At 48.0% G+C, this 121,896-nt stretch overlaps 1 protein-coding gene across 11 annotated transcripts; it reads left to right on the forward strand.

Annotated features, from left to right (window-relative positions):
- Positions 1-26,557: 26,557 nt before the first annotated feature.
- COL13A1 (collagen type XIII alpha 1 chain) lies at positions 26,558-119,632 on the forward strand. Of its 11 annotated transcripts, XM_075025367.1 has the most exons (46): positions 26,558-27,449; positions 34,983-35,052; positions 54,955-54,962; positions 57,606-57,632; positions 60,217-60,252; positions 60,887-60,913; positions 62,659-62,709; positions 66,542-66,577; positions 68,057-68,083; positions 69,192-69,218; positions 70,316-70,342; positions 70,450-70,476; positions 70,764-70,790; positions 74,764-74,829; positions 78,496-78,612; positions 79,112-79,153; positions 80,019-80,045; positions 80,821-80,856; positions 82,195-82,257; positions 82,887-82,913; positions 86,788-86,832; positions 88,570-88,602; positions 89,494-89,520; positions 90,149-90,211; positions 92,269-92,322; positions 93,419-93,505; positions 94,234-94,287; positions 94,493-94,537; positions 95,175-95,243; positions 95,802-95,825; positions 96,884-96,937; positions 97,465-97,509; positions 97,839-97,991; positions 98,819-98,917; positions 99,531-99,584; positions 100,403-100,444; positions 100,943-100,969; positions 102,807-102,887; positions 105,378-105,413; positions 107,951-108,004; positions 108,296-108,349; positions 109,130-109,165; positions 113,350-113,436; positions 114,413-114,490; positions 117,777-117,815; positions 119,338-119,632. In XM_075025367.1, exons 1-46 carry the CDS (start codon positions 27,147-27,149, stop codon positions 119,338-119,340), a joined length of 2,514 nt encoding a protein of 837 aa, XP_074881468.1. In that variant the 5' UTR covers positions 26,558-27,146; the 3' UTR covers positions 119,341-119,632. The 11 variants fall into 11 exon arrangements, with proteins under 11 accessions (XP_074881468.1, XP_074881464.1, XP_074881462.1 ...); XM_075025358.1 differs by lacking the exons at positions 26,558-27,449; positions 34,983-35,052; positions 54,955-54,962; positions 113,350-113,436 and adding an exon at positions 55,934-57,446; XM_075025356.1 differs by lacking the exons at positions 26,558-27,449; positions 34,983-35,052; positions 54,955-54,962; positions 114,413-114,490 and adding an exon at positions 57,031-57,446.
- The last annotated feature ends 2,264 nt before the right edge of the window (positions 119,633-121,896 follow it).

The raw sequence follows: 121,896 nt of genomic DNA on the forward strand, positions 1-121,896 counted from the left end.
AGACTACAAGGACTTGGCAAAAATGGGGTGAAAAGAACAGATTTAGGCTGAGGAAGGAAAATGAGTGGAAAGACCCATCACAAAACCTGTGTGATGGAAACTCGGCATGGCCTGCAAGAATAAGAAAAGCCCAGGTTTGTATATGCCAGTGTAAATCCATGCTGGCTTTCTCCGTGGCAGGGTATGGGGAGAGGCATCCATGGGGGGGTGTGGGGGGCTGCTGGGGCTTGTGGCGAGCTCAGCTGTGAGGATGCTGCAGGTTGCAGTGCTAGGGAGGGACAGACGGGATGACAGCAGTATTCGGGGCTGGGAGCACAAAGCAGGGCGGCTCCCCTGTCTGTTGACCATGTGAAATTCCTGGGATGTGGAGGGTCTTTTGTGTGGGGATCAGCTGTCGGCCAGCTGGCTATTTTTAGGGTGGCAGCTCCTGTGCTATGTGAGGGGAAAGCTGATGGTGAGAGAGGTGTGTGGGGACACTTGTGTGTGACTCTAGGCAGACCTCACCTGCACTCCTGCACTGCAGGCAGGGTTTTCTACTGTCACTTATACTGCACCATGCCTGGATGTAGGTACATAATTGAGCAGAGACTCGGTATTTATGCACAGATGTGTCTGCTGGGGGGTTTGGCCAGCTTCTTGCAGAAATGAAGTGGGATATGATGACAGCCCTTCTGTGCATGGGTCTCTGATGTGTCCTCCCAACTGGCTGGCTTCAGCCTGAGCTAAGGGAGGGAGGGAGAAATCCCCAGGGGTTTTAAGTTTTCCTAGGGGTTTGGAAAATAAGTGGCCTTGCAAAGAGATTTAAAAAAAAAAAAAAAAAAATCTTTAAATGTTCTGCTTGAGGGGAAGGCTGTGTATGAGCACAGCTTGTATCAGACACCAGAGAGTCCAAGCCAGATGTCTGAGGACGTAGTAAACAGTTTCATAAACTCCACTGTTCCACAGCTGTGTACGACAGCATGTATCTTCCTGTGCCAGTGACTCTGTTCTGCGTAGATGGACTTGTTCTTTTATGACCAGGTGTATGGAACTACATCCATGTGTACAAATACAGCTTTTTGGGGTTTGTTCACTTGTCTCCAGGTGTGACCTGAAAGTTTTGCTTAAATGTAGCTGAAGACAAGTCATTCATTGAGCAAAACTAGTTTTTGTGTAATTTTTTTTTTTAGCTAACATATAACATAATGACGTTTTTTTCCACTGACTTGGCTTATGGTTTCATCATCCACACTGGTGATGCTGAGGGAGAGGAAAAGAGCCCATAGCTGCTCTTATTAAAAAGAAAGCCTTGCAAATGCTCTGATGGAGAAATGTCTCTGCCAGCAGCATGCACGCTTTCTTTACATGTGCTAAACTGCTTGAGATGCAGCTGAATTTCTTTAAACAAAAGGCATTTGTTTAAAAACATTTTGACGAAAGTATTGCAAATGGATTTTGTTGGGTTTTTTTTCCATAGGAAGCGAACACTTATGGCAGTGTCTTTACCTGAAGTGGGGTTTTCAGTTACATGAAATTTAAATGTACATGTTCCTTTCTTTTCCATTTTTCTTACAAAAATGTTTGGTTTTATGTTTTATCATTTAAAAATTCCATCTTTTCTCTTTTGTTCTCTTTCCAGTAGATAAAAAAATGAAAACAAGTATAAAGGAAAACCCTACAACAATTCACCTGCCTCCCAAACTCATTGCTGAGCATTTTGAAGGCCCTTTCCTGTGGAAGGATGCTTTCTTCTGCACCCAGCCCTGATTAGAAATGAGTATTCTTGAAAAGGATTTCCTAAAAAGGAAGACAATTGTGGTGTCTCCCAAAGCTTCTCTAAAAATACACAATCAAAGATCTGGGCTGATCAGGGTGTAAATGTACAGCAATGTGCTATTGCACTGCAGTTTGGAGAGTTGCTTGGTATAACTCAGAGCAAAGGCAAGGAAGACTGCAATTACTTTCATTCGCTAATCACATCTGTTGCCTATCAAGGCTGGAAAAATACAGAAATAAGATGCAAAAAATAATTACAAAAGTAATTCCTGCAGCAAGCGAGCCCTTGGTTTTTACGTGGTGTAAAGGGTTGTTTATCCAAGGAATGACAAACGCCTGTAATGCTGGGATGCAGCAATGTTATCTTGATTGCCAAAGCTGCATGAGATACAGCTCCCTGCTCTCCTGCTCTGGGTGGCAGTGCCTGCTGTCAGTGCTCTGCAGTGTTATGGGTCTTCATGGAAATCCTCCAGATTTGTAGAATGGAGGGAATGTGCTCTCTGAAAGCTGTGCTGTGGGGCTTATTTGTCTGTATGTGTACCTGCTCCCGGCTGGTGGAAGAGCAGCATTGATGATGCAGTGTCCCAGAGGCTCCTGAGCACCAGTGAGGTGGCCTCAACCTCTTGTTGGTTTTATTTTCTTGTTGGTTTCTGCCCCAATCCTGGAATAAACATATCTACAAGACTGGAAAAAAGAAAGCAGAGTCTGCACCTAAAACCTCTCCTGCATTGAGCCAGGAGCTCCTGGCATGCATGTTTACAGGGCAACTTCTGCAAGAAACAGGACCACCTGGGCACAAGTGCATGCAGGTTAGCAGTAAAGCGCAGAGCGCTTTGGCAGACTGCTGCTCAAGTCCTGACATATGGGGATGTGATGCTCCTGGATCACAGACCCCTTCTGAATAATGCCAGCAATTGAAAACAATAACAGGGAAATGAGAACTTCAGGACAGCAGCGGCTCCTCTTTAAAAAAAAAAAAACAACAAAAACAACAACAAAAAAACAAACCAAAAAACCAAACCCAAAACCCCAGCCTTGGTCTGGGCAAAGAAAGAGTGAGGGCTTGCCAGGACCAGTGGCTTGTAGCAAAGTCTCTGTGTTCACAGAGCAGGGGCCAGGGTGTTACATTTTTGACTCTAAATGAGGTTAATGGAAGTTACATGTACTCAAATCCCCGTGCACTACTTTGAAAATGCAGGAGCTAACAGTGGTTATTTATTGATTTCATTTTGTCCCTCTGGCTCGTGTGGGAGGTTGAAAGCAATAGAGCAGCCGCCTGCGTGCGTATGTGTATGAGAGGGAGGGGGAGAAAGTGTGTTTACGGATATGGAGAACGTGGGGCTGGCACTTTAGGAAGTTTGCAATCCTCAGATTTGGGGATTTTTCCAAGTACTAGTTCAGACAGTTCATGGGGGGCCCTGCCTCTAATGTGCACCTCCATCCTCAACCACGCAGCCATCCTGGGCAGCTCGCTCTGCTTCGCCTGCAAGCTGCCCAGTGTTGCAAATATTGGCAGGGCAAGGAGGAGCAGAGAGCCACTGGGTCAGCTTCACTCCACGGGGACACCAGGTTGAAAACCCAGGGAAAAAGTAAACTTGAGGCAACTTAAAAGGTTGATTGTTAAATCCCCCCCCCCTTCTAGTTTTTCAGAATCTCAGCCCATAAAACTTGGCGGTTCCTCAGGATGCAGGAGGGTGACTTCTGGTTTACATGCAGCAGTTGGTACCCAAGCATGCCTGAAACATCTGTCGTCGGTGGAAATGAGCATCGTTCTGGCAAGGCTCTTCTTTCTTTGCAGTAAAGAACAAGCAAATTTGCTTATTTGTGGTTAATGTTTGTTCCAGATGGCCAGAAATAATACATGACACACAGCCCCACTGTTGCCCAAACTATTGAAGTGCTGTGGAACATGTTTTCAGCACAAAGACAAGCTGGGGAGATTGTTTAACTTACTGGTCTCCAGTTTGGAGCGATTCCTTCAGCCACAATATAAATGCAACCTCCTAGCAAGACTAAACTTTCTCATAGAAGAAAGGAAAATTTGCAGAGAAGAGCTGTGCTCCTCTATCCTCCTCCACTGAGATGATGGTCTCCATGCCATCATCTCGGTGGCTGCTTTGAGTCCAGTGTTTGCCATCGAAGCAGACACAGACCCTCCACTTGCCATTGCAGACCATGGTTTGCCTCTTGTCTTGATGCTGTGAAGAGGTGGCTCGTATGCACTTTGTATGTCATACCTATATGCCACAAGTAATGGGAAATTTTGCATGGGGTAGATGCTCTTGGCAAAGCTTGGCCAACTTTTTCACCTGTGCTGCTGCTAAATTTCAAGGGAATGGGAGGGACTTCCCATCTCAGCACCCCAATGTTGGCTTAATTTACCACTGCCCTTGCTCTAATTCAACACGTTTTTTGGGTTTTGTGGTGCAGGCAAAGCCCTAACCTGCCAAAACCCTTTCTCTGTGAATTTTATAGGACTGGAGTAGAGGTCTCCAGAGGAGGAAAATCTGCCTTTCCGCTCTTCAGTTTGCCTGGCAGGTCTGTTATGAGGCGAGAGACCTTTTCCTGCATTGTGAACTGCCTTTCTGTCAGCGGTGATGTGGTGCGAGTAGTCTTGGCCAGTGTGTGGGGAGCAGGGGGGCTCTGGATGTGTACCCCTGGCCTGTGATGCTCACCTTGCTATGGAAATGGGTCAGTGACTTTTCTGGCCCTTGTGCCCAGTGCAAGTGTCCTTTCTCCTGCCCTGAAAAAAAGTAACCCAGAGAAAGGTGTGATGTTTCAAGAGGGGCTGGGAGGAGAGAGAAAGGGCAAAGCTAAATAGCATCAGTGTCTTATGCCTGCAGAGTGGCAGATACGTATGATGACCCCTTGATACCCCAGCATCTGTAAAATACAATGATTCTCTGGAGTGTCCTTAAATGAAGAAGCATTTTCCTAGTTGAGCCCTACCCTTCATGCCCTGGCCTGGCACCTGCTAATCAGGGGTGATGTCCAGCTGCGCTGCCTCTGGCAGCTTCCAGAAACCTATTTCTCACATCAGCTCATGCACAGCGCCCTTGCAGGCAAAGGGTTACTCGCTAAGATGCAGCTCTACCTAATTAAGAGTAGCAGCATCTTTCTCTGCAGTGAGATTTATTTTTTGAGAATTTATCACTCAGGAGCATGACCCTGAAATAACTGCCTGTGCTGGACTTGGGACCCTGTGTGTTAACCCTTTGCTCCAGACCGGCCTCTGAGACCAGTCTCCTTTTGCTCCCAGCTGAGTCCTGTCCTGTGCTGTGATCCAGGCGACCGCCAGCAGTGAGACGCAGCCAGGATGTCTCAGATGTGCTTTCAGGTTGGAGCAAAAATGAGGCAAAGCCTCCATGTGTCTTATGGTTTTGACCCCAAACAATACACTGACGGCATAAATTAGGAGCTGGCTCAGGCTCACTTGAAGCTCAGCCCAGGTTTGCTTGAAACTCAGCCTGATTTCTCCTGAAAGCAAAGCTGAGTGGGAGAGGAGTGCTGGGTCAGGGAGAGGGTGCTCGGCAGGTCACTGCAGCCTGAAGAGCTGCAGTTTATCAGCTCACGGCAACTATCAGCCCACAAAAGCAGGACTGCCTGTTTTTCCAATTTCTTGCCTATACAGAGCCATGCAGATGATGGGCAAAGATACCCTTGGTGGGTTGGACAAAGTGGGGGTTGGCAGCAGTGAGGATCCTGGCTGCCTGTGGATCTGAATGCAGTTAGGCACCTAAGCATCCTCCCTGATCAACTCCCCTGGGAAAAATCTTTATTTCCTCTATTGCTGCCTTTCCATGCAGGTGCTGTGTGTCCTGGCCAGTGCCTGCACCAGCTCCTTTTGTTTTTGTGCTCCTTGAGGCAATTCTCATCCTCAGCAGTGCTGCAGTAGGAGAGAGGCAGGGAGCCATGTGGACCCTCGTTTCCCAGAAATGGAGAAGAAAAATGATGGAAAAAAATTTAGAAGAGGGGCTTGCTGCTCTCATAGTTAGCAGCAGGGCCCTAAAATGGGCTGTAATTTGGAGGGTCAGTCTGTATTTCCATGACAAGAGCAAGCAGCCAAGCTGGGGAGAAGCTTGCAAGCTGAAAAATCAAGCGCAGCTGGTGTATTCCTCTGTTGGTGGGCTCAGCCCCCAGGCTTCTGTTGGGCTGGGGCTTTCAAGTGGAGGTAGAAGGAAATGCATGGGTGGGAGGGCACCCATAGAAATGGGGGAGCTCAGCTTGTACCGCTTCGGTGCAGGGAATGTGCACCCAGTGCTGTGTGAAAGGTACTATGGGGATCAGTGGCTGCTGGGTGCCCAGGGCAGAGGGGTCCAACGGTGTCTTTTGGCAGCTCTCACCCCAGTAAAGCCCGTTTGAATTCCAGGCAAGCTGTTTCCATGGCCTGCTTTCTGCAGTAATTTTGGTTTTATTGCCTTGGGGAGAGGGTTCTCCTGCAAACAAGTGAAACGCAGGCGGGGGTGATAAAAGGTGCAAATTGAACTGGCCTTATGCAGTCCCTGGGAAGCAGCAGTGGATGAAGAGACTTCCCACTCTTTTACAGCTCTTTCCTCTTTGTAGTAAATTGGGCTTGAGGTGTTACTGCAAGGAAAACAATATTTTTTTGATGGCTCCATTACGGTTGTGACTGTCCCCTGTGGAGAGCCCTATGGACTGGTGTTTTCTGTTCATTACACCTCACTTTGCTAAGACCTGGTTTCCTGCTGGCAGTCTCATATCCTCCATCTTTGTTTTCTTTTATTTCCCTAAAAAAATAGGAAGGTAATTATTTTTTTTTTTTTCTTGCACCCTTGCTTATCTCCCAAATGGCACCTTCCTTACCAACAGAGAGGTGCAGAGGTGGAGTGGGCAGCAAGGCACCCTTGAGCTCTCACCCCTGGTGCCTATGGGCCCCTTAGATCTAGCCTTTCCCCTTTTTTCTGGAGGAAGATTTTGGAAAGGAGGGAAGGAAAGAGAGGACAAGATCCTCTACGCATCCCTGCCCAGGAGACCCAGGGTCTGATGCTGCACCATGTCACTGGCAGGAACCATAGCCCTGATGGGACATGTCTCCTCACTCGCCTTTGGCTTCTCTTCAGCTTGGGGTCCTAGCAGATGCTTTGCAGCCTTTCCACAAATGTTTGGGAAGAGGAGCCAAAGTCAGGCTCTTCTGGCAGCGTTTCCACAACAAATCCCTGGCTCCCAGGGAAGACAAACTTTATTAACCCAAGCTGAGTCCATGGGGGGTCCCCAGGCTGGTGCCAGGGGCTGCTGCTGGGGGTCGCCTCCAGCTGGCGGCGTAAACTGGGGGGGAGTTAAAGGCAGTGGCTCTCCCCCATCCTTGCCAGCTCTAGTTGTCCATGAAGAGCTGAAATCCTGACTGTTCTGATGACCAGACAGAGTAGCAGGAGTTTCCCTCCTTTCAGGGCTATCCGCTTTCTATTTAGTGGGATTAAGGTCTGACCGTCCGTCCTTGCTTGCTGTTTGTCTGGCCTTCCCTGATTTGGCAGTGCTCCTTGCTACTTGTTTCTTCTCTTTGAAGGTCTGTGCTCCACCCTGATGGGGGGCTACTGGTTGTGGAGGCAAGAATGACCTTACTGAGCCATGTCCAGGCTGCGAGGCTAACATTAGACAATGGGGAGGTGACTCAGCCCTTTCAGTACACGTTTCCATGTTCCCAGCTGCTGTAGGAAATAAACAGTAAGTGGTTAATATCAATAGTAAGACACATATAGAAGAAAATATTGTCCTAACAACATCAGATCTATGGTTTAACTTGATCAATGGCAGGAAATTTGGAATTAGGGACAGACGCTTGTCTCACACTTCTCCATTTGCCTTGGGAAATAAAAATAATTCAGGCACAAAGTGAATGAAATGGCACTGGAAATGCCATATTACTGCATTTCCTGGCTTTTATGGCAGGGAATGAAGAAGGAAGAATAAATGGGGTCTTTTGTGTCATTCAGTTCAAAGTGATGGCAACAAAATCCATCCGGGTCTCTGGAGTCAACAGAGACTGAGACCAGTTTTACTCAGTTTCATCATTGTGTTGTGTAGCCAAGACACTGGAGAGGTTCTTCCTTTGGGGACAATTACGTTTGTTCTTTTAGTCGAGCAGTTTATTGGGCTTTTTTTGGTTCAGCTCCACCGGGACTACTTGGATGCCAGAGAACAGGTTCAGTTCAAAAAAACCCTTGCATTTAGTGAGGTACAGAGACTTTTGAAGGTTAGAAATATTTCCAGGTCAAAAATCAAGGCAAAGCTGTTGGAAGTCCATTGCTTGCGGGTGCTGTCTGGGCAGAAAGTCTGAAACTCTTGCACTACACTAATAGGTAAGTCACATGTGTTTCTACAGATGTGGCATCACCTCCCGATACTCTTGTTGATGGCAAGGAGTGTTTGTTCAATTATCAGCTTCACAGATGTCAGTGGGACCATTGCAGAACGTGAACTGCAGAATAAAGGCCAAGAAAGTCAGCTGAATGACTGAAAGATTTTGCAGCCTTAACGGTCAGGAGATGGTTAGGTGTTTCTGGAAGAAGGTGCTCATCCAGAGCTGTTAAGCAATCCTGTTGACAAAAAGGTAATTTCTGTAGACTGGAAATGCTTTATTTGTCTTTGGTTCAACAGCTAACCTGGGAGATTTCTATAAACAGCCTGGCTCAGGGTATGTTTAGGTTGGTTCCCAAAATCCAAGAGAGGGAATAATCAGGTTTGAAAAGGATGTTTGCTGGGTCCTGGGGCAGGGATGCTGTTTTCTCCCTATGTGTCTCAGCATGGAGGAGAGGTGGTTAAGACTGGAAGAGAGGTAGACACAAATACCAGAGAGGCCTTTGGGCTGGAAATGTGGTGCGCATGTTACATCATTTGCTCTTTATCCTCTTTTTTGAAGAACAGGCTGTGGACATTTGGAGATTATGCTATTAGCTGAATGAACAGAAGATTAATGTTGGGCTGGTTCGTTCTTCCACCCTCCACCCATCTTGGAATTCATTACTGCCCTGGCACTAACTGAAATAACATGGGGACCAGTCGTGCACGGCGCTGCTTCCTCTGTCCCAATTTCCCCATAGTGGCAGGCTGGTCCAGGGACACTACCACATGCACACATGCATGCACACGTGGGCAGAAGAAAGGAAGAGCCAGACTTCCCCCAAACAGGTTTTCTTCTAAGACAGCTTGGTCACGCCAAGATCCCAAAACACAAGGCTAGCATCCTTCATAATTCCTTTTTACCAGAATCAAGAAGGGCTGAGGGATGTTAATTTTGTTTGCCTGTACTTATTTAAATGTGTGCACACGCAGACTTTTAAATGCACATATGTGTGTGGGAAAGGTCTGCGCTTGGTCTTGTCTGAATTTTGGGCTCAATGTTGGTCGAGTTATCTGAGTCTGTTACAGTCCTGAAAACAGCCTTTCCGTGACCTGCTGTCCTTCCTGCCAGGGTCAATTAGAGGAGCTGGAGGAGCCACCCTTTAGGCTCTTCTGTTCTGCCACCACACATTGGAGGTACCAGCCTGAACAGGAGCAGATGGTGGAATACATATCTGGTATGTCTCCAGATACCAGGAAGGATGAAAGCAAACCTCCTTCCACCAGGAAGCAGCTGATTTCCCTGCAAGTGCTACAGAGGATCCAGCCTGTCTTGAATGTCCCCCTGGATGTCCCATAGGCGTTAAACCCATGACTGAGCTTCAGCGGTATCTGCTGGCAGGGAGCACTCTGCCTTTGTGTGGGGTGGCAGATAGGATGTGATATTTGAGCCTGTGGGTGTCTGGTGACATAACTCCAGGCAGTGCATGGAGACATCCATCTCCCTCTCTAATCAGTTGAGAGCAAGTGAGCTCCTGCATGAGCTGAATCACTCAGCCATCCACCATAACCCCAGGTTGATCCTCAATGTGTGGATAATGCACGTTTTTTAATGTGTAATGACAACTTTCCTCTGTGCTGTGACCTTACCTGCAGCTGAGCAGGGTTGTGGCCAAGAAGGTGATGAAGTCCTGGAGAGCAAAGCCAGCACCCGGCTTCTGTGCCGGCATGCCACATGGGAGTGTTACCGCCCTCCTCCAGCGCCAAGGGCTGAGGTATGCCTCCTGTGCAGCTCACCAGTGTGAAGATTTTGGTATGTCACTTGTGGAGGTCTGGGAATTTGGCTGCCCCTGGGCCACGGTGTCTGAAGTGCAGGTCCAAACAATTGGTGTGCATGCACTGTGTGGCCGCTTGGAAAATGCTGCCAATGGAGCCAAATTCCTTCTTCCAGCTTGCATGCAAACAAGCCACTAATTTCACCGGCAGTTGAATGTGCATATCTGAGGGCAAAATTTGGCCAGAAGCCTTTGGGCAGAAGTTTTAGAATAACCACCCAGAAAAAGAAAAAAAAGATAGGGAATTGCAAGTGGCATTTTGCAGAGAAAGAAGGGGGTGGGGGGAGAAAAAAACAGAAATCAAAGCATTGAGAAGCTTTCCACTAACAGAACTCTTCTAAGTTCTTTAAACAGCACAATGGATGTTGATGGATAAAAAATAAAACAGGATGGCATATCCTCTTGAATTTATTCTGGTCCCAATGGACAGCCCCTGGCATTTTTTTCGGAAGAAACTCTTGAGTAAACACATTGTCCATCGTGGAAAGACACGTAGCATGTCATAAAAATAATTTGTAATAGTTCTGGGAGACACACCAATGCTGTCAGGGCTGGGGAGCTGCTTAGCTTCACTTTGATTTACAGATAAATACAGTGTGTCTGGGGTTCCTAGCTGCTGACTGTGAGGGCGAGCTCCTGATTATGTGCTGTATTCTAACTCTGTGGGATTAATTGGGACCACCTGGAAGCACGGCAGCAAGAGTGACCTTCCTGATTGTGCGTGGTTGTAAGAGCTAAGGAGGAGAGCTTACGTAAAAAGGTGGGGCTCAGCTTCTGCTGTTGCGGGACTGGGGACCTAGAGTAACCTGAAAGATAAAGAGGATATTGCAAAATTATGATTTTCTGGATGTTCCAATGCAAGGCAGAACTCTGAGTATTGAATGTAGCTGTATCTGCCTGGTTTTTAACTATGATGCACGTTTTGGGGGGTTTTCTGCAGGCCATCACAGTGAAGAATAAAAGCAGGTGCGCAGTTGAGATATTCTGATGTTTTCTATGACATGATGAAACCTGTATGAGGACATTTGCCCTTCAAGCCCATGGTGCAGCAAAATAAATGTGGAGGTGGAATGGCCTGGAAGGAGAGGGGATGGGCTTTTATGGAAATACCGTAGCAGTAGCTGATCATGTTTTGGGCAGTGCAGCAGTTCACACTGGCCCTGGCGATTTTATTACTTTGTTGGCTTCTGTGCAAAGGTAACTCATGTAGAATGATTAGCTGGGGCTCTGACAGTCATTAATTAATGGGCTTTGCCTCTGGAAATGGCAGGTGCTTTTCACAATGCTGTTGTACTTCAACATAGGGTCTGGGACACAGCAGGAGTATGTTTCAAGTGTAAATAAATGTTACTTTGGTACAAGGTGGATTTGGGAGAAAAGCAGAGATTGTAGAAAGGAGCAGGGCAGCCTGGAGGATATGCCACGGAAAACAGCTTTGTGCTGGGTTTTTTTAAACATGTCCCTGTAAGGATATGAAGAAAGCACAAGTGGATCTGCTGGAAGGGTTATAATATTGAAGAGAAAACCTCATGTCCTGCAGATGGAAAGAGAGGAAAATAAGCTCTGTGTGGAGAATGGGGCTGAAGTGAAATTAGCATGTAAGAGCAAGAGTTGCTTACAGGCAATATTTCACCACACTGTCTTTTATCGTTCCTGTGGCGCAGGTCAGCTCTGCCTAGGATTGTGATGGCATGAGCCCTTGCCAGCGAAGAGGAGCTGTCAAGTTTTTGGCCAGGGCTCGGTTTCTGAATCCAACTCCAAGTGCTCCCCAACATGCAGCAAGTTTGGATCCTGATCTCCGCCTTGCTGTGGTCTCTGTTTTTTCCAGCTCTAATCTTCAGCCTGCGACTCCTGTCTCCTGCTCCCAGTTTTGGCTGGGAAGGTTAATCCTTGGCCCTGCAGCTTGCATGTGAGTGCACAGCAGTGGGGATGTACATGATGCCTCTGTGCTTTCCCAGGCAGGAGTGTTGCGCTGAGGCCAGCATGGTGTTTGCTAAGGTTACTGCTCCTGGTTTGGCTTCTGCACTGGTTATCTGCTGTGCTAATTCTGGGAAGGATTCTCCTTGTTTGATTTCAGGCAAGGAAACATACAAGTGAAGATAAGGACCTTTTTCTCAGCATCCAGAAACAGAGATCCCTGGGAGAGATGTGAGCTCATTGCAAGAAAGTGTGAATAAAGCCAAGACAGCATGACCTTCCACCCCTTGCTGCCAGCAATGCCATGGGCTCTACAGACCTAATGCAGGAGGCTGTCGATTAGGAGGAGGCAGTTCATGGGATACTTCAGGTTTCCAGGGCTTGGAAAATGGTGTGTGAAAGTGCCCCCTTGCACCCAAGAGACCAAGCCATCTTTACCATTGTGCCCTTTTGCTCATTGGTGGTGAAGGCAATTTTCACCTAGCTTAGCTGTGCTTTGGGTAAAGACTGGCTTCTTTCATACCAAGCCAGCTGCTGACCAGCTTCCTTGGCTGTCCCCAAATTGCTGCACTGGATGGAAGAGCAGAGAACTGGTGCTTAGCCAGTGCTGCCCTGGCTTTACCAGCCCTTGATGCAAGGGGCTATAAGGAACAGGGGAACAGGAGGGGGCTGGTTTACAAAATGCAAGGGATAACTCAAGTGCTTCTCCATGAAACTGCCATGGCCATGGGGGCTGAAGGTCTGGGCTTTGGGCTCTTTTTTTTTCTTTTTTTTTCCTGGTGCTTCCATTTCTTGCAGTCAGGCATCTTAGAAGGATTTGTCAGTGGGTTGCTATTCCAGACAGGTTTCTGCGAAGTTGTTCCACCTTTTATGAAGCTCCTCTGACCCCAGCCATGGGCACCCTCCTTGGCGTAGCAGGCTGCAGCTTGGAGCAGGAGCAGCCATGTGCAGGGCACGCTGGATGTGCAGGCTTTGTCAGCGAGACTTGAGGTAATGGCGTGAGCGCTCGCTGCCTGCCTTCGCCATGGCAGTCCTTAGCATCATCAACACAAACTGAGCAATGACACCTTTCCTCCTACTTCCCCCCTCCTTTTTTTATTTTCCCCAAAAGGCTCAAAGAGTGTGTCACTTCTGTGGGGGTCTCCTCTCTGCCAGCTTACCTCCCTCCCTGCCCTCAATTGAAGACAGCTGCCAGGAAATATTTCTGCTGTTTGGCTGAAGTGAAAACATATGGAGGTGTGGGGGAAAGAAAGCACAGCATTTACAACTTAATTACTGTCATCTCTGGAAACTTGGGTTGGGGTGGGGAAGAGCGGTATATCGAGCATACCGGCGCATGTGCGTACGGGGTCGTGAGACCCTCAGAGATGGCGGCTCTGGCGGGAGGCGAAGTGCTGCAGCCCTCAGGTGGTCCCTGTGAGGAAATGGCGGCTCCTCCTTGAGTGTGGGTGCTGGTTTATCCCAGGTGTCTAGATCACCCAGGCTGGGCAGGTCCCCTCTGCCCGGGGATGGGTGCCCGTGCCCAGGGGCGGCAGCAGGGCTGAGGGGTCTCTGTGAGGAGAGGCGGGAGCTGCCCCGGGGAAAGCCGGTTCCAGCCGGTTCTGGCAGGTTCTGGTGGCTGCGCAAGGCCCAGCCCCTCAGCCCTGCTGGTGTGATGCCTGGGGAAATGGAAGTAAGGAAGGGGAAAAATGCTGGAAAAAGGAGAGGAATGAGGGGGAAAAAAGTGAGGGATAGCCCTGTGAGCACAGGGGCGGGGGGTGCTCCAGGCGTCGGGGCAGGGTCTCCCCTGCAGCCTGTGGAGACGCCATGGTGGGGCAGGTATGCACTGGTGCACACTGGGGAAAGGGTTTTAATTTTGCCTTTGTTTCTCATCATCCAAATATATGCCAATTGGCAATGAACTGAATGAGTTTTCCCCAAGGGGAGTCTTTTTTGCCTGTGACCAGTGAGGGATCTCCCATCCCCGTCTCTGCCCATAAGTTTCTTCCTCTTATTTTTCTCCTTGTTCTCTGAGGAGAGGAGTGAAAGCAGCTGGGTGAATGACAGGCAGCCGGCCACCATTGACCTGCCATAGCCTGCTCTTGGGTCACATCGCTTGTATGAGGAAGAGGAGGAAAACAAGCACAGAAATGTGAGTTTCATCTGTGTGGCTGTGGGTTTAAGTGACAGACCTTGAGGTGTAGGTGCAAGACATGTGGACACTAGTTCAGGTTGCTGGGTCCACACAAGGCTTTTAGTTTAGTTTCTTCATTGAAAGCAAGTTAAGGGAAGTGTTTCGGTGGGTTTTTAGTTTCAGAGCACTAGATGCTTTGATGACAAAAGCACAGGTTTGGTGCTGAAGCTCCTAGGTTTCTGTAATTGTGTAAGAAACCCCCGCAATGTGTTAATTTGCTGGGACAAGAACGTGTTTTGTCTAAGTAAGGAGAAAGAAAAGTTACTTTGATACTTGCAACCAATAACGTATTTTGTGAGATGACCTGTTTTGACTATAGGACATTTGATAGATATGTGCAAAGTTAACTGAACATAATGTGATTTTATTACTATTGTGATGTGAATTGAGACACAGCTATGGTGAGAAAGGTATCCCTCCCTCTGGTTTATTGTAGGATCACATATAGTTTATGACTGTGCAGATTAGCTGGTTTAGGGCTAAAAGGGGGTATTGAAGACTACTTCTTTGGATCATTCATTGTGGTTTTGTCCTAGTGTGGCTGGGAGCATGAGGTAGCTTGTTTGGGCTGCTTTGCTGTTCGCACAGCCCTAGCTTTTTACCAGGAACAATACTTAACTGCTTACCGTCTGTTTTTCCAAACACAGCTCCCCCTAACAACCCTTGCATGGTTCTTTGGAAGGGCGGCCCCAAGAAATCAGCCAGATGAAGGTATTTATGAAATAAATTCCGAGAGAAGAGGCTTTGATCCACAATGGATGCTTCTTGGTATGGTAGGGCGGGAGTGGAAAAACATATCAGGCTGCTGCTGCAAACCTGGCCCTGTCTTTATGGAGGCAGAGCAAGAAGCCTCACCCAGTGAACCTGGTGTGTGGCAGGCAACAGCACGGCATTAACAGATAGATAAATATGCATGCTGCCGAGATCATACCATTCATACAAATTGCAGACAATTAATATAAATAGTGGGGGTGTGAGCTCTAAGCCCAGGCAAGATTTTTCAGTGGCTGTTGCCAGCAATGGTCTGTGAGGACCCTCGCTGCTGCTGAGCGATGCTGAGCCACGTCTGACTTAGATGCAGCAGTGTGGCTGGCCAACGTTTTTGTCAAGACATAACTGTCTTATTTCATTTTTCATTATTTCTTTCTGCATTTGGGCTTTTTTTTTTCTCAAAAACATCACTGTTTTCTTTCCTTTTTCCAAAGGTGCCAAACAAACAAGCCTTCAAAGTGAAACAAGCCTGATTTTTCTTTTCCCTCAGGAAACTTGTTTTCCATCTTTTCACAATCCAGTTCTCGCTAGTCCCTGCTGCTGGGCCTCCCGATCCTGTGTGAGCATCAAATGGGGGCAGGGCCTGGGGGGAGCTATTTACAACCTGAGAGTGTTTGGGAGCAGTTTTGGGTTCACCGTGCTGCAGTTTCCCCCCCTTTCCAAAATGCCAGCTTCTAGGGAGAAGGGAGAATTGCATGAGTTTGACTTGGATGCTGTTGTATAGTTCCTTGGTCCTCGAGACTTTTTTTATCCAGTGGAGCAATAAGCATCAGCCCTGGAGCTCTCTTGCACACCTGCAGTTATTGCTCATACTTTAACATGTCAGTCCTTCTGCATATGTTATTTTTTCATGTCTGCTTTTGCACATATCATTTGATTTACTCTGCAGAGGAGTCCAAGGACTTGGCCGCAGCAGCACAGGAGTCAAAGGCAGAGCCTGTTCGGATGGCAATGTCCCTTGCAAAGTCGGCCAGGAAAAAATTGCATGCCTGCAAATATCCCAAACAAACAGAGGGCAGTTTTGGAGAGATGTGGGCAGGGGAGTGAAACCAAAACAAACTACTCCTTTAAAATAATATACGGGCCTGGTCTTCACTACTGTGGACTCTGTGCAATTGTTTGGGCCTGAGCTGAAGTGGCTGTAAAGTGCAACCACTCAGATTTGATGGTGGTTTACAATTCTTTGCTAAATGTGTGTCCCTACAAGAGGTACTGGGAAATGGAGACTCAGGAGATGCGTGGGTACTGTTAGGCTATGTAGTGGAGACCTGGCGGCAGATCTGCCTGTCTCTGCTGCGTGTTGCTCAACACCTCGGCTCTCGCACACAAGAAATGTGCCTGGCTGAGCTCCTCTGGCAGCCGCTGTGGTTGTGTTCTTGTGTAATGCAGTGCCCATTGCAAGGACCGTGAGGGCTGAGTCTACCCAAATGCCCTCAGCTGCAGCATTGGCTTTGAGGGGTGGGCTTCTTAGTAAGCCTTTCAGGAGTGATCTTGCCCATCTATAGCATGATTGACAATCTTCTGACCTTTCTTGCAAGATCTGGCAGTCCACAGACGGTGGTCCCAAGGAAGCGTGTTCTTAATCTTTCCCCCAAAATCTCTTTTCAGTTCCATGCATGTTGTTGGGCAGATGAAGCCCCTGAAAACATGGAAAAACTCGGGAAGTACACAGAGTGTTGCAATGGGATGGTTGTTCTTCTATCAGCATCAGACAAAACATTAAGAGTGAGGGAGGCTCACTCAGTGCTGTCCCTAGGGGCTTTTCAGGTCTCCCTCAGCACTGCTCATTGCCTTTCCCTGGGTGATACATGGCACGTGTCTCTTGGAGGTGCGAGGTGAACATAAGCAGGCTTTTAAATGATGCCCTGGTGACAGGAGCCTTTCCAGACCAGGAGGAGGATGTGTTCACGGGCAGCATGAGATTCAGGACTTGCAAGGTAGGGGGTTGATAACTCCAGCTTGAAAAGCTTTGTGGCTGATGGTTTATTCATCTTTTTTCCTTGAGCGATAACCCAGGTCAGCATTTTATCTTAAAGCAACTTACAGAACAGCCTTGTTTCACTGAGGAGGAAAGGGATGAAGACTCAAAGAATGAAAGGCCATGCTAAAGGCCACCAAGCAGAAGAGTGGCAGAGGTGGGAAAAAGACCAAGTTGTCTATCCATCAAGCCATACAGTCCTAGAACTGTATGCGGCTTGCAACAGAAAGGCTAAAAGGACAAAAAAATGTCACAGGGACTGTGAGGAAACCACAAGACCCTCTGAGGCCACCCTATATGTAGGCTTACGCCTGCCTCCGGTGCAGATGATGGGCATCTTCCAATGGTGTTTCCCTGTGGATGAATACAAGCAAGTGGCCAGCCCCAGGCATTGCACCTGCCTGTGAGAGACAGTTTGTGCATATCAGTCTGGGCTGCTGTTCCCGTCAGGTCCCCAAATTGGACACATGGAACAGGGCAGCTCAGAGACCTGCTCCCAGCCATGTTTGGGGGCTGCCTCAAGGCAGTTGCCACCTCGCCTTGCTAGCCCCCAACAAAGCAAATGACAGCTTGGGCTTGTCACTGTCAACGGCAGCATTTTAACACCCTGTGGCTGTGAGCAGTGTTAGTGTCCCATGCATAACGTGCCACAGGCCGGTCCCTGGCTGTAACCTAAACCAGGGTTGAACATATCCTTGATTCTGCCCTGGCAGGAGACGAGAGGATCTTGCACCATACAAATCCTTGCATGCGTGAAAAGCAGCATGCCATTTGCTTTCTTAAAATTATTTTTGATTTTGGGTAGTGTTAAGTAGGTTGAGCAAGAGTAGCAGAGAGTCACCCTTGGAAAAGGCAACCTGAAAGGACTTTCCCAGGGAGACAAATCTGGAATCTGGCAGTTATAAAGCTGCTACAGCTGTCGTACAGGCTTCTAGGAAAAACAACAGGACAGCGAGGCAGGGCTGACAGCTGAACTGGTACAGGTGATGGAAAACGATGCTGCCTCACCAGGGACTGCGGTGACCATCAGCCTCTCTTAGACTGTAAAAAAGCAAATTGCATGCTAGAGCATGCTTTGGACAAAGCTGATTTGGGAGCCAAATGCACCGGGATATCTGCTGGTGAGTGCAACTGGATTTTCCATCTGGAAGGCATGACTGTCTGGCCCAGAAGCCAATTTAAAGTACAAATTAGATCTGGCTGTTTGTCAGAGTCTCCTCCCCGAAACGCAATAAGGACAGGGTGGTTATATAATATAAACCATTCTCAGTAATTTAGTGGTCCTGAAACAACAAACAAGCCAAGGGGGGAAAAAATGGTTTGCAGAAGAATTCAAAGCCGAAGGATTCGGGCTGAGGAATTCAGTCCATATGATCCGGCAGAGATGTGTGCTGCTATTCCTGTACGTCTTGAAAGGAAACTGCCACCAGATCCTCTGCTATTTTCTGTTCATAGGGCTCTACTGATAGGCGTGATATTTCAGCCTCCGTGCTAACCCCCACACTCCAAATATGCAGGGACAGTTGTGTGCGCAGCCAAGCACTGTTCCCTTCTGCCGAGGGAGGGGCACCGGTGGGAGGCAGCTCTGCCCTCACCGACACGCAGCAGAGCCCTTGAGAAAGGCAAACCTCTGCGGATGACTCGGGTTATGCTGGCTTTTCCCTGATCCGTTGCAAGATCCGCTGGCATGGGCAGGATGGGCATTTGCAAGGTGGGTGGTGGGCAGCAGCGCCTGCAAAGAGGGGCTCTCACGCTGTCTCTCTGCTGACCTGTCTTAAAGCAAAGAAGTGTCTTTTTATTCACTGCATCGGTAGCAGCATATGGCCAAAGGAAAAAAAAAAGAAGATATTTTGACCCTGAAGGACATGAACCACCATTACAAGCTAATGTCCTTAAAGGGAAGTTGCAAGGATGTGTTTACTACTTCTTAATATTAATCTAGTAAGTATATATACTTTACTCCCCTCTGTCTGTAATCAGCAACAGGCCTCTCAAATTTGAAGCAGGTACCAGTGCTCCAGCTTAACTTCCAATTATTTTCATTCTTATGTGTACAAAGTCAATAGCACTCTTTTATTGAGGAGAAAGAGGGAAATGCTATAATGCATCAAGAGGCAGTTTCAGATGCCTCTGGACACTGAGTTTTGTGACTGGAGGACTCAGCTCTCCCCTCTTCTCATCGGGACCTGTCACAACGGATTCCCTTTTTCTAAACCAGCATAAATCTGGAGTGACTACACTGACGTCAGGCTGACATGAGACGTAAGTGGCAAAGCCTAGGGAAGATAAAAAGGGCTTTTTTCCATTGACTTTAATGAGTCCCAAGCGAGAGAAGTTGGGCCCTTTCTCTTAAAACAAGTTGTTTTCTTGGCACTCTGCTTCGGACATGCCCCTTGGGTGCCCAGCCTGATGGGGATTCAGTGCCTCGATGGAATACTGCAGCACTGTGTGTGCCCTGCGCATCACACGTGTGAACTGGCCTTGGTGGGGTGCTTTTGGGGCAGAAAAGCATCCTTCCATACTCCCCTTGCCATGCTGCTAAAAGGAGACAAGCCCCTGGTGGCTGCTACAAGCCCAGCAAGCCGGAAGAGTCTCCATAGATGGCTGAGGATTTACTGACAGAGCTGCCTTTAATAAGGCAGGTTAACTATGCTGCCAGGCAGATTTACATCAGGTGCTGTGAAAGCAACAGTGGTGGGAGGGAAGACCCCGACACAGGGAGCCACGGTGCTCTCCGACACCATCAATCCGCTCTCAGGGATGGGGGCTCACGTCCTTCCTGCTTTGCTTTTGTTTTGCTCTCCCTCCTGCTGGAGTGCAGGGATGAGCTGTGGGGAGCTGTGGTATGGGAGGCAGGAGGCACAAGCGAGGGCTTTGCCCCATGCAGGGGAAGCAGTGGCGTTGCAGAAGGACATTAGCAGTGCTCCTTGTCTCCCGGCTTTCCTCTGTGAGCAATTTCAAGGGAAATTGAACCTGACTCCCCTCTGTTAGCTGCTAACCTCCTGGCTGCTGGGCCTGTCTTTTGCATTACGACAGAGCAGAGCTGCTTTGCGCGCTGCTGTCGGGGTCTGAACAAGTTTTGATAAAAGACCAACTGTTGGAGTGAGAGGAAGTATTTACCAAAAGTTGTTTTCGATTTCCTGAGCTTGCTGTATCCATTCCCCTTCGCTTCTGGACTCTGAAACAATCAGTCTTCTGGGGGAGCCTTGCTTCATTATTTTTGCTTCCCCCAGTGCAGCTGACACTTAGTCTGGGTTTCCCAATCCTCTCAGCTCTGATTCATTAACTTCAAAGTCTGTACAAAGCTGCTGCGGGTTCCCCGGCTGCTTGTGCAGGGATACATGCTTGCCCCAGCACTGTAAGGTTTGGTTTCCTAGACAGAGCTGTGACACATCTCTGCCTGCCTCTGGGTATGCACGTGGCATGTGGTCTCCCCTGGGCAGGCCTGTTTGGCCCCAGGATTTGGGGGTTTCCAGCTCACCCTATAGCGTATTCACCCCACGTTATGTTGACTGGTTGTTCCAGGTTGCTGGCAGCCTGGGTTACAAGCCTGATCTGCATGTGCCAAAGGTGGAGCGGGTTTTCTTGGCGATGTGTGTGGGTGTGTTAATAGCTAGATGAGGATGAATGGGAACCCTGTGCCCGGCAGAGGTGAGGAGGAGGCAGGAGGAGGGTGGGCTTTAGGGTGGATGCAATAGCCCAGCTGGGCAGCGACGCTTAAGTCATTCAGCAGTAGCTTCTCACTAAACAACTTAATGGTAAATCCAAATGCAAATCAGTGCTCTGACTTATCAGTCCCATGCGTGCCAGTGCACCATGGTGAGCACCTCGGTCCATGAGTAACTAACTGAGCATGCAATGCCTGAGCTCAGCTTTAATAAAGGGAGGTTTCCTGCTCAGCAAGGGGCTGAGAGGAGTTGCAGTGGGGAACTGAGGGCCTCTTCCTCAGAGCCCCAGCCTTGCGCTGGAGAACATCGTGTTCCAGGGATAGCTGCCCCTCACCCTTTGAGCTGGCTCTGCTAGTTTCATGCCTGAAAATCTCACCCTTATTTTTCCACCCACATGAGCAGATTTTGAGCATTCAGTCTCAGTGCCTCTTTGCTATGGGTAACACTTTGCAGTGCTCTAGCTGTGCTGAGAGCTTGTACTGATGGTCTGCACCAGGGATTTCCCAGGTTCACCAAAATGACAAGTATTTCAGAGCAGCTTTCCTGGCGTAGGTATATCTCAGTCCTGAGCAAAACCCATCTCCTGCAGGCTGCTGTGTGAATTTTTAGGCTAGCAAGATACAGGGGGGATAATGCTGCAGGGGTGGAGGCTTTTTCTTGTCTTATTTGTAGCAATGTTGTGGTTCTTAATTAGCTTCTCTTTCCCACCCAGGCTCAGCAAGAACCAAGATAACAGCAAAAATCAGGCTAGCAGATGACCATCTCTACAGTCTCCAATGGCACCAAGCACGACTGGTTAAAAATCAGCTCCAGACCAGGAACAAAAAACCCAAACAAACTACTGCTGAAAAGAAGTAAAACTTTTCCCCGCCCCGAACTTGGCCGTGAAATGCTTCTGTTGGGGGAAAAAAAGTTCTTTCCTCCATGAAAAGGGTCCAGAGCCTGGTTTGCTCAGAGCCATTCCTCTCATCTTCTGAACAAAAGGTGAGAGGTTAGTTGAAAACACAAGGAGGAGTATGGGCAGCTCAACTGTGTGTTCACCACTTGCTGCCTGGCGCTCTCCCCTTGCAAAGCCTTCCCTCTGCGGGGAGTGAGAGAGAAGGGGTGGTCAGCCTTTAGGAAGGGTTGGCCCCAAACTGTGCAAAACCCGGGTTTGCTTCATCGTCCCTCGGAGGCTCTGACCCAGCCTCTGCAGGAGCTGCTGGTGGCCGGGCTCCCGCCACTTCCCCTGGCGCAGCCCAGCTCTGCTCAGTTGTTCTCCCACAGCTCTGCAGACAGGTTCCCACCACTGCGGCTGCATGAAGCTGGTTTGGCTTTGATGGGAGGGAGGCAACACTGAGCTCGGACATTTTAGGGTTATGAAAATATAAAGCCTCAACCAGATACTGCTAGCTTTGTTGCTTTTCTGCCCTTGCTGTTGTTCAAGACTAGGAGTTTATACTGTGCAGTGAGCCCTTTTGCTTTGTAGGAGACCAAGTGATTGAAAACAGCCATGATATTACTATGCGCGGACAGTACATTTTTTCCATGTATTTTCATAATCCTTTTCCCAAAGGATCAAATGTGTCTTTATTCTACAACTCCACAATGGGTTAGAGCAGCTCCTCGGGCGGGAATTGTTCTGCTCCATAGGCTACTTAATACTTCCTATAAATGACTGCCAAATTAGGTAGGTAATATTCAATATTCCTCACCCGACCAGCAAAGTATTTCTGGCTGCATATCAGAGGAGAGACAGGGCTGGAGATATTAGAGGTAAACCTCGGGTTAAAGATGACAAAATACTGGTTGTGTTTTTTGTTTGGTTTTTGTTTTGTTTGTTTGTTTGTTTTTAAAAAAGCAAGTGTATGCGTATGGGTGCAACTGCATTTCCCTCAAAAGAAATGTGGGGAAGCTTTGATCTTGGACCTCTATTGTACCTTAGGCATCTCTGGTACCTAAGCCAAAGTGTATCTAGTTGAGAATGGAATTTCACCAATAATGTAATGGGACGTATTTTTAAGTATGTATGTGCCTGCTTGCTTTTTGCCCCTCGTAACACTATGTAATTCTTTAAATATTGTCTCAACTTGGCATCGGGACTCCAAGTCAGAGCAGGACCCCTTAGTCCTTCACAGTCCTCAGGATGGGACGTTACCACTCTGCTTGTCCTTTGAGGAAGGGCTGCTTGGGGCAGATGGGACACTGTGGTGGTGTCCCATGGGGACCCTAGACCTTGCCCACTTTCTGGGTCCCTGTGGCAGATGCTGCCAAGCTGACAGGGAGGTGACATTACCCCACCATGAGCCTAGCAGTCTCTGGGGGACAGCAACTGAGTAAGGTCCATGACCAGGAAAGAAAAAAAAACAAAACCCCAAAACCCAAATCTCTCCCCCTCCAAATATCCAATTTTTGTGAGAGCACTATGACCGTCCTTCACAAGGGCCCTGAAAGCAGACATAAGTTTTTCTATTGCCCCCATCGCTGTTTCTTTCAAACAGGCCCCCCTGAGATATCCTGCTCCCACTGCCTTGCCTAGAAGGGACGTGGCTGCACCAGCCTCGGCCCTCGCAGTGCTGCAGCTGAACAGCATTTTGCAAAGGGATGGCCTGCAGACCCATGCAGGTCCACTTGCAAGAGTCCTTTTTTTCCCCCCCTCTTGTTTTTTTCCCCTCCTCCTGCCTCTCCTTTGCGCTCAGAAAACATCTGTTTCCAGATGTTGTTCTTGAGTCTAATAAACGCAGCGAAAGGCCTTGAGTTAATATATTTACAATAGCTGGAGATGTCGGCTGCTAGTTAATGGCTCGTTCGAGCACACCAAGACCCCCACATTTCCTGAGAGGAAAAAAAAACAACTAACAGAAAGAAAGAGAGAAGTGGGGTGGGGTTTTTCTCCCTAGTAAACAGCCTGAAAAGGGGAAGTTCTCCTCAGGCAGTTTTGGAGATTACTGGTGGGATCGAGCATGCGGCCATCTCCATGCAGTTGGCTTCAGCTTCAGTTAGTGACAGGAAGGGTGCACTTTTTTTTAATTAAAAGCTCCACTTAAAGCAAAGTGAGGAAGGCCTGCTGCTGTTGCCCACCCCTTTCCAGGCTAAATGAAGACCTGCTGTAGATACCTTGCTGGCTTGAACCATGTGCATAGAAGCGAGAACCTCATCCATGCCTGGCTCTTCTATTTCTGGCTTGCAGCATGGAGTGGTTCATGCCTATGGTACCTACCTGGAGACAAAGAGGGTTTATGGTCTCTTGCAATGAGACCTCATTGTGCCCTGTGAGGAATCCTCACACATCGTGCCCCTTTGTGAGCACCATGTGTCTGTTGCAGAGCAGCACCGGGCAACCTCTCTGTAAGATGCTTTGATGCCCACACGCAAGTGCCCCTGAGGAGGGCAAAGTGCCAGTACCAGCTACAGACTGACAAACCTGGAGGCTTGCACACCTGTGTGTAACTATGTCCAGCGTGTCAATTGACCCAGTGCCACATGCTAGATGTGAAATGCTTGCTTTCATTGTACAGAGGGGTTCAGCTGCTTTGGGAGGTATATATTGCTTTATATTTGCTCCAGATTTCATTGCAAGTTTGTGCTGAGATCCATAACTGCCCCAGATGACCTGTTAGAAGTGGTGGAAGTGTGTGGTTACTGTCCTTGTAAGGAATTGCATCAACCTCCCTGAGGAGAGAGGATTATAGCCTCAAGCTTGGTGTATCGAGGGCAGTCTAGCCTGCTCCAAGAGTCACCAGTCATTGAAATCACTCCATTTGATTGCAAATGAGCATCTGCTTCTACTCAACCAACCTTGAGAGTCACAAACTTGCGGGAGGGCTGGTTTCAGGCCGGCACCCACCTGCTCTGAGGGCTGCCAAGAGACCTGAAGGTTGGGTCATGCTCAACCCAAGGAGTGATGAGATGACTCCACGTGCTGGGGCCCGTCTCTGGAGGCAGTTCGTTTGACGAGCAGTGCTGCAGACTTGACATGCGCAGTTGGCTCAGGTTCGTAGCTAAATTAGTCCACTTATATTGGCACGGGATGACAGGGCTCCTTAATGCCTCACGGATAGAAAAATTACCCTCCTGCACATCTGCAGCTAAGGCTTCTGCGTGAAACCCGGCTGAGTGCGGCTCCCCAGCCTGCAGCAGCTATGACATACCCCCTAAATGAACTGATCAGCTGGAGAAGGGCTGTCGGGGAGGCAGGAAAAGGCACTTATAGAGTCATTCAGGCGATGCTCGTGTCTGGACAGCAGGATCTCTATCACAAATCAGAGCAAAAGAGCAGAAAGCTCTCCCCAGCCAGTATGGGGAAATGAAATGTAGACACCCAGCAGACTTCCGTTTTCAGCTTAGAGGGTGCATTTTTGTGATTTTAGTGCTTGGGCTTGTATAAAGGGGAGAGAGAGAAAGAGAGAGACAGCCTTCAGTTGAAGCTATGTATAACACAGGCAGGTAGCTGGAGTCATCGGTAGTTCAACCTCAGTCTTTAAGTAAGTGTACTTCAGAGCTCTCTAGGATGCTCTGCATCCTGGTTGCCAACTGTTATTTCCCCAAGTAGATCTCTGCTTCCCAAACACTGTATCATCAGCCTCTCAGCATCTCCCTTTCATCTCTCACTGTCTGCTTATTTGCTGTGATGGCAGATGGCATCTTCGGTAACTCCATGGACCACGGTTTCTCTCTGGCAGAGCCACAGCCTCAAAGACTCCTTTTCCTTTTGCAGAGAAATAGGCTGCTAACACAGGCATAGCTGGGGAGAGACTGAGCGGGGGGTTAGGACACCGGGGCGGCTGTGCTTCCCAAATGAATAGACGCCTTGCGTGCGCTGGGTCTGTGGGTTACACGGCTCTGCCCCACTCATATGAGAAACTGTTGAAAGGCTGCAGCCATCAGAGGGGTGTTTTCCATGCGTGCTGGAGCAGCAACACGAATTTGAGCAGCAAGATGACAAGAAACCTGCTAAAAGAAATAAAGGATTTCCTGCCTCGCAGACGCTAAAACCCCATTTCGGGAAGCGAGTGGCTGTGAAAGGCATGAGGCCATTCAGAGAATCGGGGCTGTGTGCTACTGGGCCCTCCAAGGGTTTGTCTGGTGGAGAAGAAAAAGCTTGTGCTCACTTTAACCTGCTCCCAGAAGGTCTATTTCTTCCAGCCCCCTGAAACAGAGGCTGGGCGAGAGATGAATATGAGTTTTCTCTGCCAGTAATTTCCAGCACAGACTGCACGCAAAATCTTCATTTAAAACGTGTAAATGACAGCAAAGGAGCCACAAGGGAGCCAGAATTTAAGAGACCAATTTGCTGCCCGTGTTTTAATGACTGTACGCCACAGCGGGACCCACATTGCTTCGCTGCTGTGTGCACTCAAGAAGGGGATCACAGGCTGGACAAACGGACAGGAGAGGCTCAGCAGAGCCTGCATGTCACCCTGGAGGATAAAATATTGGGGCTCAGCAGAGCCTGCATGTCACCCTGGAGGATAAAATATTGTACATCATGCTCGGAAAAATTGGGAGAGGTGGGCCTCCCTTGCTCCTGAAGAACAGAAGGCGGCTTTGTTTCCCAGACGCGTGGCTCAGAGCTGCCCTACGGCACGTATTGGGGAGACGGCTGCTGCCCTACGGCACGTAGTGGGGAGACTGCTCCCCTCCAAAGGGGTTTTGTGTCCGGTGCCCCATGCCCAGCGGGACACAGGAGGTGATGGGAAGCTCTGCTTCACTAGAGGGCCTCAGCAGATTAGTTCCTCTCGGTGCCCCCCAGGCTCTGCAGGTTGTACGCCCAAATGAACCCCAAAAGCTTCCCCCCCTTGCACTGCAGCTTGCCTGCCTGGGGTGTTGCACCCTGCTGCCATTTGCTTGGTTTTTTTGCAGAGCCCTCAGCTGCCAGCTCTTGTTTCCAGATGTTTCCCTCTGGTTCTCGCCCTGCCTGGCTGCTTTCCTTAAAATAGTAGGGTCAAAATACCCCACCGCTGGTGCCTTAGGGCTGCCCCGGTGTCTATCCCGTAAAATGCCCTTGGGCTGCAGGGAGGAAAGACGCAGGCTGGTGTGATCCCAGCCTCTGCTTTACAGTCTCTTTCCTGCCTCTATAAATACCCTCGGCGAGAGTCACTTCAAAGGGAAGGGCTGGCGGCGGCGAGGTGGTTTGGGGACCAAACGGGACAGGGGCGTCCCGCTGCCCGATCCCACCCCGGCGCTTTGCATAAATAAATAAATCATGCAGCAAGAGAGAGGTGGAGAGAGAGGGCGAGCAGAGGAGGTTACTTTGGGAAGCCGCGCAGCTCGCTCATCCCAGCCCCGTAGTTCGGAGGGAGTGTGTCATGTTACAGGGGAGCCGCGATCAGCCAGAGCACAACGTCGCCGGAGCAGCTGAGAATTACCTCTCTCTAATGGGGACTTTCATGTGCGAGTTCCTGGCCGGTCTGCAAAGGAACTGAAACTGGCAGCTTAGAAGGAAGCAAAAACCTACCGGTGAACCAAAAGACTGAAACATAGGAGGAAAAAAAAAAAAATCCTGATCAGATTTTTTTCCCCTCTTCCACTCTTTGCTGCAGTTGGATCCTTTTTTTTCTGCACCCCTTTTATGTGTGTGTGGTTTGTTTTTATTTTTTAAAGACACCCCCCCCCATCCACTTTTGTCATTATTGCTGTTATTTGTCATTTGCTGGCACTGGGATCCCCTTGGACACTCTTTTTCTATGTCTTCTGGATTGTGCTTCTCGGAGTAGGAGTGAGGCTTTATTTATTCTATTTATTTATTTATCGTTTCTCAGGACAGGGAGGGAATGTTGGAAGAGAAGAGCTGGAAAGGCGTCGACGAAGCAGCTTTTGACAGGGGGTGTGTGGCTCCCCCCAGGACCGGTGACGGGGAGAGATGCTGCCGCCTCCCTCTCCTGCTGGGCTCGGGGCTGCCTGGTGTCTCCTTGCTCTCTCTGGTGCTGAGCCTCCTGCTCTACTTTCGGACCTCCGATCTGCAGTCCCGGGTGTCCCACTTGGAAGCGGACAGACCCGCACAGCTCCCTGCCTGGCTCTCAGCAGACCAAATGGAGACAGCTATTTTGGGAAGAGTTGACCAACTGCTTGATGAGGTCGGTGTCCTTTCATTTTGCATGTATAGTTTGCAGTACTATAGATTTTAGGGACGTGCGTGCTCGCATAGTCCCATTATCCATTTTTTTTCCTCCCTTAAAAGCGTATTTCTGCGCAAGTGATGCTGCTAGGTTGAATTTCCCGTGCTTTCAGGTCCCTCCCACCTCTCAAACCCGCCTGGTGTTTGCTTCCCTCTGCCCAAGCCCATGCTGTGGCTGAGCCCTGGCACCTTGCAAAGGGGGATACCTCATCTCTGGTCCTAGCAGGGAGATAAAAGCCTCCAGCCCTCTCCATTTGGTGACTGGTGGCATTGCCTGCTGAAAGAGTTAGAGGTTAAACCTGGAAATTCAGTGTGCATTTGAACCCTGGGAGAGGGACAGGGAAGGCACGCCATAGCCGGCTCGGCTACAGGAGAAGGTAACTGCAAAAACACCGATGTCGTGACGGGCTGGCTTCGCCGCCATGCCAGCCCTGACCCCTTCCACGGCTCCTGGCTCAGGAAAATGAGACACACTTGCACTGCCAGGGTAGTTTCTGGTACTGCCAGAGCATCAGTGCAGAGCATATGGCTGTGCTATGCCTGCTTAAGCCTCATCCAAACTCTACTGGAGCCAGCAGGCTCTTCCTGAGGATGGGGGAGAGCTGCTGCTGAAGAAGCCTGAGCTTCAGCAGGTCAATAAAGAGGGTCCAAAAGTGCAGATTTTTGTTGCTGACACCTTTTACTTTGCTGTGCTGATGCTGCTAGGGGCTGCCCGGGCTCCTCTGCCCTGGGTGGGATAGCTACCCTGCAGGATTCCTTACCTTGTTGGAGCTTTGAAGTGGTTTTGACATGTGTCAGGGAGCAGATGGTGGCTCATGTCTCTGAACTCTCTAGGCAGGTCCACACTGACCTGTTCCCACAGCTCTGGGGGAGGCTTGGGGCTAAGATTCAGGGCTGGGGCCGTTTCCACCCACCTCTCCTTTTCTCTGTTTACTCCAGCCTTGCCATGAGACAGGCTGCAGAGATCCCCGGGGCTGGCCCAAAAGCTGTTTGTGTCTGAAAAAAATCTTGTGTGCTGCTATTGCCAAACGGGGCAAGGAACGGAATGATCAGAATAGTGGCTAGTGGGACCTGCCTCAGGGCAGTGCTGCCTGGCACCCGGGGGAACCTGGGGACCCTGCCACGCTTTCTAGGAGCAGTGAAGGTCTGTGGTGAGGAGTTTAAACCTACAGCTGACACGCTCGGCTACCGTTTATGGGTCTCGTGGGAGCAGTCCCTGGATCGGCTGGGGTTTGCAGCCAAAAGCTGTGAACCTCGAGTTAGCAAACACCGTCAGAGCTGAGGGATGTGGTTTTGAGTGGCCTCTGTGGATGATGAATAAGGGGGAGACAGGGTCCATGTGGCAATACCCCAGAGAAAAAAGCCTTTTGGGGAGGCAGAAGTGTTGCAAGTGGCTGGACCTGTGCCCCACAGTTGCACCCTTGCTCAGGGACTCCTTCCCTGCCACTGGGCAGGGGATAACGTGCAGTGGTCCCCTTGTTGCTGCTGGCACGAGTCTCCTGGGAAGTCGCAGTTTATCTCTACCAAGTGATTTGAGACGTGCCACAGGACGCCTCCCTGGAGTGGTGCCCGGGGCCGGATGGCCCCCTATGTCCTGCTGGCTCCACTGGCCGCAGCACCTTTCCAACTTTTTATAGCCCAGCTTAGCAAGGAAATGGGGCTCTCATGATGCCCACATGCCTGGCAGCACCCATGTTTTCTGAGCAGCCCCTTCTGAGCCCCTGGGGGTGGCCCTAGCCCCCCTTGCAGCCAGTGCAGGGAGCAACCCTGGGACAGGAACCACCGCTTGAGGGGTCAGCACTTGCTCCCGGGTACTACTGCTGTTACCAGCTCCCTGCTGGTCCACAGCTTCACAAATAGCTTGGAGAAAGGTGCTGGAGCCTGTGGAGGAGCAGGGATGCCTGGCCCAGGTCTTCTGTCTCTTTACACCTCTGAAGGTCTGCTGCCCGCAGGGGAGGAGACCCTTCTCGACTTCGCTGCTTGCTTCAGCTAAGCTCCTAAAACAGCTACTTCAGACTTCCACAACTCAGCCAGAGGCACGGGTGTAGGCCAAGCGGCTCGAGGTGCAGGGTGGGGGTCTGCTGGCAGACAGATGGTGGAGTGGCATATGGGGCTTTTGCTTAGGAAAGAAAAACAAATCCCTCTGGTCCTCCTTTTTATTAGGTCTGAAGTGGGGCTAAGTTGGATGGGTCTCCTGCGCTGGCTGGCGAGGGACAAGAAGGACGGAGAAAAACAGGGAAGATAAAGGGGAGCAGGGAAAGGATGGGAGAAGAAAAATGAGGAAAGTGAGAGACAGTCCCAAGCGTGACTGGGGGGAGAGGGGCTGTGGCCAGGCTTGCCGTGATGGACGTGAACGTGGGATATTCATTCCCCCCTGCTCAGACCCTCGCTGCCTCTCACTGCCACATCCTCACAGAGTTTCCTGGTGTTTTGACCTTAATGGGTTTCACAGCTGCCAGCTCCGTATTATCCATCACAAAATAAAATAGCAAAGCTTTAAAGAAGCTCTGGCTTTGGAAAGAGCTGGTCTGAGCTGGGCAGAGAGGTGGGAGGTTGAGGGAAGCCATGGGCACAGGAGCACGTTTCTAGCTCTGGTGGCGGTGAAGATCAGCTGGAGGGACATGAAGAAGCAAAGTCTGCGAGGGCTGATAGAGGACCTCTAGGGTTATGCTAAAAACCCGTACTGCTCTGTGGTCCGAGCTGGAGCATGTGGTGCCCTCCAGACTGTGCCATGTTTTGCATCCAGGTGTGCCTTGGAGGTTCCCAAGGTTCTGCAAGTTGCCATGTGGACACCACACGGACTGCACTGAAAAGTGCAAAATGCAAAAGTCCTGTTAGGTGCCCTTCTTCCAGACAAGGAAAAATAAAGCAAATTGGCAGGGAGAGGAGCTGGGTTGGTTTGTTTAAAACGTTAATTTTAAAGCCAGCTGGTGGGGATGTTTTCCCGGTCTTGGAGCCCAGTTTTGGAGCACCCGCGCCTGGCTGTGGCAGTGTTTCTGTCTCAGTTAAGGATGAACAAGGAGAGGGCGGCAGATGCTTTCCCAGAAGCAGCCCGACCAGTGCTGCTGCACTTGCTACTGTGTAAACCTCTGCCTGGTGTTAGTGAATACCAGAGCGGAATTTTCTACCAGACACAAATTGACTAAGTTTTCCCACAAAACTGTCTGTGCAGAATGAGCCAGAAACAGGTAGTTCAGGGAGAACTTTAGCTCCACGTAGGAATTCCTCTGCATTTATGGGACATGATAAAATCATACAAAGAGCACAAATAAACTCACTACTGGCATTTGCAGGAGAGGCAATGCTTGGACCAAAGGGTCCTTTCCCATGCTGGGTAACATTTGGTGCTATTTCATTTGCCAAAACCTCGTCAGGGTGGAGAGCAGGATGGATTCAGTGCTGCTGCTAGGAAAAAAACCAGAATTTGTGTGCTGGTGGAGGTAGAAGTGTGTGTGTGTAACACAACAGCAGTTATCCTGTAAAACCTCTGCACCGTGATGAGTGCGCTCAGCCTCTCAGGGGCTTGTGTTGAAGGTATTTGTTGTGTCTTTAGTGATGCTGAAGGGATTCAGAGGCCGTGCCATGGATGGGGAGGGAGCATTGATCCCCACTGCTTTCCCAATAGGCTTATTTCCCTGGGACTCTTTCCTTACTTATGCGACCAAAGGAGGGACACCTGAAAACTCCCTTTCCCCCCTGACGTAAAGCTTCTTTTTTCCTTCTTTTGCTTCAGTGTCTTAAGGCACACTGCTCAGTTCTGCTTCCCAGGGTCAGCAAGATTGCTCTAAGCATCCTCTGCTTCGACTTTTAGCTTAGTGTTTTCCACCCCAAAATCATGAGATCTATTTTTTTTATTCCAATTTCTCTGGTAGCTAAGCCCCATTTCCTTTCAGCTGCTTGCAATCCTTGAACCATGATGGTGGTGTTTCCAAACTTTTTGCTCCATCTGGGAGTGTTCACTGCTTGGTTTTGCTCTATGCCACATTGTCCTGCGATTCCAGGAGCTGGGCCTTTAAGAAAAAACAGCGAAATTGGAGATAAAACAATAAGAGTTAACAAAACCACCCACCCTTGAAATCTTCCTGATGGTTGTAATAGATTATCTATTTGAGACATGTTTCTTTTAGCTGTTGGAGATAGTGGTGGGAAATGATTTCACCTCCCTGGGTGACTGCAAACAACTACGTCTGCTAAAGAGCTATTAATCCGCCCCCTTTGAAGAAGTGCCCTCTTTCACCTAATCTCAAGTGCCCATCCAAAATAGACAGGCAGTTGCAAGGTTTAGGAGGCCACAGCCATGGTCCTTTAATGTCAGAAGAGGTCTCGCTTTCACTGCTCTGTTCATCCAAGCCAGCCCTGTCCTGTCACGCTAGCAGCGAGTTAACAAAACCCATGGGAAAAGCCCATGCTGGCTTTATTGCCTGTTTCCAGCACGTGTTTCAGCCCGACCTGCCTGGCCTTGCCCTCTTGCAGACAGAGGGTTTTTCCCTTTCCTCTGCACTCAGCAATGTGCGGTGGCTCCCTAAATAATACAGAGGTGCACAGTCCCCAAGTTGGAGCCGGTCAGCTGTGGCTGCAGTGCCGGCAAAGGCTTTTTCAGGCACTTTCATGTGTGTAGGGGCAAGGTGCAGCCGTTATGTCACCAGAAAACATGACAGGCAAGAGCAAGCAGGCTATGCTGTCAAACCGATCCTCTCTATAAGAAGCGTTTTCAGCATTTCTGCCAGGGTAAGAGGTAACCAGTTGCTGCTCTGATGTTTCATGCTCTAGGTGTCCTCCAGGTGAAAAAACAAACCCCAGATCAGAGATCGCAAACACTAGCTTCCCAGGGACCATGTTCTTTTATTTTTGCTTACAGAAGTCAACCTTGTCCTGAAATTGAATGGTTTTCTGTTGCCCCAGAATGAAAGTTTTCTCTTGGAAAGGCCAGTTTTAGAGGAAAGCCCTTTCTTTTTGCTCTCCTGAGCAAAGCCAGCTTCTTGTGTTGGACCAGGTGGTATTTTGCACAGTGGTAATGAGGGAAGCAGAAAAGGCCGGGAATTCATTTTGTTTCACCATCTCAACCCAAAGTTGAACTGAGGTCTCCAGAAGCCAAGGATTTTTTCTGTTGCTGTCAATGTTTGTTTAATAGATTGTGCAGGAAACCGAACTCCAGGCGCTCCTAAATTCCTGGTAGGTTTTGCCTCCCACTGCAAGGGAACAATCCCACAGCACCACTGCCCTTTGCACTCCCCAGGGAAGTGCAGAGCTCCTGGGCTCCAGGGAGGCACCGCAATGGCCAGGGAAGGGGGAAGTACCTGATGGCTGCACAGTACCAGTGCTCTGGGCTGTGATCCCAGCCCTGCCCAGCAGCACCCACACCTCCTTCCCGAGGGGCACCCATCCTCGAGAATGCTATTTCAGTTGTCCCAGGTGTTTCCACTACCCGGACACTGTGGATCAAGTCGTGGGGAAATGCTATCGCTCCTGTTCCTGTCCTGGTCGTGCTCAAGTCCTGCTGTGTCATTACTACCCTGATAAATCCAGTTAGGCTGCTCCTCTCCTTGTGCACCGGTAGAGCAAGCCAGCCAAGGCTTCTTGCAGCAACTCCTAACTCTGCCCTCCCCCCCAGCCATTCCCTCTTGGCTGCTGGGGTGCCTCTGCACTTGGTGGAGCAGGGATCTGTTGCATGTTTCCTTGCAGATTTCTGTCCTATAAAGGGTGGTGCTGCAGCCAGGGTGTTTGGACCCTTGCTGGTTAGGAAACGACTTTCTGCTCCTGCCTGTGTGAACCATCACCCCTCCCCTGTGCTAAGCCCAATTCCCAAACATGGGAACCCCACCCGAAGTGGCAGTCTTGTGTTCAGACATTTTGGTTGGCACATGTGTAGATGTAAGCAGGAATGCATATGCCTACATACCAGTACGAGTATCCAAATAAGGCTCCGCTGTCCTGTTTGTGCCCATGTTTGACCATTAGCACAAAGTGTTCGAAGCCAAGCAGCGTTGCGGAGCAGAGCCATGCCATCTTGGGGTGGCAGCTAGATGGGAACATGCCCAAATGCAAAGATTCACATATCTGTGCTTTTAAACTGAGAAGGTAAACATAGCTAAAATTTTGTATGGGAACTGACAATTCTCCTCACATGAAACCCTCTTCTCGCCTGGATACCAAATCAACTCGCTATCAAAACATTTCAGTCTACCGTGCAAAAAAAAAAAGCTCTGAAAATATTGAATTTCTAGTCAGTCACAACAACCCTTACTGATTTTGACTTGCAATAAGGAAGCCAGTCCTTTCAAAGTGAAAAATGGAAGTGTTCCAGCCAGTTCTACCTTGCCTCATCCCAGGTAGAAATACGTTGCTTTATTTTTTTTCCTCTCTAAAACAAAATTTCCCCCAAATTGATGCCTTCTTGCAGGAAGGTGCTCACTTACTTGTGAAAATCAAGTCATTTCTATATGATCCCAGGCATGGGCTTCTGTTGAGTCCAACACAAGGCTATTTCTTTTGAAATGTTGGCCCTGGTTGTGAAGTAGGTTAGACTATAAGAAGGTGCAACTGGGATGAACAGTTGGGCTTGAGGGTTAGAAGGGGAGAGGGAGTGACTCCTCAGCACAGGCAGCCCAGCAGCTCAGTCTCCTCAAATCATCTCAAATCATTAACCAAGTGCAGTTCATAGGCATTAATGAATAACTTACTTGGATTGATTTGCATTTTCTTCACTAAATCACAGTTATTTTGATAAAGTCTATGAGGGGTGGTATGGATGCTGTCCCTAAAGTGCATTTTGCTCAGGACATGGGTCAATTTTAATGACATTTCCAATGAGGGAAGATGCGGTGGCCTCAGGTGGACTCTGTTGACCCTTTAAGAGATACACAGATGGGCCCAGAGAGCAGGAGACTGACACCATTGGAAATCCAAACTCATTGGAAATGAACATTTTGACATGATTCCACCTTATGGAAGCTCTTGATAGGTTTTGTCTTGTTCTGCACTTGGAAAAAAAAATTAAGTTTCACAGCCTCTGAAGGTTTCAGGAAATGCCGTTACTGTTTTCAGGCCACCTTCAGCTGCAATTTTTCAGTGAGACCCTTCCATCTATCCAGGTGTCTCTATGAGCTTAAGGAGTCTGCCACAGGGGGGAAGACTACCTGCTTCAGATCTCCATTTTTCATCTGCTGAGTGGGTCTTCTGAGAAATGCAGCTTTCTCATGAGGACACAGTCACCTCCTTATTCGCCAATACTGGCTCTTGATTTTGTAATGCCTGTCAGGAGGACTACATTTGGAGGCCATTACGAAACTCCCTCAGCCTGCTTCCAATCAAACCCCGCATTTCTAGTTAAAGACTATGAACTTTAATGCCTTTCTTCACTCCCAAACTGTTCTGCTCTGTCTCTCCCATCTCTACTTGGGCAGCATCCCCCAGTCCCACTTTTCCAAGAATTTGAGGCTTTGGTTTCAATGGTATTAATGAATCATTTTGCTCTTTTTTCCTCTCATAACAGAAATTAAAGTTCCATTTGCCAAGACATCGGGAAGTTCGAGACACACACCAGCGATGCAACTGCCCGGCAGGTAGGGATCTGGGATGGCTAGCATTTTGGAAGGGCTTTTTTCATCTACATTTTGTTGAAAGATTTTTTTTAATGCTGTGTGGTATATGAATGCAAAGTTATGCATACTTGCATAACAGGGTGCTTGAGGTATAGGAAATCAATATGGAGATGTGTGTAACAAGTCGGGTACATGTGTAAATACTAATTCCACATATGGCAGAAACAGCAGGAAAAGTGATAGACATCCAGGTAGACATCTAGATAGTCAATAAAAAGAGAAAGATACATCTAGAGGGCAAATGTTTCCATTCATTTAGGACATCAATTTTGAAGTGGGTAGAATGGCTCTTGGGAGGTGCATCTTTCTTGCTGATTTGAGAAGGCTTGAGACACATAGGCTAGACCCAACACCAAAGCTGAACAGCTAAATTTTGGTGACCCAAAATGCCTCTGGGGTGAGAAGATTTGAATTCCTTGGTGTTATACAACTATCTGAGGCATCTTGCAGAATGACAGCCTTCTGTTAGAAGCGGCCATTTATCAGGGTTGAATGAAGTGGTCACTCAAGGTCCCGCTCATATAACATACAGAAATATTATGGGATTGTTTAATTGCATTATGTTTTTAATCATGCTAATATCAAAAGACTCTTTGAGACACATCTTCTGACGTGGTTTCAATACAATAAGTGACAAATTGCTATGGAAAAAACATTTGTGAATGGCATTTCATTCCATTACTATGAATCATTCAGCCTTCCTCATTGTCTTTTGATGCATTTGACTGTAGAAAAAAATAGAGAAGTGCCAGCTACGACTCGCATCCAAAGTGGAAGTTTTGGGAGAGTTTGAATATGTATATCCAAACTGGGTAGCTGAAGCTCATTTTGAAAAGAAAGAGGCAGGGAAACTTGTGTCTGGATGAGCATCTGAAAGCGGCATTTCCATTTTCTGTTGTTTCTTCTTTGGTTCTCTTTGGTGCCCAGTGTGAGGTGTTTCACAGTGTCTGGTGGTACGCATACAGAGTGTATTTAAGTATGGTCAACAGTGGGATAATGGTGGGTGAAATGATGAAGGGGGCTGTCTTTGCTGTAGGTAATGTTGTCTCGAAATCAGTGTATTTAGAACTCTGTACAGACATAGGAAGTACTGTCTCTTGTCAGACTAAGATAGATTTGTAAAGTAGCAGCTCGTAAAAGCAAGAGGTGAAGATATACAGGTTTGTGATGGAAAAGAACTAAAATCCAGGACCCAGACTCGCAGAACATTGGTAAATGCCTGATTTGACTAGTCCAGATCAGGACTGTTGGACTTTCTTTTTAGTCCCAGAAAGAAACAACAGGAACTATTTTGGTTTAAATTTAAAAGACAGTACAAGTGAAATGTCTTTTAAGTATCTCTTCTCTAATAATCAGATCAAAACTGAGTTCAACTGTTTTTAAATTTCAACCTTTTCCCTTCAATGGGAACACAAATCATAGCACTACTCCATTTTCAAGTTCCTGCCTAGACTTGACATATAAATGCCATAAAACCACAGGAATGAATATCCTCCTGGTGTTTCTGAGCCAGCTTGGAGAAGGAAACTTAGAACTTGAATGCAGAGCAGAGAAGAAACAGATCCACTGATTTTTGAGGCCATCTGAACATGACCCCTTATGCCACGTGTGTGATAGATGAATTGCCCAAGTATTTCAGCATCAAGGCTGGTCACAGATACCCACATCCCTTGCAAAGCCGCAGCAGCAGTTGGTGCTGGATTTCTCATAACACTTGTTCTGTTAAGCTCATAGTATATCAGAAGGACAGCTTTGATTCAGGAGAACAATAATAAATGTCTTATAAAGGTTCAGGCTTCCTTTTTACCTGTCAAACTTGCCTATCTTCATCAAATATCCTATGAACACAGAAACTATTTGTAAAAATTTCATCCTGCCAGCTAATCCGTCGAGGGAAATGAAACTATCGTCCAAAGCTGATGATGTGGCAGGTGAAGTCTTGATTGGCTTTGGGCAGTGCAAAAATGAAGGCACCTTCAGCCAGCCATTGTCTTGTCTTAGACCCTTTGCTCTGGGGTGTTTCCCTTTGGTCTCCAGGCTGATGCAACGCAGGCCACCTGAAAACACTGTCGTGCTGTTTCAACGTGGTCTTTCTTCTAGCCCGAGACCTTGGGAATCCTTTTCCCTGATGCATTTTTTCCCTTGTGTTTAAAATGCCCTAAGGACCAGACAACGTGACCCTTGTGGAGACCAAGGTATTCAGAAGCACTGAAAAGCATCAAGATGTTGCAAGACTTGGCGCATGCCCGTTGCTTCTCAGTGGCCCACTCCACTGCCTGTAAACACATCATGTTCCTCACCAAGAATAAATGTTTATCAGAAGTGACATTTGAGTTCATCCCTAACTGTGAGCCAGGTCCCTGCATGGCAAAGAAGGGGAAAAGGAAGACAAGTTCATTTGTTGACCTGTTCAGTACGGATGTGGAGGTCCCGGGCAGGGTCACCCATTGCCACAGAAGAGCTTCAGGACACAGTGGCTTATGAACGTAAATGATTTGGAAAAGCTGGGAATAGGGGAGCAAGAAGACTCTGAAGTGTGTGACTGTGCTGCGGCTATCTGAACACACATGATAAGGACTGTAGGAATAATACAGTCAGGAAACCAGCACAGCTGTATTTATAGCAAACGATAAGGAAATAAAAGTTTCCTTCGGCTGGGAAGCTGCTACTTCAGATCACTTGGGCTGGGGCTGGGTGTGACTACCTGTAAGTGAGATGTCGCTCCTTGGCACTGTGTTTTCTGAGCTCAGAGGTCGCAGTGGGCTTCCCTAGCAGTATCTCAGTGGGGAGGACACGACCCCCAAGGTTAGCACAGCATTCCTGGATAATTAATGACTCAGTTCCCTTCATCTGATAGATAACCTGTGTGATTCCTTCTGTCCCCACTGCCAGACTGATATGGGACAACTCTGTACAGGTTGGGAAAGGGCCCTGAAGCCTCAATGGCAGCAATGACTTTACTCAGCTATTCACCACCCCCAGACCCTGTGCCATGCTGGGGCCAAGCGTGGACAGGGAGCTCAGCACAGGTTTTGATTCGAGGTTGTTGCGTGCTAGGATGAGACTTGGGGAGTTTTTCTGGGGCTGAGCAGATGCTGGTGGGACCATGGCTCTGATTTCTAGGAGCGAACCTCCCCTCGTGACTTTTGCTCAGGTGAGGGAAATGTTTCTTTTCCATATGGGATCTGGATGTGGCTGAGAGCTCGGGAGAGCTACCTGAGGCTGGAGGATCCTCTCACGGCCAACTGACCTCCCTTGATTTCTGCCACGTAATAACAAAATGCTGTGAGGGAAAAGCATTGTGTTTCAGGCTGACAGGGTGAAAACCTAAGCTTTCCTGGTCTAATCCAGACCCAGTTGCAGATCCAGACCCTGTCTGCCTGGACAGTCTCAAACAGCCAGGGATTACCACCAAACCCCCTTCCCACAGCCTTCCTGGTGGAGGTGGGCGCTTGTGTGTTTTATATACTGTGACTCTCTTTATTAGACCTTTCCCATCTTCCTCTCCTCAGCTCCTATTTTCACAGTCCCCACGTGGCTGTTTTTCACTCTGCTGGCGCTCTGCTCCAGTCTTCAATATCCCTTAAAAAAAAAAAAAAAAAAAGGCTGGCTCCTTTCCCTCTGCCCCCGCAATGCTTGTTTTGGTCCAGTTTCTCCTTGGGCAGGTTGGGAGCCCACAGCGCTGGAGGCGGTCAGCCGTGCAAGCAGGGAAGCAGCTCAGAGGGATGCCGAATGGCTTTTCCATCCCTCCCTGTGGCAGCACTCTGGGGCAGAGGAGGGAGCTGTGCTGTGGGAGGAGGCAGCTCCAGCCCCGTGGGCTCCCGGGGACTGGGGCTGGTGGTCAGAGGGGAGGTTGCACAACCCCACCACAAACCAGTGCACCTTCTGCTGTTATAGGGGCTTGGAGGCTGGTGTAGGGCAGCTGCAAGGATTTTGGTGTTGGCCAGGAACTGGGGTCCTCTCGGGAATGTCTTTGAGGCTTTGCAAGGGAATGCCCCCTGGGCATTTCTTCTCGTACAAAACCTCACCCATATCCCCTGTCTGCCCCAGCCCGGGGCGCAGGGAAAGCCACTTGGCCACTCTCTTCAGCTCTGAGTGACCTTACAGGAATACCGGCGGGAGCTGCTGCAACTCAAAAAAGTTGCTGCTGTTTCCCTTCTTGCAGGGTGGCCTGCGAGAGCAAAGGTGCAGTGGTGGCCCCAGTGGCACCCTGGGGCTGTGGGCCACACGGTGTGCACACTTGGTCCAGGCATCCCTCTTGCCCTCCACTCACCCCCTTGGTTACACCCCTCCCGTGCCAGCTGGATCCCTCCGCACAGTGGCAGCTTCTGGAGGAGGCCAGCAAGAAATGGCGTGGGGCTGCAGCGGGGCTTTGGCTCCCACCCAGGATGTGTCACCCAGAGCCGGCAGGGCCAGCTGGCAGGAGGCAGCAGGATTTCCCACGTCCCGACCCCTGCCTGGCCCCTCAGGCTGCCTGCAGAGGAAATGTTGAGAAGGGCAGGACCCAGGGTGGCGGTCGAGGGAGTGGTGGGGATGGCCTGCAACAGGGGCAGATCCCTGGGCGGCATGGGCTGAGCCCCAGCCTTGCAGCGCCCGGGCAGGATATTGCATCCAAGTGGATGCATCCGTTTCTCCCTTGGGATTCTTATCTCCTCCCCAAACGCCTCTGGGGAGGTGATCCAAAAAGGGAGGGTCAGTGCCTGAGTCCTGTCTGCTTCCCCCTACCCTTGCACCCTGGCCGGGGTGCTCCTCCTCTTGCCAGGTTGTTTTCATGGCTTTTATATTTTCTTGCTGTCATTTTTAATGAAATCCTTTTTTTAGTTTGCTGGGGCTGCTCAAACAGATGTGAGGGCATCTTTTGAGATTAAAAGCCTGAACACACTGGTGAGACCTGAGAGGATGGAGGAGGTGTTTGGGATCCCTGGCATGGGGCGAGGGTGTGGAAAGGTCACCCCGGCTATTTAAATGCTGGCAGCCACGAGCCATGTCGGTGGCCCTGGCTCAGAGCCATGAGGAACATGAGGTGGGAGTGTGCAATGAAACACCCATCCCTGTGGCCCTCCTGTCAGGAGTTGCATTGAACTAGTTGAAATGCTACAGTTTTGTGTTTGACCCCTTTTCAGGCCGGTAAGTCAGCATGGTTTTCTATGCTGACTATGCAAAAGGTGTTTTCTGCTTTGAAAGTGTCTAAACGCAGCTTTTTGACAACCTCTAACCAAAAAATCAGAAAAAAGGACATTTGTCTCAAGCAGCCACTCTTTGCCAAAAGCTTTGAGCTTTCTGAATTGCCTTTTTCCCTTGAATGCACTGGCAAAGGCTTCATGGCTGGGCTGGCCGGAGAGCCGAGCTCCGGAGGGAGCAGTGCCTGGGCTGCCGCGGATGGGCATCCGACACTGCTGCAGCCAGAGCAGCATGCTGCCGTGTCAGAAAATGTGATTCGTTGGCACGGCATCCCCATGGCACGGTACATCTGGAAGAAAAAATTGCAGCATAATCATTGCTTAAATACTTCTCCTCCTTTTTTCCCCCCTTTATAAGAAATCTCTCTGGGAATTCTATTATTCCCTGAAATTTAAATATGTTCCCCCCATCCACATTTTTTGGGCCCTCCAGAGTATACACACACTTCAGCCTCGAAGGTTGCTCATGCGCCCTGGCCTGCTGGCTGTATTTTGGGTTGGGGTTTGTTTGGTTTAGACATACTGTTGTTTCATTTGTTTTGAAGATGCAAACCACACAATGAATTCCACAGATTCTGTGAGCAGTTATGAATAGATGGGGATGAACAATTCAGGAAAAAAACAAACAAACAGTTTGTTTGGTCGCTCAGTTCTCTTTCTCCGAACACGTAGGCAGCTGTGGTCTTACACAACAGCTCAAGGAGTCACCCCTGCCTTGGCTTTTGTTACCTGGAGGTTGCCACATCCATGGCTGAGGGATGGTAAGAGGCAGGAAGGATGCTCTTTATACCTCTAAGCACCAACTCATCCGGCTTAGTCTGCATTTGGGATTTAAACTGACTTTATTAAGGAGTATTTAATTGATTTTAATGAACCTGCTGTTGTTGCCACAGTGTGGACTAGGGGGCTCGTGTAAGCCATTAAAACAGCTGCGAGTGCTGCCTGGGCTGCAAAATGGCTGGAGGGCTAGCACATCCTTATGGAGCTACCATGCCGATAGTTAGGAAGGCAAAAACCTCTGCCTATCCTTCTTTAACCAAAATATGGTTAGAAACAGTCAGTGCATTAAAAAGGGAAGGCACTGAGGTACAATGATGGGCACAAGTGCTCTGCAAGAGGGTGGCCTGTTTATTTACACCCATCTGCTTGTTTATATAATTCCCTCTTGCCATGTTCAGGCCTGTCTCCTAGACGCCCCAGGGCTCCTCTTTGTCCTTTTATGTGCTTTCTTATTTTAAACTTTTTATTTTAAGCTTTTTTTATTTTAAACTGGCTGGAAGGTGGAAGGAAATTCCCTCAAACACACAGAATTGCTGTGGGTCTTTTTCTCTGGAGGCTGAGCTCTCTCCAAAGGTGCAAACAGGTGAGCATTTGTGTCCAGGTGTGCGTGAGTCCTGGTGGCACAAGCATTAACTTTAATGGTGCTTGTATGTTATATCCCAAATGTTATATCCCAGCCCTGGATAAGCCTTGGCTGTTTGATACAACCATCCTCCATCCAAAACCAGGCATAAACTAACCTCTTCCCCAGACAAGGGTATGGTGCAGACAAAGATGTTGGGGATTAAATGCATGGGAAAGAGAGATTTTGGAGGGAGGAATGGATGCGCAGCACTACACAGGAGCAGATACCCGCTGTGGCGCGCTCCAGCCCGAAGCACGGATTGATGCAGGAGAAAAGCATTGTGGCTGTGCTGATTTATATCAGGTAATGGTCCCACCATGACCTTTACCATCCCTGCCAGGCCACATCCGAATAACAGGTCCTGTGGTGAATGGCACCCCGCAGGCAGACCCAGGCCCAACAGGTTGCCTGTGGGGCACCCAGGATGCATGTTGGGGGCTGCAGCAGGGAGCTTCTGCATATTTGATGGGTTTGTGTACAGATGTTTGGTAGAAGTGTTTACACCATTGCGTGCCTGTGCTTACAATGTATATGGTACATATGGGCATAAATCAGCGCCTTGACAAAGCAAGGCAAAAACATCCCAGCTGGCTGGGGAAACCCGAAGAGCACATTGCGCTGCTACTGTACGGCGACGGCTTTGATTCAGTGTGAGTGTGCTACCGGGGTGGAGGATTTTTCCCAGGCCTGGGCTGTATGCACATGGCCGGGCTGGTTTGCGTCAGCCGCTGACGCACGTCCGGGCCCCGCGACGTGGTTCTCGCGTGTGCTGCCCATCCTGGCAGCTTTGCGGTGGCCGGAGGAATGAGGGTGAGTCGCACCGGCCGCCAGGCTCAACAGCAGGGCACGGCGCCCGGCGGCATCCAAGCCCCTTGCGCAAAGTGTGGGCGCCCGCCAGCCGGCAAAGAACACCGAAAATACCCGGGACAGGCCTAGGGAGATGTTGCAGATGCCAAGTGGCTTGCTCCAAAGCTGTTTGCAAGGGGACTTTACTCCAGCGCTAATGTTAGCTGCCACTTCGCGCTCGAGGGCAATGGCTCTGTTTGGCGTCCCTGTGGTGGGGCAGAGAGTGGGGTTTTGCAGCAGGGCTGCAGAGGCCCTGGAGGAGCCCTCCTCTCTGGGGCGTTGGGTTTCGGTGTGGTGACACCTGATTCCCTCTTGGCTCTTCCGGGCATCCGCCTGCGCCTTCGCCCTGGCTGGTGGGGACCGAGGGCCAGGCTGATCTGCCGGTGCCCAAAGGGTGTCCCAGGGCACGGATCAACAGGAAGAGCGGAGGGGTGGCTTTCCTCCCCCAGGATCACCTTTCAGCCCCCATGCCAGGCTGGGGCCACAGGTACGGCTGATGGTACAGGGGGAGAGGCAGCGTTTAAAAGGGAGAGGTTGCATCATGCGGGGCTGGGCGGGCTTTGGGAGGCAGAAACCTCATCTGTTAAACACATACCGCCCGCCCCCTCCCCCCGCCGGGGAACATTCAATCCTCTCTTTGATGGACGTCCAAGAAAATACTTCTTCCACATCCTAAACTTGTTAGCACCAGTTAATCATCTTAACCTTCTTCCCCTCCGAACACACACTCCAATGAGTTTCCCATCGCTCGCAGCCGTTAAAGACGCAGCAACTCTTTTTGCGCCAGCCTTCGCAGGCAAGCGTACAGCCATTAATTATTAAACATCCTGGCTGTCCCCCAGGTGGGAGAGCAGAAACCCATGTCTCGTGCTGAAGCCGCTTCAAAGTGACTGTCCAGTGAGTCGCTTTGAGGGTGGATGCACTTGACGCAGCTCTCCCCTTCCAGGAGCTGGACCAGGTCTCTGCCCTTCCATGCACTGCCTCTCTGACATTCATAAACATTGTGAAACATAAGCCCTGGAAAATATTTGCCTGCATTGGGGCGATGCTCCGACGCATCCCAGATTAACATTACAAAATACCAGCTGCATGACAATTGGAGGATTGGAAAGATGTGCTCACGTGCGAGGTCTGTGCCGCACAGCTGGTAAGGGGAGGGAGCTGTGGCATGACGCCTGCTAACTGGGCATCTCCCCTTCATTTCATCTGGCTATTTCTCCCCTTTCCTATCTGGAAACCCCCTTGTTGCCCATTGCATGTCTTTGCTGTGTTTTCCCCAAATAAGGTTGTGTTTCAGACAGGGGAAAGGCAACTCCTTGATGCACCCTTTGCAGTGCCTATGGCTCTGGTGGGACAGTGATGTGCCCTTTGATGCTATCTACCTCTTGCACATATGGGTTTGGGAGGCAGCCTGCTCGCACAGCCTCCCTGGACCAATTCAATGCCTTGATCCCCAAACCAGGGGCGATTCCTCGTCTGCTCGCCCATCCCATTCCAACCTGGCCGCCGAGGCTTGGTGTCTGTTTCTTCCTCATGCGATGTTTTGGGTGAGCAGCATCACAGCCGGACTGTGCAAGCAGGAGGTAATTAGATCAGCGTATTCCCCAGGGAGGTGGCTGATTAACAGCACATTTTCCCCACGCTGGGGGGCTGAGACACACACGGGCAGTATCAATCCATCGCTTGCCTCAATCCTCTCCCTTAGGATGTCTGTTTTTTTCTTTTTCCTTTTCTTTTTTTCCTTTCTTTCAAAGAGAAGAGGAAGATTATATCAGCTGAACTGGAATCTGAACTGACAGAGCTTTGTGTGAGGGACTTGTTTATTATGATTTGGTATTGCTCCGGGCAGTGTGTGCGCTGTGCCGGGGACCACCCAGTGATCGCATCCACACCAGGCTCCCCTTGCCATGCAGCTCAACCAGCAGCAGGTAGAGGACTGTGAGGCCGCAGGCCATGCTTCGCCTTTGGGAAGGGGTCTTCCTGAGGCCAAACCCGGTACGGGCACGTGGTGCTGGGTGGACATGGCTGGATCCCAGTGGCTGCTCTTTGCTTGTCCTCATCCTCTGTCATCAACCACTGCCATTCAAGGGAGGAGATGTTGCTGGAAGCAATGGCAGCTGCTGGGAGTTGTGTGTTGGCCTCGTCCGTAGCGGAGCTGAAGCACACAATGGGCTGGGATTTTTTTTTTCCTTTTTTATTTAGTTTTTCAATATTAGCTCCTTATTAGAGGGATTTTGGCAGCAAAGAGGGAATAGTTATGTCTCCCAAAACGGCAGCTATTGCCTACAGATTAACTCCCCCTTAAACCCTAATATATACAAGTGCAACACAGATGAAAGAGGGGTTGAAACCCCAAAAGCACCCCACAGAGCTTATGGGTCTGTGGTACAGCCCTGGCCACAGCAAGGGTGCTATGTCTCAGCCCTCTGCTCACCAGGGAGCAGTGTACCTGGCCCTGTCTGAAACCTGGGGAGAAGCTGTAGTATTGCGAGGCCATTTGGCATCCCCTGTGCAATGTGAATTAATGTGGGCTTAAAAACAGAAGGAAAGAAGATGGGGAAAGAAGTAGCCTCATGTTTCTTGGTTTACCCCCAATTCATGTGTGTGGTGATCTCTTGCTTATGGATGACCTGTGTGCTTATAGCAAATGTGTGCGTTTTTTTCTGGGGAAATAGGAAATGGGGGTTATTGGGTGTGGGTGTGAATATTTCTCTCCCTGAATTTAAAAGCCATCCTGGATAGATCCCTATGCTCTGCTGTTGCATTAACCTGACTTAATGGGCAGGGGTCCTGGAGTTTCTTGGGACAGTGATGGGAAGTGGCTCTCAGGTCCGTTAGGAAGGGAAGCTACACTTGCATCGAGGGCTGGTGTGAGGCATGCACTGTCCCCAGTCCTGTGTGGTTTGGCATGCATTCAGCCATTGCCTCCTCCTCCACATGGGTTTTTCCATGTGCCTTTCCCATGCAGCAAACTGCTGTAGACCTCGGCCCTCTTTCCTCCTCTTTGCTCTTTTTTTCCTAGAACAGTGAGGTCTTGCTATTTTGTAGGACTTGGGGCTCTTCAGCAGTGGCTGAGCAACCCCAAGAATTTTTTGCCAGGTGTGTGTCCCTGCAGTGCATTTTCACCACCCACCCTATGTACTTTGGAGAAGTTTCTCTATAAATATAATGCCTTTTCCTCTCCTGCCCTCAGGGCCTTTCCTTTTGACTGGGAGGAAGAACTTCAGAGTAACTAGTTTCTAAACTTGGCTGGTTTTCCTCCAAGTTATTTTTTCTCTTTTCCGGGGGCAGGGGAAAATATCTCTTTTCTATCTTCATTGCACTCTATTTTCTTCTTGAGATTATCATGGGATCTCTCACTGCTTTAAAAAATAATGACCTGTATGCCTAAATAAGAAAAATCTTTCAGTCTCAAACAAGATGGAGGTCCTGATAGACCTTCTTATTCATTGAGTCAAATTTGCACAGTGAGAAGATGAGAGAATACAGGTGCTTTCCAGACCACGCTTAACAGGGAGGCAGCAGTTGGTTGGGGTTCTTTTTTGCCTTTCCAGTCTGATGGCTCTCTCTACAGCGTGTGTTGTGCAAAGCATCTGGTTTGGGCACCGGAGGTGACAGAGAAGGGATCTGCATGCTCAGTTCATTCTAGGTAAGGAAAGCCATGAATCCTTTTATCCCTGTTAGCCAATGCGGGTTGTCTCCATATGTGCATGCTGCCCCAGCCTGGCTCCTACTGGGCAGAGTCCCGCATGGGGGTAGCCAAGCTAAGCAAACCTCTCAGAGTCTGAGACGTGCTAAGAAAGCGTCAGCTAGATTTGGATGAATGAATGCTCTCCTCTTCCTGTGCAATAAAACACGCTGAGCAAACCCGCTTGGACTCAGAAACCCCATTGCATTTTCCCTTTTTAAAGAAGTAGCATCAGCCCCGCTCTGCTCCACATGCTCTGTTTGGAAACAAGGCAGCGCATCAGGAAAGAGCCTGAAGGAAGAATTTATGGTGTCTCTAATTAGTCAGTTTGTTCCATCCTTGAAGAAGAGGATAACGAGAGACAGGGATGCATTGCCGGCCTCTGGAGGAAGAGTGCTGTGGCTAGGCTTATGTCCAACTGCTGATAGGGTAATTAGTGGTAACTGGGAGCTATCAATCATCTCGGGTGGAAAAATGTCTTGGTTAAAGGAAAGACCCTCCCAAACATTTTCATAACTCAAAAGGGTGTGAGACAGGGTCTGGAAGACAGTACTGGCAGTCTGTGAGGTATTTGAGGAAGGAGTCTATTAAAAGATAAATTGAACACAATGGTCTTTTGTTCCTCCCCGGGTAGGTGACAGAATTTGCTGTTATAAAAGTTGCAAAGTATTTTGGAAGGAGGAAGGAAGAAGAAAAGAGTTAGCAGATGGAAAAGAGGGAAGAATAACAAGGATTAGGGGGAAAAAAGTAACAATGCACTAGATATTAAAATCAGCTGCTAATTGCAAAAATTATGTAGGAAGAAAATTAATCTATACAATTTGACAAGTGAGTAAAATGTATCATTTGCATTTTAAGTGCATGATCAGAGAATTTCTTTAAATAATTATTAGCTATAGTAAGTTCCAACTTTCTACTTTTCCCAGACAGCCACGTTATGAAAGAGATTGTAATTTTCAGCAGGAGGTGAAAGTGCCGTGGATTTTGTTTTTTGCTTTACCCAGCCATGATTTACTTTGGCCAGTTTTTCCTTGTGGTTCCTTCCTAATTCTGCAGCTCTCTGAGGAATAGGACTTGTGCAGGCCCTGACCAAGTGCTGAAGAAGCAGTCAGCTCCTTGATGGAGGAATGTCAGACTTTTCCTGAATAACCAGCTGCAGTTTTCAAACTTGTTTGGATCTCCAGAGCTTTCAGACACCACTTTCCCTATTCCTGGCGTGGAACAGGATGTGTTAGAGGATGGAGGGTGGGAGCTGCAGAGAGACTATCAAACCTCTACTCTGCCAAGAGTAGGGTTTTATCAGAGTGGTAGCTTGTTGCATTGGCATATGTGTCTTCAGACTAAGAGTTGCGAGCTGCTTGTGGAAATATCCGGGTGTTTGAGGTGGACTTCAAAAACACAGAGGGAGCTGGAGAGTTAGTGGGGTTGTGCCCTTGGAGAGCAAGAGCTGGGTAAGATGTTGAGGAGACTCGGCAGTCTGGCAAGGAAACTCTATTAAAGGCATGAGCTGAAACCATCTCAGTGCAAAGGAGTTATAGTAAGGGATCAGCTAAAGAAAATCATAAACTCCTCGGTGAGCTGAAATTCAAGACAGAAGAAGAATAAAGCTGGAAGGATTTAAAATGAATGGGTATGCAAGATGAAAATCTGAAAGCCTAGGGTGAGGTGGGACTATCAAGGACACCAAGAAAATGCTGAAGAAGTTCACTGTGAGTGAGAAGGAGACCTTCCTCCTCACTGACTGGAGCATGAGAGCTGGTCACACCAGACAGCAAGGACACCAGCTTCTTAGAGAAATGCTGCAAGAAATCTCTGAGCCTTTGAGGGTTTGTGTGATGTTTCAGAAGATAAGGGCAAGGCAGAGGTGGTGACAGGGAGGAACTCAGTTTCATTCCGTGATTAAGACCCTGTGGATAAGGTAAATAGACACCATGTCTTCTGCCTTCACCAAGTTGTCTGCTGTTGACTCATGCAGTGAGTTGGAGAGCAGGTTGCTATTTGAGATCTACACTTCAAGAGCAAATGGGCTCCTGAGGGGAAGCAATGAGAATGACCAGAGGTCCAGAAAACACAGCCTCTGAGGAGAGACTGGAAGAATTAGGTTTTGTTTAGTCTAAAGACAAGAGAAGACTGTGGGGAACAGGACAGCAGACTTCAAACGCATGAAAAGTAACCGCAAAAAGGAGAGAAATAAAAAAAGCTGTTCTTCGAGTTTGCTGTGCATCAGAGGTCACTGACTGACTTAACAACACTGGAACTTTTGGGTAGTCTCTAAGAAAGATAATAAATATGGCCTTATGAGTCGGGGCATGGGTATCGCCTGGATCGGATCACTAGGGAAGAGTGTGATGTCTCCATCCCCAGAGGACAGCAACAGGTTAGAGAAATATTTGCCCAAATGGGCTAGGTAGAGACTTTTTTCCTTTGGTTGCTTTGAAGATGTTCCCTCCTTGATTTTATGTCCCTCTCATTCCCCAGGAATCCTTTAATCTCTGTTTGGTTTGCTCAGGGGAGGCAGAAGGGGAAGAGAAAGGGGATAGTCAAGAGCAGCGGTTTTCGGCTTGCGGTTTGCCCAAGCCTGAGGGCACGCTGGCTCTTTGGCAGAAGGTGGCGGAGCGGAGTGAGCCTGCCACCATCCGGTTTCAATTTACCATCCAGGGGTCCACACCGCTACTGGAAAACCCTGAGGGGGCCTCCAGATCCAAAGCGTGAAAACCCATTGGGCGAGCTGACCCCAGGGGCCCTTCCCAACCCTGTTTTCTCTGCTTTCTGTGGTGCTAAGTGCTTCAGCATGGCAGGGACAAATGCGATTGTTTGCTGCTTGGAAAGAGCTTGCTGACCCATGGATGTCTGCCCAAAATGAGCATTGTTCTGCCCTGTCGGCCATCCCACCGTGTCTCCCCCGGTGGTGCTGGAGGTGCTGTGTTCGTCCCGGGTGCAGCCAGCACCGTGTGGGCCATCTGCTCTTGGCCCTTTCCTGCCCTTTGTTTTCTCAAGGGGCTCTCCCAAATGTTTGTCAGAATATTTCTGTTTGTCTATTGTTGAACCATCGTCTTTGAGCACTTTAATCTGCTTAATGGGCTCACTGCGGTTATGCCAACGGCCCAGATTTTTCTCATCAGATTCTTCTGGGTCTGGAGGCCGACTGGCTCCTGTCATCCTTATAGAAGTTTCTTGAAACAAGCGGATGCTTGGAGATGCAGTTAGAGTCTGTGGCTTAACTTCGCTATCAGTCCCTCTCTTTTATTTTTGAGACTGCTGCTTAATCGTGTTAATTTTTCTGTTGAGGCTCCACCTCATTGTTCGCTTTGGGCATGGCTTCCCATGGACTTCTCCGCTCGGTGCTGTGCTTGAGGCCGTCTCCTTGGCAGGGGATCATGGTGGTGTTGGTGCACCGGGATGCTCAGAGTGCCTGAGCAGTGACTTTTATCCTCAACAGCTGCTGCTATTAACTGCCGAGTCTCAGTGATGTCATGGGTTTGATTTCGGAGGCGAGCTTGGATGACTGGCATAACCTGGTGCCTCAGCTTAGCGTTGGTCACATTTTTTGGCAGTGAAATCCTGATAGCCTTTTCGCTGTCCAACATTTCTGCCATCCTTTGAAGAACGTCTTGCTGCTCTGCAAGGGTGTAGCCAAGAGGGGGATGTTTTGGGGATGGAGGGGCCTGGCCTTTGCAAGGGGCTCATGCTCTCTGGAGGGAGTTATACACTCAGCTTGTCTGCTGTTGCTGACAACACCTGAAGCAAAATTTCTAGAGGGTGTGCTTTGGGTAATCACTGTTGTTTAAAATTTTTCTTATTAGTTTGAAGATTTTTGTTGTCTTTAATTTTCCATACAACTAATGATATTGAACTATGGCAAGGTAAATGGCATAACTCTCTCTGAGTTAATGCTCCCTCCACCTCCCCTTGTATCATTTGTCCCCTGATGGAGGTAGGGAAGATGTCTCTAAAAGACTATGAGCACCGTGGATCTGTTGTGTGAAAACGGCAGCACGGCCAGCTTTTAAAAAAGGCCAAACCCACAATCTGGGCTCCATGCACCCAAATGGGATCTGCCTGCTCTGAAACGGGGTCATGCTGCGCTGAACGCCCATGGGGCTGGGAACAAGGGGATCCCTGCCACCCCGGGTAAGGTCATGCTCGGGCTGCTGACATTTTAATCAGCATTTCATAACTAATTGCCTGGCCACAGCTATCTTGTTATCAATTAACATAGTCCTGAATGTCAGGAAGTAACTGTATCTCTCTAACTCGCTAAGGCTGCCTTCTGGGTCTGTGAAATGGCTGGATTTCCTCACAGGGATGGATTACATGTTTACATCTCCCCTTCTGCCAGAGTGTGTAGTGAAGATGACCCAAGGAAGCAACAATAACATCTTTATGTTCCCTCTCTGTCCTCCTTGTCTTGTGTATGCAATAGAGCAGAAAAAAAATCCCTTGTATGTGAGCATTTGGAGCAGGCTGGAAGACACCCACATTGTGGACACTGGACTGCTTGAATCTGAGAAGTTAGAGAAAAAAAAAATTAAGCAACAGCATTTGAGAGCCTTTTAAGAATGACCACTTTTCCAGATGTCAGGAAATGCCCTTAAATGGATGGGATCGTTTAAATGATCCTATCAGTCCAGAGAGCATTGCTGTCTCCAAAGCTGAAGGATATCTCTGCCATCAGCAGAAGGTCTCACACCACACTGACCTGCTCTAATACTGTCCAGCTTTTAAGATCTGATATTCTGGGACATGGGACTTTCCAGATTAGGATAAATATGACCCACTTACAAAACTAAGCATCCCCTCTTTTGAGCCCAAAGAGGCTACAGTGTGGAGGGTGGCTTTTTATCTCTTTGTGTGGGTGAGGGAAAAGGGGTGATTGCAGTTCCATTTTAGATAGTCACTGGTTGAATGGGCCACAGGGACGGACAAGTGAGCAGAGAGCTCTGTGGCATGGCCCTGTTGTTCAGCACAGGTGTGCCCCCTCTGTATATGCAATAAGGTGGACTCATCCTGTTTGCAGATCATGGCTGCTCATTTTATCACTTGGGCTACAGGAAAAGCAGAGCTTCTTTAAGGAAAGTTTCTATCTGCATAAAAGCCAGAGTAGCTGAGAAGGGACAGTGCAGATGGTGCTAATTTCCAGAGGCCATATGTTTGGAGGGACCCCGGGTACCCCCACAAGAATTCTTTGTTTTCCCAATGTTCATTTTCAAAGGTGCTCTGGAGGTCTCCTCTTTGCAGGAGGCCGCTGCTTCCTCCCACTCGTCCACTCCCGACATGTTTGGTCCATCCCCTCCTCCGTCCCCTGCTGCTCAACAAGCCCCGCAGCTGGATAAACAGCGATCGCAGTCGCTTACAGGCCTCCAGTGCCTTTCAGCGAGACGCCAGCACGGAGAGATGCTTGCTGAGCTGCTCGTCGTGGGTGGATGGTCGTGCCGCAGCCCACATGCCAGCACCAGCATCGCTCTGGTCCCAGCAAGATCAGGTTCAAAACACACAGGATCTGGAGGTGCTAACTACAAATGTGGGCTCCCTGTTCTGCGCAAGGCTGAGGAATTTGGTGGTCTGGGAGCTCTGGCTCTGTCTGCTGGCTGGGCTTAGCTATGAAATGGGCTTAGAAATGTTCATGATAGCTTTGATCCCTGTTCTTTTGGCTCGTTGTCTCTTCTCTGCTGGCTGTTTATGGAAAGGGGATCTAGCTCAGCTCCTAATCAGCACCGCCTCTATCTCACCCCCAAAAAGTCTGCTGTAAACATGGGAGAGGAGGAACCCCCATAGATGTGATTTGCACTTGCGGCTGTCGAGGTTGTTGGCTCTTGGTTGTTTGTGGAGTTCTTTGGAGTTCACCACCATCGAGACCACCCGGGGGCAATCAGGCCTCTTTCTACACTTCTGCAATCTAGCTGGGACTGCAGGAGCTGGGGATCATGGGGGAAAACACACAGTGGTGTTGCGGTGACTCTGTTGTGGTTCATGTTGCTTTCATGAAGGATCTTGTGCAGCCTGGTTGACTTGCAGGTTTGCTCCCTTGGCTTACAGGGTTGCCAGTGTCCCTGACGAGGCCAGGGCAGCTCTGCCAGACCCCTGGCCAGGGGTGAGCCTGGTGCACTGCATGCAGCACAGCCGGTGCTGCCCAGGAGAGGCTGGCTCAGCCTGGTCACCCATGGTTAGACCATTGGAGAGTGGAGGTGTGAGGATCCCCTCCCTCCTTTGCCTGCTCTTTCCTCTAATGTGCGTTAAATTACTTCTTGTTATATTAAAGACTGAGCCTTTTTAGAAGCTCTGCTCAGCCTTCTCATTAATCACTGTGACAGAACATGACAAATCCACTTTGCTGAAGCATTATTTCACTTTGTAAAATCCCTAGTGCTTTGCAACAGCTTATCCAACAGCACGTCCTCCCTCCCCACTGTCCGTGGGACATCTTCCCTCCTCAAGTCCATGCAAGACAATGTTGCTTTTAGAAGTGACTATATCCAAGGGCTTTGCTTTCTCCTGGGTTACGTGGATGGTCCTGGCATTTGAAGTCCAGTCCCTGGATGGTCTCTACTGATTGAGTTATTGCAGCCAAGACTGTGTCCCTGCAGATCACTGATGTGTGTTTACACAAGACTGTTCAGCCCCCCCTTCACATAACCATTAATTTTATAGAGGGCATATAACAAAGATGGGCCTCCAGTATGCCTCCTGCCTTTGATCTGTGTGGGGTGTGTGGCCTGATGGGCCCAGAGCTGCCGGCATTGCTGATTTACTTCGCTCTGCGGACGTAGCTTCTGGAGCAAACAAAAGCTTATGTTTTCTCTCAGCGGTATTGCAATACCATTACAGGCTGTGCTGCTGTCTGGTCGCGTTTGGCCTGGAAGGGCAGGGATGGCTCAGGGTTTGCTTGCCTTTAAATTTTTCTTTCAACGTTAGCTAAACGGTTTGGTTCATGCAATCCACAAGTGCCCCAAACCTGTGCAGACGGGTGGGCGGGTTATTAAGGGTCTATAGTGTTGCTAATGGAAATAAAGTCCGTGTATTGGCAAGCTGTAAGCACTGACCTTGTGACAGGGCGCTCACTCTGAAACAGAATCTCTCCAAAACAGTTCTCTCACAGAACTTTATTGTCATCCAAGCCAAGCCAGACTCAGAAAACTCTTTTTTTTTTTTTCTTTTTTTTTTTCTCCCAGTCTGACATAAATTAGGATTCCTGGATATGAGTCTGACCTTGCCCTCCAAAATGAACTCTCTGATCAGAAACCCTTGTGTTGTTTAGACTTGGCATACCAAGTCGGATAGTGACCTCAGCACCAACACTGGTGATGGGCAATTGCCAAACCAACCAAATCTGGGTCACCCCTGAGCTCCTGTCCTAAATTTGAACGGAGTTGTTTTCAGTTGTTGAACTTTCTGGCTGTGCATATTGACCTTAGCTCTGTCTGTCAGTCACCACAAAGGTGCTAAACGTTATTTTTTTTTTTATTTTAACCAAAAGGTACCCTTTAGATGTAACCTCTTTTGATCAACCATGATGAAAGCTGAGCAAAAGTCTAAGAGTGACATTTGACAGTGCAATTTTAGGTCACCAAAGCTTGATAGCCAACCCATTTGCTGAAGTCCTCAGTATGAAAGAGTCACGCTAAGTGAGAGATTTCCAGTGCAGAAAATGTTTGTTCATCCAAAGTCTCCAGTTTCTTTTATGGACTTTCAGCCAGGGGCATTTTCAGGATGACGACATGTTCTGCAGGTGCTCACCGTGACATCCGCCTCCCATGCAAAGAAGAGGTTGCTGCCTGTTATCTGTCAGCTTGCCTGTTATACTGCTTAGTCTTACTTCTTGGCACTTTACGTAAAGAAAAAAAAAAAAGAAAATAGAGTGTCTATAAAGTATGGGAAATGTAGAAACCCCTGACAGTTGTATGGTGTGTCTTGCTTCTCCCACAGAGAGGAAACCACAAAATAGTGAGTCCAGGGGTTTCTTTCCACACACACAATATCTGTCAGGATTTTGAGGAATTTTCTGGGAACTGATGAAAGAAACGTGCTATTTAAGCCCTGATATATATTGTACAATGGTTCTGTACAAGGGAGATGCAGTGCTCCACACTGGCAGGTTCCAAAAAGCTTTCCAAAATAAAAGAAACCTGAAGGATTTCAGGGAATTTCTTCCAAGAGGGCAGATGATTGGCTCCTATGGGAACAGAGGCAGAAGCAAAGGGGAAAATTAGCTTGTACTAAAGAGGAAAGGTACCTGATGTGTACCTAGCAGCTGTAGTTTCCTTGTTAACCTTTTCATGCCTTTGCAAGATCACTGATGCTGGTGGAAAATGCGTAGGCATTTTAGCAGCAAAGGGGCTCTCACCTCCCCAGATTCAACTTTCTCAACCCCATGGGATGGGCAGGATGCGAGGGGGAGTCACACAAGTGACAAGTCCCCCATGCTCAGCAGTGTCATGGTCATGGAGGGGACCCCTGTATGCTGAAGGACCAAAAATGAATGTAACAGTGTCAATAGTCCTACTTACATGGCCTTCCCAACACAGGGCTTTCAGAGGCTTCCCTCCACTCATGGTGACTGTAAGCAGTGCTGGTAGTTGTGGGATACCTTAATTAATGAGCAGGGAGTTGGTGAAAGTGCATCAGCAAATGGGAGCAGCATCAGGATCAACCCCAAAAGATGGTACAATGTGTTTATCTAGCCCTTCTTGTTAAGATTTATTGCATTAAAAAAATTAATTATTGTTTCTTTTTCTTTTTTCTTTCAGGTCCACCTGTAAGTACCAAACCCGTATGGTTTTAGAAGCTGTTGACACAGAATTTGCAGGGCATGAACCAGCAAAATCTCCTGTCTGTGGTGTCTGGTGCGGTAGCCACCTTTGCAGTCCTGGCACCCTGGGATCTCCCAAAGAGCAAGTACTGCAGGTGCTCAAGACCCGTATTGGGGTGGGACTGCTCTCGGCTGCATTACAGCTTCCGAGGGTGAGATGGAGGGAGTGCAGGGACGGGGACATGGCAAACGTGAGGGGTGCAGATATCTGTGTATTACCAGTTGGCCCCACATACCCCGGGCAAATCGGTTGTATGTGCTTCACGTGCAATGGATGCCACGCGCTGAACGAGACGTGTTTGCAAAAAAGGGAAAGATAGATCACAAACACATGGCAGGAGCTGAGCTGTAGGGACTTGTTCCCTGCTACTCATTCGGGCTTGCTGAACTGTTGGGCCTTCAAGTATAGCTGCACAACTATCAATTTCAGAGGAAAAATTGTGTTGACAGCTTCCTTTTCAAATGTTAGCTAATGCAAAACCTCAGCGCAGACGATTTAGGCTTCAGGAAAATAGCTAGGTTATTGCAGAAGTTTGCTTACAGCTATTAAGAGACCCACAGTGAACCAGAAGAAGCAATGCGAGGAATGAGGCCATGTATTGACATCTCTCAGGATTATAAAGAAACGCTATATTGTCTCTAGCACGGTCCTTCCAGAGGAAATGGTTTATATTCATGTACAATAGAGTAACTATACTGGGTTTCTGTGAAGGAATATGAGAAGTTAAACATACGGTAGTCATCTTTTGTCTGTTCACGCAAAAATGTCTTAAACAGTTTGCAGATGACGTTCTGAGGAGGAGTAGTTGCTGCACAACCTATTTTCCCCTTTCATCAAGTCGAAATGCTATAGAGTGAACTCCCACAGATATACGAGCACAGCCTGATTTAATGACAACAATCTTCCAAAATGTTGCACCTTCCAGGCCAAAAGGTCTGAAAGCATTTTACAGCTGGAAGCTTAGATCCACGCAAACTTTCAGTGATAGCTTATCCCAGGGGCTTTCAGGACTGGCCACTGAAGTGGATGTATTTCAGCGTTAGCTTTGCATTATTGGGAAGAAAGCACTGCTCTGGAGGGGGCTGCAAGTGGAGCCCATCCCGGGCTGTGCCTGCCACTCCACCCTGGGCAGGCATATGTTGGCACAAAATTGGTAGCGGTGTTGGCATTTCTATTATTGCTGTGAGAAGTTAGAGGGAAATCAATAGGTCAACGCAGACGTCTTCCAGAGAGCAGTCTGCACCTTTGCAGGATGAGGAAGACGCACACTCCAGGCTTTCTCTGCAGCGAGAGGGTTAGAAACTTAATATCGTAATGAAAGATTGAAGCCTGGCAGAAACACGTGGGACCACCAGAGAAGTGCTGACAATATATGCTACCGTATCCCGGCTTATTGCGACCCCTGAACCTGTCTCCGCATGCAGACGTTCACGACAGACTGCAAGGAATGCTGCAGCCAATGGAAATAACAAGAGGAAGTCGGGCAGACCGAGCGTCGTTAGCCAAAGTGGAATTTGTCTTGGGCTAACAGCACCCTGGTCTCCTTCAGGACCTCTTGGGTTTCTGATCGGCTGGTGAGCAAGACCCGCTCAGTCACCGTGAACAAAAATTCACTGCTGAAGATTCAAGCAGAGTCCTCCATGTCACCATAGGAAATACTTCCCCCTTCATATTTCTCGTGATTAAAACCGCATGCAAACTCAGGCTTATGAGCAACAGACCTGGGCTCCTGCCTGGCTGGTTGTCATACACATCGCTCTGGATAGCGATCCCCAAAGTGCTGACCGCCCCACATCTCTCTCCCGGGTTTCTTTCCCAGCTTGCAAAACGCAACATGTTGGGCAGTGGGGCTGAGCCCCTGGTGCTGGTGTTGGCTTGAGTGTCAGGATGGGCAGAAATATGCATTCGAAATGCACTGAGCCCTGCTTGTAGTCTAGATGGACCAGGAGAAAAGCCAGGGAAGTGGATGAGCAACACCCCAGCAACAGAAGGGGCCTTCATGCTCTCCTTTGCCCACAGATGCTCCCACCGTTATTCTTGAAGGCAGTCGAGGCTTTGGTGAAGGCAAGGGCAACCCGCAGTCATGTAAGAAATTTGGTGAGATTGGGACTAAAAGGGGCAAAGGAAGGAAATGATGAAATCATGCAATAGTCCTGAGGTTCCCGGACTCTTTTGCCGTCTGGACCACATCCGAAGGAAAAGATCCTCTCACGGACATTTTCACTCCCATTTCTGAACATGCAACATTTCTGTGGCAACTGCAGCAATTCCATACATGAAAAAATAATATTTAGCAGATGGAAACGAAGGAAAAAAGTCAGAGCCCTGTAATTAGGTTGTTCTCCGTGGACTTGCAGATACCTTCAGAGCCGTGTGAAGAGCTGTGGGTACAGCCATACCGAAAGGAGAGAAAACTTCACAAAAAGGAGGTTAGGAAACTGAAGCAATCAGACCTGATGGTCAAGGAGCTGTGGAGAGTTTTTAACCACTCCCTTTCCTAAACTCTTACATGTGATTTCGTCTCTTTATCAAGCCCTCCCTTCAGAGTGTGAAGCTAACTTTCGCCGTTTCTGTGTATTTTGTTTCAGGGCCTTACAGGAAGACCAGGGCTCCCGGTAAATACTTCATTCTTTCTTTTTCATTCCCTCATGCTTTCCGTCTGGCAATACTTTCATCAGCAGGCCTCTAGGATTCGTAAGCTGGGAGAAGGTAGTGATCTCGCATAGCAAACCTGATGCGGAATAGCATATTGCAAACAGGACATGGCTCGTAACAGAGTAGGGACCACAGGAGCTTTGTAGGACCAAACTTAAGGGTAACATAATCCCTATGAATCCTCCTGCATGTGGGAAACATGCTACATTAGAAGATGCTTTTGTCAACTTGAGGGTCTGGTTGAAGACACTCAGTGTGCAGTATTCTTGCTGATGGGGCTTGCTAATTGCAGCAGGATTTAAAAGGCCTAGGTCACTCTGGGACAAATGGAAAAGTCCATAATAACAGTATCTGCATCTGAGATAGATAGTCAGGAGTGAGGAAGGAATGTGGGGTTTGGGGTTACAGCTGCATGTTTCCTGGTGATGGCTCCCTGCTCCGCAGGCTGCTGCTCACCTGGAGACTGCAAAAGCCCTACTGGGCAGTTTCCTAACGAACAAAATGGAAACTGTGCTGCTGGCTCTGCCCCTGACTCAGGCTGCTTGTTGCCTTTCATGCTTCTCTAGCTCCGATGTGGGAGCTGCAGTCAGCTTTGCACGACTTTGTAACCAACCTACATGGTATCATCCACCTGCGAGTGCTCTTTCCTGGCTCCCTGTCACAGACAACCTTTCCTTATAAACATCTGGCATTTATTTGCTGTCCTACCGGGAGCTCCCCCTTTGCTATTATTGCTTGGAGGGCTGTAACGCTGCGCAGTCGCATACCAGACACAGTGCCGTCATGTACCACTCCGACACCAGGTACTCGCTGGAGACCTGACACAGCTCAGCCCTGACCTCGGGCTCTTCCTGCTCGGGCACCAGCCACAGCAGAGCCAGGAGAAACAAAATCAGCTTTTACCTCAAACCATGAGGGAGATCAGCCTGAGCTCAGCTCTGGAGGAAAGCAGCATTTAAGGGACTAAAAGCACAGGAAAACTCAGCATTATGTTCTCCAGCAGCCACAAAGTAATCCCAGGGCAAGACGCTGACACTGGGAGTTTTGCTTGCTGCTGGCACACAGAGACAGACAAATACTAGTGGGACTGAGAACCCACCTAAAACCCTAGAAGAAAGCAGTTTCTCATATCATCTACAAAAAAAAAAAAAAAAGCAGCTGTTTAGTGTTTCATCCATCTGCAAGAAATGCTTTTGCAAAGCATATATTACTTTTCAATTTATCAAAACATGTTCTGCATGGAAAGGAATTCCCCTGATACTGAATGGCCACCCAGCTCCACAGAGGGAAGCGGCTAAACTTTCACCAGGTAACAATTTGATCCCAGGCAATAATGTCTGAGTTTGGGATGCATGGCCAAAGGAGCCTCTGTGTACACCTGGCAAAACAAATAGAGTTAAGTGCATTCCCCTTCCAGAGATTTCAGACTACATTCACACACATTGGGACTGAACATGGGGGAAGGCACAAAGAGGTGGCACTGATGGGGCTGGTGTCTTCAGCTGCAGAAACAAGAAAACTAGGTTTATGTCTACAGATGCAGGCAGCCACAGGCAGGGAGACTCTGTTTTACATAAGGAAACCCCAAACATTGCTGGAAACAGAACTGAGAGATTATTATCACGTCATTTTTGCAAAGTATAGAGAAAAAGCTACATGACCGCTGAAGCCATAATCATCAAGATCCTTTAGGAATCAGCTGCTATCTTCCAAATCTGCACAGCCTTCAATTTTGGTGACCAGGAATGTAGAGGGTGTTGATTTTTTTTTTTTAATTGCGTAGTTAAATTTATCTGTAAGAGGCAGAAAACTGCCTTGTAGCGAAGTGGCTGAAGAAAATTGCCACCGGTCTTGTGTTCATGTGTTTACAAGGCTCTGTTCAGTGTCACCTGACCCAAAGTCATTCCCCAAACCACTGTTAGGATCGTTCACACTCTGACAATGCACTGGGAAGTATCTCAAAGGGGTAGAGGACACTGAACACAGCTGCTCATATGTCTTCTTCCAGACATGCTTTTTCCTGTGTCAGCTTGTTTTCCCACATTTTTCTCTTGCTTCTGGACAGGACTATATTTTCAAGTCTAAAAGAATCCTGTTTTAAAGTGATAACTCTATAAATAAATAGCTAACACCCAGATGACTTTGGTAAAGAAAGAGAAAAATGTGACAGTTGGCTACTGCAGGAAGCCAGTTCCCAGGACCCGGATTTTATGAAGTGTTGGAAATTGGGATTATACTTTGTTAGACTGAAAACTCTTGCCCTTCTTTTGCTGCCTAAATTGCCATATGTAATTTCTGTTGTGAGATGTGCTGGTTTGTCATATGCACAAGTGAACTGGTGGCTTATGCACGTTCTTAAAGACAGGTTTGGGCACATGCAAACACACTTTACTCTTTCTCTAACTTGCTCTCTCCCTCTCTCAAAATCTCTGGACACTTGCACTGCAGCACGAAGCCACGTCTGTGGCATAGCTCATTTGTGCTGTTTTATAACCTTGCTTTTGGCCAGTTTCCAATTGCCTCTGATTTTGCCTTAATTGCCAGGGAGACAAAGGTGCAATGGGGATCCCTGGGCGGCCGGTAAGTTGAAACTTCCTGCATGTACCTTGTCCTCCCTATCCTCTTCCAACCTGCAAGAATTTGGGGGGGCTTTCAGGATGATCCTTGGTGGCTGTCAGCGTGAGCAAAGCCACCCTCCCTGAGCCCCATACCTGAGGGACTCTCCTTGTCGCAGCAGGGTGGCCAGCCCTGCAAACTGCATACATGCCGGGGGGGCTGTTTCCATCCCTCTGCCGTATTGCTCAGGCCCGCCTCTGGTTCAGCATCCCCCCCGGTTGGGTGCCTCCTGCTGCCACCTCATGCGCCGGCTGGGCTTGCTAACTGTGGGCTTGCTAACACGCACCCCTGCCTGCCACCGGCAGCTGCCCTTTCCAAATAACTCTGCCCTGAGCAAAGGGGGCCATCCCCTGCCTGGCTGAGTGCTGTATTTTGGAGCTGCTCTTTGCTCTGGCATCCCAGGGTTAGGATGGGGAAGAGGGCTGGGGCAGGACCTGAGGCCACCCTACTCATCCCAGCCCCATAGCCAGGGTTTTGGGGTGGGGAAGCGTGCCCTTGCCACTGATGCCTGTGTTTGTCTCTCTCTCTCTTTCTCTCTCTCCCCCTCCGCCCCCCCGCACCCTCTTGCATGTGGCTGCGATGGGTGCCACTGACCCAGGGACTAAAAGGGCAACCTGGAGAGAAGGTGAGTCAGCTCCTCGCAGCCCACAGCATCCCCGACTGTCCTCCTCTGGGCCAGCCCAAACTCCCTGGTCACAGTCATGGCTGCTGCAGCCAGCTTTGGGCTTTCACCTCCCTGGGCTGCCCCCTCTTCCCCGGCAATGCGAGTTTATCTCCCAAATTCCTTCCAAGGCCACTCAGCCTCCAAAGACTGTGTTTCTTGTTTATGACAATTTACTAACAGCATAAGAGCCAGCGGGCACACGCAGGGCTCCCCTCGAGGCTTCCTGGGTTTTAACCATTGAGCTTCTTCCCTGCTGGCTGCTCCACTTGCCCTAATCAACCTGCAGCTCCCTTCCACCTCCCAGGTTAGCCCAATCCCTGGTGTAAGCCATAGCAAGGAAGAAAATGGCATGGCATGCTCCTATTTCTGACATGGTGGGACCTCTTCCTCCTAAGGAAAACTGATGGTGTAGTTTAAGTCTGTGGGATGCCATCTCGCAAACTGTTTGCCATGCAGCGAATTGGTGTTTTGTAGCTGCAAAGAAGTGGTAGTTTGCAAAGCATCCTACTGCTGGCCCCCATGTTTTGACATTTCAGTGTTAGTGTATTTTACCCCAGTGCTGTACCTCCCACCCGTGAGAACAGCAAAATTGAGGTGTTTGGAGTGTGTGAATAACTGAATAACAATGTCTAGAAACTAGGAAAGGGGTAAATATTTACCTGATAGGGGGATCATCTGTGCACTGCCATACCAGGCCCATTTGCTCCTCTTCATAGGAGATGGAGAGAAAACACAGCAAGGAAGGGCAAGGTAGGACAGAGATTCTCCTTCCTTGCTTTCAAGCTACTGCTTGCTAATTGGAGCCAACAAACATTATCTAACAGACCAAGATTTCACCGCCTGAAGCCATACTGCTTTTTCTCTGTTTGTCCTTGCATTTCTTTCTGGCCAAAGCTTTCAATGTGAAGGGACAGTAGATAGATACAAACAAACAACGGAAAAATCACTCTTGATTGCCCGTGCTTCCCCAAAGCCCTCCGTGAGAGTCCTAGGTCCTTGGCAGGCCCCAGCTTTGTTTTGCAGAGAGCTCTGCTGGCTCTCAGGATGCTTGGTTTATGGGATGCTCCATCCCAAAGCTCCCCAGTCCTGGATGCTTCTGGAGCTGCCTCTCAGGAATACGCCATGTTTTCCAAAGATGGGGACATGTCCTGCCCGTTGCACGTCGTGGGTGGCTAGGAGCTGGAGGGGCAGCTGTTTTCTTTTCCAGCAATGCCTTTGCTGTTTTCATCCACGTCCCAACTGAGTTTGAGAAGCACACAAGCAAGGCATTTCTGGAGGCAGCCAGTTTGTTGCCCACAGCTCCCATTTCCCTGAAGCCCAGCACATCCCTTCTTCTTTTCTTTCTTCTGCAGGACACAGTCCTGCTGGACTCATAGGAAGGAAACAGCAAGGGTTTCAGGCCATCTTTCACACTTGTAATGGGGCAGAACCTCTGTTTTACCAGAAATTGTTTTATGTGTTTATAGTATTCCTTGCTCTGCAGCTTCCATTCTCTGGCACATCTGAGTAGCTCCAAATGACATCTTTTCTCCCAAAGCATGGGGCAAGAGCTGTAGGAGGCCAGAATAGCAGCTGTCCCATAAGCCCTGAAGGTCTCACACCTTGAGCACCCTCATTTAACCCTGGTCTTGATGGGAATATAACTGTCTTCGTATTTTCCTCTCCTTCTTTTTTCACCCCTCTTCCTCTCCCTTGTGTCTCTGCAGGGTGCACCAGGAGAAGCGGGCATGTCTGTCATCGGGCCCCGTGGTCCACCCGTAAGTGGCTTTTCTCTATTTTTGACTGATGCAGGATGTGGGCAAGTTACAGGGAAAGACTTAGGAGGGGCAGTAAGACACAGCATCAGCTGGAGAGAGCAAAAACTCTGTATAATGTGGTTCCCATGCTGAGCCAGGCTTGGTTTTATACTGCTATTATATACTATATATAATGAAATTACAGCTCATACTCCAGAACAAATGAGGAAGCCTTCCCTTGCAAGGAAACCATATTCCTGTATTTAAAAGGAAGAAGCATATTACCTTCTTGCAACAGGGCTGCTACCGCTTTTGGAGAAAATATGCTCTTTGCCTGGCTAATTTCAGCCTTTGGTTTCATTAGCAGAGGACACCCCCCCCCCCCCCCCCCCCGATTTTGCAGAAAAGCAGGATCAGAGCTAAGCTGGTGAGTGGGGAACTCACAAAGATGGGTAGTTCAGAGTTTTTCAGAGGTCCTTGTCAAGTACCCAAAGTCTTGGAAACTCTTCGACACCACAGTTAGCACTATCTGGAAAGTCCCTTAGCTACTGGGGAGTCGAGGAAAGTGTAGGCAGGATTTTGCACCCTCTTCCAGCAAAAGTGTCCCTGCAAGGTGCAACGAGTCAGCCAGACAAAGCTTTTTTCAAGGATAGGGTCATAAAAAAAGACGAACGTGAAGGGTTGGAGCATTTATGTGCCCCAAATGCTGGATGTTTCTTGTGCTGTGGTTCAGTCATCAAGCCTCTGCTTTTGTGCGGATGCAGCCAGTTCTCTCCACTTCATCCCTGCACAGCCTCCACCAGAGATTTCCATGAAAAAAGACCCGGAGACTCAATTCTCCCTCCCAGTGGGCACTTCCGATTTTGATTAACCTGTGAAGAGCACCATCCTTGACCTGCAGAGAGGATGGGCCGCCAGCAACATTTGTTTCACAGCAGAGGTCAAGTGAGAGAGACCTAGGCAGTGCGAACACGTGGCTACATCTGGCTTTCCAATTAACTTTACAAAAGCCCCATGATAAGTGTTTCTAATAAGAAACAGCTTTGTTGGTTCCCAGGCCCACCTGCCCAGCATGCTGGAGTTTGAGAAGTGACAGAACCGAAGCCCAAGACACAGACAGGTCTCCCCAAGTGTTTTATACCCAGCAGATGGTCCCTGCCTACGTGGCCAGGTGAGGAGGAAGGGCTGGCAGGTCTCTGCATGCCAAGCTCTGAGTGAGACCACCCTGCTCCACAAACAGAAGATTTTGGAGGGTAGATGCCCCGTCGCTTTTGCTGTTTCTCACAAGCTGTAGCTCTCAGCCTTCTGGATAGTGTGGTTATAGAAATTGAAGGGAAAAGCTGTCAGTCCCTGTCACTGTAGGTTCTGCAGAGACAGGCACCACTCTTCTTGAAGGACATATGCCTGGTCTGCAGGACAGTTTTTAATGTCTGCTTTGGTGCTGCTGCTTTGCCTTATTGCCTTTGCTGCTATTTGGAAAAGTGCAGGACACATTGCATTTCCAAAGCAGCAGAAGACTTAGATGGCAAATGATATTTAAAATGGGCTTTTGCCTATACCAGTCAAAGCCCCAAGGTGCCAGGACTGGCACAACCCCACACTTCCACCCCCAAAGCCTACTGTGAAGATGATCCAGTTTCCCAGGGAGCTGGTGATAGGTCAAAAGGATGGCTGAGCACTGAAGACAAACACGGAAACCCTGGCCAAGGGGCCACTCGGAAAGACGTGGGATGACAAATAGTTTCCAGATTTTTGTTTGGAGGTTAAAGTTTTTGCTTGAGCTCAGAGCTGCTTAACTTCTGGCCAGAGAGGGACAGTGTGCCGATAGTGGCAGAAACAGACAGTCTCCATGATTTGGCAGCTCCCAGGATTACATACTTCATGTGATCAACATTTTAAAAAGAAGACAAGGAAAAACAGCCACCCAACAAAAACAGTCTCTTGGAATCGCTCGCTGCTGAACTGTTGTTTTGGCCTGATACCGTGCAAATCACTTTGCTGTCCTCCAAGGAGAAAGAGGCAGCAGTCTGTAGTCTACAGAGGAAGCCAAATTGCACCATTTCCAGGTTTTCTCCCTAATTCTTTTTTTAGCACTTCTTGTCCGGGGAGGTGTCGAACAGGGAACCAAAATTAATGAATTGTGGCTAGGCTTTTCTTGGTTCTTACCTTTTCAGAAACCACTGGTGGACAGATCCTTGAATTTATAGCCTATCTTCCCTCCTGGTCACTGGCCAACAGGACCAGGTGGTTTTATATGTATCTTGCAAAGCAAAGCTGACCAAGTTCAACTTTGCAGAACTAAAAAAACAGTGCAAATGCGATTAGGTCCTGGTAGCATTGTGTATAAAACCAGAACTGTTCAGTGGAACATGTGGCATTTTGTGGTAGGGGCATCCCTCAAACTCTGCAAAGAGATTATTTGGCCCCATCCTCTTAAGGGGTAAACCTTCATTGAGTTTTTCTGCAGATAGAGGGAGTCCAGAGAAGAGGTAACCTGAAGGTGAAGGTTTCTCCTGCCAATGTGGCTCTGAGCTCTCTCCCAAGGGATTATCATTGCTTTGCTGTGGCAAACCTCAGCCTCGCAGAACAGCAGGCCCTTTCCCTCCTTCCCCTTCCCTTTCCTCGGCACCACACAAGATCGCTCTGGTTAAGGCAGAGATGTACCCATGTGCCTTTCTTTTCAGAAGCAAACCCTTGTTCATACCCAGCTCTTTCCTAGGAAACCCTTGTGGGACTCAGAGTCTGGTCATGGTATCTCAAATTGCCTAAGAAAGCATTTTCTTCCCCAAAGCAAAGCATGAAAATACATAAGAAACCTGGGCTTTTTGGCATCATAGTATGGCTTTCAGGGAAGGCAAGATGCCGCAGTGGTCACTCAATGAGTGTGGTACAGGATTCACCTCATCCTGCTGTTTCCATCTACGTGGGTGTGCTTCCAGATCTGCTGAAGTCTGGTCCATATTGCTTCCTGACTTGGCTCACATATTTTTCAGGAAATTGAGATTAAAAAATCCTTAAGTAAAATAGTATCTTTACTGGATACCCACAAATCTAGGGTAACTGTGACCTGGGATGTCACAGGTTCCAGAAACTGAAGAACTATGAAAAATTAACAGTCAGGACGTTTTCTTTTTTTCAGTGTTTTTAAGTGCATGATGAATAAGCTGCCAAACACATCCCAAGCCAGTGTTTGCTGTACCCGATCCCAAACTGGTAGCCAATGCTGGCTAGCCAGAAAGAGGCAGGGGAAAGAACTTGGTGCTCATGTTCCTCTCATCACACTACCTAACTCTCTTTTTTCTCTTAGCTCTCAGAGGAAAAAAACAGAAAAGAAAAAAAAAATCATCTCTCCTCCAGAATTATTTGTGAGGGAAATGAATGCACTGGGACATGAGATGGGGGGAGGAGAAGAGGGATGGCTGTATTTAGACACCAGTGACCTGCAAGGTTTGTCTTGCACAGAGCAGCACCCTGCACTAAACGCCTCCAGTTTATGGCAGCAAGAATTGCTATAAAATGAGCTCAACCTCTGGAATATACTCCAAAAGCCTAGTGTATGGGCTAGGGACACCCATTTAATTAATGTAGAAACTTCAAGGAAGCTGCTTGCAGTCCAAACTGGACCTGCTCCAGCATTTTCTTGGCCCTGTACAAATTGGAGTGGGGATGAGAGATTACCCTTCCTTCCCAAGACGCTTTCCCCTTGGAGGGGGATTGGGTCTTGGGTAACTCTGAAGAGAGTCGCAGGATCAATGGGCAGAGGCTGGAGGAAAGGCTCCATAGAGAGGACTTAGGGTCCATCAAAATCCACTTCAGTTCCTCTAAACTGCTGTCTCCATTTCATCCTTCCCAGGGACAGCCTGGAACAAGAGGTTTTCCTGGATTCCCGGTAAGTGTAACTGCTAATTTATGAGGTATGGGTGTGTGATATTACTAGGAAGCCTCATTAGTGCTTGCTGTATCTCATAATTTCTGTCTGAAACCAAGGAACTGATCTGATATCACTGGAAAAAGTAATTTCTTCTTCATTTGTTTTTCTTCCTTTTTTTTTTTCCTTTTAAATGATACTTAGGGAAAAAAAAAAAAAACCCACCAAACCACACAACTCCGAAAGGAAATTAATTTAAAAAAAAACCCCAAGTGTTAAAATAACATAGCTGAAGCCAGATCTGTTCAGCAAAAGAAAACCACCCTAAGAAATACCCCCAAAGAAAGAAAAAAAACCCTAGGTAGGTGAAATTCCAACCTTAATTGAGCCTTTAGGTGATACTGCAATAGCAGCAAGTGCCTGTGATCCAAATGGGGCCCTGCGTGATGCAGGTCAGCCGGGGACCATGCTAGGCTGAACACCCTGCTCGTGCCAAAGGGAAAGGACAAAAAGCATGAGGGGGGATTTTTCTCTAACACTGTTACAGATGGGCAAGGGAATGGAAAAAAAAACCAGGACAAAGCAAATTTCCTTTCAGTCCTACAGTTGCTGGCAACACTCTCTGAAACACTGAGGCTGCTGGAGAACTCAAACAGTTGCTATTTATTCTTATGCATTTATCTTGGACAACTAGGAAGCCTAAGGCAAACACAAACACCCCCTGCATCCCTGCTCCCACCAGGCAACTCAGCTGCTGCTCCAGGACACGCAATGTGCCAGAGCAGGTCTGCGGGGGAGACTCTCACGCCTGGAAAATGGGAGGAATTGGCAGCTTCCGAGCCGTCTGACAGGGCTCTGAGGCTCTGCCCTTTGCGAAAAGGGGGGCTGTGAGCTGCCCCTGGGCTGAGGAGAAGCAGATCTCTCCAGGCCTTTGTGGTCTTTGGCTTTTGGAGGAACAGAAAACAAATCAGCCCAGCTCATGAGAAAGTGCCGGGTGGGACAGTGCTCTGCGGAGCCTGTTTCTCATCAAATAGTACCTTCAACATGCTGCCGAGCTGTATGTCACCTGTTCCCTGGGACACTTTTATTATTCTATCATTTGCAAAAATTCCTCTTTCCCCAAAGGGGGGTGCCTTTTTAAATCAAAGCCTCAAGAAAACTGCTGATTTTCAACTAGTTTACAGGATGCTGCAGAATTTGAAATGCTGAGGGTTTTTTGCAAATTGCCCATGAATCCTTCCTCCCTTCCCTTCTCTTTTCCAGCATTGCTGCTGAAATGGGCTGACAGTGAGCAGGTCCCTGCAGAAGCAATCAGGAAGCTGGGCTGGTACCCAGTGGGCGAGGGACCTGCCAGGACTTGGCAGGAGGGTAGAGAGAGTCACCTCACCTCTTCATCCTTTCCCCAGTCTGTGCAATCTTGTGACACATAGTGCTTGCTGCGGCGGATGGACAGACACCCCAGTGAAGGCATTTCTCATCATTTCTCCTTTTTTATTTCAGGGCCCTATTGGCTTGGATGGCAAACCGGTAAGCAAACAGCTTCCCTCAAGGCTTTCTGCCCTGCCTCCTGCTAGGTCCCACTGTCCTGCCAGCCTGCGTGTTATAAAGTATGTTTTTTTTAAGAGGATTATTTTGCAATGTCATGCACATGCATGGATTAAAAGAAAATTAGAAGGTTGGCAGGCAGGAGGATACCACAGATGCCTTGGGGGAGATGCAGGAGTCAGGAGATTAGGGAAGGCAGAGTGTGGCTGCTTCCTTTCTAGGCAAATCTATAAAATAGCACTTCACAAGTGCAACAGCCTGGCTGCTGCAGGGGAAGCCTTAGCAGGCACTCCCACCCTGAATCAGACAGAGCAGCTCCCCTGGGCACCAGCCTTCTGCCTTAGCCAACAGCTTCATTTGAAGTCGACCCTACAGCTTCTTTCTCTTTGCTGCTATGCTGCAAAGAGTCGCAGTAGAAGAGGAAAGGACCCTATAAAGACCTCGATGCTGTCCTTAGAGCCTCCTTATAATCAGCTTTGTAGTAGAGAGAGAGAGACCGAAGTTCTTCCCATCCTTCAGAGAGCTAGACACAAATACAGCTACTTCCCTATGAACCCAGCTGACGTGAAACCCATAGCTCGAGGCATCCACTTAGCCAAGTTCCCCACCACAATTCCTCCAGCCATGCTGTAATGGAGAAGGAGCTGGTAGCACATACCTCTGGCACTCAATTTCGTACAACTGGACCCTGATTTTGCCGTGAGGAACATCACCCTCAAAAGAGACCCAGCAGCCCCTCTCTTGTACTGCTCTGGGGACACACACATGAGCCCCAGCAAGGTGCAGTGCACTGCACTCAGCTGAAGCTGCTCTGCCAGCCCGAGGGGGGCTTAACTGTGTCCCAGCCATGCCCCGCAGAGCCTTTGCACCCCATATTCATCCTCCAGAGCTTTGTTCTCAGCATTTGGGGTAGCAGGGAACGATGTCCTGTTAGGTGTCTGAGCAAAGCTCCACCTGCATGGTGTTGCACCTCCCTTGACAAGGTGTAGGAATTGTGGGTGCTTCCTGAGGCAAGGGGTAAGTGGGTTAAGTCAACATCTTCTAGAGACTGCAGTGGCCAAAGCTGATATGTGTTTTCTTTCTTTTGCAGGGTCATCCTGGACAGAAGGGCGAGATGGTAAAAAAAATACATGTTTGCCTGTGGGTGACACGTTGGTTTGAAATGATGTTGCCTCTCAGCTGGAAATGAGCTCATAGGCAGGGTAGCGATCTTAGCTCAGCTAATGCACTAGCTGCGTCCCTAATTCTGTAACTTCATAATAGCAGTACTGGGGCGCACATCTGTAATTTTTACATTATGGCTATCAGATTCATCATGTCACAACAGCAACTCTTTAGTTATGCATGGGATATGTTTTCCTTGCATTTAGCAATTATGTTCTTTAAATATACTCTGGGAGCTGACATTTTTCATGGTTGGCCTCACGGCAGAAGTAAAAATTGATGGAAAGATTTCTGAAAACCCATCTGGCAGCTTTCAACTTATCTAACAACAACAAAAAGCACATATTTTTTGTATTAAATGTGTTTTGGTTTTTTTCTCCCTCTTGAAGTTCTGTTTCATATGTACATTGTACTAAAATGCTTTTGGTTGAAAATGATAAACTTAGGCCGCGCTTGATGGAAACCCAAATGCGGTCTTGTTCCTCTCAACATCTCTGGTGATGAAATCCCCAAACTCGAGCATGCCAAGCTAGCAGCTCTGTAGTCACCTTTGCTCACTGAAATGCTGAATGTTTTCTTCTGCTAATTCTGTTTTTTGAGCCTGAGTGTCAATATAACCCTCTGGCAAGCATATGTTGAAGATCGCCCCTCCCCGCTCCGCGGTGGAGGGGTGAGCTGACGTCCCTCTGTTGTGCAATCCTAGCTCAGGCAGTTGCAGCTCAGGCTTCAGTCCTGGCTGCTTCTGGTCTGATCCCAGTGCCTTGACCAAGGGGATGCGCTGTCAACTGAGGTCCTGGGAACAATAAGGGTGTGTCTTCCTGATGATTTTTCCCCTCTCCTTTTAATAATTCCCCCCCGTGGTGCAACCAGAACATGTGTGCATTTTCACTCCTCCAGAGTAACAAAGAGAACCCAGATCTCTCTTGGGAATTTTCTCCACAATTGTTTTTAAAAACTGAGTTTCCACCTACTCCATACGCTGAGATTTTTTGTCTTCTTGTCACTGTAAATGGGAATCCATCTCGCATTCATGACTATGTTTCTTTAAAGGGTGCTGCAGGTCCCAGAGGACAACCCGTAAGTATCCCATCTCTTGCAATTGCACCTCCTCCTAATCCCTTTCCCCTTGCATGCACTGAACTCCTTCATTTACTGAGGCCTTTTTTATCACTTTTCTTTCACAGGGACCCCCAGGACAAAAAGGAGAAAAGGTAACTTTAATGGGACACATGTTGAAAATTAAATGTAAAAAGTGTGCATGGAAGGGACTTGGTGCTGCTTGGTCTGACTTTGAGTGGCTGAGAAATACAGCAAGAAGAGAGGGCTCTGGGGATACGGGACAGGAGGCAGGGCGCTTGTTGGGTGCAAACTGGCGTAGCTGCACTGAATTCAATACAGTCACAATGATTTACACCTTCTGGATCTGACCCCATGTGTCTATTTTGGTCCTCTCTGTTCGTGGTTTAAACTCTTTCCTTTTAATCCCCTTCTTTCACAGGGTCAGTGTGCAGAGTACCCGCACAGGGTAAGTCATTAGTGTTATTATCGTCTGTCCCGTGCCTTCCTGCATGTTAATCCTCCTTCGTTTGAATGGCTTTTTGTTGGAAATATAGATCGTTTCATTAACAAGCTGCGTCATCTGGGCCCCGAGGGCAGCGCTTGGCTGATTGATGTGTTTCACAGAAAAGCAGCAGATAAGGTTTTCCAGGAGGGATGTTGGTTTTCCAGAAGGGATGTTGGTTCTCCGGTCTGTTCCTACCCATCAGGGCTGACCCCCAGCTAAATGCTGTCATTGCTGCTTCCTGGAGACCCTGCCATGCTCTGTGCCGGAGCGGGAAAGGTCCGTGTCCTCACTCCAAAACGCAAGGAAACCTGGTGTTTCTGGAGGAGTAGAGGTCATCCACTCACACCTTGTGCTGCTGCACCAGCTCCGTCCTGCTTCCACAGCCTCTGCTGTGGTTGTGTGGCCAGGAGCGGTGCGGGGTTTGCAGACCTTGGGGAAAGTCTCTCGTCATTCCTCCCTTTTTCTTCTCCCTCATGCTGATCTCAACCCTGCATAGAGACAAGAGGAAGGGTTGTGCTCCCTGCCTTGACCACCCCTGGCCACGGTCCCTGGTAAGCTGGTCCCCCAGCCTGGTGGGCTTTCTGCCTCCAAAGAAGAGGCAGAGAAGAAGGGTTGGTGCCAGCAACTGTTTAATGAAAGCCGGGATGTTGCCCCACTTGCCTCTTCATCCTGGCCTGGCTGGCACGTACTGCAGCCAAGAGAGGAGAGAGTACATCATGGGGTTTGAGGGGATTACAGTGGTAAAATTTAACCACCTCTAAAAACAACCGGAGTGCTGAAAATCCACTGGAATTGCATTGGAACGACATCATATGAAGTGGCTGGAATTTGTAATCTGGGTGTACAGGGAGACAGGCTTAAGGGCTTTCTGTTTATTTTTGACGGGCCTCTGGACAATTAGCTGGGCTCTGGTCCCTGGCCCCGAGAGAGCAGGGCCCTGGATGCTCTGAGCAGCAGAGGCAGGGGAGAGAGCTCGGCTGGCAGCCTGGGAGAAGGGGGCCGTAGGTATGTGCCAGTCCCAGTACAATAATAGCCGGTCAGCTGTGTTTATTTAGGTGAGCCAGCTCACTAGATTGTTATGTTAAAAAGAAACTAACAGCAATGTTCACCCAAGCGGTGTCCTGGGTTCCTGTTACAGCCCTTGGCTCTGACTGTCCTCAGTGCTCAAGGTGAAAAGCGGCGGCAGGACCCACAGCGACACTGGGAAACGGAGATGCAGGTTGTGCATCACTGGGAGTAGCCTGGGCTCAGACCTGGGGACAAAGGCACACTGGTTTGGTGGGTTGGGGTTGTAGGCACCCCAGGGTGACACGTTGCAGGGCTGTGACAGTGGGGAAAGGACGGGTGCAAAGCCTCACATCCCAGCAAACCTGGTGACATTTCCTTACCTCTCATGGAGGTGCTTCTGGTCTCATGAGGCAGCAAGCTCAACATTTTAAAAAGCCCACGAGTCATTCCAAGGCAGAGATGTGGTCACAGGAAGGGTGATTGTCCTCAGATCAGCTCAAGGGTGGGCTGTCCTGAAGGGTCTGGTCACAGGCGCAAATCAGCAGTTCCCTCTCTTCTTCCCAAAATGAAAATTAGGATGAGCCTTGTTGTAAAAATGCTACACATCTGACTGAATTGCAATTTGTTCTTGCTTCACTGGTTGACAAGGTCCTTTGTCAGATGTCCTGGGCAAGGAAATGAAAAACAGCATCCTGAAAAACCAGGGATGTTGTTTCAGTTTTGTTTCGTCTTTGTTTTCTTAGGAAGGAAATATAAGGTTAGGATGTATGCCTTGGCTCGTGTTGTAGTTTCCTATTTTTTTTCTGTATGAGTCTGTATGGCCTGCACTGCTGTGAGGGACTAGCCCAGGCATGGGGCTACCCATTCGGTGTGGGCTGGCCGTTCGAGCTGCTCTGAAGTGCTGCGCTGGGAAGGGTGCTCAGCTCAGGGAAAGGGGGGACCAGCTGTGCTCCGTCTGCTCTCAGAAATGCCGTGTGTCTAACTGACCCCATTTGTGTCACCTGTCTTCACTGTCCCCTAGGAATACCTAAGTACCACCCTTGCAGCCCTGCGCTCTAACCAGATCCTTACGCTGAAGGTTTGTGGGGTAACGATCTGACAGGACCCAGTTCTGATGCAAAGGCACGAGGATGCAGATCCAATATTGCAAGCTGCCTTCTGAAACAAACTTGCTATTGGGACACAGGGGGCAGGGCAGGAGCTGGGTGGAAGAGGCTTCAGGTTTCTTCTCTAAACTCTCCTACCTGCACCTGAATCCATTGCTGGGTCTTGCCTCTGTTTTCAAGACTGCTTCTCTCCATTTTCCTCCTTATCCTTTCCAGCACCCTCCCTCTGCTTCCCTGTAAGCTGCATAATATTTCAGGTACACTTCAGCACTTGAGGAGCCAGGCAAAGCCAGCTCAGCTGTGTCTGGGTCACTGGTGCAGACATGCTGGGCGCACCTAGCATGAGGGTGTGGGGATTTACAGCAACATCCCCCTTGAGAACATCAGTGCAGTCCCAAACACTCTCCTGAGCTATGGGGCCTCCTGCACTGTCTTTTATAAAGAGAAGGATTTCCTTCAGATAAAATCAGCCTAACTGGTTTTCCAGCAGCACTGCTTTTGTTGCAATAGCTTCTGGCTGTCTGGATCAGTGCATTCAAACACAACTGCCTGATCACAGAGCAGCGATGCTGTAATATCGGTTTGCCACTTCACTTTGCAACAGGACTGGATCCTTGCTTTCTCTGCAAACACAAAGAATGATGTTTAAAGGGATTAAAGTGCACTGCTTGGATGCATACGGTTACTGTGGTGGGAGACCTATGGGCACACCTCTCAGATCTAAGCGCACAGCTCACATGGGGAAACGTTGCACACGGGGACACATTTTTGTGCCTGAGCACAGAAAGCCTCTTTCTCTTCTCCCTGTGTAAATCAAGAGCAGCTTCAATGGAAAACTGATAGGAACAGGAAAGTAGATCAGGCCAGAGGAGCATTCCTGGGCCTGGAGCCGGCACAGTGGGTGCCAGGGTGACAGCAGCATGCATGCAAGTGGAAACTGGATACACCAGAAGGATGAACAAATGCTCCTGAGCTTTAGTGCATTTGATTTCTGTGTGTCCGGGTCAGCTTTGTGCCCTAAGGCAGCATTCCTGGCTATAAGCAGTCAGAGGCTGATGTTACTATTAAACAAGGAAAAGCAATGCACAGGCTCCCAAGGCAATAACCCTGCTCAGGGCTCAGGCACCAAGGCCTAGTCTTCTCCCTTGGCCATGAGGGTTGTGTCTGCCCAGCTAAATGCACCATGCCAGGACCTGTTTGCTGGCCCTGATACCTGCTGCTGTCCCCAGCTAGCCTCTCTCCACTCCCTTCCACACCCTGAGGAAGGGTGAGGCCTGGAGATACACCATGTTTCTTGTAAGGGAAGATGGATAGAGCTAGGAAACCGCATGTGGAAAACTTGGAGAAAATTGTCATTGTGATAGTTGCCTCAAATCTGATGAATAGAAATTAAGAGAAACAGTTCTGTCACTGGAGAGCTTAGCAGAGCCAGTGGGGGGGATGTCTTGCAGTAAATACTGCCTGAGGACATCAGTGGAGCTGAGTCAAAAATCCCCTGGGTAAGTTTTATTTTCAAGCAGAGAAAGTGGTAAAAGCTCTGTGCAGCGGGAGCATCAGGTTGGCGGGTGGCCACCCTGTACCTGCCAGGGTTGGCACATGGCAAGTCTCCCTGTTAGCAACGCACGGCGCGGAGGAGCTCAGAGGTCTGCCGGCAGGTACCTGTGCTGCGCGCCCTCCGTGCGCAGCTCTCACGCGGGGGTTTATTTTCACGGCAATTTCTCTGTTCCCCTCTTCTCTGTTCTCTCCCCTGTCTGCTCTCTGACTCTTGGTGCCCTAACGGCCTCCTTTGCCCTGTGACCTTCTGGTTTGATCTTCTTCAGCTGTTGCCTCTCCTCAATTCAGTGCGGCTGGCTCCACCTCCGGTCATAAAGAGACGCACTTTCCAGGTAGACTTCTCCTCCTTGTTGCCTGTTTCTAAGCTTACCCCGATGCTTGCCTTTAATCAGCTTGCTACCTGTCTTTCTTCCCCTACAGAGGGGTTTCCAAGAGGTTCGGGCAGAGCTGAGGGACTTTCTTTAAAGCAGAGGAAATCTTTGATGTGATAATGTGGCTAAAAAGAAATGCAGTGAAGCCAGTTTTTTAAACTAAAAGAAATGGGCCATGAAACTGTTCTCGGGACTGTCAACAAGCAGTCTCCTACCTTAAGGAGTCAGTTCCTGCATATTCAATCTCCAGAAGAGTTTAGAAACCTCCTGCTGAAATGCAGCTAATGTCTGTGAAATTTAACTGGGATGAATGAATAGGCAAACGCTTCTTCTAGGGGCTAGTCTAGTCTGAGACACTTGGGAAAATGTGTTTAAATAAGCTTTTATAATGGTTTCATTAAATTGCATTAAATCTTTGTGTAAACACATTTATTTTGGTTTCCAGGGCCATAATTCATGTTTAGTTTAGTTCGGGCATGAATTCATAAAGTGAATTATGGACTTACGAATAGTGAATAAAAGTGTCCATAGTCAGAGTGCATGTAGATTTTAATGAGCCCACTTTAAGCTCCCTCGTTCCATCAATTGGGATTAACTTTCCTGTGTGGACAAACCACTGTAATTACCCTGCTGAAGTGTGCTGGGCACCCTCTATTAAGTGGCTGTGTTTTGTCACCCCCCTGCCTGTCTAGACAGTCAGATGCTAGCAAGGAACTGCAGTCTGCACTGCAGGCCTTTACCACGAGGTGCCTGGTCTTTGCCCAGGGCTGGCAAAATCCTGACCCTATCACTTGAGCCCATGGTCTCAGTTCGGTTTCTGTCGATTCAGCATTCAAACTGCACAAACCCCACGGCTTGCACTGGTTGCCCTTCAGAGTGACAGTCTGGAGAGCCAGGCCAAGGACTGACCTCTTGGGAAGGCTTTGAAAGCTGAAGTTTGTATCCAGGATGAAGTGGGAAACTTGAATAGCTGCCCTGCATCCTGTCGTCAGCCAGGGCTGCAAATTCCCTCTGTCCCCAGAGGCTAACTTCACCGGATAATTTTGCCACAATCGGTTTTGGTGTTGCTGTATTCATTCTCTAAGTGCAACAAAGTGTAATCCACTCCTACAGATCTGCCAGCACCAGGCAATTCCAGGAGCCCAATGTATGAATACTAAGAAAAAATGTTAGGCTGTGAAATAAATGTTAGCACCAGCACCTGAGAGAGGAAAATCCTGCTGCTGCCTCTCAGCCCATCAGCAAGAGCGCTTTGCCCAAGGGCTTAGGCTTAGCAGAGACATGGGCTTAGCAGAGACCTGTGTTAGAAGGCTGAACAAGCATTGCATTGCTGGGGCACAATCAGGTGGCTAACTGGTGTTTAAAAGAGCCGAAAAGTAGCTCCAGTCAATAGCTAAAGATATAGAATGACATCTGATAAAAATGACACCTGATCTCCAGCTTACTGTATCCACTTACCATCCAGTTAGCTCTGTGGGTGTCTTTTTCTGCTGAGTGCATTAATAAGACTATAATGATGTGGTAGTAACGTTTTGCGTGTTTAAGGATCTGCATGGACGGGCACTCACTTAGACAAAGCACGCTCTGTCCAAGGCAGCAAAGCAAAGGCAATGCGAACGGGAGTTTGGGTGAGCTCCTCCTTCCACCCACTCCCTGCACTGGGGCAGGGCTCCTGCTTTCCCCATCTCCCCATCCCCTGCCGGGGTGCCAGCACCTATTCCCAGCACTGTGCTGCATTTTAGTGCCCTAAATCTGGAGCAGGAACTGGGCTGACAGCAGCTGAGGTGAAAGTAGAGGAGGGAGAGCCAAAGGGAGAGAGGCAAAGCCCCCTTTGTCTTCCCATGCTGCACACATGGTGGGAGTGCTATAAGATTGCATGCACCCTTTAGTGCACCCATGATGGGGTGCTGTAAGATGTAGTGGGAGGGAAGTCTCTGAAGCTGGGCTGAGAGGTCAGGGCAAGACAAAATCTGGAAATACACTCCAGTGTCCTCCAAACCTCTTGTCTTCATTGGATCCAAATTCCCTCCCGAGTTTAAAAGCTACAAGACCATTTACAGGATGGCTGGACAGCACTGAGTATGGAGGATAGGGAAGCTGAGGAAGGATCCTGCATTCCCTTGCATGGGCCACGGGGTGAGCCAGGATCCACTTACAAGACCGGGAAAAGAGAGGGTACCTTTCCTGCCCGGCCCAGCAGGCTTCCCAGCATGGGCTGCAGGTTGGACGGCAAGGTGGCAACTCTCTTGAGGAGAAGGGCTGTTGATCCACACATGACTGAGCTTCCCGTGAGCCTGGCCCATGTGTTGGAAATTTTCTTTTAATACGGCTCATGGCAGAAGGGATGAAATTTGCAGCTTATTATTTTCATTTATCATTCTAAATAAAGCAAACATCCCTGTATCTGCATGTTTTACTAAAGGCAGCCAGGATAAACAGCGCACTTGGTAGGAACACATGCAGGGGACAGATTTCATGCATTCTCCTGCACACAAAAGTGCGTGAGAGCAGATTTAGCTTTACCCAGCAGCGTATAAGGCTGTAGAGAGGATAAATGCAGCAGAGACCCAACTGCACACACATTGATTTATAATTGAGAAACAACCATGTTTGATTTCTAGCTTCCCGTGGATCCATCCAGGAGAGTTTTTCAAATTTAAATTGGGTTGCTAGCAGTAGGATGTCATGATATTTTATCTAGGGAGGGGGAATGGGAGGCGAGCCCATGAGACTAACACTTAGCATGGGTGCCACGGTGCCTTAGGAGTTTGCTGGATTCATCAATTATAGATCAGCAGTCTGGAATTCAAATGTGGTGTTTCCAACCCACTGTCTCCTCAGCGCCGCTTGGTCCCAAGTCCAGGTCCTTTGGGCCAGATGACATTGCTGAGGCATGAGCCACAGCCACCGAATGGCTACTGAGGGGCCTGGGGAGGAACCGGCTGAAACGGCTTCGTTTCAGAGAGCTTAAAATGGCAGGTGGCTCTGCACGCACTAGCTTGTTAAATCTTACAAAAACAGGCTCTGCCTGGCATACATAGGCCTGTTTTGGGCGGGCTCCAGAAATGCCATGATGATCGTGTTATTTTCTTTTGGTTTTGTGGCGTTTCTACTTTTGGTCTTTGGCAAAACAGAGGGAGTGTTGTCCAACAAATATAGCATAGGGAAAAAAAAATAGGCTGAGGTAAGACACTGTGGCTCTGCCTGGAAGTGCCAGTGTAGTCATGGGAGGCTTTGCTTCACATATGACTGTCAAGTGCTTTGGAAAGCCTCCTGAGAAGCTCAAGAGATGTTACTCCTTGACATATAAATTGTACTCGACTGACTCAATGAAGAAAAAGATCTCTTTGGACTGCTCAGCCATCTGTAGATCCCTTTTAAAGAGAGCTCTGACAAGGTGGCCTCAGATGTCTTTGCAAGCCCTAGGGTGCTGGCTCCTGTTGCCCAGGCAGCCTGGTTGTCCTCAGTGGGGCTCTCCCTTGCTCTTGGAAACCTCTCCTGGCACTAACCTGGGACTTGCTTCTACCTCATCTGCTTCAGCCAGGCTGACCTGCCTTGGGCCCCTGGGGTGGCGGTGTGAAGGGTTTGCTCTGCCTGCTGATAACCCTTTGTTTTAACAAACCGCAGGGTGAACAAGGACAAGCAGGAATCCAAGGTCCCCCGGGGCCCCCTGGCCCACCAGGGCCCACTGGACCAGCTGGACCCGAAGGAACCCCAGGACAGCCCGGGCCAATTGGGCCGCCTGTAAGTCCAATTACAAAAAAGCCTTCTGCTTCCTCTTTCCCTAGGGCACAGACAATTTCCTCTGGCCTTTGTTGCCTCGTCTGAAGCCAAGATAGCCACAGACAGGAGATTCGCAGGGGATGCGAATGTGCGGGGAGGAAGAAGTTCCCAGGAAGGAGGGTGAGCGGGAGGGAAGGCGGAGGTGTGCGCCCTGCACTGTTGCTATCTGGACACACACGTGTGAGTGGGTGATGCCAGGCCCATTTCTTCCTCCTTAGCCTCTGCAGACAGCCACGGGGAGGAAGTAATACACAGGGTATAATTGTCCTGCTCACAGCAGAAACCTGACTGATAAGAGTCCCTGCAACCCCTTTGAAGTCCTGCCACTGTCCTGTTCTCAGGCTGGTAGGAAGCAGCCAAGGAGGGTGAAAACAGAAACACTATTTAAAATAATGCCATTGCTAAATGGCAGGGGACAGGGCAGAGAATCCTGTTAATGTGCCTCTCTCTTTTGCAACAGGGCAGAGTGGGAGAACCAGGGAAGCCTGGCAGAGACGGAAAGGTGAGTACCAGAAACCAGCTCCATTCCTGGGAGCTACAGGGAGAAACATGACATGCTGGCCCTGCAGCGACTGCAGCATGAAAGGAGTTTCCATCTCCAAGAGGTTTCAAGGCCTGCTAGCAGGACAAGCAGATCTTGTCCCCTGAGGCAAAAGTGCCTCTGCACACACGATAGAGGGGTTGGGTGTTCTGCCAGCATCCTCATCTCTCTTTGAGCTTTGAGGAGCCAAGGATGCGATGACTGAACATTTGAATTGCCATAAGCAGGCAACACCAAGGGTGATGTAGGCATCAGAGCATACCTACAGTAGTTTTCTCCTTCTGTCTGACCACATCAGGAAGGCAGGTCCTGCATGGATATTTTGTTTATTTATGTTTACGTACACACATATCTGGTATGCTTCATGGTTCATATCAGGTAAATTGGTGATTTCTCATTTAAAAACACAAGTGGTTTGTTTGTTAATATGTTCTCTTCATTTAGCTTGTCAGAGCAAGCTGCAAATGGCTGATTTACTCCAGAGCTGCACAGTGGGCTGGGAACAAGTTTCCCAAGCAAAGCCAGAGAAACAGAAAAGATTCTGGAGTACAATGCATAAGGCAAAGCAGCTTTTTGGTCTTCAGATTCAGCGAGACGAGGTCTGGGGGGTGGTGGAGCACTATGGGCATGAATTTATTTGGGTGTATGGGTTAAGATAGTATTCATCTACATGAAGAATAGATTGGGGATGTTTGAGCTCACCAGTGCAAATCATCTCTGTAAAGGGGCATTTCAAACCAAAGCAGTCAGCATCTCCCATCACCCTGCAGTCCATGTAATGTTGTCTGCATTTGCCAACTCCAGTGTCTCTTGATTTTTTTTACAGGGCTTACCTGGGCCTCCTGGACCAAAGGTGAGACATCTGCCTCACTTAGAGGTAGCAAGGTGATAAACAGAGGTGGACACTCCTGGCTAGGAGAGATGTGTACATTTTGATGGTTGGAGGAGGGGGAAAGGAGGTTACATCAAATAGCTGAGAAAGATTTCTAACCCAGCTTTGTATTGCCTTTGGGGCCCAGCCCGTGTGCTGACTCATGGGTTTTGTCCAGGCGACACGTCTGAGTTGCATCTTGACTGAGCAAGGCACGCCTCATCAGCCCCTCTTGCAAAATTCTTTGCCACACACAGCTTTATTGGCTTCTTCCATTCTCAAAACATTTACCAGTGCTTCAGGAACTGATTTTGCAATGCTATTGTTAACTCCACCACAGTTTCCCATTTATTCACTTGCCAAAGTGCGAGCGGGGGGGGGGGGGGGGGGGGGGGGGTGGGGGGGGGTGGGGGGGGTTGTTGTTGTTTTTCAGCTGCAACTGCCCACCCCCATTTGTTTTTATTTGAGATATGTAGCCGGGGTGAGGAGGTAGGAATCGCAGAGCTGGGGCACAGAGCTGGCATGAGTTATCCAGCTGCCTGTGCTTATTGCACCTTTCCTGCTAGGGCTCAGTCCAGTGCAGGTAACAGTGACCCATGGGTCTGAAGGATCAGGAACTCAGTGGAGTCATTCTGAGCAAAAGGTGGACTTTCCCCATGGAATGCTCTTCCATCCCAGCATTGCCCTAGAGAAAAGGGCAGGCATTTGTCCTTCTGAGGCCAAGCATCACTTTCTTTTGTTTTTTTGCCTTTTTCAGGGAGACCCCGGAATTCAGGGATACCCTGGCAGAAAGGTAAGAAAGGGAGCTCCAATATTGTTAAATGAATTAAGCTGCACTGATGCCTTGCAGGATCAGGTCTGCAAATCTGTGGACTCCTCTGGAGCCCTCTGCTGAGCTCTGCTCCTGCTGGACATGGGGATGCGAGAGGCCCACAGATCCCCTGGTGTCACCTGTATAAGGAGAGGCTGGACCCAGAGATATCTTTAACTCTCCAGTAGCTATAGTACAGATGTCTCCCCACCTGCGTGCCTCTCTACACCCACTTCCAGGCTGAAATATACCTCCTGTGCATCCAGACCTGAACAGGAGGCTGGAAAGGACCAAATCCCTGGCTATGTATTACTCTCTGGAATAAAGCAGGAAAGAGTCGATCCTGCTCCAGGTTATAAGGCAGAAGCTGGCAATGCCCAAATGTCTTCAGCAGCAGCTAATTAACAGCAGGGTTGTCAAGCCCAGAGGGTGTAATGAAGAGACAGAAAAAGAGACAGAGGAAAGACACAAAGGAAGATCAAAGGGGAGAGAGGGAATGAAGAGATACTGCTAAAGAGATGTCAGCTGGAGAAGGAGAAGGTGAATGTTCCCAGCAGGCAGGAGTCCTGTGTCCCGTGTTATCTCCATGTTGCTTTATGGGTGCTCTGTGAGCAAAATGGCAAGACCTGAATGCTTTTTAATTAGTTCTGTATAAACTGAGAAGTTTTTGTTATGTCAGGAAGTGGAAATTATAGCCCCCATGGACCACAGCCCACTCCTGGAGACAGACGCAATTTATTGCCTCCTCTTCCAGTGAACCGTCGGTTTTTCCATTAGGAGCCCATCCTGTTCTATGTGCGCTGGGTGGGCGGCTCTCAGCATGCAGGAGCGGTGAGGGGGTCCCGGCAATGACCTCGTAGTGAGGGCCTCTCCTACAAGCTCCTCTTACATGAAACAACTTGTCTGGCTAATTTACTTACCAAGAAAAGAGCCTGCACTGATCTCGGAGGAATGAGCCTGAGGTTGTGACCTTTCTCTGGGAAAGGTGGAAGGAATGGATGAAAGTAGGGGAGAAAATCCTCCCTGGTGAGTGGGTCAGGGGAGAGGGAAAAGAGGGCAAAGAGTTGAGCAAAGATGTTAGCTCTGATGTGATATAGAATCATGGGACCACTCCCTTCAATCTGTATGCTTTGCACCCTGAATATCTTTCTTGATGTGGAATGGTGCTCCTCTCCCAGAGAGACCCAGATGGTAGGCTGGTGTATGGTGGGCGCCTCTGTGCGGGACATCTTTGCTGACCTTTCAGGCAATGCACAGGATCCTTTTCTTGCTGCTCACTGTGTTTGCTTCTTCCTCCCTTTTCTTTCTTCTCTTTCTCAGGGTGAGGTGGGCGAGTCAGGCCTGCCCGGTGCACATGGTCTCCCAGGAGCTACTGGCCCCAAGGTAACCCTTGAACTCAGAGTTAGTGGGGCCATCTCCCAAGGGCAGATAAGTGGCACCCAAGCCTAGAGACATGCTAAAGGAATACAGAAGGTCAGGGGCTGGAGGCAGTTCTCTAGAGCCTGGTATAAGCCACGTAAACAGAAAAGCTCACTCCTCTGTAAAGGGCCTGGGCAAATTTTGGCCAGAACGATTCCCTGCTGTCCTGAACCAGGGCTGGGTGCAGCCCTGCACAGGCCCCCGTTAAAGAATAAAACTGACCTGGCCTTTAGAGGCTTTTGCATTAAGGCTGGGAGAATGAGGATACTCTGGTCCATGAAATGGTTTGATGGTTTGTCTACACCAAAAACATGTAGGAAAGCATTAGTACGGGTGACGTCCAGCATCCACTCCAACGACGTAAACTGCCTTGTGTTCCCAGGGAGGGGTGGGCTGCAGCCAGCGTTCAGGCTGGTACCATGTTATTGCCATGAGCCAGTTCTCTCTGGAGGCCTGGGGTTGCGTTTATTGCACACTCCCTCTTTCAGCTACTTCCTCTTGGGCCCTCGCTGTTACGATTGTACTTCTTGCTTGATTTTTTATGTTCACTGTCCCTCTCTCTGTTTCCTCTCTCTCTCTCCTTTGCTGGGCAGGGTGAAAAAGGGGACGCTGGCATAAAGGTAGGCATGAGAAATAAGGTTTTCTAACGTGGTAGATCATCTGGGAGATACTGCTCCTTGGGCCGATGGGTTGTAAGAGGAAGTTGGGTCTGAGGCAGCTCTGTGGGGTATTTAATGGAGTACACATCTGTGCTCTGATTAACCACAGGCAGACACTCCAAGCTCAGGCAATAAAAGCAGCCTTCATCCATTTGGTGGAATTCGATTCTTACCAAAGGCATTTCTCTTGACTATGAAGCTTGCTAATGATTTGTTACATCTCTCCATTTGATGGGCTAGATTGGGGTTTCCTCATAAAATCTGGTCAGCTGACGCATCAAATCCACTCAAACTCTGCAACTCAGGCTGAGGTTTGGCACCAGGCTTTTCTGTCTGTTTCTGGACACTTTTTACAGGCTCATATGGTTTATGCCCAGATGTTATCTATTTGACTGAAGTTTACTGTACCCATATATTTAAAATATATTACTCAATGTAGACTGTGCTTAAAACATTACAACATTGGCAAGTGTTCATGACAGTCAGAGCATACTGTGTCATGCCATACATCTTAAACATCATGAGAAAAGACTAGTCTTGTAATACCTTGAAAGGCACTAACAGTGACACATACATTTCAAGTATTTAGTATGTGGCATGCATCTCATTTATTGTGCAGCATATACACTTTCTATATTTTTTCCATCTGTGTGGATCACTATTTGAAGGGAGAAAAGGCCCCTTCAGAACTTAAGATGGATGTGTTACATTGAGTTTAAAGGAATGTTCTTTGGGAATGCAGGCTCTGGCTTAATAGTTGAATAGAACAGCAGCGATTGTCTTCCTACAAGAAAACAATACCTCCTCAGAAATACTGCCGTGCATGTAAAGTCCAAAGGTTCCCCTGTGTCCATCTTCACATCAGTGTAATTCCGTCAGACACAAAGGCATCGATTCTGGTTTGTGCCAGTGTAAATGAAAGCAGAATTGCACCCAGAAATAATGTGGTTTGGAGGCTAGGAGTTTGTTTGCTGCTGTCTCAACAGCCAGGTGCTCTCCCATTAAGCTGAACTGGAGGACTGAAGTTAGAGCGTGGCCTGGGAGGGAGGAAAGTCTGGAAGGAGAAGCTGTGTCCCACCCCTGCTTATACTCCCATGTTTCACCGCTAGCAGACACCTGCTGTGTTTGCACCCATGTACAAGGACTGAACAGCCCTTCATTTGGGCTCTGGCAAAGGGCAAGTCTCCAGGTCTTCCAGTGATGTCTCGGGGTCATCCACAGACGAGAGCCTTCCCTGTTCTGTGTTAGAGAGCAATGACTCAGGGCAATCCTGGAGACATGTTCTCGCTACTTGGGCCCTTATTCATCCCACTTTATAATCAGCGGAGATGAAACCCGCCATGCTTTTTGTGGTACTAAATTGCAGCTCCAAAGGAACTTCCCAGTCCCAAAGCGGCCTCTTCTTTCACACACAGACTTTCATTTGTTATTGTCAGGATTACTTTTCTCTCGACTTCCTTTCTTTTTTGCTCAGAGGAATTGAAAGGGAAGTGCAGAGAGAGGTACCCTTAAATCAGCAGCCAGACATCACCCAGTAGCAGCTCCTGAACTTCCGACAGTGTGTGCATTTGTTGTCTTTGGAAATTGCTTCTTTCTGTCATCCTCCCGCATAGGAGGATTGTTTGGGACTCTGGAAGGCTTTTAATGCTTCCACCTTTGGATCCAATTACCTGGGCTAGATTCTACCTTCTGTTTGTTTTGAGGAGCCCCGGACAAACACTGATTCATAGTTTAGCTGTAGTAACCAATTTTGCTGGCAGGGAAGAACATTTCAGGCCTGACGAGGCTTACTGGTTTCACACAGACCCCTTGTTCATTTAATAAGCTTTCCCTACCCAGTGACAGATGCAGCACAACATGGATTCTCTCTTAGCTATTTTCTTCTGTGGCCACCATTTGTACTTTGATCATGTTGAGACCTATGTCTGTGTCCCATGAAGGCCATTAGAGAGCCAGTGAATGTGATCACCTGGGTCCTTTGAATAAGCATTTGACTCATTGCCTTCCAGCCTAGCCATCACATTCAGCTTTGCTGACATTTCCTTTCTTTTTTTTTTTTTTTTTGAAAGGTCCTTAGGATGACGCTTTTTCTCATGCTCTGAGGAAAGAGCAATAAAGGAGCTGCCCACAGCCTTGCTCAATAACCCCCTCATAATCTGCTTTCACAGCAAGGAGGAAAAAAGGAAGGGTCTCTGTTTTAATTGGCAGCCCATAGCCAGTACTGCTAACGAGCTGATCAGCATGGGGCATGCTCTGTCATGATTGGCACCCAGTGGGTATAAAGCTGCTCACACCAGGTGTAGGAGAAGAGAGTATGGGGGTCTTCTCTGTGTTGGAGGGGAGAGGTGTAGCTTAGCTCTTCTAAAAGAGACATGGGAGGTATTTCTTAAATCAGCATGAAGCTCAGGAAAGCTGGGAAGTGCTGCTGACCTGGAGCCTGCTGGGGACCTGTGCCAGGCATTTTGCCTTTCATATCCACCTTTGGTGATGTTTCCCAGCTTCTGGCTTGGCTGCAGCATTCCAGTGCTGGCTTTGGTGGGCTGCTGCTGCCTGGCTATGGCACCCTGTGCAGCCCAAAGGGCACCGGGGGATCACAAAGGGATCAGCCCAGTGGGTACTTACTGTATTACAATGGCTTTCAAATACATAAGGATTTAAAGATGTTCTGGACAGTTGTTTTTCCTGCTTATTCTCTGGTTTTGGCTCTGGGGTTTGTTTCTGCTCTTTGATGGTGCAGTGTCATGTTTGTTGCTCCTGCTCTCTAATTAGCTCTAGTGCCTGTGTGATCCTGCTGGTGCCAGTGGGGGCTGTGCAAGCAAGCTGAGGCCATCATCAGAAAATGCAGGGTAGGGTGGTTGCTCTGTAACTTGCCCCCTGTAAGGGGCTACCTTGCTCCCTCTCAGTGAGGTGGCTTTGCTTTTACAGGGCTAAAGAATTAAACAGCTCCTCAGGCAGGCAGTTTCTTCCAGGAAAGTGTCTGGGATGGGGAATTACTTTCAAATGCAGGGCTGCTCTATGGGGGCAGCCTCTGCAAGCAGTGTGGGCGCCTCCCAGCATAAAGCATTGGTCTTCTCTGCTTGGTCTCATTTAAGAAAAAAAAAAAAGGCAAAATGGGGAGCACAGTTGGGAAGGAGGGAGAGAGAGTGGTCCCCACTTCTCCAGTACAAAGCATTCATAATTATTGTTTTATTTTTCTCACAGCTGAAAATACCATAGTTAAGTATGCTGCATAGGTTAGGAGGTACCCACGCTGCCTAGGTCATCTATATTATGGTATTAGACAGTGTCTTACAAAATACAGTTCACGGGATGCCACGATTACAAAAAGTGCTTTTAAAAAAAGCAAGGACTAAACACCTGGAACAAAATAACAGCAGTATGCAGATTGTCTGAAGATGTTTTAGTTTCCAATTACCACCAGATAAAATTCAGGCTAACAATACAAGGCAACCCTTGGATTCTCTGTTTCTCCAGATAAGTTTGTTCATCCTATAGTCACTGCAGACTGAGCGACTCCCTGTGCCATGCAGAATACCATGGCGTGGGATGTGGTAGCAGGATACAGAGACTGTCTTTGTCCCCAGCCCTGTTGCTGTGGCACTTCAGCAGGGTCAGTCCTGCTGTACGCAACAGGCTTGAGAGGTACCACTGGTGGTAAATGGCCATGGATAGGGCAGTCAGCTTGGTGAGAGTCAGGTGGGGAAGATGGGTTGTGCCCCATCTCACCCAGGAGGCTTTCGCATCACCTGTGCCCTGGGCACTCCTCACCGAGCCCTGGGAGGACTCATCTCGTGTCTCTTGCTCTCTTTCTCTGTCTTTCTTGCTCTGCTTCCAGGGGGAGAGAGGCATGCCAGGGCTGCCAGGAAGACATGGCACTAAGGTACCTTGTAAACAATGGAGTGACGCTTGTCTGCCTGATCTCACCCATACTGCTCGACTGTCCCTGATGCACAAGCATCACCTGGATTTGTGTGTGTGTCTGTTAGTCAATGACTATCTTCAGCTGAATTCTTTCTGCTTCTATATTGCAAAATATAGGGCCTAATTTATGACGGAGATGGTGGGGGAAGAAGTGTTTTACAAAGCAAATGGCATGCCCAGTCCGATGCTGTCTTGCAACATCAGGATCTTAATGCTTTACACTAGTGAGAGCGGCCAGTTGCTGATGCTTCTAGGGAATTGGTGTTTTGTAAATTGGGGGTCCCAAGTGACCGCTGCGACCTTCAGCAATGTGTGTTAGCCCACTGCGATCAGTAGGGCTATACAAGTGTGAACCTGGACTAATGCAGCAATGAATCAGGGTCAGTGTGTGAGCAAGCCTGCATGTGTGTGCACTGGAGTTTTAGGATAAATACTAGAAAATCATCTGCATTCACTGCCATTTAAAGGCCAAAGAGTGAGGAACAGGCATCCCAAGTGCACTGTGAGAGCCTAACCCAAGCCACTTGCTGCATGTAATCCCTTTCATGACTCTAGCCCGTATTCACTGTAACCTACTGACCCCTGAGATGATCTGGAATGCTTTTTTCCCCCGTTTATTGCATAGAATCCCTGATCTCCATCTTCTGTCCTTGTGTTTTTTAGCTTTGTCCCTGATTTCTGTTTCAGAAAGCTGAGAGGTATGATCCTGCTGCTCTCTGGCTCCCCACTCCTTGTTTGAACTTTTCCAAGCTCTTTTCACTTTGAACTTGGCTCCCAGTCCTCCCCTTTGTCTCATGTGCTACATCTCAATGCCTCTCATTTCTCACCTTCTAACACTACTTCACCTCCCTCCCCCCTCCTTAGACCTTTGTTATCCCTCATATTTGCTTTTGTAACTGGACCTTTTCACCAGGACCTAACTAATACTAACACAGGCCGTACAGAGGTTTCAGAGCAAAGTGTTCATAGAGAAGAGATGCTTTTTGAATCAGTGCTGTCGAGGGAAATGTGACTGTCCCTGTGGGAGCAGCTGCCTCCTGGGGTTTCAAAGCACCTGTCTCAGATTGCAGGACAGGCTGGACTCCGTGGTCTCATGGTGGTGGCTTGCTCTGCGCTGCAGAATGATGCCTGAATTGCAGTGCTTGGAAGTCTTTTTTTTTCCCCTAAGGTGGCTGGCTTCAGAGCTCTCCTGAAAACATTTTGCTGCAGGGTTTGTCTTCTGTGATAAAAACAGAATAAGGGGAAATGGCAAGACCAAGGCCCTGGGGTATGAGCTGGCCTTTCTCGGGATGCTTGAGCTGATGTATCTGGGATCAAGCGCTGAACTGGGTGTTTGGTCGTCAGTCCATCTTTGCATTCCTCAGTTACTTGACACTGTTCTGCTTGTTGGCCTTCGCTTCACTTGCAGGACTAAAACCGGGGGGTGGGAAATCTGGTTGTTTTGACTGGGTTGTGCTTATGATATCTGCCTTTGGAAGAGCTTTCTGGAAAGCAGAGCCACTGCCATAGGTGAACGACCTGCACAGGGAAGGAGGATGCGTGCTGTGTGGTGTTACAGCGTTACTTCTGAGTTTTGGAAAGGAAAAGATGTGGATTTTACCTTTTTAGTTCCACCTGGCTGATACTGTTTTGTTTTTAAAAGTTTGTGTCCGATTCGTTTCAAACAAGGTGTTCCTGTCTTTCCTTTCTCTGCCAGGGCGCTCCTGGGCTGGCCACCGCAGGACTGAAGGTGAGTTTTACGCTACACTGCAATGGCTTAAGTAGGGCACGCTTAAGAGCAAGGGCTGGAGTTAGGAGAGCACAAGGCACAGGAAAATGGTCGGACAGCTCCCACTAAAGGGCAATATCAGAACTGCTGTTCCTTTTGGCAGAGGTACTGGATGCGTTTCGAGCAGCACCCCTGCTCCTCCGCACCTCTCTGGGCAGAGAGGTTGGTGAACAAGTGGTACTTCACAGCAGTGTCGGGATGGCAACAGAGCAAAGGGCCAGGTGCAGATTTAGGGGGCTAGAAGTCACCCCGGGGATCCAAGACACACAATGAGACAACGACCCGTTGTCCTCATTCCCTCCAGCTGCTGGGGGAAAAGAAAGAAATAAAGAAGTTATCTCCAGGGCTGGTGGGGAGGGTTTTTCTCCCTGATGCCACATTGATACCGTATCAACACAGCCTCCCTTCAACCCCAGCTGCAACCACAGCCTTGCTCTGCAAGGTACTTCTTGTAATTGTGGCATCCTGTGAAACTGTATTTTGTAAAATACTGTGTGCACAGAGCTAGGAGTAGGCAAATTCCGTAATGCTAGCAGATGAGTCTTGTCTCATTATCCTCTCTTGTATCTGGTAAATCTTGTCTTAAAATACTGCCAGGTCGTTACTCAGTTTTATAGAAGCCACTTGCCTGAGGCTTGCTGGTTTCTTACAGCAGCCTAAGAGCTGGCTAATGAAGATAAAACAAGCTCCAGGCACAAATACTAATACGCATTTAAAGCATCCTCATGCCCTTATTTACAAGCCCAAGGCCTCCACAGATGAATGTTCTTTCCTCCACTTTGATAGCTCTAGGAAGATTTATACTCTGTCCTCCTGTTTTTTCACTTTATTTTCCTGTCTCTTCCTCACCAGGGCGAGCCCGGGACTCCAGGAGAAAAGGTACTCTCAGAAGGCTTTGCTCTGAGCCTGCATTTCTGATTTGTTTGTGTATTTTTTCCCCCTCCCAGAGCAGCTGAGGGAGCTGAGGAATGGCTCTCTACTTCCCAGTGCCCAAATCCAGACCCTAATGGCACCTGCCAGAGTAAGCAAAATGGTAGTAGCATCCAGTGATGCCAAGTGAGAGAGGCACCATACTGCAAACAGATTCCCTCCCTCCTGCTCCTGTCTGTGTTGATGGGAATACCCTCCAGCTGCCTTCCTCCTTTCCTCCCTACTCCACAGCACACTGCTTAGCAATATGTTCCCTCTCCCCCTTCCCTTGGCTCCTTCTGCCTCCCAGTACTTCTGTGTCCACCAGGAGTCTTCCCACGTTACTGTAGGGGGCCGTTCTTCTGTCATGCACCATATGAAGTGCCCTGCACAGTCTCCCCTGTCTCAGCGTAGCGTGACCTGGTTTGAGTTCCTGTGGCGGGCACAGTACAAAAATACCCCATCACTCTCCATCACTAAGCAGCCGGCTTGGTTTCTGAACAGCTGGCTCCTCTTGCTTGAGGCTCGCTGGGTTATGTTACAGCATGCGATAGCCATATAACAGACACATTCTCTGTCTCTTTTCTTCCCCACGAAGGGAGATCCTGGAGTCCCAGGGAGGATGGGCCCCCCAGGTTTGCCAGGGAAGAGGGGGCAGCGGGTAGGACATTGCGTGTTTGGGCTTGGTGTCCTGGCAGTGCTGTGTTCCTGCGAGCGGGAGCTGGCGGGAGCCTGCTTTGCCTTGCATTGTCGTGCTTGCGGGGGATTATGTGTTCTTTTCTGGCTCTTGCCCCCCTTGGTGAAGTGTGTTTGCGTGTTCCTGCTTGCAGGAGGTGGGGGGCTGGTGGCAGGCAGGGCAGCATGAGATGCCTGGGATGTAGTCTTGTCCTGGGAACGATTAAGGGCAGTGCTGCATCTTTTGACTCCAGGAATAACACCTTAAACAGGGATTCAGAAATCTGACCTCCCTCCTCAAGAAATCTGCTTCTTGACGCCGTTGTTCAGGCAGCGCAGGATGTTTTTCAGTAGCCATTATGGGCATGTGTATTGAAAACTAGTCCCTGAATGAAAAGTAGGATACCAAAAGCAGAGCAAGGCAGAATCAGGAATTCACAGAGGCCTGGGACAGGATTAGAGGTTATATCCTTACAAAAACCCCCAAAAGCCAAACATTTTCTTTGGATAGCAGGTCCTGCAAATGTTTTCCTTCTTTTCAGGGAGAGAAGCATTAATTTACGGCAGCAATGTGCATGCTCTGTCAGGGGAGGAAAGTTGGGGGGGGCCTTACAGGTGGCTGGAGGCCAAATTACCTTCAAGAAAGGGGTCACTGCACTCTAGAATTGCCTAAAAAAATAAGATTGCTGCTAGTTAATTATTTTCCACAGAGCCACCAGTGCATGTCTGTTTGTGGAGCATTGATGCAAGTCCCCTGCATGTCAGATGTGTGCCTTGAGCTCTGACGAGATGGGTGTGCAGCACCAGCCTCTGCAGGCAACAGCATGGCTCCCAGAGGAACTCTTTGCTAGCCTTGCTGATCTGGTGTGGTGCTGTTGTGGAGACAGCTAGGCACCTGCTGGGGGAAAGAGGTTTTGAATTGTTCTTTGTAATCTGTACAAGTTGTTAAGTCTTCGAGGTGTGAGGATTGCAGGTAAGAACACAACTTTTTCTGTTGATGCATTTGAAGCATGTCTTCATGGTAACAGAAAGCTCTGATATCACTCTCTGTCCTGGCAAAATGCAGACTCCTGAACAGGGCACTCTAGCTGGAAACCATGGGCTTAGCAGCTGGATGGAATGGGCTGAATAGAACCTAACTTCAACATAAAGACCACTAATTGAGCTCCAATATTCAAAAGATGACCCAGATGTGATGGTGAACTAAGCAAAGTCACTTCACCAAGTGAATGCTGGATGCCCTCCATTGCTCACTGCCCTGTGGCATCCTCCATACTCTATGGTGCCTCACGCAGCTCAGCCTGCAGGCCTTGCTCTCCAGGCATTGTTTTACACCATCACCTTCTGTCTTTGCCATTTTTGCCACGCCTGTTTTCACTGCTTTTCGTGACCAGTATGTGTCACAGAGCTTGGCTGCTGAGACACTGCACTGTTTTGGGTTTTTTTAAGAGCATGATGAGACTGGGATTTGGAGTTAGGGAACAGGAGCAGGAAATGCCCCTTGGGAGAGGTGTGGGAATGTTGGTTGTGGGATCTTTGCCAAAGCAAAGCAGTGTAATTCACAGTGTAATGAGGAGCTGTGAAAACTGGGATGGACTCAAGCAGCGGACAGTTTCTGTGCAAAGAGCTGAACTATATCAGGGCATGGAGAAACTCTTGCACTCCACATAAAATTTGCCCTGGGCAACAGCTTCTCTGGGTGTATGGAATGGCAAGAACCTGTGCTGAAGGACTGACAGGGAAAAGCGTTTAGCAGACCAGAGTGATAAGGAAGAGGCACAGGGGGGATCCTGGATCTCTTTCCCACTCACCTTCCTTTGGAGAGAAATAGCAATGGTGTGCAGAGATAGTCAAGAGAACAGGATAAAGCATTCACTGTCCTGAGCAGGTGCTGCTGGAGTATGCTTTGTCTATGTCTATAATAAAATCCCCTGGGGAAGGGAAAGAGGGTTTGAAACAAGGAGCAGCTCATCCATCCTTTGGCTGCTTCTCCAGGACAGAGAGCCTGCAGAGTCAGCCCAACCATGTCTGTTTTACCAACAGGGTGAGAAGGGACGAGCTGGTGACCCTGGGCTTCCTGGACTCCCTGGCACGAAGGTTTGTATCTTCTCTGATTTTTTTAGGGGGGCCACTCTCATCCCCTTTGCTTCCTCCCTCCTGTGCCAGCTGTGCACAGCTCATGCACTCTTAGGTCAGTGTCGCAGCGTACAGCAGCATGTTCTGTGAAGCTCAGCTGGATGTCAGCCCCAGCCAGGGATGTGATGGGGTCACACAAAGGATGCCTTTTTGTGAGGAATTGCATGCCTTCCTGCAGTGACGGGGAGGCTGTGGCCCTGGGAACATGACCACGGAATCGTGTTCCAGTAGTTTGCCTTTAAAAGCATGAGCTCAGACGTAACGTGGCATTTCAGCCTCCCTCCTGCTCCAAGATCCACATGTGAGGAGGAGATGGGCTTTTTGGGAGCTGTGCTGCTGTGCTCTGAGGTGGAAGAGTAGCCTTGTGCTCGGAGAGACCCAGGGCAGGTCAGCTAAAGCTAAGCTCTGAAACTCTGTCTTTTTCCTTATGGATAGAAATCACACCTTTCAAATCAGACTTTTACAGGGTGCTTTTCCTTCGGGAAAGGGGACAGTGCACTGAGTGACAGTGGCCATTTCAGGAAAGGATGAGGGTGTAATGGCAACTCGGTACAAGCAAAGCTTTCCTGTTACTGCCTTTGTACCTGCTCTGTGCAAAGGATGTGGTCTGCAGGGCCGACTGGCTGATGACCACAGCTCCAGAGCGAGCCATACCAAAAAAAGCATCATCAGGTGGTTGGTGGTTTTATCAGCTCAATTTCAACAGTAGAAGAAAACAGTTGTGTTTGAACTGGAGCCCGGGGGATGAGGTCTGTCCACAGGTGGCTTTATATGGCACTGGGGAGTAAGGGCTGAGCAGCAGCACTGCAGCCAAAGGGATGATGATAGCTGTGACCACTGGCAGGGCTCTAGGTGGAGCCCGCAGGCAGAACTATGTTGGCCTGGTTCCTGGACAGCTGGTGGCTCTGGAGCAGTGACGTTTCTGGGCTAGCAAGAGGCCAGCTGATGGACCAACGTGTCTTGGGCCCTGTCTCTCTAAGCCAACAGTTTGGCAAGTGAAATTATGGAGATGGAGAGACTGAACTGTGACACGTGGCTTGTTCTTCCTTGCAAACAGGGAGAGAAGGGAAATGCTGAGAATGCCTTGGCGGGAGGTAAAGGAGAACCTGGCCCTCCAGGTCTGCCTGGGCCCCCTGGACCAAAGGTGAGTGTTTTTTCCTCCAGTGAGTTGTGTATTGTGAGGGATTGTGACCAGCACAAGGTGTGTAGGAAGGGGCAAAGGTTGCATTCATCTGTGCCCACCTCTGATTACATGCTGAAGGGACATCAGGTTCTGCAGAGTGTTCTAGTTCTGTTGTTTTAAATACAGAAGGTGAGAGAATTTGTGAACTGTGTTTCGGGGAGGAAAATACCCTCCTTGTGCTCAGATAACTCCCCTCTAGGCTCTGAGAGAAACTAGTTGCTCGGAATCAATGACAGCCTCTAGTCCCTGTGGTATCTGAGGCAGGGTGGACATGGGGAGGCAGGATGGACATGGGGAGGCAGGATGGAGGCCTTCCAAGTCTTCTCTCCCCTTCCTCTTCCACCTCCTCAAGGAGCAGCAGCAGTAAAGTCCTGCCCCTTTGGCAAAGGTCAGCAAGAACACGTAAATCTGAGGTCCAGTCTCAGATGTACTTGGAACAGCCCTCCTGTGCACTTTGGGTCTGAACTGGCTGCTTTCCTTCATGCTGAATACTCCCTCTGCACTGTGTAGAAGAGAAGGGCACCTGGTAGGACGTCATGGCAGGAAATCTGGGTTACCCAAGGAGAAGAGGGCACAGCAGGGGTACTTGGCTGGTGCAGTTCTTCCTCCTGGAAATGCAAAGCCAGCAGTAGAGTCGCAGCCCTTCCACGGAATACAAACCCATCCCTTTTCCTTTCTCTTTCTCTCAGGGAGAAGCTGGTGACATTGGCCGGCCTGGTGCTGCAGGGTCACGGGGGGAAAAGGTACAGTCCTTCTGCACAACCCAGCTCCAGGTTCAGTAGCTGCAAATCTGTTCCTACATGTACAAAACTTAGCTGAAAAGGAGCATTTTAAAATTAAGCTGTCTAGTCCCAGACTGTTTCAGAGGACCAGCAGAGAACAACGATTCCTGGAGTTCAAGCAAGTGAAGGGATAGGCTTTGTTAACAGCATGTTCTTCTTGTTACAGGGGGAACCTGGTTCACCGGGAGACCAGGGACCCATGGGCCCAAGGGTAGGTGTCCCTCCACTAACGCTTGAAGAGTTTTGGCCTTTCAAAGAGGTCTAGGGATAGTGGGACCACACTGACAGTCTGGGTTGGGCCTCTGCTTTCTTGACAGATGTTCTCACTGTCACTAAAAATGCTTATAGCTGGGCAATGGCTGAGTTTGAGACAGGCCATTTGTCCACTCCATACCCTCATCAGAAGACACCCACACCTTAGGGGGGAAAAAGTCTTTCAAGCCACATTAGGGTGGATACTTGGCTCATTCATAGAAGGAGGTGGGTTTGGACATCCCAGTCTGAACTCAGGCCCTTGGCTTATCAGCAAAGGGCAGCAGGAGGGTGTTTGGTGTGTGCTCAAGTCTGGCAATTGGTCAGACAATCCAGCTCCTGGATTCTGGCCTCAACTTCACCACTCACCAGACCTGCCAGCTTTGATGGTCATGGCACAGTGATCTGGGCTTGTCTGGCTACATTTCTGTAGTGTTTCCTCTATAAAATGTGCTTTTAAGAGCTTTGTTTAATCAAGGAAAAACTGGATGCTCACAAAACAGGCTCCTCTGAGAACCCCTTTTTCAGGGTGAACCACAGCTCCGAGTACCCCATGGGAAGGGCAATCCCCTGGCTAAAGAGCTGGTATTTTGCAGGGCCCCAAAGGAGAGCCTGGGAAGGACGATATGATGGACTACGATGGTAACATCAGCGAAGCTCTCCAGGTGAACAACTGCCCTCCTGGCCCATGAGGGGACTGCTGGCAGCTTTACTGTTTCCCAGGGGGTGCAGACAACTGGGAAGAGTGTAGATCTGCTTCCTTGGCAGTAGCAGCAAAGGGAAGTACTTGGTTGTTCCATAGTCCCCTTCATCCTACAGCTCACTGCATATAGTGTTTTGGTAAATACTTGTGCACCTTATATTAACACTGGTGGACATAGAGGTGATGTGAATCGCCTCAAGAGTGGCCCATGGCTTGGGGTAGATGGTGAATAAAAGGACTGCAAAGCTTCCTTGGAAGTGTGCACTGATGATGTGCAGTGAGCGAGTGGCTATGCCCAGCTCTGGGCTAGCCTGGGTTCTACTTGTAAAAAGGGGAAATCATAGAATAACAGCTCCATGGGACTCAGAACTAGTTTTTTGCTTTTGTTCATTTTGTAGGCTCTTTGCTCATTTGGGCCAGTATTATGTTAGTGGAAAACAAACCGCCTCCAGGAAAAAGCTTAGCTTTCCAATGGCTGTTTTCCTTTTTGATTTTATTTTTTTTTTTACTTTTTTTCTAGGAAATACGAACTTTGGCCTTGATGGTGAGTTCCTAGCTTTGCTGCGTGGTTTTAAGCAAGTAGCCATATGTCCATCCTAAGCAGATGGCCTGACAATTTAGGTGCAGCTAAAACATTTGGCCTTTGCTGTTGGGAGCTGGAGTAGGGGCAGCTGACAGCTGAAGGAAAAGCTCATCTTGCCTTCTGATTGTGGCCCTGATCAGGCCCTTTATTTCTCTGCTTTAAGAGGTAATACATGCTGCTCACAACAGGCATTGCTCAGAAGGAGCAGGGAAGAGCAAGGGGGACTGACCAAAGCACGGAAAAAGGAGGCCTTGGGTGCTTTGTGAGAAAGCTTATGCTGGCAGTCTGTGGTGGACACTTTCTGTGATGGGAGGGAAGGACATATTTTCACCATTGATAAGTATAACTTGACATAACAGTCCTGTACAAAACTGTAAAAAAACCCAGCAGTGACTACAAGCCCTCTGAAGACAAAGAAATGTAAAGTAGTTATTTTGAGCCAAAATAAGGGAAAAAGTATTCCTGAATTTTGCTTCTCAGGACAAGAAACCTACTTAGGAAAAAAGATGGATTTTTAAAATGCAGTATGGCAGGGCAGCACAGACGTAAGCAGCATTACTTGCTAGGCCAAACTGCTCCCTAGGTTTCCTTAAAGGGTAACTGCCAAGACTGATCAGGAAATCTGCTCAAAATACTAGGGCCATTTACCTCTGCTTAAGCTGTGCTTGGGATCTAAGTAGTACAGTGTTTCCTATGATCTCTATTCTAAAAGTGTACTTTTGTAGATAGGAAGGGACAACCTTAAGTTAGTCTTAGTTTCAGGAGCAGATAGCTGTGATCATTTTAGTTTTCCTCCATGAAAATGTAAAGAAATACATACATATCTACAACTCACTTTGAATTGGCCTGCTGCTCACTCAGAACTCTCCATTGCTTGGCTTCCCAAGCAAAAACAATTTTAGGAGTCTCTGGGAAAATTCCCCTGCTATTTCCCCTTAAACTCAGAAGAGCTGTTTGGTTTCAAAACATGAAAATAAAGGCCCTGTTGATAATCTGAAAATGAGTTTTTCTTTATCTAGGGACCCCCAGGACTTCCGGGTGTGGCTGGACCTCCAGGGCCACCGGGACAGAAGGTATTTGCTCAATTCAGCACTTGCAGAGCTAAGGGAAACACAGGATCAGTCCAGGCAGAATTCCCACACACAACCCCCACCAGCGCTTCTATTCTCCCTGTCCAGCACTATCAGACTGTCCTGCTGGCCTCTACCACTCCTCCTCATGCACAATATCCTGAAAATCTCTTTTCCCACAATGATAATGCCTTATCAGAAAGATGAAGGATGCTTTCTACTTGCCCTCCCCTTTTAGGAAGCAGCTTATGGGAACCGATCTCTGTGCAGGGATTTTGTTGGTTGGGAACTATGTTATAGCACTGGTGCTGCAAACTGTCAGTCAGGATAAACAAGGCTGGTGAACTTCTTAGGCAGTCACACATGTATTGTTTCAGCAGGGGTTTCCATACTTTTTTTTCTGTGACTATTAGTTATCAGAGTCCCTGCAGACTATTTCTGTAATGCCCACCCTTCATCATCGTAGTGCCATGCAGAAGGAGTCAGAATAGCTGCTTTCAAACTGCCAAAGTAACAATTCTGTGTTTCAGGGTGAAATTGGCTTGCCAGGTCCTCCAGGCCATGATGGAGAAAAGGTAAGACATGGTGCCTCTATGGATTGCTCTTTCCTTTAGTGGTCTTACCTCTGTCACTAACATTGCACGGTTGCTTTTCCCACAGGAGAAAAAATTATTTTGCTTTACAAAAATGAGCATTAATGGTTTATCAAAGTCCTCACCTATAGGGAGTGGCTGGGATGGCATGGCAAATCTACTTTGTCCTCCCCCCATGACTCCTCAAAGGGCATTACTGCGAGTGAGAGGATGAGCAGGGAAAGAGGTTCTGGGCCAGGGGCTCACCCTGCAGGAGTAACCTTACTCTTATCTGTAAGTGTTTCACTCTGTGTTGTGTGGATTTCTTTTAGGGACCACGTGGCAAGCCTGGAGAAATGGGCCCTCCTGGCCCTCATGGACTGCCAGGGAAGGATGGACCACCTGGAATAAAGGGAGAGCCAGGCCATATTGGGGTCACAGGAGAAAAAGGCGATAAAGGAGAGCCGGGCCAAGCTGGCTCACCGGTGAGTAAATCAAAGCCTCTCAGAGCACTGCTGACTGTCCAGGTTATGCGGCAAGGCCCTGGGACTTCTTGGATACCTCAGAGCCCCTCCAATGTGGGTGCTGGAGGCACCTCATCACTGCTGTATGAAGTGTGCCAATACAGAAGCGACATCTTGGCTCCCTGGCAGATGTGTCCATCTTGCTGGAGTGGCTGTCCCCAGCTGCGTGCCCTGCTCTGTCACTTCCTCAGCTTGTTGCCTGGTGTATTGCTTAAACTGAAACGCCACTGTAAGCAAGCAGGCCTGACTGTGAGAAGGCAGCTGAGGTACCAGCGCACATGCCCTCCTGGGGGGGCAACTGCATGGAGTAACCCCTTACATCCCTGCCACTAACCGGGGCAGAGTGCCTAGTCTCCCAGCTTCAGTCTGTTACAACTTCTGTGTCCCCAGCACTAGTCAGGAGGGTTTTGTGCAATGAGTTTCTGCCTCTCTACAGGATTACTAGGATAAAACTCTTGCTGTCACAACAGCTGGCTATTGGGGAGTGATTTCTAGCATGGGCTCCAGCAAACTGCATAACCGTGAGCAGAACTTGGAGGCAGGAAAGCAGTACCCCGTCCCTGCTCTGGGGACCGGCACATCCACAATGACAGGAGGATGTTCAGGCATTTGCATGTCCAGTTTCAATACTAGTGAAGCCCTGCATTTCCCTGAGCACCTGATGGTTGTCTGGGGTTTTCAGTGTGTTCTTGGGATGACCAGCGCCAGTCTCAGCTCTTGCAATGATGTCTCATATGTCTGCCTGACTTAGTCTTGCAAAAAGTCCACAAATCTTTCTTGATCCATAGGGTCTTGATGGCCCCACTGGAGAGAAGGGCGAACGAGGTGACCAAGGGATGCCAGGACCGTCAGGATTGCCGGGTCCCATTGGACTTCCAGGACTGACAGTAAGAGTGAAAAAGAGAGGCTGCTCTTTCCTGCTTGGCAAGAGAAAACAGCGTAGAGCAACACACAAGGGTTTATTTCCCAAAGTGCTGAGTATCTCGGGAGCCTCAGATCCCTACCCCTTAGTTAGGTGCTTAGGTGTCACTGAACATCCGTCAGGTCTCCAGCAGCAGGCAGGGGGCCAGCTGGGCATCTGCCCCCACTGCTGTCTGGAGGTGCTGGCTCTGGCAGCTGCCTGCAGAGCCTGCGTGGCAAAGTCAGCTGAGACGCCTAGTTTGCTGGCAGCATGGCATCGTTCCTCCTTCCCTTAGAGGCTGCAGCACAGCAGAGAGGTGTCAGGCTGCTGTTGGGGAAAGGCAAGCAAAATCCTGTGGCACTCCGCTTGCACAGCTGTGAGACGCCACTCCTGGAGGCCTTGCTCTTTGTAGGGTGCCTCCTCTGGAAGCAGAGGTGCAGGAGAGCCGCAGGTGAGCTGTTTGTGAAACACATGGTACATTCCCACTCCTCCTTTGGGGAACTGCTGCTTGCCAGCGCATGAGTGGTTCACAGACGGCTTCTGATGGAGTGAGACTCCAGAGTGTGGCTGGTGGTGACAGGGTCTGTTGTTGTGTGCAGGGAGAGAAGGGTGAACCTGGGGAGCGTGGAGACAAAGGAAATCCAGGAGAATCGGTAGGTCACCTTTCTCATTTTCCTTCTGCAATCTCAGCAGTAGGGGAGGGATGATGTGGCAGCAGTGCTGCTGAAAACCAGCACATCCCACCCTCTTATGGCACACGTCTCATTGAGGACAGTCAAGCTTCATTTTGTGGGACTGAATCACCAGCCACCTCTAGCTCCTGATGCCCTACTTTTCCCTTACACAAGAACAATCTAGCTCATGACAGGCAATCAATAATGAATGCCTAGCGAAGAATAGAAGATCATGGAAAGCATAATAAATTTTTCCCTTGGCACTTGCGGTGAAGGGATTTCCTGAACAATACTTGCATGTATCTACATATATGTATTTTTCAGTAGGGTTTGTGTTCTTGAATTTGTCTGTTCTCCCCTTAAAGTTCACCCTTAGCTTTTTTAGCACCCTGCAGCAAGGAGTCCCACAGGCTATCAAAACACTCTTCTGCATGTGTGGATCAAGCCACCTTCTTTCCTTATCTTTTGAAAGAGCTGCTAAACTGTTGACCTTGTGCCTCCTTGCAGAAATGGTGGTAGAGTAGTGGAAGTGGACCTTTTTCTGGAAAAAACTCACTGCTTTCCCTCCTCCTAAATATCTGCAACTGCTGCATAACCTTCCCCAGAGTCCTGCTGCTTCTACTCAGCCACTGTCCTGCATTGCTGCCACTTCCTAACACAGTCCTTAAGGGGAGTCCAGGTTTCCAAGCCTGGTAGAGTTCTGCTGCGTACTGTGCCCTGCCTCCCCTCTGAGCAGTTCGCTTTACCTGCTGAGGGCAGCAGATTATGACAGTGACTTCTCTTGCATTGCTTTCTAGATATCTGGCCCCCCTGGACCCCAAGGCCCACCAGGACCTCCAGTAAGTTTTGAGTGATTCACCTGAGGAGCAAGACCATGGGAATGAGGATAGAGCGGGAAGTGGCTGGGGAGGGTTCTGGGCAGAGAAAATAGCCAGAAACACTGCAGCATTGAAACAGTAACATGCTTAGTATCACTTCGAAAACCACCCCCCAGGGTAGGTCAGAGCTACGATGGGCTGGGTAGGTAAAGAGAGAAGGTTAGGTTTGTCTGAGATGAAAGGGAAGACGGTAGCAAGATGGAATGAATGGGATTAAAGGGATCAACTTCAGAAATGGTCTTAATAGCAAGCCTGGCCCACTGCCAGGTGGTTCTTGGCGAGAGCCGCCTCATTACCAGATGAGAACAGTACATTAAGTGCCCTTTACACAAATAAAGAGGCCTTCAGGCTAAGCATTTGTGCCCTCAGTGTGACAGAAAGCGAAAGCTCTATAGTGCACTGGATTTTAAAGCGTATCCTTAAATATTACTCATATCTTGTATTTCGTCCCAAATACAGGGTCTTCAGGGCCTCCCAGGACCGAAGGTAAGGCTGCAAAAAAATAACATTCTGGAATTTTACTAGAGTTGTCCCAGGTGCAAGAATTCCCTTCAGTAACGACTTCCTAGCTTTCAAATGTTACTTTTCTTGTATCTTGGTAAGAGGACAAATCCTTCTGGATATTTTCTTGAAGGAAATGGATTAGCAGCACTCACTTTAGGACCCAGAAAACTGGTCATTCTCTCCAGTTTTCACCCAGAGAAGTAGGAAGTCACTGGCCCTTGGAAATCTTTCCATGAGAACATAGTTGAAATCTTTGTCTGAAGGGTGCAGGTCTGTACAGTGGGCTGGACAGGCTGTCATACAACCTTAAGTAACTGAGCTCTAGCTTAAAATTAGCCAGGGTCTGTACCCTATAAATTCTGCTGTAAAGCCACTCAAGGAATTCGCTGTTCGTGGTGATGAGAAGCTTTCTAATCTCCATCTAAATGTGTTTATGCTCAGCCTGCACCATTGGTTTACCTGCTGTAAAACAGTACCTAGATGAAAAAAATATTTGAGTGGAAATGTTCAAGGAGACCTGTGCTTTTCCTCTGACATTCTGGCAGAGATTGGCAAATGTGGGAAGTGTCTTCATCCTTGTTATGCTTAGATTTGTCTACCAGTACTATTTGGGTGCTAAAGGGTATGGTATATTTATCCTGATTCATCTTTTCTCCAAGTGTTGATTACAGATACAGTTATCTGTCTTGCTTGTCTGTAACTCACTAGCCATTGATATCAAGTGTCTGGGAAAGTTCCGTAAGATGGAGTTGTCTTTGAGGTATGGGCCAAACAAATGCAGGTGAAAGTCTGGCACAGCCCAGACAGGATTATAGGCAGAGGAAGTACTGCAGCAGTTTCTCCTTGAACCATGTAGGCCTAAATAGCAGGTGCAACGAGATGTCCTGAGTGTGGAAGTTTTTGTTCCATCCTTGCAACCTGTAATAAGTCTTTTTGTAAAGAGGCTTTCAGTAGTGAGGAGGAAGAGCATTTCATACCCTTTGCAGACACATCAGAAATAAGTAACTCTTCCAGGTATGTGCTCAAGTCAAATAGCGTTGTAGGGCAGTGATACATGGCTGTATGGAAACTGGAGTGCTGGTAGAGTGGGCCAGCAACGTGGTGTCTTATCATTGTAGGAGAGTACAGCAACCAGGCTTACCATTTCTGTGCAAACTTGGTTCTTCTGATACTTCTGTTTCAAAATGCAACCAAGATAATGTTTTAAAATACCTTATGAACAGGAGGGCGTGGGGGAAGCTTTGAGTTGCTTTTTGAATTTATGAAAAAGGAGTATTTTGTTTAATATTGCTTTATAGTTTATAATAGAGAATTTAAAAAATACAGTTGGAAAAGGAATGATGAAATTATTTTCCCCAAAATTTTGAACCTGATGCCTTTGCATTTACAAAAATCTTTCCAAAAAAGATTTGAGTATGATTTTTCTTCAAAGCTTATAGACACCTGTCATTCACTTCCAATGAATCCACATCTTAAAATGTAAACCCACCCTATCGGATAACTTCTGGTTCCTTCTATTTACCTGATGCTCCCTGCAATAGCAGGGAGAGTGACACAGAAGTGAGCTCAGTTCCCCTTTGACCACCTTGACCCACTGGGCCTGACTCTCGTCTTACTGCCATTGACTGAAGACAGGTGCTCACGCAGAGGTCACTTGACTGATACTGGTTTTCTTCAGATTGGGCTGAGAATCAAGCTAAAGCATTGCTCTGCTGCCTCTTGTATTCTCTCTAATGCTTCTGCGCTCTCTGAAGGGAGGAATGTTTGTTATATAAGTGGTGTTACGGTGGGTTTATTTTCTGCTCCATCCTTCCTTTAGGGGGAAGCAGGGATTGATGGAATGAAAGGAGAGAAGGGTGCCCAGGGTGAAAAAGGAGACAGAGGGCCACTGGGATTACCCGTAAGTATCCAGGAAGCAAGCAGCACTTTATAAGCCAAACTTATATCAGCTGTAAAAAGATCTCTCAATAGGAGACGCACGCAGGGATGTGATATGTAAAGTCAAAGAAAGAGATGATCTATAAATAACTGTGCCTTTGCTTTTTAAACTTAAAGCCTCAATTTCTTACAGAACCTTCATCTTTTAGAGCTGTTAAATAGATCAGTGATCACTTTAATTCTTCCTGCTTCTGGCAGGATTGGGCAAAACAAACAGTAGCTTTCCTGTGGGTTCTTTGCACTTTAGACCAGAAACAAGTCAAAAAGATGTGGAAAAGGAAATACCTTCCCAGCTGTTTATCACCTGGGCCAAGCTTTGTACAAAAATTTGGTGGTTCTGAACGCTTCCAGCTTCTTCACTAGCCAATACTTTCCTATCACTTTTGCAATGGAATCAATGCTTTCCCTGACACAGTAGAAGCGTGCTGTGTTCCCTGCTGTATGTGAACTCAGTCACGTTAGACAAACGTTGGTGCACTGCTTAGCTTAGCAAGGAGGAATTGTGGCAGAATTATAAGAGTTACAGGAGCTTTAGATATAAACCTGAAGACCTTGTGAAGCTCTTTGGCTCACATCTGCTAAAAGCTTCTTCGCCCACTGTCTGAGCTGACAGCTGATAATGAATTGGTGGTAATTTAGTCCCACCCAGTTGCTCTACCAGCCCCTAAGTTCTCTGCTCATAAAAAGCACTGGTGGCAGAGCACACCCTCTCCCTTTGCTGAATGTACTGCCTGGAAACAAGCACTGCAAAGCGCATCTTGTGTACTGTGTGACTGTCAGCCTGTGTTTGATCACCCAGATCCCTTGTCCCTGACTTTGGCTGAAATGTGCGTGTCTTTGTTTGTAAAATGTTTTCCTCTTTTAGTTGTGCTATACCTTCTAGGGCCTGGATGCTTCTCATTGAGCTCTAGGCACTTAAGTGAGCTCATCATGAGTGTATTCACTGTGGCTCCATGCAGAGCCAGCAGGGAGAAAGCGATGCTTTCGGAAGGCTCAAATGCAAAGGATTGTGCCTCAGTGAGGCAGTGAGAAGTAAAAACATAGTCCCTGTTTTGCCCTGAGAAATGCAAATGGAAGCTTTCTGTGTAAATGGTTATTCCCTCAAGTCTGTGTGTTATCAGGACAGGGGAAGGAGGTCCCCGTGACAGTATGAGCAGAAGATGCCCCAGCAATTATCCTGACAAGCTCATCAGTGTAGCAGGGAACGTGCTAGCTGGTTCTACTACAGCAGTGAGCCCTATGAGAAACCAGGGTCCCTTGCCTTTTCACATCGCTCATCCTGAGCTGTGGAGGGGGGAAGACTGGCCCAGAAGTGTCCTCTTAGAAATGTTTTGTGTTTGGATCAACAATATCGGCTGGCCAGCTAGGAAGCACAGTTACTGAGCTGTTAGTAAGATCAGAGAGATATTGTGGACCTTGTGTCCCTCCTCAGACCTACCTAAGTCTCTTCAAAAGCTTTTCCATGCCTGATCCAGTGTGTTTTCAGCCTGTCAAACTAAATGCAGTGCCAAACAGGTACTGAAATATTTCAAAGACAGACTCTGTAAAATCCCACAGCTGGATCTGCTGCCTTTTCAAGTGTGATTTAGGGCTTGACATCATGCCAGAATTTCAGCACATTTCAGCACTAATTGTTTGCAGTAGCCTTGGACTTCTCTGTATGGCCAACAAGCTGAGGAATTTGTCATACTCAAGTGGAGGAAAACTCAGTGTTTGGTACTTACATTCTACAAAAGCTTTCTCTCCTGGCCACCATCAGAGACAAGACACTGGGCTAGATGGGCCTTGGGCAGAACCATTGTAAGGTCTTATGGATGAGGAAATTCAGGGCAAGAGCCAAGCAGACAGAAAAGTGCCACTTAATCTCAATCTGGTGTAAATCTGCACTGGTGATACAGGAAGATGAGCCACCTGTTTTATAAGCCTCCAAACAACTGGATGTAGACTGGAGCAAGCCTGCAGCTGACTAAGCGTGCACCTACAAGACCTGGGTTTCTTGGTGGGAATTTGAATGGCTGATGGCTCTGCACTGCTTATAAATGCCTCTGTGACCACAGGCCTCTGAGCCTTGTGTCTCCTCTGTGTTGCCCAGCCTGCCACAAAGGCAATGCAGGTCTCAACTCCACTGTCACGTTGTCCTTTTCATCACCTGTCACAGAACAGCTGCTTCCTCAGGGGTTTTCTCGGTGGCACTGAGAATGGGAAATTTGCATTCTTAATGGGATCTGAAAGTTGCAGGTCAACATTATATGTATTCAGTGTTTCTATGTTTTTGTTGGTTTGCTTGTAAGTACCATCACCTGTCCTTGAGATCTTAATTTTTGTTTATTGCAAGCATATGTTTGTCTCAAGTCACTGCTTCACTCACCTCTCCCCTCCCCTCTCCTTTCCCCCTCACCCTCCTCCCCTCTCCTCTTGCCTTGTTTTTGTTAACCCTCCCCCGTCTGTTCAGGGTGCTTCAGGTTTAGACGGCAGGCCTGGACCACCGGTGAGTTCCATTTCTCCATTACCCTACGTTCCTCCTCCCCAGTATCGTGATTTGTCTTGTCTCTTCCACCAGAGTCTCGTTTACACCAGGAATAACTGTCTTTTCTCCAAAGCAGGCTTGGGAGGGGGGTTAAACTTAAACTGAGAAGTGATGTTACACGCTTGTCTTTTTTGATGCTATGAGTCTGTCTGGATCCTGGGATCACAGCCTACTTGTTCTACTTAATAACAAGATGAATGAAACCTCTGCATGGTTCCATGATGCTCTGTTCTCCTGTCCTCTTTATTACAAGGGGTCTCCATCCTGTCATTCTCCATGGTAGCCTTGCTTGCCGCCTTTTCACGGCAGTAGCTCTTCAGTTTTGTCTTAGGCATAATAATGCCGGTGTGTTTTGTCCTGTGAGCAAAAGGCTTTGTGCATTGTTTTCGCACACGGTACTTAAGGCTGCATTGCCGTGGGTTGCAGGTATGCTTACAGGTATCTCTCCATAGCCTGGTAAGCATCTTGCCATGAGGAGAAGTTGCATCTAAAAGACCTTCTGCAAGCAGGACTAGCCCTTCACCTCTCAGCAGCAGAATGCCATGCAACTTCAGCAACTCGGCACGTGCTTTCCTTAGTCCCAGATACGTGAGGGTGGGGGTGGTGGGGTGTGTTCCAGTCTAGTATGTACCCCTGAGAGGTAGCAACATCTGGCAGTGGAGCAGGAGGATGCAAGATTCCCACCTCTTGTTGCTAACTCACTGTGAGATGTGAAGGAAATAAACTCCTTGTGCCTAAGCATCTCAGTCTGTGAAATTCAGAATGAGACAAGTAATGCTAACCTTGTTCTGCAAACCATTCTGCTATTCTTGGCTAGCAGCTGTTAAATAAGGGCCAAATATTTTTAATCCCTCTTGGGAGGTCACACATCACCCATGCACAATCCATTCGGCTATTTAAAAAGAAAAAGCAATTTCTCCTCCTTGGTGTAACTGGAAATTATTCAGCTGCTCTAGAACTTCTGAACAGAATCTGAATGACAGCTTATACATTCACTTGTTTGGGGAAATTGTAGATTTAATTTTACAAATGTGCAGGTGAGATCTCAATGTATTTCATGGCACTAAATGATCTTAAAATGATGCATATGTGCAGGCAATTAAGATTTCCGTGATGTGAACTCCTGTGCATGAATCTAAGGAGAGCCTGATTTTTCTCACTTCCTTCACTGCGTTTGTGTGCTGCATGGACTACTTCTCCACTTACATTCTGCAGATCTTAACTTGTCTGAAAAGCTCTTCTGATCCACATCAGTCATCCTGCTCACATCAGAGGGGTTACTTTAGTGACTAAGGATTGTGAGCTCATATGAAAAAGGTGCAAGGCCATTTTCCTTAAGGCTGTTAGAAAAAGATTTCCCTGTTCTGGATGGTTCCTCCTTTGTTCTTCCTAGAAGACAGGTAATGGGCCTCAAAAGTATCCCTTTATCAAGGCTCCGTGAAGGAATTGTAGATCAATACCTAAATGGTTAGCAGAGTTCTTGCCAATCTAAAAGTATGTGGTGATGTAGGGTTAGGAAAGTAACCGCCTATCTATACGAAGTAGTTGTGTGGGTGTACTACACACTGCAAATTTGAAGGCTGTATTTTATCTAGACTGCAGAATGTGGTCTGGGAGAGCTGTAAGAGACCCTCCAGCAGGGAATACTCCACAACAAGTTCAAGGACTCTATACAGAGTTGAAAGTGCCCGATTTCTTAGCCAGAAGACTATTGCCTAACTGCTGTATTGCCCACATGAAAGATCAGCTTTGATCGGGTTAATTTCCCAAAGCCCAAGCAAGTCTCAACAGCACTGGGAAGCGAGTTTGGTATGCTAGTGGGAGATGGCCCCTGTGTCAAAGGGTTAGCAAAAAGACTGGGTTTTCCTGTTAGCATGACTGAGAGCCTGGTGGAGCGACATAAATAGCAAAAAGGGAACAGAGGGACTGGGACTGAATGATACCCCTCTTAGTTTGCATCTGTGTATGCATGCATCTGCATTCATCTCTGCAGCATGGTGTCTTTCAACTTGCATGACTGACCGGCTGCCTGCCACCAAGTAACCAAACTCTTTCATTTTTGCTCAACTCAACTGACTCTGGGCGGGGGGGAGAAAATAAGGAAATAAAGAAAAGAAGATTGCTTATCATCTAAATGGCCTTTATTCTGCTACAGCTTTCAGCCTTGTCTGATATAAACTAGAGAGAAAAAATTCCCTCCTGTGGAACTGGTAGAAATGCCTGCTGTAACAATTGTCAAGAGATAGCTTCAAGATTAAAAATAAGGCTCTGTAAAATGGTGCTGGTGTGATCTACTGTAGCAGTTCCCACGTTGTTCAAATTGCCTATAACAACTACTTCAAGTCCAACACTGAAAGCTGTAGTGGTGCTAGATGCCTTCCATCACCAGACTGTCCTTCCCAGCTGTGCTTTTTCCTAAAAGAGCAGCAGTGTCTCCTGGCTTTAATGAGGCCCTAGACAGAAAATGTCCTGATGTGTTTTCCTTCCTACAACTATAGGGTACTCCAGGACCAATTGGGGTTTCGGGACCAGCAGGACCAAAAGGAGAAAGGGTGAGTTTGCTTCAGAACTGACCAATGCTCTGTAACTTCTTTGAAGCTACCACAGCTCTCTGGGATGGAGAAGCTCTAGGTTTTTCTAGAGCTGGAACTGCCTCTCTCTTTGTGTGTATAAGACCCTCAGCTGGGCCTCTTTGATTTCTGAGTATCTCATCCTTGGGGTTTTTAGGTGCTTTGAAATGTGTCCTTTACTTTTCTTCTATAGTGTTGCTGTAGCCACTGCTGTGCTGCCTGTCTATACTGAATAGGAATGTAACAATTTCTACTCTTTTGTCTCTGTTTCAGGGCAGTAAAGGAGATCCTGGAGTTGTAGGACCAATGGGGCCAGCAGGGCTTCCTGTAAGTATGGGAGTACTAGGGATTTGTTATCTACAGTGCTTGTTTCCTGGCTGATAGCTTAAGATGCTGCTGTAATACAGCATTTGCAATTTCAGCTAGGTTAGGTGTTAAAGAACTGAAGTTTCACACTTATGTACACTATGGGAGCAACAGAAAGAGCTTGATAACTTCAGAGCAATGATTCAGAATGAGGTGGATGAAGCTGAAGGGAAACTTAATTTACCTTGGTCCTCGAACTACCAAAAGAAGCTGCATGGCCCTCCCAGGATACGTATCTTAGTCCAAAATGCTGCTTTCGAGCACATCTGCTCTGTTTACCTCTCCACAGCTTGGGTGCCTGCCTTCCACCTGTCTGAGAGGGCCCTGTCTTGTCATTCCAGTGACAAATGTTGTCTTCAGCGAGGTTACTTCCACTGTTTGGGATTACTTTTTGCAAAGTAGGGCCAGTGTCGGAACGCCAGTTTTATGTAATCATGGAGCTGCTTTGTTGTTTAACCAAAAAAGGAAGTTTGCTGCTTTTTTCAAGGACTGCGTTCTCTAAACCAGTTTGATTTTTATCTGAAGAACCCTTGGAGCAGTAGTAGTGGTGTTAGAACCTGGATGGTCTAATGGAGGTGAAGAGGAAGTTGTCTGCTGGAAAAGTTAGTTATTTTTTTTACCATCGAGCAATTGGTACAAATGGAAAAAACAAACTCCTGAGCACACATTCTTCTTTTTAAGCAGGACTACAATGGGACCTACTTGTTTTAAAATCTTTCTTTTTGTGTTGATGTATTTCAGGGTTTACAAGGTCTACCTGGTGACAAAGGAATCCGGGTAAGTTACCAGGCAAACTTCTTGTATTTAGTTACTAACATCTTCACACAGTGATAGACTGGTTAACTCCTGAGCAACCTCAAGTAGCCAGCATGTAATTCTGTCTGCTAGACCTTCATATAAGTAACTTTACAAACTTGTATTTTAAAAGGTGATACCTGTAGCTTGTATAATCACCTGGGACATTGTGGTACATCTATCTGAAAGCTATAGGAGGGCTTTTCTAGTGTGTTCATTGTTGTCATAGCCCTGTTCTCACTGAAGCGTGGGACTTTACGTGTAGTAGACTTCGGCCAACGTGGCATACTTTAGGAAATCCTGCTTATCTATTTACTGATGTGTGTAGGGATTCCCATGAGAATTAACTGAGGTGAAGCCAGCAAATCTTACTACATTACTTTTAAATTCCCCCTGAAGTGTGAAAAGGAAAGTTGCCCTCTAGCAAATGATCCTCTAGAGAATTTGGAAGATGGAAATTTGGAAAAGATAAATTAAATTGGCCTACCTTAAAGAATCAGACATGAAGTCTCCTCAGGCATTGTCCTGAATGGATGTGATGATGAAGAGTTGGGTCAAAACCAATAACATGAATGGCTGCTTTTCTGCTTTTCTGTCATACCACCTGTGTTATAGAAAGATAAACATTACTAAAAAGCGCATGTTGAGAAGCTTCTTGCTTTTTCATCATGTTTTCCACAACGTAAGGAATTTCTTGCCTGTTAAGGCTCTAAATCTTTTAGACAAAAACGGTTGAGAGATATAGTCGAGTATCATTTATATTTAGAAATATAAATGACTTCTGGATTAGAGTCTTTGTAAGATTACAATTGTATAGATATGTCAAGTAGTTCAATATAGTACACACGTGTATGTCTTTATGCATGTACTCACACATACACCTTCTCTTCCTAAGAGACTGGTATCACCTAAGTTTATCTGAAAATGTAAAGTTTTATAGTGCATGTGCCTGTATGGTGATTTTATTATATGAATTTGCTTTTGATACATAGTGAGTGTTCTCTGTCCTTTATCTGCAATGTATTTCTGACCTTACTCTGCACAGAATGGGCAGTTTTGGAAAGCAGTAGCCAATTGGCATCTTAAACTAGGGGAGAAAGGTCCAAGTTTCACGGGAGCTCCAAAGTTCTCCCCTTTTTTAATCATTGCATTTCTGGCTTTGCTTCTTAACTTCCTCTTCATTAAGATGTGTTTTGTTTTGTTTGTGTGGCTTCTAAACAAAAAATAACTTTAACAGAATTCCTAGACTTTTTCAGTTGTTTTTTAAACTGGGTATTTTATTTAAAAGAAGGATCTTTCATTAGCTGTAGATAGGATTTCTCTGAGCTCTTGCATAAAAGCAAATGAAAACTGGGAGAAATGGCACCTCCTTGTAGAGGATGAGCTGGAAAGCATGAGTGGGAATTTTTGCTGGCCCCTTGAAGCATGCATGCACTTTGCCTCGCTGCAACCATTATTCTGAAATGAAAAAGTGTGAGAAAACTTGAGACTGTAAATGGGCAAGTGCAGTATCCTTGTGGGTGGGATCTTAGAAAATACCACTTTTCCCACTGAGTCTTTATACAGGGGCTTCCCCTCGCTCCTGCCCCTATTCAAAAATTGTGAACAGGTCACTACTACTTACAGGAGTTAAACAGCACAGTTTTGGTGAGTCCCCTCTATACAGCTGTTTTGTCTGAATGCCTCTATCCCTTTCTAGAGACATCTGACAAGTACCGTTTAGCAGAACTGGACACAGTGCTGGTTCCCTAGGGTTTGCTCTGCAGCCCAGTATCCCCAGCTGAGTGCTAGGTCTCCCCTGCAGTGGGACACATGGCTTCTGTGTCAGAACCTCCTCAGAAGTGCAGGACAGTCTCTCCCAACTGCTGGCAAAACTATGGCACTTCAGCCAGGAGACTTCAAAATAAACAAGAAAGCTATGAAACGAAAAAGAGAAGGCAACACTCCACTTCTGACCTGTTCCACAGGGGGCTGGGATACAACACCCACCTCTTTGGAAGTGGGAGATGTGTTCATTTGAAATGCTTCTTTTTCGTTTAGGCAGCAGCAGTATGCAATGGCACTTTAATATGAAGATTTTCAGTGTTGAGCACACTAAAAATGAGGATCCCCTTTGTTAAGCTCCCAAATAGTTTGCCAAAATCCTCTGTTACTTTAGGCAGAGCAGTGCTTTTTAAATCCCAGAAACGCTGCTGCTGCCCTTTGTTTGGAGTGGGAGATCAGCATAGGTGGGCCTGGGGACCCGCAGAGACAGTATTGTGGCACTAGATAGCAATGGGAACAGATGGCCTTTCAGGTAACCCAGCTGAAAAAGTGTAAACCCTGAACTTGTGCTGTGAAGCTGATATCTTCACTGTTATTTTAATGCCTGTGGTTTTTTTTTCTTGTGTGTATGTGCGTCTTCCTCGCTCCTACAGGTCCACCTTTGTCCCCTTTATCCCTTCCTCCTCTTCTGCCTTTCTTCCTGGTTCCTTCCTCCTTCCTCCAGAGCAACCCATGCCACATTTTCCTGGATTATCCTTTCTGTTCCAGTGCTTGGTTCTGGGTGACTTATCCTCATTGCCTCTCCTCTCCCATCCATTTCTCTTGCCAGCTTTGGGTTTAACACTTTTTTTTTTTTTTTTTTTTTTTAAAGAAAAAACAGCAACCTGTGCTGTCTGATTTTATCCCTTAATTCCTTTAACCCTCCCCACAAGGACCCTATGTTCAATTCCCTGTGCAGCAGCCCCTTCCCCTGTTTTTTTATGCTCAGCAGCTTTGAGAATTTCCTCTGTTATACAGAAAGATTTGGTGTAGATATAACTGGCAAATACCCACGCTATACCCTGCCCTGGCTGACCTGCTATGGGTGGGATGTTGCCAAGGGGCAACAGGGCATCTGGGCATTCCCTCAGCCCCTTTTGCAGCTGGGTTTCGTTGACTGAATGCTGCCCCTCCATAAAAGAGCATGCCTCCCCTTTGGTTATGATTTTTTTAATTTGTGTCCCCCCGCTGCCCCGGCTCTGGTGTAACTCAGCCTGGAGCCTGTGGAGATACTGTAATATCAAACCACTGTAAGAATTGTACCTTCCTGGGGTATGTCGGTCCTGCTAAATAAGAGGGCCAGGGACAGGTCGCTGCCCTGTAGCCGTGTTGCTTAGGACTAGTCCCTTGTCTAACAGGTATTTTGGGGGGAGCCCTACCCAGAGCATCCCAAAGGACAACCAGGCTCTGCACGCTGTCTGGTCCGAGTACTTCAGTCTCTGGCCCTTTTCTATTTAGCAATGTTGATGCACCCCAGTGCACAAACCACTTTAAGCTTAGGCAAGCACACTTGTTCTAGTTAAAGCTTTGCTGTTCTTGGATATGGAAGTAATTTTACACCCTAAAAGCAACAACACCCCACCACCCCCACCCCCAGCTTTTAAGGAAAAGCTAGCAACCCCTGGTGGCAAACACAGCGTTCATTAAGCAGTTTAAGGGAAAGCTTCTGAAAACACTCATATGCGTGAGAATTTCTTTTAAGAATGAGAATTCAGAGGGGTGAGAAGAGTACAATCAACACAGGGAGTCTGGCCCAGCAATGCCTTCCTGCTACAGCAGGAGAGCCTGCTTGGGGTCTGCTGCAGGTCTTGTCATCTCAGGCACTAGGCATCTAGATGCTACCCCAGAGCTCCTGTGGCAGAGGAGGGACCCTCCCAGGCACCTGGAGATTAAGATGAGGTGGCAAGCTGCTGGCCACAGGGGTGTTTTCCCATCCTGGGAGTCTAGGGTCAGCAGGTTCTCAGAAGGTGCCTCTCTTTTTGAATGTATACTATACTGAATGTATAGGAAGCCCAGAGAAGTAGACTCCTAATGGTGGTACTGATGGAGGAGGAGTGGTGCTCCGCTGGCTGACCATAGGCCTGTCCAGAAAGCTCAGAGGCACTTGTAATCCCTTTGATGCAGAGCCCTTACATCTGTCAGTGTGGGATGTTAGCCATGGCCGATGTGTTTATGCAGCTAAGTAATGGTTAGTAGCTCCATACGTTGTTTTTCGCTTAACATCTCAAAGAGAGATTTCTCTTCTTCTAAAATGTTTTCTAAATGTTTATCCTTTTTTAAACTATCACTGACATTTGTTTGAAATGGATGATCCTAAAGCTTTTGTGTATTCTTTTTTTCTTGGACTAAACTATTATTTACAGGGGGAGAGGGGCAAGAAAGGCTCTAGAGGGTCTAAAGGGGATAAGGGAGACCAAGGAGCGCCTGGATTAGATGCACCCTGTCCGTTGGTATGTTCTGTTCACATCAAATGTATTGTTTTAAGATTTGTTGATTGGGAAGAAAGAAGGAAATCATAACATAAATAATGGTCTTGCAAAAGTACAACACTCAGATAAGGTCCAGCCTGGTTCCCACTGCAGTCTATGGCAAAGCTGCTTCCTTCAGTGGGGAACCACTGATCCTTTGAGCAATCAGGCCGTTGGGTGACCATGGTTATATTCCTTCTTCTTCCAGAGCTCACAAAGGTTTGGGGTACATGGGGATGACCCCATGTGCTGGGAGCCCAGGGCTTTCTCCTTTGTGGATAGAGCCCTGTGTCTCCTTTGCTGCTAGTTATGGCTCTTCTCTGGAAATGTTTAATGTCATCATGTCTACGTAATGGCAAAACCTGAATGCTGTTTTTCTTGCCTTGGAATAACGGCCAGCTGATGTGATCACCTGAGAGTGACACAGGGCACTCAAGCTGCATTACCCAGAGGGAAAACAAATCTCAGTCATTTTAAATGGGATATGTTTCTGTCAACATATATTGTCTGTAAATCTAGACAAATGAATAAATATAGGAATATGTATACATTTTTCATCTAAACTCATACGCTGCAGCGAACACTGCCAAAAAATCTGTAGTACTGCCATAAATCCCAGGAGTACTTGTGGATCATGGATCTAGAAATCCAGCTGCTAGGTTTCCTAGTGAGGATAGGAAGAATGGGTGATTTCAGAAGGGAGGAAACACCATTCCCATCCTCTCAGATTTAACTCGGAGAAGTACCTCCTGACTCGTAGATTATAGAAAACCAGAAAGGAAACTGCGACTACTGATTACGCAGGCAAAACTAAACCTGAAAACATGGGCCATCTGTATTCTGGGTATGCAGCAGAGTGCTCTGCGACAGTCCCAGTGGGGGACTCAGCCTCTCCTCCTGTGACATGGAGGTGTCTGGCATTAACTGAAATAACGATAGTGGTTGATTTCATAAACAGGGTCTCCGAGGTTTTAAAGGCGAGAAGGGTGAGCCGGGGTTACCTGGGCTGGACGGCCTGGATGCCCCATGCCCATTGGTATGGCGTACCTTCCCTTTCCTGCATGCTAGTTTGCTTTTTGTATCTTGGTTGTTATTTTCTGATACCTCCGAATAGCTGCATGCCCTAGAAACACCTGGCAATTCCTTCCTTACCTATCTCCATCCTACCTTCCTTGCACTGCTGTTGTCAGAAACAGGCCCTTCCCTTCGTGCTATGATTCACAGCTGCTGTCAGCATTACTTTGTGGCATGAGGAAAAATGTAGTGGCAATGCAAATTTATTTACAACTGCTTCAATTCTTCCTTTGCCTTCACTTTGAGAACTTTCAGTAGACTAACGTATGAAGACCTGCCTCCGCACTGGCTTGGCTTTTCTAGCAAGGAGCTGCAATGCTCATGTCCTTCATTAACTCAATTTTTAAGTGCTTGTATGTGGCTAGCACAGCCTGACACCACTTGGTATTATGTCAGTCACCCTATACATTAAGATGACTGAAAAAAATAGTTATCCTGTTAACAAGGCCATGTGAAACACATTAACTGGACACTTATCTCCCTCAATTCCTGCTAGACAATTCCGATTTGTGAGTCTCCCCAGAAGTCAAAATGGTACCCATAGCATCCAAGAAACTTGAATTTGGAATTGCCTGTTTACTGATACCCATCTTATTCAAGCATTAAAGGATGATTATTGTATTAGTGCCTAATCTGACCCAACTATTGTAGGACAAAGGTGTTCAGGAACACTTTACCTCAACTGATTTGTAAGTGTGCCATTAAACATCACCAAGGTATTAACTTACTCTGAGATTTTCTGGAAATGCAGCATTCAGGTGAGGTTTTTGCTCCCTACAGCAGTCTAGACAATTCCATAATAGACTGAAACTTGTACTCCCCTGCCCTTCCAGCCCCCATTTGGCATGACTAGGTGTGCTTGAAGATGGTTATTTCAAGCTTTATTGCTCACTTAAAGGTGTTTGATGCCATTTACAAGGGATGGAGTATCAGTTAGTTCAACTAGGTGGAAAAATGTGTCCCAAAGAAAAAAGCCACATTTAGTTGAGAAGGTTTTCTTAGTTTCCTGAGGAAACTAGCCCTGAAATTGCCATTAAAAGCCTTTGTTATTTGACCTTTGTGAATAGCTAACACTAGTCTTCCTTCCAGCATTCCCTCCTTTCTGTGCTGCCATTGTCTCTTTGGGGCAGTGACTATAACAGAGACCACTTGCAAAGTCTCAGTTGCTGCTCTCTAAATTCTTGGTAACAGACAGAAACTCTTCTGCCAGTCCCACAGGTGGAATAATATCTGGCCAGAACAGTCCACAAAGGAGAAAAAACACTGAGCTGTGTGTTTCGCCTCCTACTGATAATAGCCAGGTTTTTATGGAATAAGTTTTGGCTTGAATAAGGCACCTAATTACACAGGCACAAGGATTCTACCAGTGTCCTGGTAGACTACCTTTCTTTTTTTTTTTCTCTGCTGTCAGTTAGGATTGAGCCCGCATAGCTATGTTAGAACGTACACTTCTTTCCATACCTATTTTTGTTAAGGGAAACTTGCCAGAAAATCTGGTGAAATACAGATGCCATTATTTTTTTATATATAGTGTGCTGGCATGCAGGCTAGCTTGGGGACGTGAATAAGCATGGTTTTTGATCCAACTAGGTTAAAAGCTTAGCATCCAGCTGACACATCCATGTGTGTAACTTATAGAGGCTGTGAACTAATGCTTTACAAATCTGAGATATGTGGAAGGAGATACGTGGTACTAATAAGCATGTCGCATTTCTGTTCTCAGCAAATTCGCCTGCAACAAACACTTCCTTGTGACCCTGGTCTTCCTTTGATCCCTAAGCTATAACTCTCTGGCCTCCCATTCCTTCATACACCTAACTTCCCATCTCCTCCTGCAATGCACTACACCAGTCATTCCTACCACCACCAGTGTACCAATGGGAACGCCACAATTTACCCAGTCATTAACCTGTAACTCAGTATTTCCACATAGTGGGAGGGAGGGGGAGGAAGTATCACAAGGAGACCACAGTCTAAAAAATGCAATCGAAAAGCAATATGGTTGTAGCATCATGGCAACGTTCATTTCATCAGTCCCTTGAAAGTGCATCTCCTTTAAACAGTTTATTTCTCAATATACTACTATGCATTTGCTTTTCTGTTTGTTTTTTTTTTCCTTTCCCCTTCTCAAATGGGATGATATGCACTGCAGATTTCTCACGCAGTACTTGAAGAAGTGAGAACTGAGTCATTTGAATGAAGAAACGTGCCTGCATCGTGCATTGTACAATTTCACCCCCTGAACCCATGAACCTGACACACACACACAGCAGAAGTATTTGACTTCTCATGTCAGAGGTGTATCTCCTTACATCTCACTTTATGTCCTGCTCAAGAGCACCTTATCTTTGACAGGATTTCCTGTTTTCTCACATCAAATAGGGCTGCACTGAGATGAAATTAATGGCAGTAATTCACAAATGCATTTCCCAACCATATCGTCTCAGCCCTTGAAGTATCCAACCTTCTTCAACATTAAAAAAAAAAATCACACACCCACCTTGGGATGTGTAGCACAAGACTTTGGGGCTGCAGAAGTGCCAGGGGATTTTTGCAGAGATCTCACTGACTTTACTGAGGCAAAAGCCCCCTCTCGGGAGGTCAGCCGAGGCGTCCTCAAGCAGCACAGGGTCTGCCCAGCTGTTTGCCTTCCTAATTTCCCTGGAGCTGGATCTTCTTGGAGGCAAGAGGGGACAGCTGGGCAACCTCTCACACAATAAAGCAAACCCTTTAACAAACAGGGCAGAAAGGAAGCGGAGGTTTTTTCCAGACCCTCTTCAGGACCCAAGGTTAGTGCTGCCTCTGGGGTTTGCTTATAACCACAGCGTGACAGAGTCAAGCCTGGGGACACGGAGCAGCCGTCTCCTGCTTTCCACTGCCAACTTCCTGCAGTATTTTTCTGGCTGAGTGGGACCTCCTGTGTTCCCCCCTTCCTTCAGGGAAGCCTGACTAAACACATTCCTCAGCGAAGAATGAGAACAAGCCTATGGACCTCCTGTACATAAGTTCCTTGCATAGCCTGCAGGCAACCCCCCTGTTCAGCCCCAGCCCTTGCTTCAAGCTACACTGGTTATGTCAGCCAGAAGTCTGGGTCACTCCAAAGGGGTGAGGAATATCTTTCAGACTATTCCTCCAGCCCTGGTTCAGACTGTTTGTTGCAGCTGTAGTAGTTAACCCACTCCTTCTTTCCTCAATCGCTGCACTATTTTCTGTGTCCTGAACTGCTATTTCATCCATCTTTTTTGCAGGGGGAAGACGGCCTTCCAGTTCAAGGCTGCTGGAATAAGGTAAAATAATCCTGGAAAGTTGTGACTGTGCTGAGCTGGCAATGCTACAGGTCCTGCTCGTGTTTTTCAATGAGTCTGGCTAAGAGCAAAAGCGGTGTGGAGGCATGCATGGAAGAGCAGCAAGCAAGACTCTCCCTTGTTTGTTGTCGTGGTTTAACCCCAGCCAGCAACTAAGCACCATGCAGCCGCTCACTCACTTCCCTCCCACCAGGTGGGATGGGGGAGAAGATCGGGGAGGGGGAAGTAAAACTTCTGGGTTGAGATAAGAACAGTTTAATAGGACAGAAAGGAAGAAACTAATAATGATAATAAAATGACAATAATAATAAAAAAAGGATTAGAACAAACAAGTGATGCACAATGCAATTGCTCACCACTCGCCGACTGATGCCCAGCTAGTCCCTGAGCAGTGATCCCCCCAGGCCAACTCCCCCCAGTTTATATACTGGGCATGATGTGCCATGGTCTGGAATACCCCTTTGGCCAGTTTGGGTCAGCTGTCCTGGCTGTGTCCCCTCCCAACTTTTTGTGCCCCTCCAGCTTTCTTGCTGGCTGGTCATGAGAAGCTGAAAAATCCTTGACTTAGTCTAAACATTACTTAGCAACAACTGAAAACATCAGTGTTATCAACATTACTAAATCCAAAACATAACAGTATACCAGCTACTAGGAAGAAAAATAACTCTATCGCAGCCGAAACCAGGACATTTATGTATTGCTGTTTAGCTTTATGGGCTAAAAAGGAGAGAATTGTATTTGTGGCCTTTGAGCTGCCTCGCCTTGAAGTGCTGTAACACTTGCATAAAGATTAGTTTTCCATCTAGTCAGCTCTGCCACCAGAGGCTGGGAGCTGGCATACCCCAGGTAACCTGGGTGCCACGGGAGGCTGGTGGGAGCGGGGCAGAGGTTCACGGCTTGCTTTCAGCAGAGCGAATGAGCCATGGCTCGGTGCCCCTGCGCACCCCTGCCAGGCTCTTGGCACCAGACCAGACCCTCCAGTTCTCTCACTGAGGGGTGGCCTGGCAGCTGGGCTGCAGTGCTGGGCTTGCGGCAGACCCTGCTCTGAGGGAACGGGCTCGTTCGATCGATTCTGGGCTAGCACTGAAGGGCAGGTGTAAGTACCTGTCCCCTCCACTGTCCCTTTATTTCTGATGCTTCGGCTGCCTCAGGAGTCCCCTTCTGAGGTTCCCATAGACCCCTCTGCCACTCCTCAGGGTCTAGCCCACCTTCAGTACCTGCTGTGTGCATTAATGCCAAGTACTCAAGCCACAGTGGTAGGAAGAAGGTGGATGTAGAGAGTCAGCCCGGATCGACCCTCCCATCCTCACTGCCCAGGGAGGTGAAAAGGATCTCTGCTGAGATCCAGCACCATTTCTTTTCCTCCTGGAGACCCCAGAGCCAGCATCCCTAACGCTGTCCCACTGTCCTTCCATCCCATGAAGCGGTCCTTCCCCCTGGCTGAGCTGTCACTAACAATTGTTAGTGAATTGTCACTGACACCTGTTTGTGTTTTCTTTTGCAGTGATGATTCTAACCCTGGACTGGCCTCTGTGTGTTACTGTACATAGAATATTTATTTTTATACAGTGTTCTTCTCTGAAATGCCAAAAGTTACGCATTTTTACAAATTATCAAAAAGCTGCCTTTTTTTTTGTACAGAAAATACTAGATCTCCCTTCTTCCCCGTTTGTCAGTTCTCTGTATAATTCTATGTCTGCATTATTCTTGTTTTGTCATGGAGTACAGCTGTAATATTTACATGGTATTTGTGCACACATGATGAATATAGGAACTTAATAAATTATTGCATTAAAAGTGCCCAAAGGAACTGCCCTGTATAGATTTAAAGGTCATTTTCATTTTTCAAGCTGGAATCATTCAAGAATATTTTGAAATATTATGTATTTTTTATTAAACTGAAATATTAATGATTCTGTTGTGACTAAATTAAGGCATTGCTGAAAAACTTCACAGTAGCCACTGTACCCTGGGAACGTACAGATTCCGTGATTAACAATTATCAAACAAGGTCCGTTTCTTGATCAGATTCAGACAGCCAAGCGCAGCTTCCCGCCAGCTCCTCTAGAAGCTGCTCCTTGGCTGGGCAGGAATGGTAACACCTTCTACAAGAGCTGTGGAGTTAGCACGTACAAAGAGAATTTCTTAGTCTCTTGCCTCTGGCTAAAATAGAGCACGTCCCATGAGCTGGAAGTAATAGTAAATAAAAATAAAATCGAGCACCTCCCATGAGCTGGAATAACCCTCATGAGAAGGAGCCCTGGTCAGCAAGGAATTCTAACATCTTTCTAAATTGTAGGCCTGCAAGTAGCTTAGTTAAAGCCTCATTTAGAATAAAGCATATGGCAGAATACATCAATGATATCCTAATGAATGTTTATTAGATAAATCAATCCACATGGCTTTTTTAAATGTTAACCAAAGGTCACATGCAAATTTGCAGAGCAGTGTCATTGTAATTTGCATATGTACATCTTAATTATCCTTCTTGACCTACCTTCGTTAATGTCTCAAGTCTAAACTACCCATCAAGAAAAATTATACTATCAGACTAAAGTGAACATCACAATATACTTAGAAAATGAGCAAAGGAGTGGAAGCCTAAATCTGTTCCCTAAAATGGGTCTGCTTTCCTTGGCCCTTCATGTAAGGGGGACAGACAGTTTGCAGCCCAGAAGTTTCAGGGGGTTAGAGCATAGCTATCAGTATTTAAAGATCCCTGTGAAGAAACATAAGCAGTAATTCATTAGACTGATCCGCTGAAGTCCTGCCCTTTGCATAATGCTGCCGCTACAAAAGGAGTTTGGCACCCTGTCCCACAGTGCCTCCATGTAGTTCTTACCGCCGGAGTCCCTGCGGTGCTGTATGTACGGATTACGGGCTGCATGCACAACAGCTTCTCCTGGCTACAACGTCCCAGCTGAAGTGGTCACCACCACCACCGCCGCCTCCTATACTCAGCTATTCAACCCCTATACTCAACTATTCATCTGTTCACAAGCTATTAATTAGTTATTTTTTCCAACTGATTCCATACAGTCTTTTAGCGCCATCAGAGTAAAATGACAGCGTGGGAGATGTGCTTCTCTTGTGTGCAGAGGAAAGCCCAAGGAACTGAGCCCAGCCCCTGACTGTTGCAATCCATTTGTCACCTCACCCTTTCAGAAATTTGTTGAACTTCATCTAAAAACCACTGAGGTTTCTACCACCCTGTGTCCCTTGTCTCCCTGTCCCGCAGGCTGTTCCCAACTCAGATTGCTCTTGCAGTTAGGAAACTCCTTGCAACTTTCAACAGAGAGTAATTCACAATATTTACAACCATTTCTTCTCATGCCAACATTGTCCTTTGGGTGAAACTTTTCCATGCACTATGCTTTCATGAGATGCTTGGGGTACTGGAGCTGAAACAGCACAGAAAGAAAAGGTAACTGCAGAACAGTAAAGGATTCTTGGTTGTTTTCTCAATAATATATCTCATTAATATAAGACCCAACCTCCTGTCACAAGGCTTTGCAGCTGTGAAGCTCAGCTAATTGGAACAGCAGTTATTTAAAGGAACGCCACACAACTGTGGTGTTTTAATTGCACACCTGTTAAACACAAACCAGTTACTAAAGACTCAACCAGGTATACTGATGGTGCCTTGATTTTGGAAGGTTGTAGTAGTAGCAGCAGCGGTGAATATCTACTCTGCTCTTGTAGGACTCGGTCCACAAGGTAGGAAGTTTGAATGCTTCAGCCCTTTTGAAAAATGCTGGCCATGTTTAATCCTAAAAAACATATAGGTCCCTAGAAGAACCTGCCAATGCTTCCTGCTCCCTTTGGTGTCTGTTGTGTATTTTTGTTTTGTAACCGTTATTTGTGATTGTGCTGCATGGGATTGTGTTTGCTTGGGTTTGTCTGATCTAAAAGCAAACATCTGTTACATTGTCTTGACACAGCTACTGAAAGGTGAAGGAGTCCCCAGGCAATATGGTACCTGTTTTATTTCTTGGGCTGGTTTTCGACTGATGTGTTTGTGAGAGAGAAAGCTTTTGCCTGAGGCACAGGGGACCTTGAAATG

The sequence above is a fragment of the Buteo buteo genome, chromosome 4 (assembly GCF_964188355.1).
Source record: "Buteo buteo chromosome 4, bButBut1.hap1.1, whole genome shotgun sequence".
Lineage (NCBI taxonomy): Eukaryota > Metazoa > Chordata > Aves > Accipitriformes > Accipitridae > Buteo > Buteo buteo.

Bases quoted from the DNA above. Each gene is read 5' to 3' on its own strand.
- COL13A1 (XM_075025367.1), top strand. From the start codon at position 27,147: ATGTTGGAAGAGAAGAGCTGGAAAGGCGTCGACGAAGCAGCTTTTGAC. The intron at 82,258-82,886 runs GTAACCCTTGAA...TTTGCTGGGCAG, and splicing joins CAGGAGCTACTGGCCCCAAG to GGTGAAAAAGGGGACGCTGG. The intron at 97,510-97,838 runs GTAAGACATGGT...GATTTCTTTTAG, and splicing joins CAGGCCATGATGGAGAAAAG to GGACCACGTGGCAAGCCTGG.